A 144,179-nucleotide genomic window follows, 5' to 3' on the forward strand; every position below is an offset into this window, starting at 1 on the left:
CAGAAGCAATGACAGATAACACTGGCAGAAGGTCTGAAAGGGGTTTCCTCTGTAGATACAGGCCTCAAGACATAAGTAGGTTCATATAAGCAAAGCTGAATCAATGCCAATGAACGTTTCCCCTCCTCCTCTATCTCCTGCGCTCATCTCAGTGTAGGCAGTTTCTGTGCCAGCAGTGCATTGGAGATGATTCATAGGATTCTGCTAATGGTCATTGATAGGCTATCAGGAATGGCTTTAATTAAGGCTTAAGCAATCTCAAAGCCTTGTCAATGTAATGAATAGCTGAAAAGTAAACACGAGAAGTAGACTTTAATTAAGCTTTTGCTTGAATATGTACAGTAATGTGCTATTGCTGTCAGGTTTGGCTAAATTACCATTATGGTTTGTCAAATACTCAACGTCAGCCAGGAAAATTTTAGCATTGAATACCACTGAAACACACAGCCAGTCCTTTCTGCAGATCTTACTAAAGCGTTGCAGTGTAACTCTGAGTGAAGTGTGGGTCATTATCAAATCCAGAGCTCGGGGGCAGCAGAGACATTATATGACACCAGGCAGCGCCATTAAAGCGGCACTGTTTACTGAGGAAAGACCAAAAATACAGAGACCCCAGCACAATTCTCTTATGTAAAGAAAAGAGCAGTGACCTTCTGCAGGGCTACGATTTGAATTAAAGCAATAGTTCAGCCAAGAATAAAAATTTGTTAAAACTTTACTCATCCTCAGAGCATCCAAAATGTCAGAACAGATTTTGAGAAATTTAGCATTACTTCACTTGCTCACCAATGGATCATCTGCAGTGAATGGGTGCCGTCAGAATGAGAGAGCTCAAACAGCTCATAAAAACATAATAGTCCACACGACTCGACACGATTTGTAAAAACAAATCCATCACTGCAGATTTTTTAAATTCAAACTGTTGCTTCCTGCCAAACTACGAGACCTCTATCCATAATATTGCTTTCTCTGGTGAAAAAAGTCATCTTATATTTAAAACACCTTAATGATGGATTTATTTCATACACATATACATCTTTTACTTCACAAGACAATAACTGATGGGCTAGAGTGCACATCGTGGATTATTGTGATGTTTTTATCAGCTGTTTGGACTCTCATTCTGATTGAACCCATTCACTGCAGAGGATCCATTGGTGAGCAAGTAATATAATGATACATTTTTCCAAATCTGTTTTGATAAAGAACAAACTCATCTACACCTTTGGTGAGTACATTTTCAGCAAATGTTCACTTTTGGTTTTTCACTATTCCTTTAAAGTGCTGGAAATGCAAAAACAGGAAGATAAAATTTTATCTTTCTATAAATGGTTTTCTTCCGTTATACACAGTCCATCACAAAATTCATGGTGACAAGTGCCCTGTAAGGCCTATTTGGCCAAGTGTGAGTCAAAAGAGAACACCACGGACTGCCTATAAATTTCCAATCTCCATTAAAACGTCTCTGTTAAAGCTGGTCTTTGCAGCTTGCATTAAAGGAAGGCAATCGATTGTCATTCATTTAACAAGCCAGCAAATGCAAAATGTTATGGGAATCCAAGGAACAAAGACAAACAATTCTGATCTCTCTGTAGTTGCGTCGCTCTAGCTGGTTTTATCCTGCATGGCACTAGAGGAATAGCCCGTGTTTAATGGAGCTCATCTGTTGAGAGAGATGATAACATCTGTGATAACCAAACTCGGTGCTCAGCAATTATAAAGACCGTATGTGAATCTGATGCACCAAGCCCCAAAACGGTTCGAAATTGTGTTCGTTTGTGGGAGGCAGCATGCAAACAGCAGTTCTCCCCCAGCTCACATGCTGCAGTCAAGGATAAAACAGCATGATTTCCCCCTCCACTGAACATGCACAATAAATGCATAATACACAAATGATTTATTAAGATATCCTTTTATCGAGGACCATTCTCTTCATCAGGGCCAGCTCTGGTCTTTTGCTGGTGAGGCATCTCCCTGCTGCTGTTTTATAGATTACATTGATCCAAACTTCATTTATGCCAAGAACCACTGCTGCAGTGAAGCTTTTGCACTGCTGTTCATCTGAATCTATGCGAGTCAAGGTCTACATGCTGACTCTCTATGAGGGAGATGCCAGATCTGCACCAAGATGCACAAGTACATTTGCTGTTGTGGAGGGAATACCGAATACCTTAAAACTGTCTAATTTCTGCAAACTATAATGGAAACTGAATACATTTAGGGGGGATACTTAACTGGTTGTATATTTATTCTATACATATTTAAATCATTAATATTATTTTATTTATATAATTATTACTATTATTTCTTTTTTATTAAAACACCTTTATTCTTCAAAGTAGTAGAAATCCCAAAATTTTGCCACCATGCTGGAACATTCCATTTTTCTTTTTAAAGCTACAGATTTTTTTTCCTTTAACACACACACACATAGTGATGGAAATGGCTCGAATTCATTTACTCTAGCTATAATGTTATTATAACCTAATGTTATACTCTGTAATGTTATTATAATCTATAATAGCATTAAGCTTATTTCATAACCTTCTTGGATATCAAGACAGTAACCTTGCAATTCTGGCCAAATTAAATTGTGTGTGAGTTTGCACGTTATAATGTAAGCATCATGTATAAAAAAAAAAAAAAAAAAAAAAGCAAGCCAACAAACAAACAAACAAAAAGATTGATTAGGGAAATAAAAGAATGATTTAAAAATTTTTTTTTGAATGATTAGTAATTGTCTCTAATTGACCCAATTAGCTAAGCCATCCATAAAAAATATAGATATTATTTAGTGTTTTGCATAAATTGTATATTATCTTTAATAGTTTACAATTTGCATAAACATTTACATTTAGTTTTTATAAGGTAACATTACATTCTTCATAACTTGATGCTTACACATATTTTAGGAGCTCTTATGCTCCTATACTTAAAAAAATAAAAAAATAGGAGCACCTTCTGATCAATGACAGAAATTAACCTTACCATTATGAGGCAATATTTGACTCCTTAAAGTGATTTGCAGGGGGATTTCTTTTACCTTTCTAATGCCATCTGTTTTCTAACTTTATTTAATGTATACTATCTTTTGTGTCAAAAAATGCATATTTATAAACTTTTATCAAACATTTTAATTGAACAATAAATGTAATTAAAATAATACAATAAAATCAAGACAAATAAGTTACCAGTCAAATGAAATAGGCATCAACAATACATCTTTGCACTAGAAGATGGCACAGAACAACACATTTTACTTTTTAGTACATCAAGATGTTTCAATGCAATGATGTTAAATATGTTGATAGAAACATATAGTATGCCTATAAGCTATATGTTTAATGCACTAAAGGCTGAATGCACATATGGTGGAAAGTAGCCTACATTCCCATGCATCAAAATATGTTATTTGTCAAACTGTACATTTCTATAGGAATCGTAAAGACAATTGTGCGCTTCAGTTTTTATCCAGAAGATTAAAGTGGTGACATCAGAAGCGTTGACAAAGGCAGCTTTCCATTGGTTTAGTGCAAACGTGATGACATGAAAGGGAGTTGGAGCTCCAAGTATAAAACTCCAGCAGGCGCACAAACCCACGCAGCGCGCGGACTGAAGGACTGCATCACTACTGCTCTTCTGCCGAGAATCCACCCTTCATCACCATACTCATCATCCAGCATGAGTGAGGTGAGCTTTCCTCATATAGCTACTATAACCTTCGGTGCACGATGCATCACTCTACTCTACTGTAACGATCTCATGGGGTTTCCCTAGGAGGAAATTCTCTTTCAGTTTTGGGGAGACCTGAAAATGCATCATTAAGACAATTCCTTGAACTTGCATTGATTGCAGTCAGACATTCCCCCGTTTGCTGAGTTTGAGGGCATATTTTCTACACTAGGCTACAACCGCAAATAATCGTTTAAATAACTGAAACGGCATCCATTTAAAACAACATGTTTAGTAAAGCTTAGAAGAGCACGACGGATCGGGACTATAGTTCTGTTGCATCTGCGCGCGCAGGCAGATTGTGGAATCAGCATTATCCACGTTATGATGATTAATGATGCAACAAATGACAGCTGTCAGTTGAGACTGGTATGACACGGTCATGGTTTCTTGATGATATGGCAAGTAAATTTGCTCTCATGATTTTTATTAAATCTAGTATTTTGATGCACCAAATGTTTTTCAAATTAAGTTGATACTGTTTGCATGAAATATATGCATTGCTATATATTTAGAATTAGTTGTAATTCTTGGAGTTTATACTTACGATGCACATGGAGCCAGCACAGATAGTTTAACGTTTTTACGCATGTTTCGCCTAGCTGTGTGGTCTGTTTTACTGGCAGATCTTTTTTTAGGATTTATCTTTTAATTATGGCTGAATTAAAAACATTTGGGTCATAAACGTAAACACAGCCGGTTAGTAACTTCCTTTTAATAAACTGAATTATTTCGAATTGGTTTACAGAGTAGATCATTACGATTCGTTGACAAAACGAACTGATTCGAACTAAGCTGTTCTCGAATCAACAACGCACTGATTCGTTAAAACCGAGAAATGTTTGTTGTGGACATGTCCAACTAGTAATGGTCAAGGTTAACCCCACAATAAAATCATTAAACCGAGTCTCTTTTGATTAGGCTATTATTCCCATAATTCCCCTTATTTATACTATACCCACTGACGATGATCCTTCACGAAAGTCACTTATACTCTGCTTATACTCATTGAACTGATAGGGAAAAAAAAAAACAGCAATATTAACCGCGCGCGTCTTGTCTTTGATAATGAGCGCGCGCGTGCGTGCATATTGCGCGCCGACCTACTGCTACAGCAAATGACGAGGAGACGCTTCTCTCACAGCAGGAGCAGGGAATGTAGGAATGCTATATAAATGATAATGTTGGTCTCGATTAAAAACATGCCTGAACGTAGTATTTGCTAAGAGAGCGTAATAAGACGTGGTGCACTGCACATCTTCGGCCATCTTCATTTAACTGGCCCATCAAGCATGTCTGCCAGTTAAATGAACAGAGGAAGCACATGGATTCCAGAAATTATGGATAGAGCATCATAAGCGGGTAACTCCTCCATGCACATGCTAGTGGAGTATGGACTTCATACAGCACTCTGGAAGTGTATGCAAACCAGGAATATTTCTGGAATTACAGAGATGAAAGTGAAAAAAGTGGAAGAAAGTGAATGGATGGGAACAAGGGAAAACACAGGCGGGCAGAATCCTATCAGTGTAAAGATGCTGTTTATGGTCATTATAACAGTATAACCTCTTAACAATAAAAAAAAAAAACTAATATTTTATTCTTACAGGAATAGTTCACCTGAAAATTAAAATTCAACCATTATTTCCTCACCTTCATGATGCTCCAAGCCTTTCTTTTGTGCAAGGTTTTTTGTTTTGTTTAAAACATGGTAATAAAACTGGTTAAGATGATCAGGTTTGCATTTTAGAGTGCTGTCAATCGGTATAAAAAAAATTAAATAAATAAATAAATAATCAAAAATATTTTCAACTAATTGCAGTTTTCTGTAATAAATTGCGATTAATCGCACTATTAAAATTTGCAAATACATTTTCAGATTGAATCTTGAAATTGACATGAAAACAGCTTCTTAATAAATATATTTCTGGGGATAAAATAAGTAAATATATCCATTCATCATTACAGTAATACTTGTGTCAAATTTGTAATATTAGAAATGCAATAATTTAACTATATTTTGTAATTTAACAATGCACATTTACTGACTCGGTTTGGGGTTTGATAGTCCCTGTGTCAAGGTAGAAACAAAGTAATAAAGCTTTTAAATAACATGAGGGTGAGTAAAAAAATGTGACCTCAAAACAAAACAGCTTTCCTGTTTACAAGAGTCGGTCTGAATTTGAGGGGAGTGTCAGCATTAGAATTTGATATGTTTTGGAGCGTAATCTCTTATGACTGAAATAGGCTCTCTGGCATATTTACCTGATTATGTATCCGAGTCATTGTTTAAACAAGGATTTAATATGCAGTGAAAGTACACCACACAGACTGATGAGATCAGACAGAGAGATCAGGATTAGTGGTGACCTCCACTGATGTTTGTATGGATTGATTGGTCTTTCTGACATTTGAGAGTGGAGAATTCACTTTTTCTCTTTGTCTTCACATTACTCCCAGAAAATCTGTATCGGTAAGCAAATCTGTATATAAAGCTACAGAATGAGCGCATGGTACCAAATCAAAAAGGTCAATATTTGGAGGGCAGACCAGAGACTGAACTGCTGTCCGAGATTTTAAGCGGATTTGTAGATGATTTAGCAAATTACTACATTACTGGGGTTTGGGCGGGTCTGACCCCCCTAAAGAAGTCTTGATCCCCCCTGGGGATGGGGATGGGTGAACATGATGCAGGATGACTCAATGCGTGATGAAGCCTAGAATGCAGTTATATGAGCCTTAAATTCAAGATATGAGGGCAAAAAATGTCAGTGTTTTAGCAGTATCACATGACTCGAGCAAGAGAGCTTTTTTCCCGAATATCTGTAAGATTGCAAATGTGATATTGATTTTATACAACAGTTTAATAAACAATACTTTCATATTGTGTTACATTTTAAACCCAATATTGTGTGTTTTTGTGCAATTTCGCCAATGAAAATATTACCTATAAAGCCCTACCAAAGTTCTGTGTCTCTGATCAGCACAGTGGTGTTTCATGACTGAATGAATCAATGGTATTGAACGAATCGATTTAATGTTAATCAATTAATCAATTGAAATTTTGTTTTCTCATTGTGTGCTCTCAAAGTTAATATATATATATATATATATATATATATATATATATATATATATATATATATATATATATATATATATATATATACATTTCTTAAGTATGGTTGATTGTAGGAGCTATAGTTGCGTAGAATAAATTTATTTATAAAAAAGATTTATTATTATTTTGTTTAATTTATATTTTTGTTTTTTGCATTGCATTGCATTTATTGTTTCTGGTTAGATTGTACAATGTGACCCTTTAGTGAGAGTTTAAAGTTGAAGGGGTTGCGCTAGCAGTAGAGTTACTCCAGGGCTCAACTAACGTCACAACACTTTTTGCAAAATGAGGGTTACCATCCGCAGAATAACTTGGTTACACTCATAAACTTAACCAATGTGCTTGGTCTATCTGGAGCTACATCTGAACTGAGCAGCTCCATGTGCTGTGAGGAATGCCGCTATGAACTTGATGGAGATCAAAAGCAACTTATGACCCTCGAGGTGCAAACACTGGATGTAATCAGGCCTGACAATTGATTTTTATACATTATGGCCCAGCGCTTCTGCATCTTCCACACGGATAAAGAGGAAATGCACGCATGGGGGAACCAGACCGCACACGCATTAACAACGACCCTCCAAACGCACTGCATATAGCGGTCTGGGGCACACGGTTCTTTTCCTCATGCTTGTTTATGTCTTCATCTTCCTCTCGCTGCATTAAACATCTGACGGCGTGGCACTAGATCCCGCATTGCATGAGAGCAGATTTACTGTTTATTTTAGGCTTGAGAGCAGACTCTCAGCAACTCAGCACTGCACTTGTTTCCCTGATGTATCAGCAGTGTGTACACAGTATCGAACCGCCTGTCAGAACCTGGAGCCGTTATCGGCAGAAAGGGATTTGTGCCGCTCGCTCCTTAGAAGAGGTCTTGCAATGTTGAAATAGTGGCATCAGAAAGGATGGTTGGCTGACTGTGTCCGTCTCACCTTTCTGAACCCCAAGTCTGCAGATTAAAGGCATTTGTAAGTGAATTACATCCTCTCTTGGAGAACAGTGATGGACAAATTTGGCCATACAGCAATTCTGAGAAAGACGAAGATGCGAAGACAAAACCAGTTCTTAATCAAACCGCCCACAAGACTACTCAATCACCAGAAGGGCTGTAAAATTTACTAGTTAACTACTTTTTGCTTCCAAATGATGGAGCAAATGGCTGAAATCTATTTAAAAATAACATATTTATTATACATACAATATTTAAATATTAGAAGCAAAATTGAAAGATATTGACCCTGTGAAAACTGACATATGAAATAATATTGTTTAACTCTTTATTGAGCCTTCATACAAAATATAAAAAACAGAGATATAAAAAAACTTTGCATATGTGTTTTGTTTAGTATCATATTTATGGCCAATATTCTCAAAAAAGGGAAAAAACACCTAATTTTTATTCAGAGGCCCAAACTCAACAAAAATGTGCAATTTGGTGTAGTTGCTGATATTCATATAGCCAAAAGGTAAGACGAAATTGTTATAGGTTTTAATGTAAATCAGTGAGATCTTTAGCAAACTTAAACTAAATTTACCGTTACATTTTTTGTTACTTCATTTATAAAAGAAAAGAAATGCAGCATTTCTAATTTAGTTTAACTGAATGTACTAAAATAACAAAAACTTAAATAAAATGTGTAAGACTATATAGTCATGTATAACAAAAACGAAAACTAAAAAACCTTAAATAAAAAAATCTATCTTGTATAATGTCAGTTTTTCTTTCCCTAGATTGTATGTTTCATGCTTAAACAAGGGTACGTTGCAAAAGAAAATACTTTATGACGTGTACTTGGCTTTAGGGCTGTTACATGATAGGCTGTATAAATATATCCAAACATGTCAAATTGTACAGCGTCAGATGTGATCCGTTCTGCTTTAAAACTCATGAACTCTATCTCTATCTCTGCACCAGCTTCCTAATGTCAGATGCATCACCTGCATCCGCTCTGTGATGAATTACGTCCACTGTAATGTGTCTGCTGTTTATCACAGTCACGTTTGTGATTCACCATCCCCTCAAACCATAATCATTCTGACAACACACACAGATTCTGCTCGGATCTTCCGTAATCCGTCTGAATTGCCAGAGAGAGTCCGACTGCAGCTCACCGGTTGAGCAGTAATCTCTGCAGCCGCTCTGAAAGGGAAATGTCACTAAACAGGATAGGAAGAGGGATGAATGAATGAAGAAGTCATTTTAGGGCAAGAGGAGGATTAGATGTGGATAGAGAGAGAAAACAGACCATTAAAGAGCCCATGAAGATGATTTTACCCCATACTTCTGGCTCAAGTTTAAAGCTGCACTCCTGTTTCTACACATCGTTAGAAACGTTATATATATAGATAGATATAGATATATAGATATATACACACACTTTTTAAAATACTCATTTACAATACTTTAGGGTTTCCAGGGTGGTAGAATCTTCCTGCTTACAGAAGTGCACTGAGCAGTCAGCTGCATAAAGGGTGGCCATGGGGGATGGCGTTTCACATGTCAGGGCAGAAGGAAATACCCCTGCAGTGGTGTCCTCCTCTTATGCGGGGAAAGGGAGGCGCCTGAAGGCAGGCTGCTGCCACCACTAATGTCGCTAAATATTTGATGAGGAGTCCATGCACTCGTCGTCATTAGTCTTGCTTGGATTATCTCAGCAGGAAAAAAAAATTCCATTATCGCAAAATATACGTACAAGATGGTGGAAATGAAGTAAGCCTATGAAACTGGATGTACATGCAACGAGATGGCCAATAAAAGCAACTGCCAATCATTTGTGCTTATTTCCTCAAGTGTGATTAGCTATTCAGTCTTTCTCTGTTTTCCCAGTGTTTTCTTCCTGATTTTGTGTTTGTGTTCTGTTTCCCCCATTGTAATGTTTATTCATTAGGCTTGTTGAACAATAAAACCGAGGCGCAGCATTCTGGAACAGTGTGTTACTTCAGCGCTAGTGAGATTCCTGGAGATAATATTGTAAATCACACAAACTCTTCTGCATTGTGAGGCATATTGTTTTAGTTGAGTCATAAATAGTGCTCAGAAGACACCAGAGTGAAACACATAGATATATGTGTTCATATCTATATGCAAATTTGCTCCGGCTCAAAAATAACTGACCTTTTAGAATGTTAGCCAATGAATTGCTATGAAAACTGATTTATGGGCATCTAGTCAAAATATGAGGAATATATAGTGATGTAAGCGATAAAACAGTGTGAAATATCACTTAGCTTTACATTCACCTAGAAGGCACCCTAGCCACCAGAGCTGGATAGATTACTCACAAATTTCATTAAAGAAAACATGATGAACACTGTACTTAATAATGTAATCTAGGTTACACATTTTAGGTAATGTAATCAAACCTTGTCTTAGATTACTTTTTTTTTTTAAATCAAACTTGTTTTAAATGTACTATTAAATATTCATATTTTAAAAAGCAAAGGAAAAGAATATATCAACATCATAAAATGCATTAAACAATACATTACACCAGGGTTTCTGGTGTAACCCTGGTGTAAGAACTGCAGTAGGCTTGTGAGTGGATAAAAAAGCTAATAATAATAATAATTAAAAAAAAACACTTGAACACTAAAAATATAAATATTTTCTTTGTTTACCTGTATGTCAGTGAGACCATGTAAACAAAATAAAAATTCATTCAAAATATGAACTTCCTCAAAGATATTTTAAGTAAATATTTTATTTTAAGAGGTTTGGCTGACAAAAAATGTTTGTGAATCCCTGCATTAGTAAACATGTAAACAACCATGATATTACATGCCCAAAGTCTTTCAGGTTTGAAATATTTGTATCCAGACTACCAGAACCAACAGATTTTACAGCAATACGTCACCAGTGTATAGTAACTTGCTTAATTGCCTAATTGTTTGATAGATGCTTTTTTCTATCAAATTCAGAAGCATGATATGCAAATTTCTTTACAAGACATTTGTAAATATAGTCAAAGCTAAATTATATGAAACTGCAGGAAAATGTAAAAGAAAAAGAAAAAAATGAGAGAGACTCATGATGAATAATTTACTGCCATTGTGTGAATAGTATGTAATCATATAATCTATAAAAAGTAACTTTAATTTGATTATTTGCATTTTAAATTGCAATTAATTTTTTGCAATCTGATTACGTAATCCAGATTACATGTAATCAATTACTACTTTATTAGGGATGCTCAGGATCAGTATCGGATTGGATCGTTATCGATATCGGCAGATACTCAGAATGTTTGGTATCAGATCGGATTGATTCTGAAAAAATTATATCGCTGCATCCCTATACTATACCCAGCACTGTTAGCAACCACCTAGAAACATGCCCAACAACCAATCTTAACATCTTAGCAACTGCATACCAATATGCTAAAACGCTCAGAATACCTTAACAATCCAATAGCAACATTTTAGCAACCATGTTGGCGTCATTTAAAATTTTTTTTCGTCAGAAAAAATAACGCTAAATAAATCTATTTTCTATTATAATTTTGAATATAATAGTATAAGTTTTAGTTTTAAAATCTATAAATATTAATTTATATAATAATATATTTGTATTTTTTATTAATTACTAATAATTACTTTATAACTAAAATGAATACAAATATAACTTTATTTTAATTTGTAATAAAAATAATTTTATTTTAATTTTTAATTAATTTTATTCTTAGCTAATCCTACCTGTTTAATTAGTAGCAGTCAGCCATTAGCAAATGCAACTGGCAAAAACTATTTTATTATGAAGCAATAACTCTTTGACTACATTTGATTATGCATATTGTTAATTACAAGATGTTCCTTATTTAACCATTGGCAACTAGTGACTAGCAAAAACTTCAAATTCATTAAAGATTTGACTGTGTTTAATATGAATGCTATGGAATACAAAAAGTTTCTCTGCCAAAAATAAGTTGCGATTCGTTCCAGCAGGGAGATCTGCTCGGAGATAATCATTTATGGAATCATCAGCATGTGGTTTCACACATTCATCAGTTCAGTATTTACGTCCTGCAGTGTTTTTTGGTGGCGAGGCGCTCAAATAAAAGCCACCGTTTGAGTTCCCATCCTCCAGCATGTTTCCTACATTCAGTCGAGCATCTGTTAGCCTTCAAATATGACGCATCGGATCCGAGTTTTTTTTTTTTCTGCTTTAGCCATCTGTGTCCTGGTTGTGTTTGTTTCCCCCTTAAATTCTTAATAGATGTTGAGAACAGAGTGAATGCCTTTCCAAGATCTCATCCTGCCAAATGAATCTAAAATAGCTCTCCAAATGGCTTCAAATAATAAAAAAAGAAGATTACAGTATTTTTTTGTAAATTCCTCACAAGATTTTGGGAGAGGTGTAAAAAAGTTTGCTTTTTTTGAGTGTGAATCTTTAGTGGAGGGTGTTTGATTAGCATTTTTATAGACACAAATATCAGCTGCATGATTTGTTCCCACTGTTGGTGGAAAATAGCTGTTTTAGAAACCACAAGAGTGTCCATAAATCTCCTTTGAGGAGGAAGCTGTCAGAGTTTGGTTCAGTGATCGTCTGTAAATGGGGTTTAAAATGCATTTCTATTAATTAGTGAATCCAGCTGTCAGAGCGAGTGGAAATAAATGGGGTTCTTCATTAGCGTCGCAGCAGTGTATGTTCAAACTGCGAGGAACAGGATGCTGTCGCGGCGTCGGGTGGCAGTGCCAAGGGCTGCTCTGAAGGGCACTGGTGTGCTGAGCTCAGAGCATCTCTGTGGCATCAAGTTCAATTCACTGCAAAGCCTGGTTCTGTCGTGCATTTGCAGAATCTAGTGAGGCTGGGATGCTTTGCGAGTCATGCTTGGCATGAGATTTCTTTTCCACCTATGGCAAAAGGGTTCTTATTCATGTTTTTATATGCTGTGATTCTCATCCACTGCAGCCCTTTGGGTCTGAGTGTGTTTGTCCACTGAGAAGCAGCAAACATCCTGTTCTCTTAAAATTTTTATTGCCCCTTGATGTACACATGGGTTTCATTGCCAATCCTTGCTTCACTGCAGCTAATGAAGTTTATGATTACAATCATCGTTTTCATCATTGTTCATAATGAACACACAATATGGGGGAGGCATATGGCAGTAGAGAGAGAGAGGGTGAAAACGGTTCATCCAAACGGATCCTCTCTGCTCGCCACTTTCAAATCGAGCCGGTGTTTATGCATTAACTAATTATTTCCTGCAGTCATTGTCTCATTAATGTGATTTTGTGTCCCTGCTTTTCTTTCGGATAACTAAGATTGTCGTTTATTTTGTTGGACTGCAGAGGTGAACGTGGCAGTGCCAGCTAACAGGTAAAAAAAACAAAAAAAAAAACACTATGAACAAATGTTCTTCCAGTAACGTTAACCGAAAGTTATCTCTTTAATAATATTCTCAAAACGCTGGCACAAAATATATATATTTTTAAACTTGCTTGAAAATTAGAAATGTTGCTTTGGCAGCTTACTGAAACACCAACAAAAAAAAGGTTAAGTACTAAAATTAAAGCTAAATATTTAAGAAAAACTAAAACTATATCACATAACAAAACTTTGATAAAAAAATTTAGATAAAAAAGTCTATAATAAAAAATATTAATAAATAATTTAATAGATTAAATAATACTAAAATAACACTGAGCATAACTTTGACTTACAGAACTCTGTAACTAAAGTAAATCCTCGCCTACACAGAAAATAGTTTAAATAGCCTTAAAGTGGCTATGCTCAAATCTTATTAGCTAAATAAATTCGATAAAATCTCTCTCTTGCCCTTGTCTGACCACAATCAGACTCACATCTTTACATGCCACACCACTGACTGACACTTCACTCCAATTAATGCATTTGTTTAATTAACGCATGTCCCTCCCCGGAGCGCAATGTAATAATCCTAGTTTAATGGCATTAGCTCTGAGTCTGTGTGGTTTCAGACTGTCAGGACGGAGGGATGATATTGATGCTGATATCTCCCTCGGCTCCTCACTCCAGAGTTTCCTCACATAAACAGGATTAGAAACAGGAGAGCGTTCCTCTGCAGTGAGGAGAATTCCCTCATTTCACCCTTTTCCAAGCAGAAACTGAAGCTGGGCGGGTGTCTCAATGTGGGTTTATACCTACTGCGCGGTTTGAAATTCGTTTGAATACGTGCTTTTGTTGGAGAAGAATAAAATGCCGTGACATACATTAATTCATCCTGACCTTTGCATCACAGTAATTGGCAAGAGAAATGGGCTCTCTTCCATGCAAATGTATGTTTTGGTCTGACCATGCCCAATGAGTCACATGACGCTTCGTTCTGATTGGCTGGGATTGTGCCACTTTTGCGCAGTGATTTGTTGTGGACAGTTTGCATGGGGAATAATTCCCCTGCTGGCAGATGCTGTGACCACATCATGTGGATCCAAAAAACATCTTTCTCCAATGAATTAAAACAATTTTCCAAATATCTTTTATTTACAACTTGGAGAATTTATTTTATTTATTTTTATTTTATTTTCTACAGTGCATTCATGCAGAACCTGATTTTACCAAGTGAGACATGTTCCTGGGACAACATCTTTGTTGACCCTGGAACAAAATTGTGATTAACCAATCAGATTTGAAGAACAAGTTTAGATAGATTTAGTGAAGTTTATGCTTAAAATCACTGTTTGGTGCTTGTACATCAGTGTCATTCATCTATCATTTCCTCTGATTTTAGGGATTACTCGTGGTTAAGGTTAGGTTTAGTTGTAGGGATATGGTCAAGAATATATTTTTGGAGTAAAATGTTGTTCCAGGGTCAACAAAATATGTTGACCTAGGAACACATCTAACTCAGCAAAATCAGGACATGCGTGCATTCATGTTTTTAAATAAAAAAATAATTTACTGCACAAGTATCAACTTAAGTATAAACTTAAAATTAGGGGAAATGAACATGCACAATTAAATATTAAAATACAATTAAATATATTTGTTCCATAATTGAAGTTTATGCAGGTATTGAACTAAACCAACACTGAACTCACTTGAATTAAATGATGCCACTACTGTCTTGTTAGAGCTGCTTTACAGCAGAATTCTGTCTCAGATTTGAGGAAGTTTCATCATTGATTCTGTTATTTTCCTGTTTAATATTGTGCAGCTTCTTTGAACCAGGCACTGTATATAAAGGTGACTTGACTTGACTGATTGGGAATTTGGGCTCACATTTTTGCATCTATTTAATTTCTCAAGCTTTTATCACTAAATGTAGCACCAAGTGCTTGTACGTTCAACTGTCTATGCTGTGTGGCATTTCAAATGACTGTAATTTATGCAGCAGCGCCCTTCACCATCCCCATAACAGCCACAAAACTATTCACTACATCATCTAGCAGGATGACTTCTTTGCATCAGCTCCTTAATGCAAAGCAATAACCGAGCAGTTTATATCAGAAGCTATAGGCAACGTGAAGCATTGGCAGATTTTCCACTGCCAAACATTCTTATGCAAATTCCAAACGTTTATCAGAGCCTGTAAGACAAAGATAGAACTGAACGCAAGAGGATTGATTGAGGTAGAAGGAGACTAATATGATTAAATTGTGCCAGTGTGTGTGTATATGTGTGTGTGGAATAATCCTTCTGCATATAATGACACGCTTTCCACTGTAACCAGATCCATACAGAATGCCATCAGCAGAAAACGAGCGGCACACACACACAAACACACACACACACACACACACACATGCCAAGGAAGATTGCTTTAGCGTCAGAGCATCAAAGCTCTTCTGAAGTGTTTGAAATTCATTGTACACACTGAGTTATTAATTCAGGATATGAAGCACTAAATTGTGATCAGCTAATGAGACAGAAAACTGACATCTTCAGTGCCTGTTTCATCATTCTTTGGCTATGGGATTTCTTCTGAATATATCCACAGACATTAATTTATGTTCTATTTTTGTTTGTTTACAGAGACAAGAATCCGGGTCAGCTGGAAATATCAAACCCTCAGGTGGACAAGGTATAATTCAGTACTCTACTGGAATTGTGCATTTTGTTATCTGGATAAAATCATTTGCAAGTTTGCATTTCTCTCTCTTTCTCTCTTATGCAGTGTAAACAATATTTGTAGAAAATGCTATATGATTTTATGTTTGAAGGTAAGTGTGAATTAGTAAAGAGACATGGTCATTTAATCAAGTGTGCAATAGATCTATTGCAGGAATAGATCTCACAAAAAATGAAATCATGTAATGGTTACAGTAACAGTTCATCATCATCATGTTTTAAACTGACAAATTTCTAAGTAATGTTGGAAACACTAATGCTTTTAATGGATTAACTTAAGAGCAAATTGACATTTACTTAAGATTTGTTTCAGTAATTATTTTCATTTTTTTAACATTCAAAATACAACTGTTCATTGTTAGTATATGTTAGCTCAGGTCTTCTTTTAAACTGTATTTTTTCATAATTTCATCAGTTAGTGTTAAACTGAACCTTACTATAAAGTATTAAAAGTGACTTTATTTATTTATTTTTTAATTGAAGATCACAGCAGCTTTTCTGTGAGGAACATAATAAAGTTTTCAAAGTTGTTATTCTCAAAAAATGCAAATATATGAGTTCAAAATATCTTTTTTAACTTTTAAAAGTCACATAACTTCAGACCAACAATAAAGGAAGTAAATGATGACAGAATAGCTGATTTTTGATTAGTCCTTTAATTTCGCTCTTTAAAATGAAGGTTCCAAAAGGGAGTTTTTATAATGATGATATAGAAGGACCACTTTTGGTTCTCCAAAAAACCTTTCAGTGAATAGTTTTTTCTTAGTGTGAAGAACATTTTAATGATCTAACAAACCTTTTGTGCAATGGAAAGTTCATAGATGTTAAATGTTCTTCATTAAACCATCAATGCCACTAAAGAAACGTAATTTTTAAGATTGTGAATCATTTCATGTCATATAGCTACTACAAAGCACAAGTCAGATGTGTCCAAACCTGTTACTGGAAAGACACTGGCTGTGTCCGAAATCACCCCCTAAACTCTTAAATAGGGCACTATTTGAGGGGACAGACATTTTTAGTGGATGTTCTCAAATGCACTCATTTATTCCAACAAAGCACCACAAAAAAAAAACGAGTGTACAAATGGTGCACACTCAATGGCTAGAGAATACCCATAATGCACTGTGAGAGTCACACGTCGAATGAATTCCCACATCTAGCCATAAAATGGTGCCCACAGTGGAATAATCAACCCATTCATATTACAAAGTCATCCATGCAACATAAAGAACACCGGTATAAATGTAGGGAATAGTGAATGAGGGTATAGGGGGCAATTTCGGACATAGCCACTATCCTAACTCCAACTCCAAATCTTCAGATTGACTAGAAACTTCCAGAAAAGTGTGTTACAGCTAATTGGAGCTAAACTCTGCAGGATGTTGCCCCTCCAGGAGCAGGATTGGACACCCCTGGTATAAGTAAAGGTCGAACCTGATCAGCCATAAAAAGTATAGTCAAGCCTAACTGCAGAACTGCAACAGAAATGCAGTGCATAATATCGATCCAATACACAATGTGTCGTTCCCACAGATCCGTCCAAGAAGGACGTCCCAGCTGAGGACATTGACATTGACATGGGTGCCCCAGAGACGGAGAAGGCTGCCGTTGCCATCCAATCACAGTTCAGAAAGTTCCAGAAGAAGAAGCAGGCGGTGAAATCATAATCATGCCCCTGCAGGGTGTCCCTGGCCCCACGCGGGCCAAAGGAACCAATAGGACAGGGAGTTGCATGTCAGATACACTGTACTGTTCTTGGGTGGGGGGGGGGGGTGTCATGGGTTGATTGGGGGTGAGGGTGGGGGCAGATGAAAAGTGAAAAGGCAATTTACCTTCAGCTATCATCTGTTAGGAATACAATGTGATATTTTGGTTTCCCCCAGTACATAGATTTTTTTCAATACAGTACTTTCCTTTTAAAATACTTTTGTTATTTTTTGATAAATATGAACAGGCTTGTCTTATTAACATCAAGGTGTTTGAATATATATCCATCTTAAAGTGTAAATCATCTTGTGACAGTATTTCCTCTGTTTAAGATCAGAAACCAGGGGGATTTATTGCCAAATGATCAAGAATGTTGCTCAAGGTAAACATCCTGTATGGCATCTGAAACTAAGATCATGAAGATTCACACAGACTTATTTTAATATTTTACCTTGACTGATATTGTGTTTGTGGTTTATCATTATCATCTTACCCAAGTCAATTTTTTTTTTTTTGTCATCAAGTGGTGTATTGTAATATTCCCGTCAACAAACAGTTGGAAATAATCATATGTGAACTCAATAAATATTGGTATGACCTCAATGACTGATTGATTATTTCACTATATTTTTAATACCATCTGTTTTCCTTCCAACCCTGGTTGTCCAAAACCTCAGAAATATAAAGAAGTTGTATGCAACACAGGCAACGTCATGGTTACGTTTGTAACCCTCGTTCCCTGAAGGAACTGAGACATCACGTCATTGACCGAGTTATTGGAATATCGCTTCGATTGACCAATCTACTTCGAGTGTAAACTAAACGAGCCAATGTACATTGGCATGCAATTATTGCATCCACCTTTAGCTGATCACAACGTGAGTATAAGAGGGCAGCAGGTGCAATGCATACAAAGTTTTCACTGAGGAGCTGAGCTGGTCAAGTCAAGTCAAGTGACCATTATTCATATAGTGCTTTAAACAAAAAAGATTGTGTCATAGCAACTGAACAAATTAATTTTTAATTATAGGTGTAGGCCAGGGGCTCGCAACAAAAATTCCCATTCACCATTGTCGAAGCACTACCCACTCAGTGAGATTTGATAAACCTACACGTTCCACTCTAATATATTTCAGCCTAGTTATTTTCAACTCTGTTTCGCCACATTCTAGGGTTGTCATTATGCAGAAAAACACTTATACAACGCTGATACTGCAGAGTACTGCCATCATATTTCAAAATTGTCACTTTATTCTAACATAGTGAAACCAGTATTGAAACATCAATAATGTAACTTATTTGTAACATTTAAAATTTCATTTTAGTGCAGTATTCATTGTTACTTTGTCATTGCAACATTTTAGTGCACCATTCACTAACAACTGCAGTTTGACGCATACCTATGCAAACGCACTATTGTATGTAGAGATGGCCTTCTAAATTTGTCAGAATGTGTATATATGCAAAATATTTACACACACACACATATATATGTATATATAATTTTTATTATATTTTTTTCAACGTGACAACTACACGTTGTACACATGGCGTCATGTAACAGTGTAGTATTCTACTCCTTTGGAATAATGCCTACTTTTTAAAATTAGTAGGCAGTGTATAGTATTCATCAAGTTAGCACCAAGTCAATGTTTTTTATATAGAAAACTGGATTAAAAGTGCAAAATAATTTCCAAAATGCTATGCTAATGCTAATGTTTACTATGGGTGCTTCTCAAACGGAAGGATGCAGACTTGTAAGGCTGCCACATGCTAAAGCTCCGTCTAAAGACGTCTCAATTTGAAGGATCCTTAGTAGGCTGTCTTCGTTTCGCATCCTTCATTCAGCCTGTTCACGATTCCAGTTCACAAAAACTTACTAGACCATCTCATTCTAGTTTTAATGCTGAGAAGAACTCTAGCCCTGAAGCCTCAAAAGGACTAGATTTGTAACATTTGAACTTTAATTTTAGTGCAGTATTCACTGTTACTTTGTCATTGCAACATTTTAGTGCACCATTCACTAAGAACTGCAATTGGACGCATACCTAAATTCACAGTGGACACTATTGTTGCCATTAACACGTTTACTCATTCTATTACCACATTCAACAAAGCAAAATAATTGAGAATTCATATATCAATACTAGACACCTTAAAGATCAAAAACATTTGTCATATGTTCATGTTAACACTGTCCTATGCTTTTGTTTTGAAAGTGAAAGTGGTGTGACACAGCCAAGTATGGTGACCCATACTCGGAATTCGTGCTCTGCATTTAATCCATCCAAAGTGCACACACACTGCAGTGAACACACACCCGGAGCAGTGGGCAGCCATTTAGGCTTGGCTTTGAAAGATACAGAAATATATTTTTCAACATAAGATTCTACTTCCTGTCATTTGGTTGTCTCCTTAAAATTCACTGGTGCATTAGATTAAAAGCCAATCTAAAACTAGCGTCCTCAGGCGGTGCCTCCATTCAAAATGCTATCCGTTAAGTCATCGATTGGGCAGTGAGGCAGCTGGTTCGGTTTCGGACACAGCCATTGTGATGAATTCATTCTGGATCCAAGTCTGGGTTTATTGATCTGTGAAAGTGATTCAATTAATTACGTTAATGAATTTACACTCATTTAAAATAGAGCGAGAGAATGAGAAGACAAGCCCATCTCATCAACAGCATGCTGACCACTATAATCTAATAAAACTATGCTGAAAATGGACTGTTTCGTGGTTTCATATCAGTATGTGTAGCAAATGCAGAGCTCTGTGAGTCAGGTTGTTTCAAAGAATCTCCCTCATGGGTCTAATTACAGTAGTTTTTCTGTTCAGAACCACATGCTGCGGTCTGACAGGTTCATTAGGTTTCAGCTGGGAGGGGGTGTTACACTCTGATGTACGCAGTAAAGGAAAGGAAACACAGAGGCATTCAAACTGATCCAAAAGCTATTGCACACGGAGAAAAAAACATTGACATGAAACGTGTATTAATCTGTATAGCTCACAACCAAACTAAAATACACACTGAAAATAATGTGAGCAGTCAAACAGCTTGTGAATGTGAAACCCGAACAGTTCCACAAGTCCACAAACATAAGCATTACTATACCTGAATACCCAAGGCAAAGAACTTGACTTGATCTTCCATTTCCAGTGAGGCTAATGAACAGGAAGTAGATATCAGCCTTGATTTGAACTCATTTTTCATGAGTGAAGCTATGTTCAAGCATACTACTCTTACTTTTTCACTATACAGTAAATATGTTGTAGGCACTATGCAAATGTTTTGTATGTAGAGATGGCCTACTAAATTTGTCAAAATGTGCAGAATAGAGAACTTTCCTCATGGAATATTGCTTCCCATAATCATATGCAATATGAGCTTTTCCATTTTGGATGTTGCTGACATTTTAGTTAATCAGTTTTTCAAAAGTAAAAAATGCTATGCTAATGTTAATGTTTACTATGGGTGCTTCTCAAACGGAAGGATGAAGACTTGTAAGGCTGCCACATGATAAAGCTCCGTCTAAAGACGTCTCAATTTGAAGGCTCCTTAATAGGCTGTCTTCATTTCGTAACCTTCATTCAGCCTGTTCACGATTCCAGTTCACAAAAAAATTATTATCTGAAAATGGATTGACACTGAGCTTCTTCGATTTTATTATATTATGCAATGTTATGTAATTCTTCAAATTATAATTTTAATAGTATTGTTTATGCCATGACTGCAGAGTTGGAAAAATGTATGACGTAGCCATGCACACTTACTAGACCATCTCATTCTAGTTAATGCTGAGAAGAACTCTAGCCCTGAAGCCTCAAAAAGACTAGACTAAAGAGAAGCGCTTATTTTTATAATGCATAATAGTTGCATGATTCACATGCTGTTTAACATTTTCACACTTTTTAATAAAACTGCAGTATACTACGCAGTATGCCAATACTCAGTTGAGATCACAGCCAAATTGTTCTCAAGCCGATGCAATGAAGATTAACCAAACAGAATGAGAGGAGCTCAGCCAGGTTCTTTCATTCAGAAGTCATCAGTGTTGTGTTGCTGACAGCTGTGTGTTTTTCCTAGGCAGATCAGAATTCAGCACATTGCAGCTTTATTTCTGGTGGTGGATATTAACAGCTGAGCGAGACCGTCTATAAATATGTCCCAGCGACGCTTCATTTGTTGCACACTTCAGACAAAGATGAAGAATATAGCTGTCACAATGACTGACGTGTTCCCCCGTTACCCACCGGGCTGACATAACATAGCACTATAAAACACATTTCTGTCCAAGTGCTCCAGGAAGAGTGTCTGTCCCCGGCTCTTCACTGAAAGCTTCTCAATCAATACAGATGATCTGAGAGTTGCTCACACTCTTTGAAGGCCACACAGGAATTCGCTCACCAAACGACTGACTGGTCTAGAGGAGCTCAACAAAATTATAATAGTCCACAAAAGATGAAAACAACATTAATTGTTTTTCTGCCAACTAACTTCAGGTGAAGTATGCACTCCAATTAAGGGAGCGAATTAGCATTTGTGAGTCATAGGTTCCTTTGGGAATTTCCTGTGGTGGTATAACTTTTGCTGAAGAATAAAAGGCAAGTTTCTTCAGGTAACGTTAACCACCGGTCTGATTTTACCTTTAAATCCAAAATTGCTATTGTAAAAAATCTACAGGAAACAGGGAACCATAGTTTTGCACTTAAAATTGACATCAAGTAGCCTGCTGTGGTGATAAAGCTGTGGTATTTTGTATTACAACACTCTTACAGGACCAAAAATTAAAGCAGAAATGTAATATATATATATATAATTATTAATTAAACTTCTTATGGTTTTAAAAAGATTTATTATTAATATAATTTTTCACTAGTAAATATCTAAATTGTATTCTGATGGAAACAAAATCAGCTGTAAAACACTGCATTCAAGGTAATTCTTAATTTGTGTTGCACATTTTTGTGTAACTAATATGATACTTGAATGCTAATATTATGAAAATTGTTTGCAGGATAATGGAAATAAGTGCAAAAAATTAAGCCACAAGCCTGGATCTTACTTTACAAATAATTAGGCAACAACATAAAACATTTTTATTAGGGCATGTGTTGCTGACTTTGTATAACAAAATATTATTCCAAAATTTCAGTGGTTGGACTTGTATCATCATAATAATGATTTATCCAGTGAAAAGTTGTCTTCTCTGAATCAGGAGAGAAATATGCACAGATTTACAAACTAAAAGTTATAAACAAAAATGTTATTAGGTTTTGATGTGATTTTTTTTCACTGGAAAAAGTGTTATTAAGCATTATGTATTATGGGCATTTCAGCAAGATGATAGTTTAAAGTTGGATTTGAATTTAGTTTTTACAAACACCTTTATTTATTTATTTATTTTTTATTTCACTAGATGTTAACTGATGGACTTGTAGATTATATCATGCTTCATGTTTCAATAATTTTCATGTGGATTATTGTGATGTTTTTATCAGCTGTTTGGACTCTCGTTCTGACAGCACCCATTCACTGCAGAGGATCCATTAGTGAGCAAGTCATGAAATGCTACATTTCTCCAAATCTCTTCTGATGAAAAAATAAACAAATTCATCTATATGATGTCCTGAAGGTGAGTAAATATTCAGCAATTTTTTATTTATTTCAAACTATTCCTTTATAGCACATCTGTTTTGACATCTTTATGTCCATTTGACTCATGCAGTGATAATTTAGCAGATTCCCATATTTAACTGAAGTGGTTGCACTTGAAACCTTTCAGTGTGTATGTGGCCATTGGTCATCCAGCATGAATAATAAATGCATTACATATAGAAAGCCAACATAATCACTTTTAGCTCAATTAGTGGCTTATTTCCTTCACACTGATTATTTCCATTGTGATGTGGACCGTTTGTCTTGTGGTTTATTTCAGGTTCATTACAGACTATTTCTAACTTTTGTTTGCATCGCTAATGTTCTGTTACCCCCCTTGGGCCACCGTAGCTGAGGAAAATCAGCACACCAACAAGAAAAGGAAAGTTCTGCTTTCTCTCAGGAGGATATGTGTGGTTCTACTTTCACTGTGTTCCTGCTGAGCTCTCGGTCTCTCATTTGAGTATGATTTCCAACTCTGGTATTCATCCAGATAATCCAGTGGCTTTGCTGTGATTAATACAAGAGTTCACCCAAAATGTGTTGTTCCAAACCCTGTATGACTTGCTTTGTTCTGTGGAACATAAAAGAAGAAATGCTGAAGGTTTGTAATCAAAAATAGATGGGGTGAATTATTGCTTTAAGTTCATCTCTATAAAGTGAACCCCATCTTAGTTTGGATATTAAGCTGTTCATTTTCACAGTTCATCACATACGCTCAGATCCCTTTATATCCCACAGCAAAATGAAAAACGTTAACCAAACTGCCAGATTCGTTTGGGGATCAACCTTTTATTAGTCGACAGGATTATCATGGAAAATCTTTTCTGGAGTGTCCCAACTGTGAGCACTCTGTAAAAAAAAAGAAAAACAAATAGAAAAAAAGAAAAACAAATCTGTAAATACGTATAGTAAGGACAATATATTTATCTAATCAAATATAGTGAAATATCATCTCACAACTCTTCAACATAACTCTCCCTGCAAGACAGCTTGGTGCAGAGCGGCAACAATAACATATTGCTACCATACGGCTCATAATCATATAGAACTGCTCGTGGATCTTTATGAATATGATCATAACTGTTATTCTTTTAAGGGATCTCTTTAGATTGTCTTAGTCTCCCTGTAGTGCAGTATGTCTGCAATGCAGCAAAAATAAATCTAATGAAGAGAGAGCGTGCCCTGAAGACACCTTTCTAGTGCACTACACTTAGGAGGTGAAAGAGCCACACTGTCAATGCAGCAGGTGGTCCGGTCTCCCCCCATGCAGCATGCTAAATCAATCTTTGCTTCCACCGCAGCTAATTTGCACCTGATTCTGTCATTTCATTTGCTCTGGCTATCAGAAGCTCACGTCATGGGTGAGTACAGCAGAAAGCAAACGTGGTTCGTGGATTTCCATATTGCACCATTGCGAGAATGGAACACAAATAATCATCAATTTGCTTTTCTAGGTTAAACAAGATATGTGCAAACCTGACTAAAGGACTTTATTAACCAAATCAAAAAAAAAAATCCCTGTAATACCCACAAATAAAAGTGATTTCTCATTTTATATATCTATATATTTTTTTATATATTTATACTCATAAGAATACGAAATCTTCACATTTGAATATTTTCGTAGTCAAAAAAACTCTGGGGTTGGCGCTGGGCCCTCCAGCGGTCGTTATTCATACTGTCATCTTCATCTTAAATTGGTTCATCCTCATGCACTCCCAGGATTTCTTCCAAACTGACCGGTGACGACATTGGACCAATGGAAATCACTCTCACACTTTATCTCAAACTGAAAATGGATTCCCATTCATTAGTTTGTGCACACTAACTGCTAAAATAAGTGAATCAGTAAATCATTAAAGTCAGCATAATTAATATTGATGATAATAAATTCATTTTGGCAATCTCTGGGTGTGTGGAGTTCTCTTTAAGAAGTAAATTCACTGTTTAAAAAAGCATAAAATAAAGAAACTGTTCGGAGTAGACTAGGAAACATATATACAACCGCGTATGAAGAGTTCGCTTTTTGCTCTTGATGTTTTATTTTTGTCCGGTCTTTGTTATACCAGTGTGTAGGACTTTGTGTAGGGATTGTTGCTCTGTTTTAAGTGTCCTCTGGAGTCCAGCAGTGATTCCTGGGAGGTGCTGATTTTGGCAGCCTGCGCCAAGTCCGTTCCGGCCTCTCTCTGTGGAAGCGTCGAGGCCGTGCCCGGCTGCCACTGCTGCACGTCCCTGCTGGTCGGCACCTCCATTGGCGTCGGCTCCAGCAAGGCGGGACGCTTCAGCGAGCGGGTCTTCTGTGGCTCCAAACAGGCCTGGCCCATTGCCCCCTCCCGAGATGCTCCCGACACACCCCTGTTCAAAAGAAAGTCCATCCGCAGGTATGGAGGCAGGTGTACGAGCTCCCCTCCTGCGGGATAAAGAATTCCAGATTGCTTTTGTGAAATCCTTTTGAAATGACTGAATTTTGCCCTCCAAAAAAAAAAAAAAAAAAACTAACAAAGAAAAAAAAAACATTGCTGAAAAATGATGACCTTACCCTTTAGAGTGCATAAAATGTTAGCTTCACATTTTTTTATATTAACTCACTCAAGGTTATTAAGAAAAGCTCCAATTGGCTGAAATTGAGTTTAGAATCCTTACTTCCCAGCGGTAGTCTCACCTGGTCTGTGGGCCTTGGGTACGGCCATGTTCATCACCCTGCAGACGTCCTGGGGTTTGGGTGGTGAGGCTGTGAACCTGCAGATGCCTGATTCTGACGGTGTACTGGAGGTCAGACTGTCCGTGTAATCGTTGGTGCCGGCGGTCATCTGCTCGGACGATGTGTCTGAGATGAAGCACTCTGTGATGGTGAACTTGGCGTGTCGTAGATGTTCCTCCATCTTGGCATGTTCATAGGCTCTGGCCAGCTCCTCATACGTAGAAGACGCGCTCTCGGTTGAGACCATACTGCTGCGAGCGCGGTCTGAACACAGCGGGTCAGAACTCATCAGTAACAACAGGCACTTCTAGCATGTATTAGCTTTGATATGATACTTGAAATTATTTTGTTGCTGATATAAATTGACACTGTGAATTTGGTGATCATTTAAATTTATTTTTATTTATATTTAGCCATGGAGTATCTTCTGAGAAGAAATAAGAACAGAGATACACTATCGTTCAAAAGTTTGATGTTTTAAAAATGTTTTTGAAAGACATCTCATATGTTCACCAAGGCTGCATTTGTGTTAATTCAAAATATAACAGTATTATAGTGAAATATTATTGCAAGTTAAAATAATTGCTTTCTATTTTAATACAGTTTCAAATGTAGTTTATTCCTATGAAGGAAAAGCAGAAATTACTCCAGTCTTCAGTGTCACATGATCCTTTAGAAATCTTTTTAATATACTGAGATTTGGTGCTCAAGAAACATTTCTTATTATTTTTGTGAAAAACATGATGCATTGTTTTTAGGATTATTTGACAAATATAAAGTAAAAAAAAAAAAAACTTAATAAAAATAAATACTATATTTTTACCATTATATAAGTATTTTACAGTCACTTTTGAAAGTATTACTGTCTTAAAAAAAAAAAAAAATCTTACTGACCCCAAATATGTGAACAGAATCGTATTTTAATAAAATGCTGATAGATTACTTAATTTTCCACATAATATTCTTTAGAACTGTCTGTTAGAATAAATCTGTTCTGAATTTATTCTGAATGATTCGATTGCGTCCATAAATTTCATGGATGTCCCTGCATGCCATATATATGCTTTAAAGTGGTTTAAATATGTAAACATTATGTTTATTTCTTTGTAGTTTTATATTCATGCATAAAAAAATTTCGGTAAAAAAATAAATAAATTTTTTCTTTATTTTTTTTTAAAGCATGCACATAAATATTAAGAAATATACTAAATATTGTAAAAAGGCTGATAAGATAATTTTAATACCCAGCTGTAATGATGTGTCAAGCTAATAAAAAAAGAACCTAACAAAAGCTCAAGATGTACGTACAGTATAGTGTATGCTGTTTGTTAGTGTAACAGACTGACCTGTGTCCTGTGACGGACTGACGCTATAGCTGTCGCTTTCTTTGTCCACTGAACCGGCCACTCTGGGCGTCCCCAGCCTCCAGTCCGTGCTGAGAGTGTGGACGGAGACGGGATGGTTGGGACGATTCAGCGTCCACTGACTGGCATAACGGTTACGGGCCGCAGGGCCAGCTTTAGCTGTCCGGCGAGAGGTGGGATCTGAGGGTGGTTCCGAAATGCTCGGTTAAACAGTATGATCAAAAGCCGCTCTCTTATATATGTGCTAAGAAGTTTCTTTCTTACTCGACAGACTGCTCTTGCTCGTCCCAGGTCGGACATCAGAGACGTCCACCAGTGGGCCGGTGGCCTGCGATAGAGACTGATAGTGGACAGAGTGAGTAACGGTAGCAGACTTCTGTTTGGCAGTTTCTCCGAAATCGTTATCCGTCAGTAGCACTGTTGATCTGTCGTCTAGCAGGGAAGGGAGAGATGGAACTATTAGAGACCTCTATAGCATCGTTCTTCCTCAGACAAATGTTTAGGTTTGAATGTGGTTCAGCGCACACGACTCACCCACTGTTTCCATGGTGTCTCTCTCTTCGATGAGCAGCTGCGCTCGGGGAATGTCGATGTGCATGCGGAGGGTCTGCTGTTGTTTGTTCATGGTATCTGAAGGCCTTGTGTTCTTACTGGAGGAGAACACAAACAAGCCTGTGAATAACATCTCCGCTTCTACAAGGTCAGCATGACATGTGAGTCATCAAAGGAATAGTGCATTATTTGCTCACCCACCTATAAGATTTTTTTTTTTTCCTTTGTGGAACACAAAATAAGATATGTTAAAGAATTTCCCAGCTGCAGTTTCAATATAATGTAAGAATACATGGTAACCAAGGACTGTTAAACAAAAGAGGACACAAAAGTCAAAGTAAAAGCATCCTTAATCCAGAAAATCTTCTGAAGCAGCAGCCTTTTGTGGTTTATTCATCACACAGATGTATTTATTATTGAATCATTTACTGTCTGTATATGTTCAAAAAGCTGATTCTTATTGCTTTGCTTCAGAAGATTTGGAATATAGCAACTCCTTGATGGTGCTTTTTAATAAAATGCTGATAGAATTTGATTCGTTTGTGCATAATATATTCTTTAGAATTGTCTAATACAGTGAATCTGCTAAAAAAAAAAAGAAAACTGATTCAGAAGATTTGGAATGACCAAAGATTTGGAATATAGTGAGTCATTTGACCTACTTGAAGCTTTTTTAATAAAATGCCAAAATAGTTTGAGTAATTGAGGTTAGATACATTTGTGCATAAGTATATCTTATTTATATTCCATTTACAGACAGTTTGGGAATTATTTGATGGTGATTTTTAACAAAATGCTGATAGAATTTGATTCATTTGTGCATAATATCCTTTAGATCTGTTGATTCCAAGAAATTGATTGAAATTGTGTTTTGTTTAAGAAGGTCTGGAATATAGTGAGTTGTATGAACTACTTGGTGCTTGCTTTTAAATACAGTGCTGAGTTAGAATCTTTTGCGCATGAACTATCCATTACGATGAATCTTTTCAATGAAACTGATTCTGTTTTGCTTTATAAGATGTGGCATACAGTGAGTCATATAAATGACTTAATGGTGCTTTTTGACAGAATGTTGAATTTGATTCACTTAAGTTTGATTCATTTGTGCGTAATATGCTTTGGAACAGTTACAATGGATCTGTTTCAAAACACTGATTCTATTGTATGGCTTCAGAAGATTTGGAACAGTGACTCGTAAGAACTACTTTTAGGATGCTTTTAGTCATTTTGGATCACTATGCTCTCAATGAGTGGAATAGAGCAGCTCAGAGATTATTCTAAATATCTTATTTTCTGCTGCATAAAAGAAAGAAGATTATATGGAATGAAAGAGGGCGAATAAATGACACATTTTGAATTTTGGGGTGTTTCTGCCTTTAAAAGCAAAACTGAAAATCATCAGGTTTACCTCATAAGCATTTCAGCCAAACTCTTTGCATCTGTGAAAAAAAACAAATCAGCTTTAGTAACATGCACTGAAAATGGAAGTACTATCGAGTCATGAAGAATAAGGCTGATGTACATATATGTAACATATGCTCTCTGTATTTATGCCTACGAATCTACACCTTCTCTTTGAAAACACTGATTTGTCGTTAAAAGCTGTGAAAACCATCTGACCCCTGAGCCGCTTCAGCCTCTGCTCTCTCCTCCTCCTCCTCAGCACCATCAGCAGGACGAAGAGCAGCACCATTCCCACCAAAATGCAAGAGATCGTCACCATCATCTTCATCCCCTTGTTGCCGGTATTTATCACTGGGTCCTTCACCGCCGTCTCCACCAGCGGTGCAATGGTGGCTTTTGAAAACACATTTAACATTTTAAAGCACAAACAAATAATTTGCATTTATTGTAAAGGTGATCCGTCAAACTCCGCTTACTGCCGTTGAAGTTCAAAGTAGCAAATTTGACACGTTTCTCAGCCAACCCTGCGCTGTTGTACACCTTCATCTGCAGTTCGTACCAAGTGGCTTCTTGCAGCTCCTGGAGGTTGAAGCTCTTCGTAAGAGACGTGCACTTCACCTTGGTCCAGACGGGGCTGTCCAATGGACGGTATTCCAGAGTGAAGGAGGTGATTGGACAACCGCCATCATTCCAGCCAATCAGGTTGAGTTTGACACATGTTCCATTAATGCTATTAAACAGCTCTTGCTCTTTGGAGAACTGTGGCTCTGTGATGGGTAAAGACAATGAAGGAGAACAGGAAAGGTGTTTGTGATCACTACCTTGAACAATTCCCCACTATTATTTGAGAAATTGGGTTTCCAAAACAAAATGCACACCTTTCCCATGAGTCTTTGCTTCGATTATCTCACTGATTCGGCCTGGACCAACAGCATTCTGGGCTGTTAGCGTGAACTTGTACCAGGTGCCACAGTTGAGGTTCTCCAGACGGTAGGAACGCTCGCTAGGACTAATGGAAATACTTCCCCACTTCTCACTGTTGTCCGCTGAGTATTGCAGAATATATCCTGCATAAAGACAGACACAGAATTAATTCATAATAACAAATCTTTGTTTGGATTTCATATGATTCTTTAGGATTGACTGTCATTATTCAAGCAATGCAATTGGATCCATTTGTTCAGTGCACTTTATATCCAGCTCATCCACATCAGTTGCTATAGTAATGACTTCATCAGAGTTGTTTTCTTCCAAACCGAGCTGCTGTCAGTGTGACAATAGAGGACGGATGCATTGTAGATATTGCTGTATTTTATGCATTTAAATGTGTTGTGTCTGTAAGTACATACTTGTTTTTTTAGGTCCCACTTTTTGTTTTATTTTCTAATGCAGAATGAAATGCAGTTCACATTCTGACATCATGATATAAGGGATTTTACAGTATATTATATAAAATTGGTTTATATTCACATTATTGTTCTAAGGTTTGGGGGCGATAAGATATTTTAATGTTTTGAAGAAGTCTCTTCTGCTTACCAATGCTTTATCAATAGAATCAAAAATTGGGTAAAACAGTACTATTGTCAAACAATATTTCTTATTATTAAAATGTTAAATTTAAACTGCTTTATATGTTTATGAAAACCATGATTTTTTTTTTTTAAACATTCTTTGATACTAATTTACTAAGTACTAATTTCTTTCAAAACAAAAATCTTACTGACCCCACACTTTTGAATAATATTTTTTTCTTTATTTTTATTTTTTTCTCATTATTCTGAATGTGATGGATACCAAACCAAAGGGCCAGATTATTTAAAACAAATAAATCAGTGCAAAATCAGATTCAGATTATGTAATAACAGAGTTTAAAACTAATTATCATGAAATTATAATTTAGGCTCTAAATTCACACAACACAAATAATCACATTAATAAAATTTTATATAAATGTAAAGGAAAATATCACATTTGAATTGGATTTTAAACATCCTGTGATTCCTTGGACTGGGTTTCTATGTTTTTTTTTTTGTTCAGGCTACAAAAACTAAATGGATTTTAATAGAATATGCCAAAAAAATCAAGTTCAGTTGACAGACAGATCAGAGTTTTATTCTCTTTTTCTGTTCAGTTTTTCTCCAGCAGGAAAAACTGCTGAAGGTGGAAGCGGCTCACCTCTAATGGAGCTCCCACCGTTGTCTCCTGGTATCCAGGACACAGTAATGGATGTGGTGGTTGTCTTGGTCACAGTGAGTCGAGGTTGGTCAGGGGGGACTGAAGATGATATTTATATAGTGAGAAACACTGCGTAACACCTCAGAGGAAATGAAACCGACACAAAGAGGAGGCGATACAGAACGTGACCATCCTGCCCGACTCTCACACCTCACCTTGAACCTGAAGGTTCAGAATTATTTCGTCCGTTCCCCAGTTATTGCTGGCGACACACGTGTAATACCCAGAATCCTCTGCTTTCACAGTCTTAATGACGAAGCTGCCATTTCCATGGATACTGCGCCTTCCATCAATGATGGCAGGAGCCGGGCTCCCGCTGGCGAGAAACAGTGTGAATCGTCAATAAGAGGGGCAAGAGTTTGACATTTCCCAGCATTCCCCAGTGACTGATTCTACTCATAGGTATTCAGATGCTTGTGTGCTCTTAATGAAAGGCTAGAGCTGCACTGCAGTATGTTCTTCACTATAATACTGAACTCAGCATACGTTGTTAGCATGTTTGCCTTAAATCACATTCTCATTCTAATGTTAATATTGTTTTTGAGAGTGTATGTTCTATACATTCTTGTCTGTGCCAATGGAATGGGTTTATTTACCTCTCTTTCAGCCATTTAATGGCAGGAGGTGGGTCTCCGACCGCCCTGCAGGGTAAAACAACATCCCTCATCCATGGTGTTGTAACAGTCCCGCTGAAGGTGAGGATTTTGGCAGGAGCTGTTAAACAACAGCAACAACAATAAAACAAACAACAACAACAAAAAAACACCACAATTGAATATGTTTTTGATTTATGAATGCTTAATATTTCACAATTCCGGTGCAGAGCACAATCAATGCAAATTACACAATCTTACACAACCATACAAAAGTTTGGGGTCATTATTATTATTATTATTTTATTTTTTTAAGAAAAAATGTTCATTAAATTTTATTAAACAGGGATGCAATAAATTGATCAAAAGTGACAGTAAAGACATGTATTAATGTTACAAAAGATTCCTCTTTCAAATAAATGTTCAATTGAACTTTTTATACACAAAAGAATACTTGAAAAGTATCATAATTAACAAAATATTAAGTAGCTTAACTGTTTGCAACACTGATAATAATAACACTGAAGACTGGAGTAATGCATGCTAAAAAATCAGCTTTGCATCACAGAAATAAATACATTAACAAAATTATTTTATCAAAAAAAAAAAAAACAACAACAAAAACAAAACATCTATTTTAAATTGTAATAATATTTCACACTATTATTGTATCGTATATTTTTTTTTACATTGTACCTCTGATCAAATAAATGCTGCCTCGATAAGCATAAGAGTCTTATAAAAAAAAAAAAAAAATCTTATTCACCCCAAACTTTACAACATTAGTGTATGCTGAATATTAGGTAACTATTAAATATGCTGTTTATTTTAAGAAGATGCTCATGGCCCAAAAGAACTCAAAATACAACTAATTACTCCAGAATGAGTGTTTCACAGAATGGCTGCATAAGAGGTTTAACTTAAAACATCCTCCTAAAACCGAAGACAGCTGCTTTGCTTCTGAAGAAGGTAATCGACTCAAACCTTTGGCCAGAGGTTCGACGGTGATGACATCACTGCTGTTCCCCCGGCCGGCCGCAGTCACCGCCATCACCCAGATACTGTACTTCTTGTTACGACTGAGATTGTGAACCCGGTGCAGGAATTCATCTGGGGCCACTTCAAACTCACTGACCACCTGAATGAGACCCAAAATAAATGATCGATGGTTAGTGCTTGTGTCTTCCATCGGCTGACAACATCATCCTTAGCTCCACTGCACAGTACTGGCTCTGTGCTAAAATGCTTTGCACTTCCACATGCTGTTTAACACTGTCTTAATAGCCAGCCTGATATCTCTCCTGTTAGTACTGTATGAGAGCAGTTGGCTGAGTCTTACCGTGGGATACGAGCTGGAACAGAAGACTGTGTATTTCCTAATGACGCCATTCAGCTTCAGCGGAGGGAGCCAAGAAACATACACCACAGAGCTGGAGGCTGCAGCTGCCTTCACCCCGCCGGGTGGACCTGGCACTGCAGAAAAAAGATTCAGGCAGTTTGGAGAGATCTTTACTAACTTTTGAACAGATTCTCAAACAGAGGGACAGAATTTGACAGTAGTGAAGTTCCACAACAGAAGATCTTTTTTGCATGACTTCAATTGGTTGAAGAATGGATGTCGCTCAGACGTACCGTCCTCTTTGGTGCGGATGTAGATCTGGTCGCTGCGTACTCCGTCTCCTGCTCTGGTGAAGGCTAGCACCTGGATACTGTAGTTGGTGTATTTCTCCAGACCCTCCAGCTCCAGCTGGGCCTTCTGGGTAGTGACGTTTCTGATTTCCCCTAGTTCTGTATAAACAACAAGACTTTACAATCTTTCTTAATACTCACTGTCGAATATACATATAGTAAACACAATACTAAATAGATACAGTAAACACAATACTACTGAGTGACAGCCAATGAGATTTCTAAAATTAAGTGAACATTGATATTAATCAGTATATATATTGTAAATAAAAAAAGGCTTTGCAAAGGAATTGCAGATTATGGAGTTCACACTTGAGGAAAAACTCCTTAATTTTATTCAAAGCCCCCAATTAAAGGGTACTCCACCCCAAAAGGTAAATTTTGTCATTAATCACTTTATGACATAAGCTGCCTGCCCACGCTGATGTGGAGAGACACAGAGGAGACAAATTGTTGAATAAAGTTGTTATTTTTGTTTTATTCGCATACAAACAGTATTCTCGTCACTTCATAATGTTACGTCGAGCAAGGTGGGAGCGTATTTACTGGTTTAAACAGGAAATATTCTAAATTAAAGGGAACTAACTTTCTTTAGAAAGATTTCATTGACATTTTTCCATGTTTTTTTTATTTTTTATATAATGCCTAATAAAATAAGTGTTTACCGCTGTGTTTCTGCTTTTTCAAAAGCGCCACCTAAAGTCAGAGAGTGAATTTGCATTTGAATTTGCATGTCTGCTGCTTTTGTTGATGTCAGTGTTGTGAATTGTAAGGTTTGATGGAAATTAAATTCAGTCATGAAAACTCTTGGGATGGATTGTAAAATCTTTATTAATGTAAACAGAATTTGCATAGGTTTGGTCTTGGTCTGCTGCAGAGATAAATGCTCAGATGATAAAATTTAAAGGAAACATGCTACTGTTGCTAAAGAGAGGAAGATCCCTGTAGCAGATTTAAGCAGGTGGTGCTGGGGAGGTGGTGGGCTAGGATGAGGGAGACATAGTATTCATAGTACATAGTACTGAATATGTCATGGTTATATAGGTAAACGGTAATGAGTATGTGAATCCAATTGGCTTGGACCCTTGAACCAATTAGAACGCAAGTAGATTTTCAGTTATTCATAGCAACTCGAATAATAAGGTATCTGGAATTATTTGATAGTTTGATTCATAGATTAAGTATTCCAAATGGTCTGCATACACACCAACAATGTTACCAACATTGTCCAAAATATTTTATTTTATGTTCAACAGAAGAAAGAAACACATATAGGTTTGGAACAACATGAGGTCACTCATTATTGGGTGAACTTTTGAGTTCGCTTTTGAGTTTGATGTATGATATGACTTCAGTAGCTTTTTAGCCAAGATTTTGTCATTGTATAGTTAAATAATGAACAATGTACACCCATGCAGGATATAGGGCAGACACTGAGACTGTCTGCAGCTCTTCAGCAATCTTGCAGGTTTGACATTTTTAATGTCTCCATTATATTTCCTGTTATCATTCCTTAAGCACTCTAGCTGCTGCTGCTGGATGGAAAAGAGCCGCTGTCTTTTGCTGCTCGGTGCTGAATTTTGTACCTGAGTTGCCTGGGCTGAATTCTGCTGCTTCATAATAAGGCAATTTATAAGCAAATAGCTCCTGGGAAGAGCCGGATCAACATAATGTGTGCTTTGAGTTTGTTCTACTGAGCACAAGTTGATCGAGAGCCATGAAGCAGCCAATTAAACAGGTGTGCAAAATGTGTTATGTTGCTCTCTGTTTGTGTGCTGCAGCACAGTGATCGATTAACTAATCTCACTGTCTAAATCTATCACTCATGAGAAACATAATCAGACAACTGGCTGGCACAACACTTAAGAAAAGAGACGATTGCTGAATTGCAAAATACATGTACTATGTACAAAAAATATGCTAATGTGCTATGATTTGGGATGCAACATTAATCTGTCACACTAAGTATACACTATATAATATACCTTTTCAACTTGGAATTCTTCCTCTTCAAACCAAAATAAACTTAATACCAATATGCATAATGCCTACATGTGAATTTTGAAATTCAGTTCCTTTTGGCTTTAAAAAAAAAAAGAATTCCCAGTTTGAAAGGTACATTCTGCCCCCTAGTGGTCCATGGATGCAAAATGTGTAAAATAATACTAATAATAGTGTTATATATAATAATATCTCTCTATAATTTCTCACTTTATATATAATAATGTATATATGTATATATATACTTTATTTAATTATATATATTATGTATACACACTATAAATAATTACAGTGTGTATAAATAATATATTTATGATATATAATAATAATAAGTCTGTGTATAGACACATAAAATATAAAATAAAATATAAATCCTTAAGCATAATATAAGATGCTTCTAACTTATGCTATTATGAAACAAATGCTATTTCAGGCACATTAAGCTCATTGGGGTCTGAGCTGTACCTCCGTCTGGTAGATTGGCCCAGTAGATGATACGGAAACCCTGTAGAACGCCGTTGAGAGCTTCCCTGGACAGAGTCTGCCAGGACAAAGAGATGCTTTCAGGAGAAGCAGCGGTGGCCACAACCTTCTCTGGGGCTCTGCTGGGTACTGAGAACACAAGAGAAATACAGAAAAATCATCTCATAGATAGCCTAATTACTCATTGGAACAGAATATGTACAGTAGGTGTGAAAGAAACTAAAATTTATGAATTAACTTGAATTGGGTTTACAGTCCTTGCAGAAGTTTGAAACACTGTAAGCATTTCCAGTAGCCACTAGTTGGCAGCAAATATTGCAAAGGCGTTTGGTGAATATCATGGTATTTTTGATGGTTAGTTTTTTAAATTAAAGCTATAAACACATTACATTGAAGGTCTAAAATTTGCTGCATCATGTGAATGATTACAATGGCTAACCATCTTCCATTGTTGTGGCCCGGACTTCACTGGAAGCAGGTCCCGGACCGGCACTGTTACTGGCCTGCACCACCACCTCATACTCTGTGAACTTCTTCAGGTTGTTGAGGCTCAGGGACTCTGTCTCTCCCGTGGCCTCCATGCTGATGCAGATGAACTGGTGACTGCCGTTTATGGAGTGCTCCCGATGGCACACCTGATACCCCCTGATCACGCCATTCTGGAGATGTTTCAGCGGTGCCTGCAGATCATGAAATGATGCTGCTTATAAACAAGACCTCAATTATTGGCATGCACTCTTAACTGGCATTGATAATTCCACGATATAGTCACAATACCACCTGAAACCATACCTTCCATGTAACTTTTATGCTTTGGGATGACATGGCTTCCAGTGTCACATCTTGGGGTGGTCCTTCGGGATCTAGAGTGGTCAAACGAACACTCGGTTTAGCCTGGTCTGATATCTTCCATCATATTTCTTACAAACAGTAGCATCAGTGGTGATCAGTATCTCAATCACACTCCTGTCATGCCACCCTTGGACACCAGATGGCAGTATTGCAACACAATTCCTTCTGTGTTCAACAGGAAGTGAAACATTACTATACATTTATATTATTGTTCTATAAATAGGAAAGCACTTCAAAAACTGGCCTAATACATTTTAAACATAAGAAATAAGATAATAAGTAACATTCCCTGCTGAACATGAACATTAAGTAATTTTGATTTCTCATGACAGATCTGACTAGTATATCATACCTGCTTCATCGGTGGTTACGGTGAGCTCGTTGCTGGGTTCACTGTCGCCAATGTGGTTCTTGGCGAACATACGGATGTTGTAGGTGGACGATGGGTGAAGTTCTATGATGGTGGCCTGGTTTAGGGTAGGAGAAACATCTCTGGTCCTGCGAGCTCGTTCCCAAGTTTCTGTTTATAGGTAAAGAGATTACAACTGGTTGGGAAAATATCTAGATTTCATATATAAGCTGATTCGCTGTATTTCTTGTCATGTTAATCACACTTATGATATATATTCATGCCAAAACTAGACTTTATTGTCTAAGGTACTTGTTACTGTTGCTTGTATGGGTTTGGATCATGTACCCGTTTTATTTTTGCACTCAATATCGTAGCCGGTGATGGGACTGTTCCCATCGAATCCCATGGTCCAGCGGAGGGCGATGGTCCTCTCTTTCACCTCACGAATCTCCACTTTCGGAGGCTCTGGTGGTTCTGAGAATTCAACGATAAGGCGCTCAGATTCTCAGAGGCTTTGAACCCCCCCACCTCCCATCCCACCCACATTTAAACACCACATTTAAATCAGGAGATTTCCCTCAAGAGTCTCGTATAAAATGCTTAATAAATTCCCCTAATCTCCAGCCAAGCCCAGGCGATTTTCCGGCTGCTTACCCTGAACCGTTAACTGAAGGATGCCTCTGTCTTCACCATAGGAGTTAATGGCATGACAGGAGAAGAACCCAGAATCCTCTCTCATCGTTGGGTAGATCTGAAATCAGGAAAACAGTGTGTGAATGAACTAGAAAAAAAAACATTCAATATTCATGTCCTAAATGAGCCTGATCATCACTAACCATTCACAACAAACTTATGTAAAAAAAAAAAAAAAAAAAAGTTTATATACCTGAAGGACCTTCTATACCTATGCAATAATTAAATAAATATTTTACAGAACTCGTATAAAAATAAAACTCACTGTTCGAATTTGTCACATTGGTGTTGGTGTTTTTTTTTTTTTATTAATACTTTTATTATATTTGCATCAGTGTAAAATGTTGGACTGAGTGTGAAGGATTGTTTCATTTTGAAAAACGTGCATTGAAGAGGCCAAGCATGAAAGATGACAACGCACAAATGAAGAATCTGACCTGCAGGGTGGAGACGACCTCGTCGCCGACGTTCTTGACTGTGACCGTGTGCCGCCACATGTCTGGATTGATCATGTGTGACTGCTTTTCCTTCTCCACCTCCTTCTCCCATCTAACCATGATGGGCTTCTCACCATGCGCCTTGCAGCTCATCTCTATCTTCTCTCCTTTCGTTGCCAGTGAGTTGTTGGGATATGATGTTATCATGGCTGGAACTGAGAGAGAGAAAAGCATGATGACAAATGCCATCACTGCAGATCAATCCGAACAAGTTCTTCTTATGACATCAACGACTTTTAACTTACAGTACAATTGTGCAAATGCCATGTAATGTTTTGCAACAGCGAGGATCAGAACACTTTACTACTCCAGACAAGGTCAATGTTTTACAGATTTATGGCAATAGCAAGACTGAATGTGATGCTTTATGCAGTAGTACAGTTATTACTCCTCTTTCTTACTCTCTCACACACACACATGCATGTCCCGTTTCCTTACAGGCATTCACTGGGGGAGCGAATCGCCAGGCGGGTACACGGGAGCGCCGGTACAGTGTGTGATGTGATTGAGTGTGTCAGGTTGAAAGTCCCGACCGTTTACATGTCATCTCTTATTCACTCCAGCAATTCTCAGACCAATTTTTTGCTGTCGCTGTTTTTTTTGCCTGAATTAAAAAAAGGTTACATGTTTTTACATGTACTAAATACCTTTATAATATAAATATATTTAGAATATTAAAACCACATTTTTAAAAATCAAAATAGATTTTTGTCTTTTGTCACAATTATATCAAGCAATATTGCAAGTGCTGCACATTTAACAAGGAATTTTTTATTTTATTTCATTAGATATATTCCCAATGTTTCTTTTTTAAAAATTCTTCCTCCAGGAAGTGACATCATTATTTTAGGGAAAACAACAGGACAAATATCAGTAGCGAACACCAGTTATTAACTAAGAAAAAATATTTTAAAATCAGATTCTTTTTTAATTATTAACAATAACTGCTTTTGCCTTTTTGAAATAAACGGAACATTAAATAAAATAAACATTTTAAAGGAAAAAGAATACTACTTGAAAACTTAAAAAATGTAAAATAAAAATGTTGTCTAAGCAACTAACTGAAGATTAGCCTTAACTGTCACTCATATTTTTTAACATAGACTTTATAGTGCACGATCCAAACTTAAATTTTTATAATTCATGAATGAAAACATTTTGTAACATGATATGTACAATTTACATGGTAATGCAATGTCTGATTTTAAAATGGCTTTTAAAGGATTAATTTTTACAGTTAAAGGGTTAAGAACTAAAATTACTAAAACCAAATAAATATTTGTAAAAACAAACAAACAAACAAAAAACATATAAATGTTAAATCTACAGAGATTAATATTAAAATATAACAACGTTAAAACTTAATAAAACTTGAACTAAATTTAATTGAAAAATGAAAATATAAAATCTAATTATATACATCATGATTCATTGTGTTTTTGTGATAAAAAAAAAAAAAAACACATAATAAACTGAGTGACCCTGGACCACAAATCCAGTCTTGAGTCGCTGGGGTATTTTTGAAGCAATAGCAAAAAATACATTGTATGAGTCAAAATTATAGATTTTTCTTTTATGCCATAAATCATTAGGATATTAAGTAAAGATCATGTTTCATGAAGATATTTTGTAAATGTCCTACTGCAAATATATTAAAACCTAATTTTTTGATTAGTAATATGCACTGCTAAGAACTTCATTTGGACAACTTTAAAGGCGATTTTCTCAATATTTAGATTTTTTTTGCACCCTCATGACTTATATATGACCTCTAAAATAGTTACAGAATAGAATATGAATGAATTATTATCAGTTTGATTAATATAAACATGTCAAAAGTTAAAATGACATCATTATGTACTGATTATGTAATGCCAGCCCTTTATGTGTTCACCCTGTTAGCAATCCTAGCGTTTTCATTTGTAAACACTGAGAGGACCCGCGTGAAGTCTCTTAAAATGACTACAGTTGATCAGAAGGTAAAAATGAAGCTGTACAGCCTAAACTGGCATCCTATTTCTTATCACGGCCAAGCGCTCGCTCCTTATGTGATTATCCAGAATCAAACACTAAAGAGGGAAGTAGTCTCTGTGTTGGAGGGGCAGCTGTATCTTCCCCCAGGCTGCGAGCTGTCTTCATCATGACTGCATAATTGCTGTGTTGATGTATTTCTTTAATATCCAGCTGAATTATAAGCAGCAGTTGGACTGAAAGGGAAGCTGCTAATTCCTCTCCTGAGATGCAGACAGGAGAAGAGTGTGTTGCTGGGCAGGAACTTGCTCTCCGGCTGTAGGAGTGATTTACGTCTCTCTGGATCCTCTCTGATTGATTCAGGCTCATTTTACTCGTTCATTTAGGGGTCGTAAATGGACAAAAATGAGCTGGTTTTCAGCTGTTCAACCGTGAGAGTTTATTTTTGCATGTCACGAATACACACATTTACTCACAGTCTCTCAGGGTAGCAGTTTCTGCAACTTCTGTTCACTTCAGTTAAGGCAAACTCTATTAGAGTATAGGAAAAGGTTCACATGTAGTTTATATTTTTAATATAAAGTTTATTATAAAGTTTTATATTTTTCATATTACAATTAATTTTTTTTTATGATAATAATCATATTATTTTTCGTAATTGAATTTGAATCTATTTATCTATCTATCTATCTATCTATCTATCTATCTATCTATCTATCTATCTATCTATCTATCTATAATAAGATAGATAGATCTGTATATATATATATATATATATATATATATATATATATATATATATATATATATATATATATATATATATATATTCACACACACACACACACACACACACGGTCTCTGATTTCTGTCCAGGCCGCAGGGAATCCTGGCTGCCTTCCTCACCCCCCTTTCCTCCCATGAGAGCCTGCATCTCCCTTTCACCTGGACACGTTACCATACCAACCAGCCAGGCCTGCCTGCTCTCCCCCAGCTGTAAGAGGGTGCTGTCAATGGAGGACAGGAATAGCACACACATCCACAATTGATTTTCAGAGGAGAGCAGTTGCGAGCCTGCATGTCTGCATCATGGATCTGAGCTGAATATCTTTCTCTGGGACGCTAGTAATCTTGTCCTTTTCCGGGATTTAAAAGATCTGCATGAAAATACACAATGTGTTTGTTTAATGTCTTGATGTGTATAAGGCTGGAGGGGTTGTCAAACTAATCAGTCTAATTAAGTCATGAGGGGTCAGAATTGAGGGTTTGCTTTGCACAGCTCTCTGACATTTGACCCCAAACTATCAGCCCACACATAAATCTGTGAATCAGAGACAGATACAGCAATATGATCCAGTTTCCCCTGTACAGAAAAAAGTATCTAAAGTCTCTTTAAATAAAAAATAAATAAAATAATAGGTTAATCCACAGGGCATCAATATTTAGATATTATATTAAGAATTTTAAATACATAATATTAATCATTGACGATAATAATAAGAAATGTTTCTAAATCAGCATTTTAGAATGCCGGAAAATTTATCTGTGAAAATTCACAAAGGGATGCATTTCATTTTAAAATGTATTAAAATAGAATAATATGTAACCATATGACTCTTTTTACTGTATGTTTGATCAGATAAATGCATCATTGGTATATAAGCAAGAGAGTTAAATAAAAAACGCCTATTGACCATTAGTGCAGATATACATTTTGATAACACTGCAATAAGGTTTCATGTTAATATTAGTTAACTACTAAAATTTATATAAACTAGCAATGAGCAATACATCTACTGCAATAATTAAATTTAACTCTTGTTCATTAAAAAAAAGCCAATTTTTTAAATCAAAAGCTTTATCTGTTGACATAATGCATGAATGATCTATGCCATAATAAAATGTATAAATTCTGACAGCATGTCTCAAGCTCACCAGAAATATTATGTTTAACATTTACTTAATTTCTAGGCTGCATAATGCTACAAATTGAGCCGGAATGGCTGGATCTGGAGTTTTCCTCCAGTGTAATGTTTCTCCTTTCTCAGTCTCATAGCGACTCCTGGCTCCCTGCAGGCTTTCTGAGGGCACCTATCATCCCCTATCACATCAGCGCTCAGGGCTGTGTGTGGGGGATGTAGGCCAAGAACCTCCGCCTCGCTGGGCTGACGGGCAGATTACACGCATGTGTACAGCAGCTCCTGCCCCACGATGCACTGGGGTAAACAGTGAGCTGACTGGTTAAGTGGCTGTGTTCACCACAGCCTGATATCCTCCTTTACTGCATCATTGGGCTTTACATGGAGAATGAGCCGCATCACAATGATGAAAACGGAAAATCTTGCAACAAATCAGAAGAAAACAGAGGAGGGATCATGGTAAAACAACCACTGATGTGATGCACCACTATGTCTTATTATATACAGACTTTCCTGGGATCATCATAGTTTTTTTTTATCATCATTCTTTTATCAGCAGGATTTCATGAAAATTGCACTGCACTATTAAACATCAGTATTTTGTTTTCTAAGTAGCATACTTCTGTATCGTATTAATTACTGTTTGTACAGTATATATTATGTGCATAACATTTTTACAACTGAATGCAATGCACAGAACGTTCAATCAGATAATGCAATGCACTCAGCTTACATATAATATAGGAAATAGATAAGATAAAATGAAAATATAACGAAAACATTTTTTTTCTTGTAAAACGTACTGCAATAATCTAAGACAACTCACTTTTATGGTGTATTACATTTTATAAACAGACAATGACATCTCATAGTTAGGTGACATTCATATGCAAAACTTTCTAAATCAGCACTTTAATATAAACTTCTCACTAAGAATACATTAGAATATATATATAAATATATTTAATTGTTTTGAGAGTTTTGTTCCAGTTTTGTGGTCATAGGGACACGACCTGAGCTCTCAGCGCTGATCACAGCTGATCTTAATGAGCACCTTGTTTGTGGTAAACTGGAGAGATCACAGTGGACTCAGAAACAAACCGCTCAGGGAGACTCGAGTTACAATAGCGAGCCATAACAACAGAGCCGTGTCTCCTGGAGCAGAGCTCTCCGCACAAACACGACACAGTATTTCACCTGTCAGCCTGATCGATCTCTCTGAGAACGGAGCTGTGTGTGTGTTGTTACACGACATGTGAATGAGAGCGGCAGAGAGAGTAGAGACAGAGAGAGAGAGTGAGTTAGGGAGGGAAAGAGGATGAAGAAGAGGTCGTACTCTGCAGGGAAGCTCCTGCTGTGTGCTGATAAGAGCAGGGTGTGAAAATAAGCCTCTCTAACATCACACTCTGATCAAATGAGAACGCAGCCGCCACCGCATGCATAGACAGACAGGGAATAGACACACATAATAAGGTATAAAGAGTTTACTACATTCCTTGATTAAGTCAATAGGAAATAAAAATCGACCCAGTTTACCTGGAATGCATGTTCCAGGTTTTATTGTAATAAATCTCATTAAATATAATATAAATCTCTGAATGTCTGAAATAATCTATGAAAAAAATATCTGGATGCATTATATTATGGATGTAATATGGGTTGTGGACAAGTTTCATGTTGACTTTAAAATAAATAGTACCGTTCTCATTCTATCAGATTCTATCATTCTACTTTGGATTGCTTATAATTGAATACTTCTTACACAAGCACTGTGAAGAAGAATTTCATGAAATGATAGTCTGAGGTAATCTCTATCACTCTCCCTCTCTCTCTCCCATATGTGTTTACTGTACGTGTGTGGTAACAGAGTGTAACAGAGTGGGTGGACACAGAAAAAGTGAGACATGCACACACACACACACACACACACACACACACACACACACACACACACATTTAGAACACTGAAAGCACATGCTTTTCCACATGTCAGCTCCTACTGAGGGGGAATAAGGGTTATGGCTACTCGTGGATAAACACCCACATGTGTCTGAGGCAGACAAAGAGACTCCGCTGCAGAGACCCTCTCATCTCGTTCAGTCTTACTATTGACAACAATATTGCAAAAAATATTTCCAAGCCTGCACAAAACAAAAGCTGTCACCTTAAGCACACAGATGATTGGTTTTGCGAGTGGCCCAGTGGATCAAGACTGGCAGTAACAAGAAGGTTGTTGTTTCTCAAGCCATAACACAAGCTCTGTGAACTTTCTAAACTATGTCCTTAAGTACTGCGAAATAAATAAATAAATAAATAAAACCTAACAAAAGTGTCTCACTATTTACCTCTTAACAAAAACCTAAATATTAGAATTTTAGCAGAACTGCAAACTGACCCGGCAAACCAATCACCGAACATCTCAGTAAAATAGTGTTTCTTACTTTTCACATTGAGGTACATGGACTTGCTGACATCGGCTCCCACGTCATTGCTGACCTTGCACAGGTAATAACCTGCGTCCTCCTCGAGAACGTGCTTAATCAGCAGTGAGCCGTTCCCGAGCAGCTGGACCCTGAAGCCCGAGTTTAGAGCGATGGGTTGAAACTGGGGCACCCCAGCACCTGGCACAGAGAGGAAGACGGTCTCTAGTTAAAGTCCTAAAAAACATCTGTGACATCATACTTTTCTTTTCACCACTGGCAAATTATTTTAAAATGTAAAAGAGAAATGTTAAGTTTATTCTAACAAAAATTAAAGGCTACAGCATCGGTACATTTTAAGTGAAAATATCGAAAATATCCACAAAAACCTAAACTGCAGAATCTATTTTTTTTAATTATTTTATTATTATTTTTTTTTTATTACATTTTATTTATTTATTTTTCTCACTTGTAAATTGCTTAAAAAAGGGTGAAGCTTATGATTAAAAAATTATAAATCTATAATTAAGTAAAAATATTCAAGAAAAAAGACATGTCTGCGAACAAATTCAGAATTATTATTATTATTACTACTACTACAGAATACAAATTTTTCCCCTGACTGGCAAAAGGTTTATTCTTAAAACAGATAAGGCTATCATTTTGTCTTGATTGTTTAATGTCCATTAAAAACTAAATTTATATATTTTTTTTTACTATATTATTAATAGTAGTACTAGTACTACTAGTATTTTATTTTTTCGCCACTCACAAATATTTATAAAACAAACAAACAAAAAAACACAAAAAAAAAAAAAAAAATCTTAATTCAAAGTAGATTATCTGAAAGCTAAGTGTATTACATTTATTAGTTATGCGTTATTATCTTACACAGTTGTGTTTCTCAAGTAAATGTATCTTGATTTAGGAATGTTAACATATATTTAAAAGACAATACACCAATTAAGACTTTTGCATGCAATGTTATAGTTGTCAGTGAAGCCATGTACCTTTGGAGTACTTCCACTCAATAGTTGGCCGCGGCTCTCCATCCGCAGAGCAGTTCAAGGTGACAGATTTCCCGTAGATTCCATCCTGGTCTTGAGGCTGCACTTTGAACCTTGGTGGAACTACAAAAAATCCACAGGATCACATTCATTCAAGTTCTGTCTTTGTGAACGTTTCTTTGTTATACACACAACATGTAGTCTTACCTCTGACTATGAGCTGACTCTGGTATTTGACGACGGCAGCATCGTTTTGGGCAATGCAGGTATAGGTGCCATTGTGCATCCGCTGGAGGTTGGAGATCCGCAAGGAGCTGGTGAAGTCGATGTTGTCGATGGTCACCCCGAGGCTGGCGTTAATGGGTTTTCCATCCTTCTCCCAGGTAATAGAGATGGGAAGGTCACCTGAGCGCACGACGCAGGGCACGAAGACGCGATGGCTGATGGAATAACGTGGAAATTCGAACGGCTGGATGAAGGGAGGCACTGACAACAACCAGAGAACACTGTTAAACACTGCTATACCAAATGTCATCGTTTAACTCATTATACTTCAGATGTCCAGTATCGCTACCTTTCACGGTGATGTGGACGCTCTGATTCTTGAAGAGCTGGGGCTGAACCAGCACATGGCAGCTGTACTCCCCTTCGTCCAGTTCTTTCTGCACGTTCAGCAGCTTCAGCGTGCCATTGTTCTCAAAGGCCCTTTGACGGTCATTAAAAGGGAGAAGGTTGGAGTTCTTGTACCATTTGATGGAGTAATATGGGTAGCCAATCACATGGCAGTGAATGTACATGTCCCGCCCAGCTATAGCTGTGATGTTTTTCATTGGTCGGATGTCAGCAGGACCTTAAGGGTATAAAAACAAAAAACAAAACAAAACAAAAAAAAGATTATTGACAGTCCGATTTGCATTAAATGTAGCAAAAAAATTATAAAGACAATGTGGATTTATGGTTTATGGATGAGGGCCTTTCTAAGATCGAAGAAACAGACAAGACAAAGTAAAATATTAGGATGGTAATTTTGACACTCCTACATAACTTGTTTCTCACACATTTCATCTCTCTATACATCCTTATGTTATACTGAATGTGCAATTTAAATCTTAATGGTATATTCAAAAAATAAAAATGTACTTGCAGATAATATAATTAGTGCTGTCAAACCATTAATCATGATTATTCACATCCTAAATAATAGTTTTTGTTTACATAATATATGTGTACTGTATGTACTGTGCATATTTATATACACACTCATACAGTATATATTTACTTGAATTTACATGTTTATATGAATATATTTCTTCTTAAATATATGTGCATGTTTTTGTATTTATATATACCTAATATATAAACACAGAACAGAATCATATATTATGTCAAGAAAATTAAATTTTCATTTTGGATGCGATTAATCGCGATTAATCATTTGAAAGCACTAAATCTAACATTAATGAAATAAAAGACTTGAGTGTACTTAAAGAATCATTTTGGGACAATTTCTTAAAACACATAAGTACATTATTAAAAACTACACTTTGTAAAAATGTCAAATTAACCATTTTAATAATATTTTGTTGTGTTTAAAGCTAATATAATTTAAATGTACTAGATTACATATGAAGTTACATTTAAATTAAGCTCATCTAATAGAAACTGAACGCATAATTTTCATTTTATGAATGTAAATAACATGCAATTCAGCGTCCAAAAACAATACATTCAGTACAGACTTGAGCATATTGTTTTAAAATAGAATATTTCCATAAGTAATCTTATGCTAAAGTGTACTTCTCCAGAGGAAATTGTTAAAAATATGGCAATTTTGTGTTTGGTCTGTAAACGATGCACTATAAATGGAAAATGTTTTCCTTCGCGTTTTTAAAAGGTTTTACATACAGACATCAATGTTGTCAACACGGATTCACACGGATCTGTGAAAACAACTAAAAATGCAGTTTGCCAGGCCAGAAGTTAATGATGTGCACCTGCACATTAATGGTATTGTTTTAAAAACTTGCACTTTTAAACCTGTTTTCAAAAGTTTGTGTTTTCAGGCCCCAAAAATGCAACTGTTGTGTAAATAAACAGCCAAAACTGTGTTGTGTAAACTCCCACCTTAGAATAAAGAATATTTAACATTTTCCACTCTAAAGATTTTCTTTTTATAAAAAGTTCCACTGATGTTAAATGTTTTTTCATGGAACCATTGATGTTAATAAACAAACTTTGTTTTTAAGAGTGTGGATGGAAAGAAAAAAAATACACAGAAGAAAATAAATACACACTGAGCCATATGAAAGAGTGAACGTGACCACCAAAAAAAGCAATAAAAGACCAGAAAGATTAACAGAAATAAAAAAAATACCAGCAGATGTTAGTCAGGCCCTCGTTTCACGCATGAACTTGAGATGAGCAGAATGAAATATATGTGTGTGTTTTTGAGGAGCTGATCTGACAAGCACCTCTTACGTTTATTCGAGCCTGGTAGGAGACCATCCCCGCCGAGTTGTTGCAGGTGCAGCGATAGACCCCGCTGTCCCGGACCTGGGTGTGGGAGACGTTCAGGTAGCTGACCACGTTGCCCTCTGCTGTTATGCTGTGACCGATGCGGTGCCGATTGTCCTTCATGACAACGTCATCGTCCAGTGTCCAGGTGACGGCAGGCTGTGGAGTTCCCTTGACGTGACACATCAGAGAGACAAACTCATTCGGACCGACAACTTTCTCACTGAAGGCAGACAGGATCTTAGGGGTTCCATCTGCAGACAGAGATGTTTTTGTTAAGTTAAAGAAATCAAAATGTACCAAAATTAAAAGGCTGGGATGGTGCTGACCTTCTAATATGACTTGCACAAAATCCTGAGCTGATATTTTGGCCTTCCTGGCAAAGCACTGGTACACTCCTCCATCGCTCTTCGCCATCCCATCCATCACAAGGTTCTCCTTATTGATCCCGTTCATCCGAATGTTGGCGCCAGCGCTGATCTTGTCACCGTTGCGGTACCATGAGAGCTCGTACTCATCCGAGCCAGTAACGCTGCAGGTTAGTGACACTTGGCTACCCACACTGCCTTTCACATTTCGCGGACTGACCACCACTTTAAGAGGTTCTTGAAAAACACAGTGATATTATTTATGTTTACTTTATCAATAAGATATTTAGAAATCTATCAGACAAATAAGGCAGGAGAAACCCGATATATACCTTTTACCGTGAGACGACCTATGACCTCTGTGTTTCCAAAGCTGTTCCACACCTCACACAGGTAGCTGCCGGTGTCACTGGGTTGGGCTCTCTCGATCAGCAGGCCTGTTACGCTCTGACGGTAACGGGAGTCTGACTCTAGCGGCCTGTTGTTTTTCAGCCAGCGGTATTTTGGTGCCGGGTGTCCGGAGGCCTTGCATGGGAGCTCCACTCTGTGGGATGCCATGACCTCCCGCTTCTCAAACCCATCGAGGATCGCAGGAGCCGACTTTGTTGGATCTATTAACAAGAAAAACATTTTTAATTTAATTTAATCTACCCATCCATTCATCAGTTCATCTATTTATCTATTTACCCATCTATATATTCATCTGTCCATCCATTCATCAGTTCATCTATTTACCCATCTATATATTCATCTGTCCATCCATTCATCAGTTCATCTATTTATCTATTTACCCATCTATATATTCATCTGTCCATCCATTCATCAGTTCATTTACCCATCCATCCATCCGGCCATCCATCTGTCCATCTGTTTGTCTATCTATCTATCTATCTATCTATCTATCTATCTATCTATCTATCTATCTATCTATCTATCTATCTATCTATCTATCTATCTATCTATCTATCTATCTATCTATCTATCTATCTATCTATCTATCTATTCATCAATTCAACTATTTATCTATTTCTCCATCCATCCATCCATCCATCAGTTCATCTATTTATCCATCCATCATCCATCTATTCATCTATCTATCCGTTCATCAGTTCATCTATTTACCCATCTATATATTCATCTGTCCATCCATTCATCAGTTCATTTACCCATCCATCCATCCATCCGGCCATCCATCTGTCCATCTGTTTGTCTGTCTGTCTCTATCTATCTATCTATCTATCTATCTATCTATCTATCTATCTATCTATCTATCTATCTATCTATCTATCTATCTATCTATCTATCTATCTATTTATCTATCTATCTATCTATCTATCTATCTATCTATCTATCTATTCATCAATTCAACTATTTATCTATTTCTCCATCCATCCATTTCTCCATCCATCCATCAGTTCATCTATTTATCCATCCATCATCCATCTATTCATCTATCTATCCGTTCATCAGTTCATCTATTTATCCATCCATCCATCTATTCATCTGTCCATTCATCCACCAGTTCATCCATCCATCCATCCATCCATCTATCTATCTATCTATCTATCTATCTATCTATCTATCTATCTATCTATCTATCTATCTATCTATCTATCTATCTATCTATCTATCTATCTATCTATCTATCTATCTATCTATCGATCTATCTATTCATCAATTCAACTATTTATCTATTTCTCCATCCATCCATTTCTCCATCCATCCATCCATCCATCAGTTCATCTATTTATCCATCCATCAGTTCATCTATTTATCCATCCATCATCCATCCATCCATCCATCTATTCATCTATCTATCTATCTATCTATCTATCTATCTATCTATCTATCTATCTATCTATCTATCTATCTATCTATCTATCTATCTATCAATTTTAACTATTTGTCTATTTCTCCATCCATCAATTAATAAATCTATCCATTCATCTATTCATCTATTTACCCATCCATTCATTTATCCATCCATCCATCCATCCATCAGTTCATCTATTTATCCATCCATCATCCATCTATTCATCTATCTATCCGTTCATCAGTTCATCTATTTATCCATCCATCAGTCTATTCATCTGTCCATTCATCCACCAGTTCGTATATTTATCCATCCGTCCGTCCGTCTGTCCATCCACCTATGCATCTATCTATCTATCTATCTATCTATCTATCTATCTATCTATCTATCTATCTATCTATCTATCTATCTATCTATCTATCTATCTATCTATTTTAACTATTTATCTATTTCTCCATCCATCTATTAATCTATCCATTCATCTATTCATCTATTTACCCATCCATCCATTTATCCATCCATCCATCAGTTCATCTATTTATCCATCCATCATCCATCTATCTATCCGTTCATCAGTTCATCTATTTATCCATCCATCCATCTATTCATCTGTCCATTCATCCACCAGTTCATCTATTTATCCATCCATTCATCCATCCATCTATTAATCTAGCCATTCATCTATTCATTTATTTACCCATCCATCCATTTATCCATCCATCCATCTATTAATCTATCTATCCATTCATCTATTCATCTATTTACCTATCCATCCATTTATCCATCCATCCATCCATCCATCTATCTATCTATCTGAATGGAGAATTGTCAGGCTTAAATTTACACAACATCGGTTAAAATTTCACAAAATATATTTCAAAATCTGGTGTTAACTGTAAATCAAAAACATCTTTAGCTATAGCTCAACTAGAAGAGCATGACTGTAAGTTTGATTTCCAAGATGATCTGTAAGTCACTTTGAATACATTTTTTTTTAAGTTCTTTAAAGTTATTTTACACATATCTCATTTTTGTAAAGTCTCCTTATAATTTCTCTGTTAGCGGTAGCTTCTCTGGTAGCTAGTTTAGCTCTGGCTTTAACACTGAAACTTTAGAGCAACAGGAATGACAAATTTCTCATCTGACTGACTAATAATGTATCATTTAACATTTTTACCTGGCACAAATAGCCGTGCGCTGTTGCTCTGTCTGGTCTCTGACGTGTAGCGATGTCTCGTCATGCAGCGGTAGTTGAATAATTCGTCCTCCTTCTGCACATCCAGGATGTACAAGGCCCCCGTGGACGTTATGAGAAATCGAGCCCCTAAAAACACAAAATATGATTTTATTAGGATGATGTAAACATCTTTGTAAACTTTAATAAATGGGTGAGTGTTAAACACAGTTAATCAGGAGCATGTATGTCATAATGAGACATTATCATGGTTAGCAGTCTTATTTTTCCCATCAGCTTCAGTAGGAATTTGCTGATTTAGTGCAGCTATTCCTACCGGTCACGTCGCTCATGTACCAGTAAGTACTGATTTCATGCTAATGGTCTGATAACACAGAATATGCAGGTCGTAAAACTTTATGAGGAATAATGTCTGCCAGGGCCGCCACACGGTCTGCCATGCCTCTCAGAGGAGACGTCTGTGTCAGATTTGATTGAGAATGCCATTTGCTCTCCTTTCGATGCAATGACTAAAACGGAGGGGTGGAATTTGTGTCATTTCCTGTAACAAGAACATATAGCACAGGCCTCAAATAAGAAGGTAATTCCACCACGTCATTTAAAGCCAAATATTTTTTTTAGTAAGGGAATGAAACTTTACAAAAAGTTTTAAGACCCTCAGAATGGGCAACATTATTATTTTTTTTCCAGATTTTTTGGAAATCATATTTTAATGTTAATATATATAAATAACAAATATATTTTAATAAATATATTTTAACATTAACATTAATGTTTTGTGTTCGGGTCATTTTGGACCCGAGTTTGTATGTTGTACGATTAGGAACCAAAAAAAACTTTTTGTAAGATTATCTACAAACTTATTGTAGTTTAAAAAAAAATGAATAAAAAAAAATATATTCTTCTGTTAAATATTTATTTAGATAAATAATATTTAGCTTTTCCCCATATCTCACACACTTTGGGCACTGAATTTTGTTGATTAACATGAATATCTGCGCCTATTGAGGAACCATTGCACCATGAAAATTTCGATTTTCATGATAAATCAATGATAAATCTTTTTTTATCTGAAAGAGAAAGTTTATGCAAGTAAAATGTATTTAGTTACTTTGGGGGGGGGGGGGGGGGGGGGGGAGTATATTTATGTTGTTTTGTTTGAAATAAATATTCAGGCTTAATAAATTTGGACTGTTTTTGAAGAATCATGAGTTTAAAACTCCTGATAAATTCCATTCATTCCAGTGGGGTGTTTTTCTCACATTATAGTCTTATTAGTATTAGTTATTAACATACTCTGATAACATTTATTACAAATAAATGTCATATATTTGAACATACTTCCTCATTCCCGCTCAGTATACAGAAAAGCAAGACCAGGAACATGCTGTACTGTAGAAAGACTGGCTTGGGACAACATAAAAGTGCGTAAATGATCATTTTCTTTTTTGGATGAACTGTTTCTGTACACAAGCCTTAAAGACCAGCTACAAGGATGATGCTTTCCTCTAAATAACAAATATTCAAATTCCCCTGTGAGTTGCTCCTGATGCTCTTGTCCTCCTGTGGGCTTTGTCTGGGCTATTTTCCAACAGAAGCTCCACATAGCCTTTCTCTCTGTGTGTTTATGTTAGTCTGTTAATTCTCTGTGCAATAAATCAAGTACCATAAATAAAACAGTTTAGCAATGAATAAAAGAAGCTACAGTGAGCCAAAAGGCGAGATGCAGGTATTGTGAGTTCTGACCCAGTTAGAGATGACACACTGCAGATCTGAGGTCCTGCAGGCTTTGCCAGTCGTGGACTTAACGTGGAGTGTGACGAGTTGCAATTTACACAGCAAGTGGGTGGAGAGAGAGAGAGAGAGAGAGAGAGAGAGAGACAGAGAGAGAATGTGTTCATTTTGTCTAAGCAAAGATTAATGAGCTGTCTGATGTTTAAATCACTAGCATGAAGAAATAAGGATCTAAATTTAAAATGAGTTTATTAAATTAGTCGAATGTACTTAAGAGTACTTTTTTATGTTGTATGACTATACATATATATATATATATATATATATATATATATATATATATATATATATGTGTGTGTGTGTGTGTGTGTGTGTGTGTGTGTGTGTGTGTGTGTAATTGTATTACAATAAATGTATAAAATACATATCCTACTGTGACGAGTGGGGCGGGGCCGAGAGCCATGGGAACGGAGCAAGGCCGGTGGAGTGATTGGGAAATGAGCGACACCTGGTCCACTCGCCGGTGAGATCAGAAGGACACAAAAGAGGAACGACGACAGTGAAGGACGAGAGAGGACCAGGGTCCTGTTTCACAAAGGAGGTTAAAGGTGCAATATGTAATTTTCTGCTTTAAAAATAGCAGAAATCACTATATCTATGTTATATATATTTTTAGTTGTGTACTTACATCATCCCGACAGTTTCCACGAACTTTCAAATCCGGAGAAAATTATAGTTTAATTAGAAGACATGGCTTGTTTCTTTATTTCCGTTTTGTCGCCCGTCTATGGTGTCATATAAACTTTGACCCCTCTAGTTTATCTAACTTCCTGAGGAACCACCAAATATAAAGGTGAACAGAAACAAAGACGAAACGAAGAAGAAAAAGTAGTAGCCTTGATCGAGACTATTATATTTTATATTTATATTGTTTATATCCGTATTTAAACTTAAATCAATAACTTAGTTATGGATCATGATTATGCTTTGCCTGCACGTTCTGTGAAGCGCAAACGTACGGGTGAAATAAATGACCCGAGATGGTTTTGGGACAAGAGAAGCAACAAGACACTGGTAAATATTGGAGTTGCATTTCCAAGATAGAGTTTCGTGACAAGCTGAAACTACAGAGAGATGCCGAACTCGCTTGTATTCTGATAAACAGGTATGCATCCATTCAGCTAACTGTATCTATCCGTATATTTTGTGAAACGATGATGTCTTGTGTAAAACGCAGACGGACTAGCTCTCATGTAAATCTACATTTGTTCTATATCTAGCTGAATAAAGTAGCTTCAAATGCCGTTCTCTAACTTGTTCGATATCATAGTATAACGTAATTATCATTATTAACGAAAGGCGACCGTGTTTTTTAACATATATTACTACTAGCTAGATGGAATATTGATTTGATAGGGGTCTCATAATTCATATATCTCTCCGTTCGAAAAGACGGGATTGTCAAAATACTAAGTTAGAATGAGTGAGGAATGTGGGAAGTGACAGAGCGCGTGATCCAATGAACAACAACTCCCATGAGCTTTACGCTCTTTCCCGACGTCATCAAAGTACGTCTTATGTTATTATTTTGATTGAGTGACACCTGGTGGCCAAAAATTCCATACTGTACGTTTAAGTGAAAACTCTGAGTATGTTAACCCTGAAATGAGGGACACTCTAAGTTTTCTGTTTCGGAAGGGAGGTTTGTCAAACCTGAGAAAGCAGGGTAAGTCAAGCCCATTTCTGAAAGAGAGCTAACTTATACTTAAGCCCCTTTCACACTGCACGTCGGACCCGCAATATTCCCGTAACATTGCCTGGTCGCCTTCTGTGTGAAAGCAACCACGTCCCGGATTTGATTACCGAATCGAACCCGGGTCGGGGACATAGTAACATTGCGGTAATCGATCCGGAACGAGTGCTGTGTGAACAAAAGCCAGATCTAATTCGGTATCGAAGTGATGACGCGCGTTATCGCGCGACTCTTTTACCGGCTGTTTTGAAGGAAGATCAACATTCGCGACGAAAACATATGTGCAAACTGTAATGAAGCAGAGATCAGTTAGTTCCTCACTTTCCGCGCTGACGCAGAGATCGTTTGCTTGCTTCAGTGAAAGTATAACGTGCCAAGCGTTGTCGACTCGTACATTACACGTCACGCGCTGATGTCACGTGTCGTTACGGGATCTTCAAGGGTTGTGTGTGAAAGCACGCACATATACCGGGTCATCACTGGCAGTGTGAAAGTGCCAAATCTAGCGACCAGGGAACAATTACAGGAACACTTTACCCCTGTATTTGCCGGAATGGCAGTGTGAAAGGGGCTTTAGAGTCAGTCACCATGGTGAACCTAACCTGGTCAGGAGCAGGTTTTCTTTGGTAATCCCAGAGTTTCTTTCGGTCTCCTCCCCCTTTTTAAATACTTAATTGATGCACGCTGGAAAAATGCTCTTCTTACTAAGTGTTTAAAATATATCACGATTTTCACTGTACAGTTTTTCTGTAAATTGCAGCTACTTGCACTTAGCCTACTGTAAATAGGATCGATCGCTAAGAAAGTATGTTAATTCCACATAGTGTATATAGCCACTGCCATATTTCTCTTACTCTATTGGCAGATCATTTGTAAAATAAGAAAAAATAATTATTAATAATTATTAATATTATACACACACACACACACACACACACACATATATATATATATATATATATATATATATATATATATATATATATATATTGCTCATGGGATACCAAAAAATGATTAGCTATTAGTTCATTAATCTAACGTTCTGTCAGTTTTCACCTGTGATATTATAACAGTGAGAAGAATTACATTTATAGAGTTCAAGTTTAAACTCAGAGTTGGTTGAACCTCCTTAGTGAAACGGGCCCCAGGACAGGGTTTTGTGTTTGTTTTTGTTTTTGGTTTGTGTGCAACAGTCATCCGCAAGGGGCTGTTGCGCCGTTTTGTGTTTATTTTGGTATTAAGGTCTTTATGTGAATGTCCGCCGGTTCCCTCCTCCTTCTTCCCGTGATTGTGGAGTTTATAAACTGTTACACCTGCTTAATTAAAATCAAACTAAGAAAAACATCTGTTTACATAAATAATATTTGAATTGAATTACATTTTCTTATTTTTTTTATTTTATTGCACACACACACTTTTTAAAAACAAGTGTACAAATTAAAATAAATAAGATAATTAATTTATAATTAATATAAATAAATAGTAAGGTAATTTAAACATAAATGTAAATGAATATCCATCTACATAAATAATCAGAATGTGTGTAATTTTTCCAATTTATATTATATTAATATATATCATTATATTTTATAATTATCTATATATTAAAATTATGTATGTATATATATATATATATATATATATATATATATATATATATATATATATATATATATATATATATATATATGCACACTTTTTAAAATGAATGTAAAAATACAGTATTTAAAAAATAAATAAAAATAAAATAATATCAGAAATAATGTGTGTAGTTATTTGATAATTTCTTATAAACAAACCTTAAACATACATACATGCAATTATTTTTATTAATTATTATAAATGAAACCTTATAATTCATACTTTATAAAAATTCTGAAATTAGAAATAAAAATTTGTTGATTGATTACACAATTTTATTTTGAGAACAAGAAACTGTAATACTAAGAAACCCCATCACATCACAATCTGCAATCGTAGTCAAAATTTTTCCCGTCCCTTCAGTCCAAATCCAGCAAGACACATCACATTGCAAAGAAATGCGAGGTACTTGTTTATCCGTTCCTTTGCATGCGAGCAAGTATAACACAGCTTGTCTTCAGTGACAATAGGAAAATAATTGTGTGTATGTGTGGGGACACACACACACACAGACAAACACGTGTCTCTGTCAGATCCTGACGCTGCAGCTATCTCCCATTAACTCAAACATACACTTCAGCAGGAGCAAATTACATTTCTACTAACAGTCACACTTAATGTGCTGTTGTATTTGTCTTGAGAATGAGGAGGATGAAGATGTTTCAGGTTATTTAGAATGAGATTATTAACTCAGTAGCACTGCTATCCTGTGCCGTTTTGTATTTGAGATGGTGCAATGAAAGGCCAAGCATTGAGGATGAATATACTTACAGAAGAGCCGATAGGGAGTCGTGTGCCCCACTTTCTTAATCTGATAGCTGGAGCTCTTGAGGTGCTTTAACTGTGTCGAAATGACAGGTTACTGGTTTCTTTTCTCTTCCTGTAAAGCCGATTTCTCAGTTTCTCCCTCTAGCAATCTCACGTGTTTCACCTCTCCTTTAAATACAGTAGCAAACCCAGACCGCACAATGCTATACTGCATATCCCTCACAATACAGTTTCAGCCTTTTCTTTACACTCTGGAGCCATATAGTCCAAACTCTCACATAAAACTTGTTAAAAATCTTTAGATACCATACGTTTGCCATTAAAACAAATCAAACAATACAATCAATACAAACTGGCACATATTCCCAAAATAGATTTCCCTATCTCATAAGCATAAAACACCAGCTCCTACATATTTTACAATTTTGCCAACAAATCAAGACTGGCACTAACACCAAGATTTCAAGGATTCCAGGCCTCTGGTTCCCACTGCTGCAAAGGCACATCAGCAAGATAAGACACACGTGTGTCACCTTCCAAATGACACATGAAAACATTGAACACAATTAACATGAATCTGTTCCCTTGGCTCTGGCGATATTCCTGTAAGGTATTGAGCATTTAATTGATTTGTGTGTGTGTGTGTGTGTGTTCACTGCACAATAGCCTGAGATCAGTGGCCTGTCTGCAATGTGAACCACAAAGAAAAGCCTTCAGTGAGTATTTGATAATGCTGAGATGTCTGATACAATGTAGTCAATAAAAATCAAAAGGCGATTCGCAGTCAACGCATAAAAGCATTTGTAGTCAAATAAATATTTAGTTAGTAGTGCCTGATAAGAAGCTTGTATTGATTATACAAATCAGTTCAAAAGAATGATTCATTTGTAAATCAGACAACACTTATAATGAAATGACTTAAAATAAAATCAGTGAATGATTTTTGTTAACAATTTCACTACTGCGAATTTCACGATACAATTTTTAAAAATGTTTTTGAAATGATTTATTTATGCATTTACAGTGTTTGGTCAAATTACAGTGAAACTGTAATATTGTAAAATATTATTACAATTTAGAAAAGTGGTTTTATTCTTGCATATATTTTAAATTGTAATTATTTTTTAATGTCAAAGCTGAAATTTTAATGCCACATGATCCATTAGAAAGCATTTTAATATGCTTCTATTTCATCTTATTAATTATGTTGAAAACAGTTGTGGTACATATTTTTTGTGGAAACCATAATATGCTTTTTTTAGGTTTTTTTTTAGGTTTGTGTGATGAATAGAAAGTTAAAAATAGAAATAGAAATAGAAAAAAGAAATAGAAATCTTTTGTAACATTACAAATGCCTCTACTGTCACTTCTGATTAATTTAATGCATCCTTGCAGAATAAATGTATTAATTTCTTCAAAAATTCTTACTGATTCCAAACATTTAAACGATAGTCTATATCAGACAGTTAACCTAAACATGCATAAGCATGTCAAATGTACATTGTTTTTTAGCACAAACATTTAATGAGCACTTGCAAAGTCCCTGCTTTATTTGAAGATTCGGAGCTCTTAAAACCATAGGCTAAACCTGCAGACTTCCTTAACTTATGATAAAACACACTATCTAGTTTGTATGCCTGTTAAATTCATGCTTTAAAAACTGGAAACACCATGTCTAATGCTGAAATTGTTGATGTGGCATTTACCAAAAATGTATCTCAGAAATCAAGTTCTGATATTTTTCTGTTAACTGATTCACACAAACTAATAATCACATTTTACTTTGTATGGTTATATATAGTAGACCTCACATACCTCAAATCACTTACATGCTAAAAACACATGCCAAACACACTTCCTGCAGTCCCAAAGAGGAATTAACTGTTGCCCATCACAATCTTGACTGAACCTAAACTTGTAGGATGACCTTTAAGTCCAGGTGATTTATAACTCTGAACAACAACAACAACAACAAAACTAAGCTAAATAATTTTTTTTAATCTACATAGGTTAGGAGTTTGATAAATTCACTTGGTCTAAGAAACAGCAGTAGCACAAAAGCAAAACACAAGTCCTCTGTTGAGACCAAATTATACAAAATAAAATGGGAGAGAGTTTCCTGAGGGAAAAAAAAAAATACACGTGAAAGACCCAGGCGTTTAATAAAGCCAATCATGCAAATAAGTGAGCTTCAGTTTGATCAGGGACTTTATCAGAGAGAGATGGAATGCAATTAACACGGCTGTAAAAAGCATCATTATTCAGAGAGTGAGATGTTGACAGAGGCTGCAGTTGTCAGGGTAACGCAATCAATCATGTTACCATACACACGCACACACCCACACCCACACCCACACCCACACACACACACTCCTGTCTGTTCTCCTCATCTGAAGAGGACTGATCTTCAATCCAGCTGTTCATACAAACATTCAAAGAGACTAATATGTTACAGTACAGCACCGGTTTAAATTAACAGATCTACTGTAAACTCAATCCTAGTGATTGCTGCATATCAGCAACATTATTATTCAGGACAAATTTAAAAAAAGAGAAATCTTCTGACAATTTGTAAACATTTTGAAAGAAAATGTGAGAAGTCTTTTGCCATGCAAAATTCACAGCTGTGACATTATGCTGTTTATCTGTTTATTATAATATATACATACACACACACACACACACACACACACACATATTTATTTTATATATATATATATATATATATATATATATATATATATATATATATATATATATATATATATATATTTTTTTTTTTTTTTTTTACACCATGACACAATGCTCTTGTTTAAATTCCCTGTTTTAATTTTGTGATTATTGTTTTCATGATCATTTTACTTTTTTATGTAAAGCACTTTGAATTAACATTGTATACGAAATGTGCTATATAAATAAACTTGCCATGCTTTGCATTGCATTAAACCGTATTATACAGTATATATAATAATTCGTTTTTTTAATATAAACATTTTTACATAACATGACTAACTCCCCAGCAGTTTGAGGTTTAATTTTTGCATCCCATCCCAGTGATTATTAGCTGCTCATAGGAAACTCATGAGTCGGAGAACACACATCTGCCGGAGAGCAAATCTGGATGAAATATTCAAACAAGCTTGACCCTTAAAGGGAACATGAGCTGTACGTTATTATTACTATTATAATTTTATAATGCTCTCTGGGTTTACTTATAAAGTTAGTGTTATTTTTCAATAAAAAAAAATCATCATAATTTAGAAGTAAGAGGCTATTTTGGATCTTGTTTTTGAGAATCTCTGCAGAACAGTTGTTTTTATAGTTGAGTACATTCAAGACCACTGTAAAACATTGTCCTGTAAATTAACGGTAATATACTTGCAGCAGGGTTTCCAGCAGTGTACCGTAAATGCCCACCGCTATGATTGGCTAACAGTTTTGCTTATTAAAATGACAGATGGACACTTCTGTGACGTACTCTGAAAACAACATGGATCATATGGGCTAAAAACATAAATACTCAGTATATATCAAACGGTCTGGACAGACATTGCAATAGTGGTAAAAGCACATTTACTCACATTTATGTGTTGCGACATTACTGTTGTATCCACTCTAATCAGACTCAGCACTGCATCATCATTTACTTTCAGTCTTTCTGAAAAGACTGGCTCATTCTGTCTTGTTTTAAAATGAATCTGTAGCAAAGCAAAGCAAACAAACAAAGAGTTTTTCACTGATGCGATCTGGAGCTCTTTACTAATTTCACCCGTGTTTACACCAGACGCGAGTGGTGCAACATGACCATAGACAGCAGAACAGCACGGATTGACATGATAAATCTCCGAAAGTAAACCAATGTCCCACTCTGTGTCTAACATACTAGCATTCACACCACTGACCTGAAAGAGAAATTGATCTGCGAGATGATGCATAACATCCTCTCTATATATATTAGGATCACAAGAAAGCAATTCAAAGACTTTTCTCACAACTTACACTACGCAGTGTCTTGTAATTTTGTAAGGTCATCTGTATGGTTCTGTTGATGAAGTATTTATTGTGTTTGCTTCTCTCTAGTATTTCCTCTCCTCCTACTACAAGCGTGTATCAGTGGGCGGGGCTAAAGAGATCTTCTCTTGCGGAGGTGGTGCTTTGCCACACTATTACATCATAAAGTGGCACATTCCAAAACGAGTTGCTTTCTAAGCTTGGTTTCAGTAAAAGTTGTTTTTAAATCAACAAGAAAGTTTTGAGTTTTGAAACATACAGGATGTTTTTATACTGCATTGACTTATCTCAGACGATCAAGGGAAATATGACTTCTCAGTTCATGACGCCTTTAAAATGATTAACTTCTCAGCTGCGAAACGAACGATTGAAAACAGAAGCTCCATTTGTCTGATATCTCTTCATTATGGATGAGAGGCACCATAAATCAAAGACATTAAATATTCAAGACTGAGTACAAGAGAGAGTGATAGAGAGAGTGATGAAGAAGGGTTCGAGACAAATTAAAGATAAATGGACAGATGAAAGCTTGCGACAGTAAGTGTGAGAGCATGTGTCCTTGCTATTGTGATCAGTTCATTAAACTCCCGGAATATATATATATATATATATATGCTGTAAACTGAATCCTATAATGTCAAATCATGTGCTAAATTAGATTCTATTTATTTTTTATAACACTGCTTACTGGGAAACAAGTTTCATTTACAGTGAGGATCTGATGACAATAAACCAAAACAGCTTTATGGGCTAAAATTAAAACACATTAAACTGCTACAGCCTTCTTTTAGAGTGCATTTCCCCCCCCCCCCTGTAGCTCAACATGGCAGTAGCAATGGCAAGGTCATGTGATCGATTTCTGGAGAAAGCAGATACTGATAAAATTGATTTTAATTCATGGTAAGCTTTGGATAAAAGGACATTGCAAATGCAATGTAAATAAATCGATTTCTGCTCTGACACTTACACATTACAAGGTGCAGAATCTCTGCCAGTGGCCCGCAGTGTGTTTTCTGTTAAATGGATATTTGATGACCAGGTTTATTTGCAAATAATCTTTGTGCACCTCTATCTCTTCTGGAGTCAGTGGAGAGACGAAGTGTGATAACACCCTGTCAATTATGCTCAGGTTTTAATTGCTCCAGGGGGAAGTTTCCATCCCCTCATGACTGCTGGCTGGACTGCCATCCCCATCAGAGTAAACAGGAACAGACGGCTACGAGCATCTCGGGACATCCGGACAATACTTCCCCATGTCAACTAGACACAGTAGTCTGCATACAAACTGACTGATGATTTTCAACAAAGACAAAGCAAGTGAATGGTTTTGTCCAGCTTTATTTTTTGTACATTATCATTTTTTTTTTAATAAAATGCATATTACAATTTATAATTTTTTGTATAAAAAATAAAATAAATAACAAATGAATAACAATAAATAAAGTTAAAGCAAGTGGTCTTATATATATATATATATATATATATATATATATATATATATATATATATATATATATATATATATATATATATATATATATATATATATATATATATATATATATATATATATATATACACACACACACACACACACACACAAATATTTGTGTGTAGTTCAAATGAACAAACAAAAAGCAAAGCACAAAAATAAATGTAAATAAATACATACATGCATAAATAATACATCGACAAAACAGCCCACTTGCTTTGTCTTTGTTATTCATTATTATTTATTATTAAATATTATCTATAACTGTTTATAACAATTTCTAAATATTTCAAAGAAACCGTGAGTTGAACTTTCCCATGCAAGAATCGGCATATTAGAAAAACGAAATAAATAAATACGTAAATAGGTAAATAAAGAAAAACAGCCCACTTGCTTTGTCTTTGTTATTTATTATTATTTCTAATTTATTCTTAAATACTGTTCATCATTTATTATAACAAATGACTTCTAAATATTTGAAATAAAATTTGAGTTGAACTTTCCCATGAAAAACTGGCCACCGTGACAGTTGTGGTCATTTACTGCACAAAAATAAATATATATAAAAAAAAATTGTAAGTAAACAAATAAATGTGTGCACGAGTGTGTGTAGTTTCATTCAAAAATAGACAGTCAACAATCTATATGACTGAATCAAACTGACTACATTATATTAGAATCAGCAAAATGTTAAGATCAGAACCAAAGGTCAAGGTAGAAACTTTTAATTAAAAATGTCTCAAAAACATACATTCTTCAGTTCTGAACTGCACATGATGAAAAGGATACAAAAATGGGGTATTAACCACATGACCCTCCATCTCTCTCTCTCTCTCTCTCTCTCTTTCCCTCTCAGGGTTAGTACGTAATGGTTTTTCTGTCAGCTGCTCCACCTGAACAATGTGCACAGAATGTTACCGTGGAGACCGACAATTACTCCATTATGCTTTTGTGGAGTTGACATTGTTCTTTTAGCTCTCTACATCTTCCCTTGAAAAGCCATGTTTGCCTTCATGCAAAGTTTCCAAGAACCTGCAGTACATAAATCATAAAATCACACATCCTTTGGCTTATGCTGTCGGACACTGCAATATGCATCTTAGTAATTTAAGCGAACAATGCCAATTTTGATGTGCTCGAACTTTACCTCTCGTCCCAACTGCAGCTGCTGCTATCTGAGATAATTAGCCCCTGGCTATGGTTTAATTGCCTGTCAGCACATGCAGTAAAATGCAGGTTAAACGCCCAGGTGCCAAAAGGCTGTGTTTCCTCTGTGGCTGCCGCCCGCAGTGCTGTGATGCACAAGACAGCTTGTGCTTGTGCACCAGACAGACAGACGGACAGCATAGAGAGCGAGATGCTCTTTTGCAGAATACAGCTGTCCTGAAGCTTGCAAATTTGCAAAAGTCGGGTTGTCATGTCTGATACACCCACTTTCTACCCAGAACACCCCCCCCCCCCCACACACACACACCTCCCCATCTCCACCTCTCTCGGGCAAAACCATGATTCTTTCTCTTTCCTTGACAGCTGTTCTTTTTCCGGCTATGTACTGAACAGAAAAGAGCTTTTAGCTATTTCAGAGACGTGTTTATGTTGTGGTTTGCATTCTATCGGACTCTTTACTACAAGACGTATCGGTCTCTTTAGGTGTGATGTGACGGGCGAGGGGAAGGTGAGTTGGTTACTGTGGCAACCAGCGGAGTGATTCGTAGGCTGTGACATTAGCGGGTGGAGACGGGGGGGTAGGGGGCGGTGGGATTGCTGGAGGCAGATCAGAGCAGTGTGTCACTGGGCTACAGCACCAAGACATTCTCCCTGTCTCTTGCTGGCTGGAATAAGAGAGAAAATTATCCCTTTTTAGGGTCCTGCCTCTGAGGACGTCAAGCCTCCAGCCTTACAAGCCCCTGTGTCTTACTCAAAACTGATGTGACTGAACATACAGAGTCAAATTTTGTATGCATTATACATGTCATAGATGGAGCTCTTTTGATGGACCCAGCTGTTTGAAATCGGACGGAACAGGCCTGTGGGCTACAAGAAGCCCTTGGCATGTTTTTTTGCCACATTTAGATGGCACTATGGGGGAGATTTAAAATAAAAAAGATGACTGCAATGATTTAATTAATAGTGGCTGTTAAGGCAAACATCACTATCACTATATACATATTACCCAGCTAACAGAGAACATTCTGGCAGGGCTTTTTACAAAATTATAAACAACATTCTTCCAGTGATGATAATAGAATGTTCATTCTCTGGTCTTCAGTAATGCTCTTAAAGGGGACACTGGATGCAAAATTTATGTCAATATGTCAAAGTCAATATGAGCAGTATAGTGTCAGTGACTGCTGATGGACTGTCCCGCATTAGCATATCTCCACCCTCAACCAGTTGTAAGATGTCCACCATTTTCTCTGCAAAATTAGAGTTGTCTTTGTAAAGAAATATGTAGCTTTGGATCCGCTGCTGTGACGCTGTACAAATGCTTCCGGTGTGAATACTCTCTTAATATAAATGATCAAGCACTGGAGTCACATATTAAGAAATAGTTAATCCAAGAATGATTTGGTTTTTGTTGGGAATTAATTCTCCAGAACCATAATTGTGCAAAAGATCAGAATTTTTTTTTATGAATCATAAACAATACTTGCATGCATGCCAAGGAGACATAAGGCTACTCTCCAGACTTTTGGAGAATAATGACTTAATCATATGACTTGATTTTATATTTTATGACATGATTTTTGTCGTATGTTTTGTGATATAGCATGTGAGCCATATGGGCCACTTTTATAACAATATGATGATACTTTTGAAGCTTGAAAGCTCAGCACATTATTCTAATTCTTTTCTTTTCTTTTTTTCCTGAAAGCCTTACAGGTTTAGAACAAATGTACAAACTAATAAATGATGACAAAATGTTTATTTTTTGGTAAACTATTCCATTAAAGAAATGTTCTGTCCTTAATATCTATATGAATGTGTCCTGTATAAATATTCTAGTAAATATTTGATATTATTTAAAGTTACTACTTAAACCGCACAATTTGCCCTGTTTTTATAGTACACTGAAAATACACAAATGAAAAATTACAAAACTAAATCAACAAAAAAAATATAGCACATTGACAATAGTAACATAAATAAATAGAGCTGAGCTCCGAGTGTCATTTATCCTGCTTGTATACTCACAAACACTGATGAGAGGAACAATTTATACCTCTCTGGTTTGAACTGTTAGTCAACAGGAGTTTCTCACAGGTGTCTGCGATAGATCAATGAACTAGTAACATCTCCCAAAGATCAATGTAAGAAGCAGACGTCGAATGATCAGAACAGTTCTCCACATTATGCAGAGCAAACTGACAGATCTTTGATCACGGCAACAGACGCCAGAAAAAAGAAGCTCCCCTGTTCCTCTCCGCATCCTCTTTCATGTCTGGTGAGGTTCTGGTGCTCTGGGCATATGGTGCCTGGATCTCCTGTGATGACAAGTGACAGGTTAACAGAGGCGCCCGTGGGGGGTGGGGGGAGAAGGTGGGCTGTGAGTTTGCTAAACACTCCCATCTGTTCATATCCTGAGGCGCTACTGTATCATCTTATGCAGATGAACTTGTACGGGAGGCACGTTAGCACACATACAGCGGAGTTAGGAAAGCAGCTACTAGGTTCAGAATCTTCCTGCGAGCAAACATCGTTTTGTGAATTAGATCAATTTTAGGATATACATGTAATCCCGCTGACCCAGTTTTACTCATTAACCACAGCTAGGCTGGAGGCTGTGCCAAAAACCTAAGTAGCACCTGACAAGAGTTTTGTAGAACTAGCAGAGTTTCCTAAAAAGTTTAAGAAAGAGCTGCCTTTCAGTTAGCTTTAGCAACAATGCTAATAACTCACTGTTGGTAGCGTGTTTTGTTTTTACACTGGAGTTGCTTATATTGTCCAAGATCTTCGATACTGATTAAATGTTACTTACAGTATATAAACAGGATAAATTCAGTTCAGTTAATCCTTCCTAGAGTTTTAGATATTATTGTGGATGCTTTTTTTTAAGCAGATGTCTTATCCTGTGGAAAATCTGCAAAACAAAATAGTCAGATTAGAGGATTGAGAACATTGAAACACATGTTATTTTACGATCGGCTGATACACAGAGAGCTTGATCTCTATAATCCTATAGTATGTACCTAAATACATGTATTAAATTTGCTTTGGCTCAGAGACAAGTTTAAAATAAACCTAAGAAGCTTTGGCAGACACAAAAATTGCCGTATTAAAAAAAATAAAAAAAAATCCTCAAATCCATGTAAAACTGATGTAATTACTCCACTAATATTCTCCGTAAGTTATGACTGCGTGGGTTAACTGAGGATGATGATGATGATGATTATAAGAGTATTTTGTCCTGATTGGGCTGATTACTCTCACACACTGATGGTTTAAAGAGTTTAAAGATGAACCACGGCGCTCATGAACACAGTCAAAGATGTTGTGGGCTCTGAAGAGTCGATCTCAGAGGATGTCAGACCCCAGTCCCTCATTAGGTGCCAATAGACATTAACAGCCTGACTCACTGCAATGGAGAGAAGTGATCTGTCTCTACATTTTTTAAATATGCATATTCACAATGACCACAAACTTCTTCGATATAACCTAGTTGTTGTTTTAGACTGTAAACTCTTAAAAATATACTGTCTAAATAAGGGTTTTCGCAGCATAAAAGAACCACGTCAAGGAACATTTCTTAAAAGAACCACTTTTTTCTTAGATTGAAAACGACACTGAACAAAATTATAAACGCAACACTTTTGTTTTTGCTCCCATTTTACATGAGCTGAACTCAAAGATCTGTGACAGTTTCAATTCTGACATTCAATTCACAGGCAACAGCTCTGGTGGACATTCCTGCAGTCAGCATGCCAATTGCACATTCCCTTAAAACTTGCAACATCTGTGCCATTGTGCTTTTTGATAAAACTGCACATTTTAGAGTGACCTGCTATTGTGGCCAGCCTAAGACACACCTGTGCAATAATCATGCTGTCTAATCAGCATCTTGATATGCCACACCTGTGAGGTGGATGGATTATCTCGGCAAAGGAGAAGTGCTCACTAACACAGATTTAGACAGATTCGTGAACAATATTTGAGAGAAATAGGCCTTTTGTGTACAAAGAAAAAGTCTTAAATCTTTAAGTTCAGTTCAATAAAAATGGAGGCAAAAACTAAAGTGTTGTGTTCATATTTTTTTTTTTTCATATCTAAATATCCTTTTTCCACTGTAAAGAATGTTTTGTGCATCGGAAAGGTTCTTCAACCACTTCAGCTCAGATGAGAATCCCAACTGGCCACCAAAGACCAAATATTTGTTCTTAAGCTTTAATTCATTTGTTTTTGTCTCTGCGTTAATTCTGTTCATCTCCATATGCCAGCCGGATTACTGCACACCAACAGTCTGGAAGTGGACACTTTAATTACTCTGTGTGGCCCCTGCCTGTGTGGAACTGGATCGCAGCCCAGGGGTCCATTTTTCAACCTACTTATAGTACAAATGGCATCAACATTACAGAGAGGAACTATACGCAGTGCCATCTTCATCTCCAAAGACAGAGCAAGGATAAAAAGAAAGCTGATTTTAAATGATTGCAGATTAGAAAGATTTCCTTCATTTTAAACTAAACCGTGCACATTCTCTTATTCAAGACTGTTAATGATTTGAGCTGAAATGAGCTTTTCCCCGTTATTTCCTCAACACTGTAATGAAACAAAGTCACAAAAACAATGTATTATTTTTTAAACATATTAAAATTTATCTTCTAATTCAATATGAACGTATATTTATACAAGTCTGCATTAATTGAGTTTATTTAATGTTTTATTATGCTTTATTTGGAGAATATCAGCTTAATTCTTCAAACAGCAGACTTATGCTCATTTCAACAGACTACAGAAATCGTTTGTTCATCAGTCTGTCAAATTATTTAATCAAAGGTGGGGAGGAAAGTAGGCCTCACTGTTTCCAGAATTATGGAAGTGCTCACTTGTGATTTGTACTGTAGCTAATGTATGTATTTTGTATGTGTTGTTGTTCTTAATGTTAGTGTTTATTTAGCTGTTGTTTAGTGTGTATTGAATGCCTTGGGATGCAAGGCAAATTTTGGATGAAATTCGAACAATAAAAGTGAAACTGAAATAGTATAACAATAAATACAATACATAATTATAATATTTTTTAAAACAATAGAGTGTTACAATAGGAATAATGAAAATGACAAAAATTGAGGGCGGTAGCTTTGTACACAGTATGACTTCCCGGCACACATCCTTATTTGTGCAATGTCTTCCCTTTTCCTCTAAATCTTGTATCTCAAGGGTCAGTATACTGAGGTCACCCCTCCCCCACAATCACCCGACTTCCACTCATCTGTCCATCTAATCTGCCGAGACCCATCTGCTCAGTGCACCCCACACAGAAGAGCAGAGGACAGCCATGACAACAACAACACAAGCTGTTTGAAGAGTGCGACGATCACTCGCCAGTGTTTGTCCAGTGTCTAGATGCTGACTCGCTCAAAATCTAACCTCAACATGAGGGTGCAGTCACATGCACAATTTATACGTCACAACATACGTTCTAAATGTCAAAGTGTCAAAAACGACATATTTCAAACTTAAAGTTCCATATACACCAAATATATATTTTAATTGAATTTTATATACATTTTATTTTTTTTATTACTTAATAATATCTATTAAATCAATGAATTAAATTGAAAAAAAAAACTTAATATGTAATGTAATTCAATAAAAATGGATCAGTCTACGATGACTGCCCTGCCCTGACTGATTACATACAAACAGGTCATTTGACATGCAGAGTTTCAAAAATTACTTGAACCAAACAAACAAACAAACAAACAAAAACCTTTAAGCAAATACTCAGATGTCATCAAATATAAATCTAGGTTCAGATGAGAACGCATTTATGCATTTTAACACATTTTAACAAGTGCAGCATCTGGGGTTATTCATTCATAAATAATTCACCATATGTTTACAGTGCTCATATCAGGATTCATATTTGTGGAAAGAAACTGGTGTCTGGTGCCTCTGGCTTCAAGTGATGATTCTGCAAGACACACTGCAAAAATGTTATTATTATTATTATTATTATTATTATTATCCATATATACATTCTTTAAACCGCTTACACTCTCTAGTCTAGGGTTGTGGGAATGATGGAGCAGTAATAATAATAACAATTTTAATTATTATTATTATTATTTTATATATTGTTTTAAAGTTTACTTTATTAAATTGTAAAATTGTTCAGAGAATATAATTAGATTTTTTCTTCTTACCACATGGGGAAAATAGTTTCAACCATATCATATTTAAAGCACATCTATCTATTACAGTATCAATGATGAACAATTATTCTATCCTTTTCCCTCCAATAAAACATTCATTCTGCAGTGTAAATGAACAGCCTTGTCTTTACTCAAGCTTGTCTGCACAGTCACACAGAAGATGGCTGCTCACGGTCACATGATTTGGCCTCCATTTTGGAGTTTGCATGTTTGAGCAGTTGCACTAGTGGCAAAGCTTTACAGCGGGAGGAAGAGAGACAGCAGGCCTGAAACCTCAGAGCGCTAGAGAAAGGATGAAACATACTTACAAACAGAGTGAGTAATAACTGTCAAGAGAACTGTGCTTATCTTCCCCACACAGATAATATGGAGGTCGCAATTAGATGAAGCCCCCCCAACCCCCTCTTCGTTTGAGGTAATTTTGTTAAATTTCTTTAGCCAATTTACTTAAAAAACGGGCGTAGACGAATTCACTGGCTCCAGTTAGAAATGCATGCAATGTGTCAGCCAATCATTTACCTGCATAGCTAGCAGCGTAAAAACCTAGCAACAACATTTCTATTTGGTGAGGAATATGAAAGTTTTATCCTTATCCCAAAATACATTTCTGTCTTATGTTATTGGTAATTTGGTCATGATTTTTTTTTTTTACGCAAACTGTAACCCTCCTTGATATTGAGTAGACTGATTAAAAATAAAAATAAAAACACCTACAACCACCGTAGGGTAGGCTAGCAAGTCTGCAGTGGACATTAAACATTGAACTTCTAAAACAACAGTAAGTAAACACACATCAAATGCGAACAAGTTACAAGTAGCTGTTAGCCGATAGCTTTGTTTGTTTTCAAATAGACGGTTGCAGCGTTGCCATGCAAACAACCTTAAGCGTTTTACTCTTCCTGTACCAAACGGTTCACCCTATTCACAAACATTTTTAAGATTATCATGAAAGCGCCTGCCAGGTTTTTCCTCCTTTCTCTCTGTAAACAATAGCAGGGAAGCGGTGTGTTAGGGGGCTGTGGGCATGAGCACAATGAACGCTGAACAAACGTCGCCACCATTCAAACACACTGCGGCAGCTGTCCGCTGATGATAAGGGCTCATGGAGACGCTCCTCAAGAGTGATTAGCTGTTGCAGTGGGGAAACTGATTTGCAGATGCAGGATAAAAAATAAGGAGTCAAAGGTCAAATGAGGCATATGACATCATCATAATTAGCCAGATTGGGGACAGTTTGTATGTTCCAATTTAAGTCTTAGGGAAGCCAAATGTTATTTTTATGAAGCTGGATATGATCCAGTCTGAGGCTGGGGTTTAATCATTTATGTGGGAGGAACTGTAATCAACACCAGCACACGATGTAAACAATTTAACAAAGATAAAACGAAAATTTAAATGAGAATAGACTGGATTCAACATAATATCTTTCAAATGACCAAGAATAAACTGACTATATATGTGTATTTGAAAGAGCTAAGATATGTATGTGTGTGTGTGTGTGTGTGTGTGTCAAGTCTAGCATTGGCATAGATGTGACTTCTATATTGCTAATGTCATGAGGGTTTTAATAAACGGAGTGCAAAAATGTCAAATAAATAAATAAATAAAAGGTTTCTGCCATTTTTTTTCAATGTTGATTCCACGAAGAGTTTGCTGCTCTTTGATGCCGTCACAACACTGAGCTTCCCGCCATGTTTAGGAATATTTGGGAAATGTCAAGGAATTATACACTTTACCTTTAAGAAAGTTAAAAGAGACCATTTTGAATTCACGTTGACCATAACAGTTTATGAAGTACCATTTAATAAAGAACCAGTTCTTAAGCAACAATATTAACCATCATTTCACTGTTCATAAATATTTCAACAATTAGCATTAACATAATCTATAACAATCAAGAACAATCACTTTAATCTGATGCCTCAGAAACCAGTGAGAAACACTGAGAACTGCACACATGCATCTCTCCCTCCGTCTTCCCATAATTCTCTCTGGCACCCCAGCATGATTAATGCACACTGATATTGATTTTCTTCTGCTTTTCGGAGTATCCCTTTTATTTATCCGGCTAAGCCTCGCTCGTCTCTGTCAGAGAGGAAAAGACGCAGGGATTGAGAGAGGGTTGGGAATTCTGCTCACTGAGCACTGACGTACAGAAAAGGTTTTTAAACAGTTAGGACGGAGAGAGCATCACTCACCATCCCAAAGCCAATTTCTCTCCGGTTTGCCTGTTTACACATGCTGTCCTCGGTGGGCTGGTTGACCCATTTTTCTCTGGATAACAATACTTCAACCAATCACAGGGAAAACCTAAGACAAAAGTCCTCAGTCCTGCTTGTCATACACGGACCGCGGAGGCGAGAGCTCAGCCTCAGTGGGACCAGTTAAAAACATTAGCGCTCCTCGACGATTCTTCTGAATGCTATGCAACATTTCTCCTTCATTTGAAACATATCTATGCATTTGCATGCTCAACTTTGTGTTCTGCTTTCCATATTTGTCAAAGTGTAGGAATGTATTGATTGCTTTCGGCCCCACCGACTAAACGGTCTCAAAATATTGAGCATTTATGAAGCAGATTAACGCTAATGAATCTATTCGTTACTGCTATGGCTTGTTAGGTAGGTTAACTCTATTAAATGGGTGTTGGGTTAAATGCACACTACACCCCACGTTGGGCAGCTAATGTGACGGAAATGTGAATGGTCAGTTTGCTGCTCAATGGATTGCAAAATGTCAAATATACAACTGGAAAACATGAAAAGGAAAATCAACGGCATGCCACCAGTTTGATACACAACAAGGCCCGAGGTGGGATTTACTCACTCGGAATGACTGACAGTCTTTGCAACATTTAATCTACGTCAATACATATAAGCTTCTCTGAGTAAGAAGGTAGAATTTATTTTTATAAGTTTGCCAAAATTGTCTGCATCAAAAATGCATCTGTTCACTGCGGAATATGAGCAGGGTAGCACCAGAAAGAGGGGAAAAACAGAACAGAATGGGTCTGTCTTGCTGGCGCTCTCTCTCTCTCTTCAGTGGTTGTTCTGACCAGAGGTCTCAGTGCGAGGCATGTGTGTGGAATGCTAAAGACTCTCTAAAGTGCATGTAGCGGTTTGCTCTGTGGCTCACCGCTGCATAACACAGCCGCCTGCAACCAGATCTTCCCAGAATCCCCTGCAACTAAAACACCTGTGCAATACCTAATGTACTTCAGCCACGAAACCAGAGTTAGAGGTGCTAGCTAAGGCAAGGATTTGTACTGGCCATGATTTGCCTTTTTCACAGTCTCTAACCATCAGAATGTAATTTATCTCACACTTTTTATACTATTGACTTGGATAACTTAAATCTTCTATTTAAAGGAGGACTAATGCATCATCGATCAGACTTTCACTGTTTACCTTATACACAATAAAATGGCAGAAATTGATAAAAAGTGCTAAACTGACTATCAAAGTGATAGTTAAAACTTATATTGTTATAAAATATTTAAATTTTGAATAAATGCTGTTATTTTTTAACTTTTTAATAATCAGAGAATCCTAAAGAAAGTACGAAATGTTCTGAAAAACAATATTAAGCAACGCAACGGTTTCTAACATTGAAAATAAATCAGATATTAGAATAATTTTTGAAGGATCATGTGACACTGAAGGCTGGAGTAATGACCAATGAAAATTCAGCTTTGCTTCGCAGGAATAAATGATAATTTAAAGCATATTAAAATATAAAAACCATTATTTAAAATGGCAAACATTTTAACAATATTACTATTTTTTTTCTGTATTTTTTTTAAATCAAATTAATGCAGCCTTGATGAGCATAAAAGACAAGAGTGAGAAAAAAGAAAATTTGAAAACAAAAACATTTCACTACACGTTGGAGTCCAAATGCACTAGACAGAAATACAGATAGAAATGAATATTTTATTACAAAAAAGTATACAGCAGCTTCGCTTTTCCTCATGTGAGATCACATTGAAAGCTTATTTATTTATAGAATAATAGCAGAAGAATAGGTTTTAGAAAATTTTAGAGGGGCCATTAACAAATGTACATCACACACACAGATTCCTTCCAAATGCCCTAGACAGTGTGTGCGGAAAGGCAGTGAACTGTGTTTAAACTGTTGTTTTCAGGAATATTGCTCTACCCATGAAAGATTTAGCATGGAAAAGAAGCGCAGACAAGCGGCAAGCTAATGTTTTGTGACTGCAGCTATTAACTGACAGACATCCATCAGATTCATTGCACACTTTCTCTTTTCTACATTGAAATAGACCCATCCTGGGCTGCGGCATTCATATATGAATATAATGTGCGCACAAATGGAGATTGAGCATTAGACTTGAGATGTTTGAAGAATATGAAGACTGTACTTTAGACTGCAGGTGATCATTTGTCACATTACTCTCTGAAGATGAAAAAACAGATGGTGTTTTTAGCCGAACATAAACACACGACACACCATTGGAAAATGTCCCCACTCGCTCCCCAGTCTAAACCTCTTTTGATTCTTTATTGAATTTGCTAAATGCCCCATAAAATGAGCCAACAGCCCTGAGGGAGGGAGACATTTGTGTCGACGAGTGTACCATTTAGCTGATACAGTTTTTTTCGAAACTGTGCTGCCTCTGGAAGGGAAATAGGTCAGATCTGAATGACACGAATGCCACCGTCCACTTCTTCAGGATCAGACAGCTGTGAGCCGAGAGAGCAGCCCTTTATAAAAGCGTTACTGTGACAGTATGCCAAGTTAGAGACTAATACATCTCATCTTGTCAGCAACAGGACAAGAAACAACTAAAAATGTGGATGTGTTTTCAAGAGCAGGCATGGGTTGATAATCTGATGGAAGACCAAGAAAGCAAGGACTGAAGATCAAAACTGCAAAATTCACACAGAGTTAAGGAATCGTTGATCTTAAAATGTTGTAATTTACTCATCCTCATGCCGCAAATCTGTTTGACTTTCTTTCCTGTGTGGATCACATAAAGTTTTGAAAAATATCCAGGCCGATATGATGAAAGCAAATTACGACTGGATCTGTGAAGCTCTGCAAAAGCATCATAAAAAGGTTTATGTGACTCATGCACTATATTCCAAGTCTTTTGGAGCCATACAATAACTTTGAGTGAATGCAACCTCTAATCAAGTGGCAGCATTGACGTCAATGACATTTGAGTCCCAGTTTACTTTCATTATATGGATACAAGTGATTTATGCAATTGGTTTGGAACAACACGAGAAGACATTGGTGAACCGTTCCTTTAAAGTAACATAAAATTGCATCTTAATACTTTCAAGCACAGAATAAGAGACAAGCGTCCAGTGTCCTACCTGAGACGAGTGGTAAAGTGTCTCTCTCCCATGACACAACATTGATGTAGTTCTCCACTGAGGAAGGAATAATGCACTTGAAGACCGCCACGCTGCCTCTCATCGCAGTCTGGTCCGCCACACGGACCGTATAGGGCTCTCGTAAGACTAGAGAGAAAGAGTTTGTGTTGACTGAATTTTGGTTTGATCATTGGTTGAAAAAACAACAACAACATGGAGTGCAAAATATGCAGTGTTTTTGTTTTTTTCTACTAGATATGCAGACAAGTAGTCTTTCGCCAAAAAAAGTAAACACCTATGGCACTGGTAAAACACTGCTTTATTTCTTTGAGAAACCGACTAGCCCAGCATAGCAACACTGGCTCAGCCAATGGTGTGAGTTTGGGGTGTTTGACTGACCAATGACTGATGGTGCGAGTGAAACCTGTCTGAAACAGTCATTCGTTTTGTAGTCTGGTTTAACGACACTGGTGGTGCAGAAATTATACACTTTGGGCCTTTTCAAAAACAATAAAGTTACCTGAGAAGCAAAATGTTTTGTTTTTTTGAAAAATGAGCATGTTCCATTCACATTCGCACAATGTGCTACTTCCCATTCAGTTAAAAATTATATCAGGGGGAGGGACGTTCTCATTCTAGAGAGAATCTGATTGGACAAAAATGTGTAGTGCACAATGAGTCATCAATATTTTTGGTCAGTTTTCCTGGAAAGACTTGGAAAGATCTGTTATCTTTGTTATTACGTCAACATTCACAGTAGATGAACTCACAACAGACCCGGAAGAGAAGACAATGCTGAATAAAGTCGTATTTTTTTTAATTTTTGGACCAAAATGTATTTTCGATTCTTTAACAAATTCTAACTGGCCCTCTGATGTCACATGGACTACTTTGATGATGTTTTTATTACCTTTCTGGACATGGACAGTAGACCATACACACAGTTTCAATGGAGGGAAAGAAAGCTCTCGAACTAGGTCTTACGGGTTTGGAACTAACTAACCCTTTAAACCCTTTAACATTCATGTATTTGAGCTGCACAGAAAATGTTCATCCATTTGGATCACACTTTTGAACATAAATGAAATAGGTAAGATTCAGGTCATTCTGCACTCGAAAATGTGATATAGTTTATTTTTAACTATTTGCATCTATTTCATTTCATTTAAATAACCACATTTTCAAAATGCATTGACTGAAATCGCTTATAGAATCAGCAAAATCTGTTCATAGTGAAAACAATTACATGTATTTATTTAAAAAATGTGAACATAGTTAATATATGGCTAGCTGTGAAAAAAAAAAAAAAACAATGTTCAGGTAGGTAAAATGTAAGATATTGGAGACAAATTGATGCTAAATACTGTATATAAACCTGGTTAGTGTGTGTTTAAAATGCATGCAGTTTATTAGTACAATTACATAAATACCTTTCCTGTTTCATTTATGTATGACTGACAAATATGCATCACATTAAGTTTATTGGTTTGTTTTAGTATTTATGTTAATGTTAAAATCGTGTAATCCAAATAAATGGCAATTTTACAATATATGCAATTCAAAGCAAACATACATTTACAAAAATTCTCAAAACACTCATTTCGATCTGGCTTTAAAACAATCTTGCAACAATCTGTAAATATCCTTAAACACTCACCGGCCTTAATATGAACATCTTGGCTTCTAATTTTCCCTGAAGGGTTTTCCGCTGTGCAATAGTAAGTGTTGTCGTGGATCACTTTGCTAAAGCTGGACGGAGGAAAGTGGAAGATCTGGAGAGTGCCGTTTGGATGGACATGGCGGATCCCTGGGACGTTGTAGCTCTCCTCGCCGGTGGCCAGATACCAGCGCAGGGTAGCAGGCGGCACCGCTGCTGCAGGACAGGGAACCAGAGTCCCCGTGGTGCTGGCGAACACTACCTCTTGCAGAGATGCATTGACAAAATACAAGCTGGAATGTAGGTCTTCACTGAGAACTGCAGGAGACAGGAGATGACGCGTTGTTAGTGTTTCATCACAACACAACACTTGTTTGTCACAGCTGGTCTACACATCTCCAGGGACGTGTTACTTTAACAGCTCATAAATATATTAAAACAGTTAGTCTTGGCACTTTTTAGTCACTGCTCCATCAGATTCAGGGCTCAGAATCTTACATACATAGACACACAAACCTCCCAGATTTTAATAACTCAAATAATTGCAAAGTCCACCATTTCAGGTAGCTCTAAACATCTGACAGAAAATGTACTAATCTTACTAAATGTACTAATCTTTCAAATAAAACTGACATATTGTACTGTAAATGTAGCCAGCTAGGCCAAATTCAGCCACATTTCTCCACTGGGACTTTTAAAAGAGATGATTTCATTTAAAGAATGAGTCCTGAACCCCATTTTAATAAAACCACATCATTTCTCATGTATTTTAATACTTTATATTAATTCATTACATTTGTAATGGCCATTGGCAATGTGGTAACACAGTTATGCCAGTAAATCCATTTTGAATCACTTGATTTGTGCACTTAACTTACATTTACAGATGGACATAAAGGGCAGAAAAAACAATTTCAGTGCCCTGGGGTATTTTATAGATAATGGAGCTCAGTTTTTGGCCATGAAAATGCTCCTATTGTCTAAAAGCACATAAAGATAAAATATTTATACCCATACTCTAGCTAGTTGATTCCCCTAGATAAAAACACAGATAAATGGAACAAGAACACAAGAGCAAAATCACAGCGCACTTTTTTCCCCCTCCAATCTATCAATCTGTATTTAGTACATACCCTTCAGCATTTAACATAAAAGAAGTTGCAATCCATCACTGATAATCCAACTTTTTTTTTTTTTTGCACAAAACATATAAACCTAAAATCTATTGGTAATCCAGAGCAAAGCATCGGTGAATGATCAAAAGAACTTTGGATCTTAAGAAGAATCATTAAATATTAAAAGATTTATGACAATACTGAGATAATACATTGTTACCATGCAGCATTTTAACTGATATTTCATGCACTGCCACTGTATAGGATTCCATAAATCATTATTATTATTATTGTTAAAAAGTCAAGATCAAACAAATAACAAAAAAGCCAAACATTTTAAATCTTCTAATTTACTTCATGTAATATTTCTTATAAATAGATTTTTATATAACAGTATTTATTATAAATCTATATATCTTTGTAATGAGTCAAGGGCAAAAATAATAAAAACCAACCAATTGGCTGAGCCTTTTAAATAGTTTAATTTATTTATGTAATATTAAATACATTTTACAATAGTATTTCTTAAATATCTCTATTTATTTTGAATCTTTTTTTTACATGTCTAATAAAAATACCATATTTTCAGAATACGCTGCTACAAAAAAGATTTATAAAAGAGTTAAAACTCTCAGACACAAGAGGATGACATAAAGAAGCCAGCAGCTGTTATCCAGACATGATGCATGTAATTTAGCATCGCAGACATCATGCAGTAAAACTTGTGCATGGATTCAAGCACTGCTGGACTCTTCATCTTCAAGAATCTGCATGGTCAGCATCTGTTAATCTGATTTAAATTCAGATAGTAAAACCCAGCACATGCTTAGCGACGCAGTCAGAATTATTCCGCTCTCAATTATCGAAACGAAAGAAACGGCCAGACACGACTCTTCAAATATGAATGGAATGAATTTATAATTAATCTGGCATTTTCAGAAAGCGCTGAAGGCTGTTTGATTAACAGCGATTCTTATCTGCCTGAAATAACAGACAGAGCGCTTTCTTTGTCGCTGCTTGTTTCTATCTTTCAGAGCTGATCATTGTTAATTCCTGCTGAGAGTGTGTCTAACGCGCAGGCCCTCTGTGGCCCTGTCTGGGCTGGACTCAGGGTGATATTTAAGGGGTGAGCATGTGACCGCTCAAGGGCAGAGACCATTTTAAAGTCAAGCTGATCTAAGGCAGGGTGGTCGGATGAGCACACATTTTGCTTTAACAATCAATGCGATTAAGATGAAGGTCTGGCTAACATGTAATATATATATAAGACAATTTAAATAATTGTTTAAATAATATTAACTCTTAAAATAAAAATTCTTTACTGATCATATATACATACATACATATATATATATATATATATATATATATATATATATATATATATATATATATATATATATAAGTACATACACACAAAAGTGCTTTAAAAGGACATTAAAAGTTGCTTTATTAATTATCATTGTTAAAGTTAAACTAACTTTTTTTTTTTAATTATTCATTTTTTTTCAGTCTTTAAAGTTTTGAAATGTCACTATTATTGTCAAGTACAGTTTAAATTGTGCTTGGTTTATATATATATATATATATATATATATATATATATATATATATATATATATATATATATATATTATTTAAAATAAACTGTAGTGTCAGATAAAGTAGGAAAAGCTTTTTAAAGACAAATTCATATTTTCAGATTTTACAGTGCTGTAATATTTATGAAAAGATACTTTAAAAGGGCTTTACTAAAAGTCACAAACAGAGAAGTCGGTCTTAGAAAACAATAAATGTTCATTATATATGAGCTTGACAGGTCTGGCTGGTCATTTGTAAAGAGGAGCATTTGAGTGGAATGACATCTGCATTTAGGGCGAGCAGAAATATGGGTTTGTCTTTTGAAAATACATTAGCATTTGTCCATTGATGGTGTGTAACCAGCCATCACAAGACCCTTTTCAAAACTAGCCAGGCGATTTATTTAAGTAATGTGCGATCAATATTTACCCTGCAAACCGCAAGGGCGGTTCTGGTGTTAACCCTTACAAACCCTAAATTTGGTTTAGAAATGATCAGGACAGACACAATAAAGCCATACAAAAAGTTGTTGCAGTACTACTGTACACTAATGCTATCAGATTATTCCCATGGTAGTTTAAAGCACATTAGGATACTGAAAGCTTACTGCATTCATACAGTATATCATGTTATTACCATCTGTATCTTAAAACAAACAAACATTATTTAATGAAGAAATGCTATTTAACCTAAACATGTGGCTAATTTTCTAGAAAACACTGAAAATATATTTTTGGAATGCACTGAAAATATACAACAAATTGTTTGGGTATAAATGCAAAAAAAAGGAAAATCTAAAAACATGTTAAACATGGTAATACCAATATATATTATATATATATATATATATATATATATATATATATATATATATATATATATATATATATATATTAAATCAAATAAAAAAAAATTACATTTATCCATTTAGCAGACGCTTTTATCCAAAGCGACTTACAGTGCATTCAGGCTATCAATTTACATATCATGTGTTCCCGGGGAATCAAAATTATCCAAATTTTTTTATTTGATTTGATTTTGACAGATTTAAATCCAAATATATCTAAGGGGATCTGTTTTCTATATCCAATGCTATGTTTGATAGCAGAATTACTTTAAACTGTACAGTGAAAAACCTGCAGCTCTCTGAGGATGAAATCTTGGCCCTTGTGTGGGTGGATGGGTCACTCTGTTGGCTGCAGGCCGACTAAGTCTGCGCTGTTGTCTGTGCAGCAGACAGGAGGTGTGTTTCCCCCCTTGACGGAGCATCACAGGCTCAAGGTGATTAAGGCAGAGGGTGCAGGGGAGCCCGGAACAGCAGCCAGGAGATTCAGAATTCCAGTCCCTGCCCCGGGGCTACAGCGGGCCTGGTGTCAGGGAGCTGTAGCGGAGCACTGCAATTTAACCAGCTAGCAATTTGCTCTCATGAATATTAAGCACAACTCAGCCATGTCTGGGTTAATGGAGACTGCTCACTGCCAAAATGTAAAGCCGCAGACAACCCCCAGATGACGAGGAAAGTGTGAGAGCGGGAGCAGCGCTAATCCCACCGGAAAAGCTACGATTTTTTTCTCTCATCTCTTAAGTGAGATGATTTGAATATCATCTGAATAATATCAGAGCAAATGGTCGTTTAGAGTCTCCCTGGTAGTGAGAAGGAGATCAAACGGCCTCCGTGGATCTACATCAATTATGAGAGCAGACGCCGCTGATGTCTGAATCTGAAGCGCCGCTGACTCGGATGATGAGGAACGCTGGGCTGATGTCTCCTCAACTCCCAGAGACACGTGTAATACAGCAACTCATACTGATCGCGTATTCTCAACCGAGCCAAAACTATGCAAAACAAATAATCAAATTATTGATTTACTGAAAAATACAAATCATATATAAAGAAATATATCATTTATAACTCGTTTACTCTAATAAATGATTTTACTGAAGCTGTAAAAAAAAAAAGAAAAAAAAAGGTTATTCAATTTGCATGCACATAACGTCACCATTTACACTAATTCACATGTTTATAGTTCACGCGGAGATGATAACAGTATCTTTAAAACCCATTTTCAAAGTTTTGTGTTTTTAGGCTCCCAAAATGCAGATGTAAATAAATGGCAAAAACAAAACAATTCACTTTTTTATGGAAACAGTGTTGTGTAAACACTTCAATATTCCACCTTTAATTTAAAATGTTACTTGCCGGATTGTTTGTAATTAATAATGGAATAATATGTTCACACACACACACACACACACACACACTATATACAGTATTTTGTCTAATCAAATCCTCTATAGGATGTCCCTCCCCCTACAATATTAAATATAAATGTTAATAAATGTTTTTTTTTTTTTTGCTGTAAAAGGAGTCTGAGGTTCGCAGAGACGAATGTGATTTAGGGACACCTATTTCCTCTAAAATCATGCATTTATGACTCAAGACTCACACCAAAACAAAGAGCATCTCCAGCTCTTTATTGGTCAGATAAACTCCCCATCGGAGTATCAGTGGTGAAAAACAAAAACAAAATTGGGTAATTATCAGTTCCACACAACAGAACATGAAAAAGGTCATTTTGGACAACCAAAACAAATAATTAAGATCTAAATTAATGACAAAAATATCAGTCAGGCTGACTCGTTTAAAATGACCATATTATGCTATTTAAATAATTTCAACATTTTCACAGAATATTTAAATTACACACACACATTTTGCAATGTATATGCACATATATCGATTCATCACTGCTCAAAATACAGTTACTATAACAATTATTAGTATTATATTTTTTTTTCTAAAAAAGCTTAGCTTACAGTATCCCAGTGTCTCAGTTTCTGCCCTCTTCCAAACGTGTGCATGTGCTAATATTTGGGTGTGAGTCTCCGGTCAGCTCATCTCCTCTCCTCGCGCCCCGCGCTCTGATGCAGCCAAGCAGATGTAAATGTATTCAGAGCATTTAGTGCTCAGGATTAATCGAATTATAATTTAATCATCTGATCAAACAGCAATTAGCATAATCACTTCTGGGGACGGGCCGATAGAGAAAGCAAAGGAAACAGAACAGACCTGAGGCGAGAGCAGCTTTAATCAGACAATTGCTGGGATCTCTGTAAATGTAACACATTTCTGGGTGTTGAAATTCTGCCCAAATTTTTGTCCACTCTGCTAGATGGACACATTCAGTGATCAAACAGACCTTGTTAAATCATGGACAAAAATCAAGTATGCAAACACGTATTCAGGACTGAGGGGAGCAGATTTAATCTATTTTTCTCTCTGAATTATTTCACAAAATATATGTGTACAATCAGATTGTTAATGAAAATGTTGTTGAAAGGGAATAATAATACTTCTTTTTCAGGGCCATAACCACCACAGACAGTATTTACATTAGAATCTAATTTCAATTTATTTTAGATTACTGTAATTTCAAAAATGTATTATGATTTCATTTAGAGTGTATTTAGGTACAAAATTTGTAATCTAATTTGCACTGTAAAATTAAAAATATATATTTACAAAAATTACAGCCAGTAATATATAATAATAAAATCTGGATTTATATGAAAATATATAAATGAAGTCATGATTTTGAAAACATTATTTGGGAACTAACATTATATGTAAGAATGGTTGTATTAAATTGTATTAAATGCTTACTGGAAAGAAAAAAATATCTGACATGATCTAAAATATACATTATATATTATTTACTATATGTACAAATGTGTGTGTGTATTTCAAATCTTATATATCTATTACATTAATTTCAGATGTAAAGATTTAATATCTTACATATATAGAGATATTAGATCTTTAAATCTGAAATCAATCTTAAGATATACAGTATGTCCCTCTAATATTTATGTTCTCACATTCTTTCCTAATCAAATGACGTGTGAGGACAGGTGTAAACATCACATGCAAGACCTTAAAATGCATCTAATCCAAGCACATGTATATTCATCAGTTCCTCCCCATCTATTCTCTGATCAAGACTCCCCAAAAACAATCTCTTCCACTCATTTCTTTCACAACAACAGGCCAAAAGCACCATGGTTGCACTCAAAGGGAAAAACTCCCTGTCCTATGTCAGCTGGTCACAGTGGATGCAGAAACACAGAGGTTTGTGCTGAAGCTTCCTTACTAAAAAAAAAAAAAAAAAAGCCTGAAAGTCCTCATCAGTGGAAAATACGAACATGCTTTTCTGCCAAGTCATCAAAGCTGGAAATAAATACACATTATGGCCACCAGCACAGGGCCGTCTGTCAGGCATATTTCCTGCTGATTGACAATAAGCTGTGCTGATGGAAAATATGAACGCTGATCAGCCTTACTGCTCACTAAACAGTTAGTACAAGCAGATCATCAAAATGCTATTATGCCAAACGACTCCTGGAATTACTGATATGCAAAGAGCTACTGGGTTGAGTGGCGCAGTGTGTGTGTGTGTGTGTGAGAGAGAGAGAGAGAGAGAGAGAGAGAGAGAGAGTCTGACTCACACCAAACATCTGTTTATGTCTATTTCTAAAACACATCGTGCTATCCTGTGGCACAGCTTTAACCTTCCCAACTACTGATCTTAAAACTAGAACAAGATTAAAATGTAACCATACTGCTTCTGCATGAAACAGATAAAGATACAGATTTTTTTAATCCAGTTTTCCTTTTCCTAGACCTTTTTTTTATCATCTGGCATGGTTTTACTAAAATAAAGTTGTCCCTAGAAGTGAGAATAAATACATAAAGAAATAAAATGGTACATTTTTATTTAATTTCCAAAAAGCTAAAATTATAATAACCATATATATATATATATATATATATATATATATATATATATATATGTAGAGAGAGAGAGAGAGAGAGAGAGAGAGAGAATAGAATAGAATAGAATAGAATAGAATTGAACTAACATTCAATGCACATTTAATGAGCTTTAAAAAAAACAAAAACAAAAAACACAATGAATCTACAGTGTTCTGATTCAAAGTTGATTTTAAACCATCTCAAATGATTTGCAGAACAATATCCAGTTTGCTTTGCTTTCAGGACTGCAAACATGGTCTTGATTTCTCTCCAGCACTTTAATGTGCAGCACATGGTCTTCAAACCCAGGCATACAATTGAGCAAAACAAATGGATATGCCCACACACTTCTGTCTGTTTGATCTGGACTCAGCTAAAAGCTCTCTTAGAAGGCATCTCATGGAAAGAGACAGCTGATTGGACACTTTGCTCTATGCCGTGTTGTTTGCTTGTGTCCATTTGAGTGTATGTCAGAGTTGGCCCCTTGCATCAGTTTACAAAAACAACATGGAACCTACTTTCCGCTCCGTCTGTGCGAGGATGCTTCTGTTTTTCCAATTAGATTTGTGTGTTAATATGCGCATGGTCTCGAGTGTTCTTCACCAACACAAGAGCCATTGAAAACAACTCGGCATGATTTTACATGCAAAAACATTCACAGTTTAATACCAGGGCAGGGTTATAATAGTTAACTAAAACTGAAACTAAAGTAAAATAAAATAAAAAAAAACATGAAAAAAAAAAATTATTTGCAGCAACATTAGGTGCAACATTTGCAATTTTAATTCAGTTCAAAAATAAAAATGAATAAAAGCTATATACATAAGTTTTATAAAAATACTAAAAACACATAAAAATAACTAAAATTTACAAATAAATTTGAATAATAAAATGGAAAACCGAAAAATAAAATCTTTTTCAAAATATTAATATAAACTATAATAGCATCTCAATAAAATACCAAGGAGCTGAGCTTAGAAAAACTTATAGAAAATTACAAAATTATACAAAATAATTGTATTAATTTTCATCTACAAGCTAAAATGGCACTAAGAGTAACATAAAAATGAATTAAAACTACATAGATATGAATGAAAAAAACTAAAACTACTAAAAATGACAAAAACAAAAAATGACTTTTTTTTACTAAAATGAAAATGAGAATGGAAATATAGAAATAAAAACTGATTCAAAATAATAAAACTATAATAGTATCAAAAATGATACTAAAACAAGAGGAGATGAGATTAGAAGAAATGTGTGAATGTTATTAGGACTTTCAAACATTATTTAAATATTTTAAAATATTAATTAAAACTCTAATAGTATCTCTCCGATACAAAAAAAAAAAAACTCTTGTACTCAGAAGATGAGCTTAGAAAAAAGGTGAAAATGTTTTTTATTAGGACTAAATAATACAAAATAATTGTATTAATTGTGCATCTACAAGCTGAAACTGCACAAATTAAATAGAAAATTACAAAAACTACACAGACTGATATAAAAAAAAAACTATTAAAAATGACAAAAATGAACAACAAAATGACTTTAACTTTAACTGAAATTCAAATGAAAACTAAAAATGGAAAATAAAAACAGATTCAAAACATTAATAGTATGTACCTATACCAGGGAGCTTAGAAAAATGGTGCAGATGTATTTTATTAGGACTAAATGTACATACGTATTCTATTATTTGTGCATCAAGCTGAAACTGCACTGAAAACTTAAAAGGAAAACACAAAAAGGAAACATATGAAATCTCAAAAGGTTTATTGAAGAAACCAGGGAATTCATTTATCTGTCCCCCCTCCAGATAAACATCCCAAACGGCTTCGTAAACAAGCACACCGCGTTTTCCACTGCTAGTCATTACAGAAACACTTCCGGGGTCACCTGCACAGGAAGCTCCAAGGCCACTGCGCCAACACACAGTACATATCAGGGGTTTCCATAGAGACCAGCGAAGAACTGGGCTGTGAGCTTAACCAAATCATGAAAGGCTCATTTTGTATGGCTTCTTTTTCTCTCTCTTTCTCTCTCCCCCACACACCCCAAAGAAACATGCTACAGTGGCCAGAGAGAGAGAGAGAGAGAGAGAGAGAGAGAGAGGCTCACTGCACTGCATCAGAACACTGATCAATGGAGCCTCAGAGACCCACATACACACCGCCAGAACACAGCAGCACAAATTGGACCATATTGATTCAAAGAGAAACACTTAAAATGCTTTTTAGAAATGCTCATTTGAACACAGTTGGCTAGACATGCACCACTAAATCAGCCAAAACCCAAACCCCCTCTGAAATGATAATCAATTTCAACGATGCACCATTAATTGAGGTTAAACGACTGTGTCCATTTCTGCCTCCGTCCGAGCCCTGCGGAAAACTGACAAAGCTTGGGAAAAGATCATTTGGAAGACCATCACAGAGCTCCTTGTGCTGCTCTCCAACACCCTTTGTGCTAAAGCATCGCCGTGTCCCTCTATTTTTTTGGTGCATCCTATCAAAGCGCATCTGCCATCGACGGTCATTCTACGTTGGAGTGACCTGGGTCTGATATTAACCTTCCACAGTGTTGCTCTGTTAAAACCACCTAAATGGTCCCATTTTCTTCTTGCTTCCCCTTATACCCCCTCTCACTCTCTCTATTCCACCACAAACACACCCATTCTGATTTAGCCCAGCAACCAGCACCCACTCGCTGTCTTTCCATTTTAAGCCATCAACACACTCGCCTCCTGTCGAGCATTCGCATACAATTTTTTCTAGAGGTCAATAGGAATCGGACACACACACGGAATGGAAAATGTTTAAATAAATGTTTTGTGAAAAGGTCACAGTGAAAGCATTCAGCAAAGTGTCAGTTGAGTGACTGAGTTATTTTTTTTATTCAATGCTTCAGTGCTTCTCCGTGAAACATGGTGGCTGTGTCACTATGCCACAATACAACAAATTATAACAAATTATATTCTTTTTCTCTTTTAGCTAATTTCCAGTGTTTTGGTACCCTTTTAATGAAAAAAACTACTTTATTTATTTTTCAAAAATGTTGTGCATTTTTAAAAAGTATCTCAGATCATAAATGTAGATATGTTCATATGTAAATATGTTCAAGGTCATAATAAAATAAATAAAAAGAAAAAAAAATTCTCATCAAATCACATCACATTTGATTAAAGGATGTCAAGATTCATATTCTTTACATTCTTGATGCACTACTTGCATATTAATGCATGCATGTTTTTTTGGATAATGAGCAGTGAAATGTAATAAAGTAACTAATAATAAAACAGCCAGTTTGAATGCTTATTAAGTAGTCTATTACTGTACTGGCTCCTTCTTAATTACTTGCTCAAATTAATTTGCAATATTTAAAACAAGTGTGGAAAAAATACCTTGCATTGAATGTATAATGTATGCATTCAAATTATATTTGTGAATCTTTTAAAAGAATACAGTAAAGGTGCTGTTAAATAACATGAGACAAATTCAAATGGACCAGAATGCATTATTTTTCAAGCATGCTTAAACGCATTCCTAATGCACTGCACTGTTAATTAATTTCAATGAAGTTACTTCCAGCATAACAATGATAATAATCAAATAAAACGCTACTCACCATTCAAAATGCACTGGAAAAAGATGATGGCCAATATCCACATGCCCTGCTCCTTTCAGTCTCCAAACTAAGATTTTTCTTTGCCCACTGCACACTTTTCCTCCCAATAAAAAAAAAAAGAAGAAAAAGGAAAAAAGAAAGAAAAGAAAGAAAGAAAGAAAAAAGAAGAATAAAAAAGCCGTTGCGCAGGAATATGATTATCTTGTACTTAGTAGTTCCAGCGGAAGGGATGCATATGGAGCGTGCGCTCCCGGACTGATTGTCTCCGAGCTGAGATCCAGCTGTAGCTCGAGACGGTGAGCGGCGGGCAGGTGCGATGCTGAGTCAGAGCGCGTGCTTACTGAGGACAATGCGCACAGGTGTAGCCGCGTACGAGGGAGAAAACGCGGGAAAGTAAATCCACTGAATTATTAATGAGTCGAAATCATAGCTAAAACTTTTACAGAAAAGAAAGAAAAAAGAACGAAAAAAAAAAGAAAAAGAAAAAGCTCTGAAACTCCAGCGCGGGATTAGATAGATATGATGGCTGTTAGCTGGACTCTGAGCAACATCCCTCTTCACCACCTCGCACCGTCCAGCAGTCAGCAAGCACGCGCATCTTCCCCTGCTGCACTGATCACTCCAGAGCTCAGCATCAGCACCAGAGCATCACACAACACAACACCCCCTCTCATTCTCTCTCTCTCTCTCTCTCTCTCCCTCTCTTTTTCCTCTGCAGCCTTAAAGGTGCAGGGGTGCTACTCTTAAAGAGAGAGACCAGGCGCACTGAAGCAACCCTAAGAAACCATGTGATGTCACGCATTTGCAGCATATTAGGGTTAAATTGTGTGATGCTCATGTTTATTTTCGAGTTTTTAATTTAACTGGAAAGTATATTAAAATTCTAATAACACAGAGGTGATGATAAAGATTTTTAATATGTGTGTGTGTGTGTGTGTTTGACAAGTAAAAGGTGGTGTAACAACCCTATCTGGAGATTGTAAAAAAAAAAAAAAATAATAATAATAATAATACAATTTTAATTAAAAGAAAGTCATTTTGCCGTCATGTGACAAAAGAAAGGATTCCTTCATGACCTTATGAAAAGTTACACTGAAAAAAAAATGGTGTAGAAACAATTTAAGTAATTGTAAATTTCACAATTAATTACATAGAAACTGAAGCACTGAATTAAATGTGAAAATTTGAAGTAGAAAGACTGAAATACAGTACCATTCTCTTGTAAAATGTACTCCAAAAATATTTCAACTTAGAAAAAAAACCTTGTTTTGTAAAGGTAAAATTAAGCAACTCTTTTTAACGTCAAACAATTAACTAATTCACCACTGATTTTTCTTAACAATTTTTTTTTAATGCCATGAGCTTTTAAAAAAATTAATGAAACCAAAATGACTAAGATCTTGAATTTTAAACTAGATTTTTAAAGCAATTTCCTCATCTAATCTTCCATATTTGTCATTGACCCATTAGCAAGTGCACACCACACATGTTTAAAGTGAAAAATAAACAGCATGTAATGAAGGTAACAGCAACATCACAGTTGTATGACAACTTCCTCTTAATGATCTTAATTGGTGAACATGACTTCATGTCATTTAATGCGGTTTGTGTTAGGATTCAGGACCCCCGAGGGCGTGTGAGTTTTTTTTTTTTGTCCTTTAAGCTGGCTTCATTAATTGACCTTGACAAATCAGAGCATTTGCCTCCTGCGCAGTGAGGCGTTGGGCCAACTCATTGCCTGTTCATGAAAAACATTAACCTTTAATTAGATTTGAGTATCCTAATAATAACAGAGTATTCATGATGTATTTGAACCATTTATATCTATAATCTATTAAACATAATAATAATAATAATAATAATAATTTAAATACACAAATGTGATAATACTTATTTTGAAAATAACATTGTTGTTATTATAATTTGTAGTCCAGGAATCGTTTCAGGATTCTCGGGGATTTAGGATGAAGCTAGCATGCGCTTAAATTCTGTTTTATTCATTATAACATGTTCTTTAGTAAGTTTTTTTTTTAAATAGCCATCTTTATGCCATTAAAAAAAAAAAAAAAAAAAAAAAAAAAAAAGAGTTATTATTATTATTAAAAAGACAACTAAAAATAATAATATTTGAGTGTGTGTGTGTGTGTTTAATATATAAGTATAGTATTAATAATATTAATGTTCATATCATACTAAAAAAGAAAATAACTAATGTGATATTTAATGTATTATTATGAACTAAATGATTAATAATATATAAATATTACTATTAATAATATTGTATTAAGTATTATTTAAAACTTTGGTTTTAAGTATGTGTGTTATATATACATAATCTCCATTCCATCTGACAAATATCACGGCAAATAATTTTAATGTCCAATAAAACCATATTCAACCATTGGCCCAGGTTAGTTTAGCATCTGACTGATGGCATGCTCTCTTTCCTCTTTACGGTAAATTATAATCAACTGCATTTCTGTTTTTCTTGATCTACTGATCTTCTATCTCCAGTGTGATTTGTAGACAAATTGCTCTTTTCTTGTCTGTCCTCTGCCAGTTGTTTTCAGATTCAGCACAGATCTGTGCATGCCGCAGAATACAGGAGCTGTCACTTGTCACTGCCAAACCCACAGCACATCATTAGACTCAGCCACCGCAACACGCTCGCTTATCCTCATGCATTTACCCAAATCCCCCACCACACACGCAACTTACTACAATGTGTGCTGTTACGATTAGCTCAACAGGCGCCATGAAATACATATTCCGCTGGCAAATAAAACCAAGAACCTGGGACAGTTCGCATTTTAGGAACCAATCTCTTCTCAAAAAGCCCTGTGATTTTTAAGGTGCCCGGATTGTTTCCGTTCACTGTCTCCAGCAGTGTGTTTTTCCACGTCTGTTTCCACGTGAGCTGCATAACTCATTACATTCCTCTCAGATCAACCAATCCCTCCACCCAACAGCACAACCTCTGCACCATTTACTGAATTACAGACAACTTGGTCCCCAGGATTCCCTTTCTATACACACAGTTCTGCCGTTTTTGTGTCTTATTTATCTAATGTTTGTCACATTGATGATTAGTCTATAACATTCATTCGGATTCTCTCCATGCATGAGCCATTTCGCTGCACCATAACTGAGCTTCCTCATGCACCGTAAGCTTGTCTAAAGCAGCCATTGATTCATGGAGCATCCGCTCAAACCAGACAGGCTGCTGTCACGAGACGCGAAACAGAAAAAAAACTGTTTTGTTTGCTTTTGGAGCCAGTAACAATGTTGGCGCTGGGTTCGCACAGCCCACGCGAGACAGCCGCGGATGGTGCTGCAGGCTGAACAGAGGGGAGTCGTGTTGGCTGCTATCACAGAGCAGATATCAGGGCGGCTCTCTCTGTTCTTTCTCAGGGGGCGAGTCATGTGCACCAGGCACGCCCAGGATGCTGTGTCCATGGATAGGCGTTGCCCATGGACATGTCATGTGGTTCGCTCTCTCGGAGTGACTCCACCCTAGAGGATGGGAGAGAACCTCAGGGAACGGATTAAACAGAACAGCTAATTATGAGCAGGACAGGCAGCAGTCAGGAGAGGTTCGGAATGATGTTTCCACGCGGTTTAGTTTCGTTAAATGTTTTATACCTTAGTTCCTCTTTTCATATCGATTGTTAATTATCATTACAAAAACTAAATCAAAACAAAAGCATGCACATCACTGTAAGAACAAAAATAAAATTAAGTCTGATGAAAAGCCTGTGTGCCCGAAACGTCACTTATGTGATAGTCTGTTATTCAAGTAAATTTGGACCTAGGTGTGCCAATTTTTTTCTATTTTTAAATAGTCATTAAAAGCAATAAATTTTAGGCAATCTGGATCAAGGAAGTTTTAATATTTCCTATTTTTCAGACACATCATGCGGTAAAATTCAATAATATTTTACTACAGTATTTATTATGAATAACATTCTATAAAGACCTAATAATTAAATATTGATAGAATAAAGTATAATTCTATAAATATACATTTCAGGATTTGGGATGATGTTTGCATTTATTTAGTTTTGTCAACTGCTTTATGCATTATAACATGCTCTTTAGCTTCTGTTTTCCTTTCGGTTGAAATTAATGAATGAATGAGGCATTTATATAGCATTTTAATTGTGTATTGCTGTACGCGTTATCATTCAATGCAATACATTTTAGCATGTATGGATATTAAATGTTTAAATATTTCCAGGCTGTCAGAATTTTTTTTTTTTTAAATAGTGTTTTACTATTTACTGTTAATAACATTCTATAATTCTATATAAATTACATTTAATAAAATTTTTATTTAACATTCAATCAAAAACAATTAACAAAAATTTTACTAAATTAAATAATTGTTGTATAAAGAAAGAAAAGAGAAAAGAGTCCAAGAAACATTTCAGGATGTTGTAAAGATTACAAAAGGATATTATTATAAAATTATATTATTATTATATTATATAATATCAATAATATTCTATAGTTCTGTATAAACTAAATGCATTAAAATATGAATTAAACATTATTTTAAAATAATAAAAAAAGAAAAGAAAAGGAAAAAATATTCCAGGAAATATTTCAGGATTCTCAGTGATTTGAGACCTTAGTTTATATTCTGTGCTTGTTCTGGAGAAGAGCATCAATACTAGACCCCTTGACATGGTATTATTTATATGCAAAGGTAGGATGATGCTTTTGGACAGCAGTAGTTTTGATACAATAAGTGTTTCCCATAAATTTGTATTTTCAGCAGATCTCTTGCTGTCCCTCACTGGCTTTTTTGTAAATTACCCATTACAGTTATGAATAGTCACTGTGTCTGGATGGTCCCTGGAGCTCTGGCTATATTCTGCCCTAACAAGCATTTCTGTGGCACTCTTGCAGCTGTTGGGCTGGAGAATCCCTTACAAAAGCACACATGCCTGCAGCTCTCCCTGGACTCTACTCACATGCTTCTTCTTTTCATCTAGAAGTGGCTTACAATAGATGACAGAATCTTACCGGATGCTCCTCTGCATGGGAATGGATGTTATCTGTGCTAGTAGAGAGAAAAAGAACAAACTGAGTCAAAATCCCAATTATCGTTAGAAAACTGTTATAAATAAAATTGAAATACAATTGTTTATCTGTATTCATAGTATAAAAGTATTTGAAAATCTAAGAAATTAACTCATTTTGCTAAACAGATAATATACATCAAGATACGTTTTAGGAATTTAATTTTCTAAATGGTATTCATTCTAATTGTGACATAATTCCTCCTCAAACATATTTAGATTGTAAATTATCATTAAAAGTGCAATACATTTTAGTCAGTATGGACTTCTGAATGTTTAAATTTTTCTTGGCTGCCAGAAGTTGCAAAAATCATGCAGTAATATTCTAACATTTTACTATATATTAGCATTTTTTTATTCTTTAATTTGATTTATTATTATTCTTTAATTTTATTTAAATGTTTTTCTCTGGGTTTTCTTTCGATTTCCAATATATATATGTGTGTGTTTGTGTGTGTGTGTGTGTGTGTGTGTGTGTGTAATAATATTATAGTTTTATATTCTATTCAATTTAATGTAATAAAATGTTTTATAATAAAATTATTAAGTTATTTTATAGTTCTCCAAACAGTAAAGTAGACTTTACACGTTTTAATGAGATAACATGTCTGAATAAAGAAAAGAAAAAAACATTCACAAATGACCGTAAATAATGGCTGCAAGTCTGTACTTTAGAATGTTATGTGCTGGTAATAACCGATATTATCTTATCATCAGCTTTCAGGCACCAGAATATGAACAAACACAGAATGTGTAAAAAAACTAAGGGGATTTCTCTTCAACTTTATTGTCCCAAACGCTTAAGATTTGACGTGTGTTTGATTTCATTAATACCAGCAGCCGAGTGTAATGTGAATGAGCTCCTTTTACAGGAGAGGTCCTGCCTAAAAAGGTAACGTCCATGAATCACTGGGAACTAAATGAAATGGTGAATCTCTCCCACACAGGAGAATAAGTGCTTGATTGGGCTGACGTGCTGCTGGGAATCCATATATTGATCATATATATTGAATGCTCAGTCTAAAGGCTCAGTGCTTCATTCAGATGTCATCCTCTGAAGCAGCACGTCCAGTGCAGTGCTGAAACAAAAAAACACTTTCATCTGAATAATGCATTTCTTCTGATCTCTGTTCAAAAGAAAATGTAAGAAATGTCTGTCGCTTTGCCTGTTAATAAATACTGAAATCTGTATAATGATTTTGGGTGTGTTTTCTGCATGTGAGTAAAGAAGTGCTGACCTTTCCTTTATTGTGATTATGACACAGTAACCCCACCCTGCTTCATTGACCACTGACCGCCACCCACCTGCCGGCCTGCTATTGGCTCTCCACACTGATTCACGCCCAGCAGGACTCTACAGGCACAATGCAATAAAACGGCACTGGAGGAGAGACAGAGAGAGAAAGAGAGAGAATGAAAGGAGCCACTGAATGAAAGTGGCATCATAATAGTACCTTTGATAAGTCATTCCAACTACAATTTCAATTTGTAACTCAAACTATACATTTCTACTACTATTCAAGCAAAAAAATTAAAAAATAAAACATATATATATACATACATACATACATACATACATACATACATACATACATACATACATACATACATATAGCCATTCTGAATTAAAGTAAATGTCTACAGTATTTAAAATGTTCACCATAGTTATTTCTGCCAGAGAATACTACTAAAAAACAAAACATATGTTGGACATTTATTTGAAATTACATTTACAGTAGTTCAGAAAAGATAACCAAAAGTAACTGAAATCTGCTGTGACACTGGATATTCTTTAATAATTAGTGAGTTTATGCAGAATGTTTGAGCACGAGACTGTCGGGCTTGACTCTGCACAGTAATCAAAGCCTGACTGTTACTCTTCCAGCCGTACAACCCATCTGAGTCGACTTCAGACAAAACCCTCACACAGGCTTTCAGTGTTGCTTAGTAACAAAAGCACATGGCTGACCTTATGTGTGGTCATGAAAAAGTTATTTTATTTATTTCTCGATTTTGTTTCTCACTTGCAGTTGTGTCTCACCAGTAGCAGAATGACTGATCATTATTGACTGATTGAGTATATATATGTATATATATATATATATATATATATATATAGCTGAATAGCATTGCTGCATTTTTTTTCTTTTAATTTGAACACAATTATAATAATAAGCAATTTCAATTTAACTTATTATTTAGCAGACACTTTTATCCAAGTCGACTTCCAGTGCATTCAGGCTATCAATTTTTACATATCATGTGTTCCCAGGGAATCGAACCCCCAACCTTGCGCTTGATAGTGCAGTGCTCTACCAATTGAGCTATATATATATAAAATAAAACATATATATATATAAAAATATACTGTGTATATATATATATATATATATATATATATATATATATATACACAGTATATTTTTATAAAAATAAATAAATGCATCTAATATTTTCAACATTGATAAAAATAATTACAATATATGTTTCTTGAGCAGCAAATCAGCATATTAGCATGATTTCTGAAGGATCTTATGACTCTGAAGACTGCAGTAGAGGCTGCTGAAAATTTAGCTTTACATCATGGGAATAAGTTTAATTTTCAAATATATTAAATTAGAAAACAGTTATTTTGTGTGTTTTATATTTTAATATATATTATATATTATCAGTGTTGGGGAAAGTTGCTTTAAATGTAATGCATTACAATATTGCGTTACTCCTTAAAAAAGTAACTAATTACTTTTTAAATATGAGCAGGACTCAAAATAATAAAAGAAGTTCTATTTATAGTAAATATAAAAGCCCTTTCAAAACAAAAAGTGTAATGAATAAATCTCGGGCTGAAGGAAAAGTTTTTTGTGAGTAGGATGAATTAATGCACATTCACATTTATCCTAGAACTAAAGTAAGCATCATGTTCACACAGTGCACACAACGCCTCTACTATTACTTTTTCATAATGTATAATTTTTCAAGGTTAGGAAAAGTTCAGTCCAGTGAATACTGCCTTTTTTTTTTTTACACTTACATTGCAAAACTCACCCCGTCTACAGAACTGCCGGCCGGTGGCTGTGTTTAAGGCCAGCAGCAGCTGAGTCGCTCAACGGGACATTCCCCCCGTCTGTCCCACAGGACACACAGATGTTGGGCTTGCTGTCTGCACAGCTGCAGGCCTGCCACGCACGGCGGATCCTGCAAACTGTCTGACGGAGAGACGGCAGGTTGGCACAGATGGCATGGAGGTGTACCGGGGGCTGGAGGGAGTAAACTGGCAATGGAAATAGAAAGGCAGGTACCAACATATCCTCCATCTGGACTCATCACTGGAGAACAGCCACGGGACGTTAACATCACTGCGGCTGAAGACCTGTCAACATGATAGACAGATAAATGTACAGAGCTGCGTTTGGAACGTGCACACAAAAATAAGCCAAATGACACAAAGCTATTTCTGATTGCAGACTTAAGTGTTATTAGTATTTATTTTTATTATATAATTATATATTTATTAAATGTAATAATAAAACATTTAATTAGCATTATTATTGTTCTGTATTATATAAATAAAAAAATTAAATTACAGATTTTGAATTCATGATTGCACACATTAGTATTCTTATTGTTATGATATATTATAGAATTATGTAAAAAATGCATTATTGTTATATTACATAATTATATAAATAAAATATACATTTAAATTAAATTAATTAAAAGTAAGCAAAAAAAAAAAGACAATTGCTTTTAAAAGTTTGAATTTCTGGCGGGAATCTTTTGTATTTTTTTATTATATATTATATAATCGTATTGGAATTTCTGATACTTTATTATTTTGGGAAATCGGAGCACAGTATGAGATTTTAATGAGACATTTTCTTGAACTCTAAAAGGAGACACGTGGGATTTTAGGATCTATTTCTCAGGAGAAACATCTGAGGAATAGAAGACTTAAGTAAAAGTCTCACATTGTCTACATTTAACCTCATTGCTGTCCAAGACGCACAACAGTGAGATTAAAGAGTTCTTTCTTATGACTTTTCTTTCTCACAGAAACACTGGGTACAGGCACCGCCACAGCTTTACCTCTGATCCAAAACCAGATTCCTCTTCCCTTTCATCTTAAAGCAACACAGACGGACTTCAGCTCAACTTTAAAGGCAATTCAAATCCAAGCTGGTCTCTCTAAAGGCAGGAAATTACATTTTGCAACAGAAAGTTTATTGTTCTATAAAGTCTTAGAAAGCTTTCAGGTGTTTGCATCTGAATATATTGCATTGTTTTCAAAACTGGCATGCTAATAGATGCCAAACCATTTTGGGATGCTTGTTGATAAAGATGGTGTAATTGATGTTGATGGCGATAGAGAATTCTAGCAAAGTAAGCTCGAATCTAGCTTTAAAGGTCATTTCAGAGACCATTTTCATTTCAGTGTAAATATGCAATGCAGTTCCGGTAACAAGATTTTTTTGTTATTTATTTACCTCTCCATTTAGTTCACATGCTGTTCGGTTCAGTAGGCCATAAAATGGGGTGTTGTTTCATTAATGGGAAATAAAAGATGATTGCATCCTGGAGGAAAAAAAAAAATTAAACACTAATTGTGTTATTCTACAGCTGTCTCAATTTATTTGCCTCAATTACACTGTATCACATAAAACATTGAATTAAAGAAATGAGACGAGGACAGACCATCAGTGTGCAGCTCTGGTTTATTTCTGTGGCGGAAGCCCAGAGAAGCTGGAGACTTCATTCATCATCAGAGAAGGTGTCAATCACTCCTGTAGAGGACATGCTTTACTGCTGCCCGAGGGCTCCTGTGTGACCTAAATACAAAACTGTCAACAGAAAGACTGACCAACACAGAACAAGCTGAAGAGCATCGCAGAGAATATTAGAGGATTCATGCATACACTTCTATTTATAATGCATACAGAAGAACTGAAATGCAATCACTGCTATTTATACCAGGTTCCAAGGCATGTATACTTATGAAAACTCTTTGCAAACAACAATATATTTCATCAAAACTGTTGTCAAAAAATACACACGCATTTTATATATGTATAAAATCCTAGAAAACACATGAAACATCTTAAAATAACCTTAAAATTAAGTGTGTGTGTGTGTGTGTGTGTATATAAATATATATATATATATATATATATATATATATATATATATATATATATATATATATAAATTCAAAACTTTTGTCAAATATGAATCAAATGTGTTGCGTGTAGGCTACAGAAAATCTTTCTCAATTTGGTTTTTTAAATCAAAACTGTCATAAAAAATTTACATGAATGATATGAGCTAACTTTCCATCACTTTTAGTAAATTATTATTAACCTATTTCTTTTGAAGAATTTGGATTTAAACGTAGACTGACCAAAAAGTGTTTTTTCAGCCATTCTGTAGCAATATCGTCAAAACACTTTGTAATACTTACTAATGATTCTTTAATTAGTTTGTTTTATCATACTTAATCTTGTGACGTTTCCAGATTTTCTATTTTTAAGCAGACAAGTGAGACAAACTGAAGGGAAACCCCACCACTTCGAGGTTATTCCTGACAGTCCGTGACGCCACCTGCTGTTTGTCAGGAGAACTGCATAGACACACTAACGCATCACACACTTTACGCTTTTATTTTTTCGTTTTAGCATCTACAATGCAGTGTAAAATTTTAGATATTTAAATTAAGAGCACCTTAATTTTGCATCAAAATCTCTACATATTAGGATTAAGAGCACCTTAATTTTGCATCAAAAAAAAAAAAAAGAATTAAATCTTGATTAGGCTAATGTTTGATTTTAGCTACAAAAGTTTTCAAACCATAAGCATCACCCGTTCAAGCAAAGACGGTGGTGCAGAGTTAAAAAAGGGAAAGATAAGAAAGCAATACAAAAATATCCTTTGACATTTCCTATATACCGGAAGTAATTTGATGTCAGCAGGTAGTGTTCCTCTAATAAGCCTAATATCGCTCGTGTTGCTGAGGTGAGCTGATAGTTGATGCTATTAGCTGATCTTAAATGCAGCACAGAGTGCTGATGTTCAGTAGAACCGCACACAGCAGCACAGGGAACCTATGAACGCCGATAACGCTGATGTATGACATCGACTTCAAGAACAGAGAGAGAGGGAGAGAGAGAGCGAGACTAAACCCACAACTGCCCAGTAACAAGCTCTCTCCCCTCATTGGCTGCAGAGGCAAGTGTATTTGATCAGGCCCTCAGACTAAATGACACACTCTGTTTGATGGGTGGACACTAAACCTCACGTGAGAGCTAAAGGAAGACCTCAGCATCTGTCCTATCTGAAGAATCTGCCCTGCTCACAACTGGGTAGTTCACAAAAACAAGCCAAATTCTGCCAAACCTCATCTGTCTTCTCTATAACATAAAATGAGATGTTACGCAGTGCATCATGTCAGCTCTTTTCTGTGTAATGGTTTAAAATGGTATAAAACTGGTTTATCACTTGTTTGTTGCATGTACACCTCAAGTCTTCTGAGGACATAATATGATTGAAAATAAGATATTAAATCTCATTTATTCATGGCATGACATTACTATGTAAAATTGAAATCATACCTGCAGTTTGATCCTTTTTATAGTATGTTTATGCTCCTTTTATCATTTTTGGAGCTTGACTGCTTGTGTATATTTACTTTCATTGAATGGAAATAATTAGATAATTTATCTACAAAGGATCTTTTGTGACACAAAGTGAGAAATAATTTCACTTGGGAGAATAGATATTTCAGATGCAGATGAGACAAACAAAGCAAAACACCAAACAAAAAATTAATACATAAAACGGCATTGAATGCAGCAATGCAAAAAAAAAAAAAAAAAAAAAAAAAAAGAATCCATTTGACAAATTCAAAATCTGTCTCTGTGGTTTGAATTATTTGCTCTTCTTAAATATATATATATATATATATATATATATATATATATATATATATATAAATATATATATATATATATATATATATATATATACACATATATATATACACATATATATATATATATATATATATATATATATATATATATATATATATATATATATATAAAATCTTAATAAAACCATTTCCTATATATACAATATATCCTTTAAAATTCATTCATTCATTATCATACGCAGGCCGAGTCAGGCTTAAATCAGCATGACATTTTGGGGTTTATGGACTTCTCAGCATATTTTCCCCAGTTGGGGGGTGTGTGGGGGGGCATTACGGGAAGCAGGTTTGTTTGTCAACACACCGTGGGTTCCCTGCCAACATTTTCCTCTCACAGAGACTGAGAGTAAAGCTGAAGATGTAATGTGTTCCCAGGCTGCCGTGTAATTGCGTAGCCCTTATGTTGAACCCCTTGAGCATTCATTCAAATGAGGCCGTAATTGTCACATCTGTTAACCCCCGTGAAAAGCCGTCAGCCGAGTGTCACGCATCTGCTAATTGGTACAAACAGGTAGCAGACGCTGATCTCCTCCACTGAGCATCTGCCGATTAGAGTCGCAAATTCAATGAGCGGTGATTAAAGGTCCTGCTAAAATGGCAAAGGAGAGGTTGAAATACTGCTGCTGAATATGCTATAACACTTCATAATGGTGATTAACTGGGAGCCAGGAACTGTGATGACTCCGTGGGTTGGTGTGAATTCATTTTTTTAGGCGTGAAGAAAAGCTGAGGAAAATGGGTCATAGGAGTTTTACTCCTGTGGTTTGGTTTGCTGATTGTGAAGCCTTAATGCTCCATGAATCTATAAAATATATATATTCAGAAGGGGGTTCTGTACCTGTTAAAGTTGAATCATTCAGTTACAGATAAAAAAATTAAATAATGTAATATAATATATATAGTCTTCAACAGTCCATATATAATATTTTCAAATACCTTTATATAAATATGTTAAATATAAAAAAATTATTTAGCTTCACTTAATAACTTTTTTACAAATTAATATGACCTTGGACATTATATTTTGAAGAATACATATCATAATATCCATGCATCTATGTATAATACATGAACTTTATGATATTTTTAAAGATTTTATACAAGTCATAAAATCTGGGTCACATAATTTATGTTACACATTTGAAGTAGTTAGAATATGGGAGGTTGACATGAAAATGTATTTGAGAAATGATGTATAATAAACCATTTAAAACAATTTTTAAAGAGCGTTAAGATTAGATTATATTTGCAGCTTTTTTTTCCTAATTTAAATTCAGAGACAACATTTAATCAATTATGTTTATATTTCATTAAATCATGTAAAGACAAAATATTGATATTGAATCTGTCCAGTCAAACAATCATATACATTTTAACATAAAATCTTGATGTTGTAAAAACAATTTCAACTATCCAGTTTTTTTTGGCCTGTTATTTTATCAAATACTGTAATAATGCAAATGTGAACTGTTGTGGTGGCAAAGAAACCCAGAGAACAGAAACACGTCAGTGATGTAAAACCTCATGGTCAGGTAGGGATTTTTATTCAAATCATTTGTACAATTGTGTTCTTTATACAACACATAAAAAAAATTAATAATAATAGCATATTGTAGCAAATAAATTTGCAATTAACTTCATTATTGACACTGGTGAAAATAAATAACTGGTTCTTTTAGATTTATGTGAATACACTTATATGAAAACAAAAATTTAAATACAAGACTACAAAAAAAACTATATCTAACATTAAAGGTCTCCTGGACCTTGTCACAGTTCCTCAGAGTCAGCAATTTGGATTAGTTGCTCTTCTCAAAAAGCTTTTTTATTAAAAAGCTAATATCTCTGGAAAAAAGAATATTGTATTTTAGTTTTTCTTACTGCATATTATTATTATACCTAATATTTAGAATTCATTTCAGTTTTATATAAACTACTTTTTACATTTTAGTTCATACAAAATGAGGGTAAAACAAAACAAAGAGGTAGTTTTCTTCTTGTGTAATAGTAATAATAATAATAACAATACATTTTATGTGGCACAGCTTGGGTTTATATTTAAAATCTTACCCGCATTTGTTCATATATCCAGTCAAGGAAGTAGGTCACATTTCCGTAGACTCCAGGCTTGTTTCTGAAAGCACATCCATCACCCCAGCTAGTGTCCCCAACCAGCCACCATAGAGAATTCTCCTTTATGACCAGAGGACCCCCACTATCCCCCTGTGTGGAAGATCGCATGTTTAATTTGGCTTTTGGCACATACATTACATTTACAGTGCTCGAATGTACTCTTTTGAATGATCAAGCAGCTTCTAACAGTGTTTCTGACCTGACAGGAGTCCACGCCGCCCTCCAGCTTGCCAGCACAGATCATGGTGTCTGTGATTCGTCCGTTATACACTGCTCGGCTGTTGCAAGTCGTTCTGTCGATTAGCTGGATTTTGGCTTCTTGTAAGGTTTGTGAGGCAGGTCCTTTAAGAAAACAAAATTAGCTTGAAACGATTTTCAGTTTCAGAAATGTAGAGGCATGAGTTATTTTGTCTAATATGAATCACTACACATGTATTTGGATCTGTAAATGGTTACAGCTCTGTTTTGCTTTTTGAAAAGTTTCAAACCTCCACTTAACAGTGCCCCCCATCCAGTGATGTAACTTTCCCGCGGGGCAGCAAAGTACATGCCTTTACGGGGAAGACAAACTGGCCTGACGTCCGCTGAAACAAGAAACAAAATGCAAACTGTCAACATCCAAAACAAAGGAGGAGATATTTTGCAGAAAATTTCAAGCTGCTGTTTTCCACACAATAGAAACTTCTGTCTCCAAAAATCCACCACAAAGATGGTCCACACAACTTATTCCTTTTCTTCTGAAGTCATGAACAGGGCAGACTGATAAACAAGGAGTTCTATGAATAAAACAGCTTTACTATTTTACAAAAGCTTTCTCTTACGACACAATAAAGAATCTTTTGAACAACCTGATGGTGAGTAAATGATGATTCTTTCACCTAAAACTCAATCGAAGACATGTTCTATATTAAAAATATTTTACTCTGGGGGAAAAAATGTACCCAGAAATTTCTAGTAAAAAACACACTGAATTAAATGTGAATTATGAAGCATAAAATCTTGCTAAACATATTCCGCAATAATCTGTTTCATTTAATACTTTGAATTTTTTTTTACTAATATAATTATTAATACTATGAAATAAAATATTAAATACAAAAAGTATTCATTTATAAATATAAAATCCAAAAATAATTATTAAATAAAAATACAGAAATGTTGACTTTCCAACAAACTAAAATGTAATTTTTAATCAATTCAAATGACAAGCACATAACGGAATTACAAAAGCTTACAAAAAATATTCACATAAAAGCTATATTGTAAATAATACCTACAGTAAATAACAGTGTGAAACAAAAACACTTTTATTTAATTTATTATCATTATCATATTATCATGAAATTTTCTTATTGGCTGGGGGGAAATGTGAAATTCAGTCTTACATGTAAATCTGAGTGGTTGGTTTAGCTTCATCAGGGCAATGTCATTTTCGTTGGTCCTCGGGTTAAAGTCGTGCATGACAATTCGGTTTACAGAATTGCCAGTGGCCGAGCGCATCTCAGCACGAGTCAGATATCCAGCATACACAGTCCAATCCCTTGCATTTGAAAACCTACACCAGTTTGTCATTTATTAGAGTCATCATAACTTGTCAAATGAGACTGGACTAAATGAGAGAACTTACTCATAAACACAGTGAGCCGCAGTGATGATCCAGTAAGGTGTAATGATAGACCCGCCACACAAATGGTTTCCGGAAATTTGCAGGCTGACCTGCCATGGCCACACCCCCTTATAGGTCACAGTGGTTCCTCCCACGATTCGGGTCCGGCTGTTCCGTCCACAATCTACAACAGAATTCAATAATCATTATCAGTGTATGTGGAAATGTAGCTTTCCTGGCCACAAACTACACTTCATATTAATACTTTAGATATTTAAAAGGATGGGTCACCCAAAAATGAGAGAGAGTAAAAGATGATGACAAATATGTACATCGGGATCAGTGTTATTGTTTCATACTTATTTACTTTTATAGTTTTTGCTTTTATTTTTGCATTTTCAGTTTTCATTTTATTTTAGCCTAAGGTATTTAACCTTTTTGTTTTATTCCAGTTTTAGTTATTTTAGTACTTATTTTCATTTAGTAGCCATGGCATTTAAATTTTTTTCTCATATTATGATTTAGTTTTTCTTACTGCATATTATTATTATACCTCATATTTAAAATTAATTTCAGTTTTATATAAATTACTTTTAACTTTTTAGTCATACAAAATTATGGTAAAACTCAGAAAAAAAAAAAAAAAAAAACACACACACACACAGACACAAAATAATAATAGAAAAATACAAATTAATAGATGCAACTATTATCTTACCTATACATTTGAGTGCCACTGCTTTGTTAGATGGACAGTCTGAACTGAATTATTATAAGATAAATATAAAAAGAGTTTTTATAACATAACCAACATGCAAAACCTAAACATTTTAGATGTGAAAAACTGGAAAATTCTGTATAAACAGTATGTGACGCACCTTTTACTGAGAAAACTTGTCAGATTGAAAGAGCTGGGAGTATCTGTCTTCACCAGCATGTAGTCAGACGATGCTCTAGAGTTAATCTCCACATAACCCACATAAGTGTTCCTGAGAGATAAACCACACACAAACACACAGCACATATTACAAATCGCCTCTTTCAAAACCCATTCTGAAAATGCTTTACATTTTCATTTGATGGCAAAGCTGAGTTTTCAGCATCATTTTTCTAGCATCTTCAATGTCACATGATCCTTCAGAAATTATTCAAAAAAGTTGATTTGGTGCTTTTAAAAAACTTAATTTATTATTATTATTTTTTTGTGGCAACTAAAACATTTAAGGATTCTTTGATGAATAGAAAGTTTCAAAGAACAGCATTTATTTAAAACAGGACGTTATATAGTAGCAGTCGCAGACTTTCCTCTGAGATGAGTCATACTAATATTACCTCTCGTATCCCATCTCCTCACATGCTTGCTTCCCGAGGTTGTCACTCCATCCATCCATACAGACATTCTCCCATTTTTGTCTCTCACGTGAGTACATCTGAAGAAGGGAGTTAGATCCATACAGACGATCTACACAAAAAAGGTACAGTAAAGTGCTTTGAATGGGATCAGTTCATCATGTCAGACCATATGCGTAAGGGATTCTTACAGCAATGAGCTTCATCGTCTCCTGATGGACAGTTCTGCACGCCGTCACACCACTGCGAGAAGCTGACACATTTGTTATCTGTTTTACAGCGACGCCCTTGCAAACAATCAAACCCACCTGTTGGAGTAGATGGAGGATATCAGAGCAAGAAATAACTGGGTAGATGTATAGTTGGAACCAGTGTGTGGGTTTCTTACCATAAACCCAAAGCACCGCAGCTATGACCCCAGCAACAACCAGTAGGGTGATGACTATGCAAAGGATCAACGGCCATTTTTTTCTCCTGGAAGCTGTTGGAAAATCAAAGCTCATAAAAATCAAAAAAATTGTAAACATAAAAATGATAAAAGAGATCAAAGGGAGAGCTCACCCAAACTTGTATGAATTTCTTTTGTCTGTTGAACACAGAAGATATTTTGAAGAATGTGAGTACCTAGAAGTTGTTGGTCCCCATTGGCTTAAATAGTATGGAAAAGCAGAAACAATAATAATACTATGGAAGTCAATGGGTACCAGAAACTGTTTGGCTACCCGCATTCTTCAAAATATCTTCTTTTGTGTTCAACACCACAACAGCTTGGAAGAAATTGAAGTAAATGATACAACATTTAAATTTTAAATACCTTTGTGAACCGGATTAACGTCAAGGTAGAGTCCAGGTGTGACCGTGTGGTGTGTGTTTACAGGTGCTGTTTGAGGCGTATACTGATGCAGGCTCTGACCAGGCGAGTATCTCTCTGTAAAGTATTGTGGAGGAGAATTCTGGTGTATATACTGTGGGTTTTGGGGAGCGGGGTGCTGAGGTAAAGCCGGGTTTATTCCAGAAGAGGGTGCATATGGAGGGGGACGCTGCTCTTCATGTTGGAAACCATGGTTCACGTGCGAAACATTGTCGTAAATCTGAGAGAAATTTGGTTTTTGTCAGTTTCTCAGGTTTAATAATGTGACAAATCAGACTGAAAATATTCATCAGAAAGTAACTTTAGACTACCGTGTGAATATTAGCAATTACAATATGACTAACAGCAACAATGTGCAGACTGTTCCAGGAAAAACTAGCCTATTAAATACACATTGTTCCTTATTTGAACAATAATATGCACTATTTACTCCTTTATTGACATGTTTTATTATATGTAATAAACTATATTGAACTTAACACGCCTTAAGAGTAATCCAATATTTCATCCGATCACCATTTTATTGCAGTAGAGACAGGAAATGAGCTGCACTTGCTTATATCTTACAACACTGGAAAAAAGATTTTTTTTTTCTTATTTCAGATTTCATGTACTTAAGTCTAAATGTCCAATATAGACTACTTGAAATTAAATGTTATATTGTTACCTCCCCCAAATTAATGAATACTATATATATATATATATATATATATATATACACACACACACACACACACACACACACACACACACACACACACACACACACACACACACACACACACACACACACACACACACACACTCAAAGGCCACTTTATTAGGTACACTTGTTCAATTTCTTGGTAACACAAGTTGCTAATCAGCCATTCACATGGCAGCAACTCTATGCATTTAGGCATTTAGATGTGGTGAAGACGACTTGCTGTCAAACCGAGCATCAGAATGGGGAAGAAAGAGGATTTAAGTGACTTTGAACATCGTAGGTACCCGATGGGCTGGTCTGAGTATTCCAAAAACTCTTGATCTTCACGCATAACCAACTCTAGGGTTTACAGAGAATGGTCCGAAAAAGAGAACATATCCAGTGAGCGGCAATTGTGTGGACAACAATACCTTGTTGATGTCAGAGGAGAATGGACAGACTGGTTAGAGATGATAGAAAGGCTACAATTTGCAAAGGCTCACCAAAATTGGACAATGGAAGATAGGAAAAATGTTGCTTGGTCTGATGAGTCTCGATTTCTGCTGCAACATTCAAATGATAGGGTCAGAATTTGACGTAAAGAACATGAAAGCATGGATCCATCCTGCCTCGTCTCAATGGTTCAGGCTGCTGGTGGTGGTGTAATGGTGTGGGGGATATTTTCTTGGCACACTTTGGGCCCATTACCACCAATTGAGCATCGTTTAAACGCCACGGCATACCTGAGTTTTGTTGATGAGCATGTCCATCCCTTTATGACTACAGTGTACCCATCTTCTGTTGGCTACTTCCAGCAGGATAATGCACCGTCACAAAGCTCGAATCATCTCATACTGGTTTCTTGATCATGACAATGGGTTCACTTTTCTCAAACGGCCTCCACAGTCACCAGATCTCAATCCAATAGAGCAGCTTTGGGATGTGGTGGAACGGGAGATTCGCATCATGGATGTGCAACCGACCAATCTGCAGCAACTGTGTGAAGCTATCATGTCAATATGGACCAAAATCTCTGAAGAATGTTTCCAAAACCTTGTTGAATCTATGCCATGAAGAATTAAGGCAGTTCTGAAGACAAAAAGGGGTCCAACCCGGTACAAGCGAGGTGTACCTAATGAAGTGGCCAGTGAGTGAATATATACAAATATACATAGTTTTGGTTGTATTCCTATCTGAATAAAGAAAGGCTATTTTGGTTTCAATTAAATTGTTTGCATACATTTTTCAGGTACAATAGAAAAGTTCCCTGTAGCTTATTCAGAAAATAGTTCCTTATGGAAATTATGTATGAATCAGGCCATTATCCATTGTGTCTAATGTTATCATTATTTTTCATGAATTCATTTCTAACTGCCTTTCCATTATAAAAGACCAAATGGCCTTTCTGATGAATCATTCATTAAGTGCTTGGTTTGTCCTCAGGATAGTTAATGCTTTACAAATATATCTGTTGACTGACAGTTTCTGCATTGTTCCATAAAATCAATGTCAAACAAAAGACAACGGGAACTAAAAGATCCACGCTGGACAGAAGAGGGTGTTCAGACAGGAGTTAAGATAAGAAAAAACAACTAGTTTATGTCATTACCGCATTTGTCATCTGCATCTTTTGCCTTTGGCTTGTTTGAACTAAAAAAAGAAAAATCACTTGAACTTCAAGCTCAGTCTAAGATCTGCTGAGTAAACATACATTAAAACATACATTAGTCTTAGAAACAGCAACAGATCTGTATGAAATCATACATCAATGTCATACAAATTATAATAATATACAGTAAAACTCACCTGGTTTTCCTTGTGTTTGAGTGTTAGTGGACTCTCTGTCCGCTCTCTGTGTGTGTAATGAACAGCCAACGCCACACCTTTGCTTGGTAGATCAGCTAAAACACCCACCAGTCAGGTGAATGCATAAAATATCAATCATAAAATATCACCCGGTGACCAGAACTAAGGGTTTATTATTCAGAGCATTTGATTGGTTTTCTTTTCAATGACTATCTGGTCTCACATTTCTCGCACACAGATGACGCAACTTTGCATTGTAAAATACCAAGCAAACAAGTTGTGTCAATAATAAGGAAAAAAAAAAAATATTCCTGTCAAAGGAGCTTCCTTACTGCAAACTCCATTTCACAACATTTTGAACGGGGCACAAATGCAATAGAAAAATATATAAAATGACATCTGTTTTTTATTTTTTGTTTTTGTTTAGTCTCGCAAATGCAAATCTACATTAACTTCAGTCTCTGTGATTTGAATGCTATGGTTCAAGTCTGCTGAAGTCAAATGATAGCTTTGTGTGAGAATTTAGCCAAGTTTAGTTCCTATACACTGAAAACCTTCCATTCATAGCTCAAATCTAATTTGTAAAAATAAAGCAAGCTTTTGCGTGCTGCAAGTGTGCACTAAATATTCCCTTTCACTTGAAGAAGGAAACATTTGGTAAATCACAATAGATTAGAAGACACGAGAATCAAACATATTTGGTATTGTTGATGTGTTATTATAGTATCATATTCCATCATAGGTTTTATCAATATTTAAAGAAGCAATTCGTTTTTTTTTTTTTTGATTTTAATTTGATTTAAATTACCTTTTTGTTTTTATCATCCAACTTTTTTGGCAAAATGACAAAACTATTAATTATTAGTTGTACTATTCCTTTAAATACCCCTTTAAATCACAGCACACAGCAAATCAAACACTATCCCCATGTGTGTCAACCTTTGCAGACCTTTTAACCCTCTGTGCACCAGAGAAAACTAAACAATCTTATGTTTCACAAGAGTGCTGTTCTTTTCAGCGAAAGCTTCAAAATCATATATGAACATATTTCAGTGTCATGTATGAACAAATATGGAGAGGAAATAAATATAAACAAACTCAACTTTAAGTTCTCATGTAAATAATTTTGTACAAAGAATCACCTGAACTGCTAAAAGCTATACATCCTTTACAAGGCTTCTATTTGATGAAAGTTTCATCGGTTGCAAGCTGTAACTAGACTTCCTGTTCAATTTCCTGACACGACACAATTTCCACATGAAAAACAAGCTGTAAAGATCATCTGCACTAAGAAAATGTGTGGCTTTCCAAACTCATCTCTCGCACAGGGGTCAATCTCAGCCCTGCTGTTATTCAGTAACTAAGTCAATGAGCCGATACTTTGAGATCCATGACGTTACAAGTGCTCTCTCAACATCATGTTAATATTTGACTCCCACGCCTGTCTCGTAGACTGAAGCACAATAACATTTCAATGACAACTAGAAGGAAGAAACTGAAAATTAGAGCTTGATAAACATTCTCTGTGTACTCAGTAAAATCAACATACGGTGTTATGTGATGAGGCAAGACTTGCGTCTGGAGGTGGAGCCAAAGTTTGTTTTCGGTCAAGGTGTTGGATTATTGATACAGACCCGGAAAGAAGCTCTGTCAAGTTCTCAGGAGGAAATAATTGTTCCTTTTCACTTGCTGAAATCCTGGTTACAACCTAGAAAAATTCTGGGGCAAAGTTAACTCATTTCTGTTAAATAGCTAACAGGCATTTTCAAGGTGAAGTGACTGAAAATTAGCTGTTCAGATTTACTTTTTTTTTTTTTTTTTATACATATAACTCTTTGTATTTAATGAGGGTGATTATTTCCCAGCAAGTTATTTAAATGTTCTCAGCCATATAAGTTTGGACTGACAAGAAAGTGAATAGTTTATAACAAGTTTAGTTTTTGATTGGATTATAACCTCTTTATTGTCATTGACATATTTAGCATCTAGTTGCTTCTAGTTCTACCCCTTTGGCAAAACATTATTTAACAAATGATCCAGTAACACAGGTAATTTAATAAATAAAGTACATAAATTAGCATAACTTCTGCAAAAGAAAAAAAAAAGATCCTCATGGACTCAATAACCAGGAACATCAGTAACACATTGTAATGATGAAACTTGAGATATTGCACATACAGTATGAACTTAAAATGTAATTATGTGATTCTAAGGCAATGCTACTGTATAGGTAATAGTGATCTATCATAAAAATAAACTGATTTCGAATTATTTCATTATTATTCATTTTGTTTTGCTTTTTGTCGTTGGTTTTTCCCACTCTTTTTTTTAACAATCAAATGTAATATTACAAAATCTTTTTCATTAAAAAAAAACAAAAAAAAAAACTTGACTTTCCAAATGAGGAAAATATATAGAGACTGATTAAAGATTAAGAAGAGTAAAATATGTCAAATTTACTATTTTGTTTGTAGTTTAATACTTTGGGAAAATAAAATGTCATGACATAATGGTACATTAGTTGTTTTTTTTAAACCTTTGTGAGAATCAAGATTTTAAATCACTGCCCCATTATAGTCTGTGAAAAGCATCCATTAGCCAATCAGCACACAGAGCTCAAAGCACACACCATCTGGTGTTCATTCAGGTGAAATGCATTGTGTTATTTCTGAGTATATTCATCACACATTCAACATCAACGAAACCAACCAATAATCTATTTCAGTGCAAACACACACTTTAACCTTCTAAACCCTTTTATTAAACCATTATTTTGAGAATGATCACCATGTAACAAAATATGTAACAAGAGCAGAGAGATTTGTACAGTATGACCATTCACAAGTTTGTTTCTTATTTTAAGAAAAAACAGGACTGACCTCGCATCAATAATGCAGGCATGATGATATATCTGGCACAAGGACCAAATCCTACATGCATTCTGTAGATTAAAGTGCAAGTCCTAATATTTCTGGATCAGAATAGAGGAGGCGCCACCTCCTCCATTGCAGATTCCGGCCAGGCCGTACTGTCCCGATTTCAGATTGTGCACCATGTGTCCAACGATTCTCGCCCCTGACATTCTAGAAATCGCAAAACCAGCACATTAATTATTGAGCGAATCTAATTACAATATGTCAATATAGTGAACAGTGATGCATGAGAAAGATGCTGCATATCTTTACCCAATTGGATGTCCAAGAGAAACAGCTCCTCCGTTGATATTGACTTTGTCGGGGTCGATTTCTAACATCTTGATGTTGGCCAGCACCACGACACTGAAGGCCTCGTTGATCTCCCACATGGCAATGTCTTCTTTCTTCACACCGGCTGCTTTTAGGACCTGTGCGAAACCGATGTTACTACACTGAAGGACTTCAAAAACTTCACTTTAACTTAGAAATCAACAGATAAACATCAGCTAACCTTGGGGACGGCAAAGGCTGGAGCGATAGGGAAATCGATGGGGGCGACAGCAGCATCAGCGAAAGCTGTGAATTAGGATACAATGGTGATCTAGATGTGAAACTATAATTCTCTGACAAAACAAGCCATAAATGAGTAACTAACTAGCATGACAGTACCACAATTGTTCAGTCCAAATAGTGTAGTTTTCCCAGTAACAAGACTTTTTTTTCTTCTCAAGGGGTGGAGCTATGGCAAAACTCAAATGCTGCTTCTGTCTCTTTTTTCTTGACAAGAATTACATTTATTTAGACATAGAACATTTTTAAGACCACATATTAGGTAAAGCATACTTTTTTTTATTTAGTTTACAGCATGTATGCATTATGTATAGATTATTTATTTTATATTTTTAGGCTGATAATTTTAGCATAAGTCCGGGACTGCAGATGTAAAATAGCCTTTTGGATAATTCTGGAAAATTACGTATTACTGATGTGCATTGTCCCTGTGAAATAAACCTGAATAATATAAATAGGATGAGTTTCAACCTGCGTCATGTTCAAAAGAAGTCTCATTAGAAGTTGTTATTTTTTTAATAGTCTAATAAATCTAAACATTGATAGTTCTCTATTATACTGTAATGTTGAATGGTTATAGTCAGTGGTTAAATATTTGGAGGGAAAAAAGTTAATAGAGACATCAGTAGTATTTGCATCAGTGATACATTCTGGCCTTCAGTCATAAAAAAGATACCATTAAACAAATATTACAAAATATACTGTCCTTATGTTGTTTTTACATTAATTTGAATATTGAATGTGAAATTATTGCACTATAAAAGTATATTTAACAACTTTAACATTAGGTGGGATTAATCGAAAATTTAATAAATGACCAAATGCGATTATCTATCTATTTTTTTTTTTTTTTTTCATTTATTGATCACACTGGTTAATATAAAAGAAAATCGTAGATTCGCTTCTGTGTTGTAATATGATAGATAATACATTTCAGTTCATTTCAGAATTTAATGTATTGTAAACCTCTCAGAATATTGTTTACTGTCTTTATGCTTGTAAATGTGTTCTTCGTTGCAAAAACAATACTAAAAGAAAAACTATGATAATAATTTGATGTGTTAGTAACATTTCGTTTTTAGCATGTAGCTAACTACCTTATCAAAAGGGTAGTTTGACAAGTTTAACTAGTTTATTTAAATAATTAACATTAAATTATTAAAGTATCTTTGAATGAAGATACTTCTATCTTGGTGTACTGTAGTTCAGCAAGAAAATTCAAGTGGATCTATCCTAGAGCATGTACCACAGTATCATTCAAATGAACAAAATACACCATAAAATGTCATTTAATTTTAAACAGGTGAAAAGTGGCTCACCAACGATCTTTGCAAGCGGCGTGATGTTGAGTCTCTTTGCCGCATCTGCAGTCATGAGCACGAGAGCCGCCGCGCCATCGTTTAGCGTGCTAGCGTTGGCTGCCGTCACTGTGCCTGCAAAAACAAACGTTTTTCAATACCCCCTCATATATAGAAAAGAAGCACTTTAACATAATTTTCAAAAAAGCAATTATTACAGAAATAATCTAGTTTTCTAGTTTTTGTCAACTTAAGTGAACACTAAATATGTTTTCAGACACTTAATTGCATGTTTTAAGCAATTACATGAAAATGTATTATAGTTTAAATCTATAATAAACGCAATTATCTCAAAATCAGAGTGTTTTTTTTATCCCACTTAAGTAGGCGTTAAGTGCATCTTTAAATGTAATTTCATAATTACTTCTATTGTCTACTGAATGTACTGACAAGCATTTAAGGTAAACTAAAATATACTTGTATGTAATTTTTACATTTGCTCTGATGAAGCTGCAATGAAAAAAAAACTTTAAATGTAATATTGAATAACATTCTACAGTTAATTCATAATCAAGTCCTCTGATCTGCTTTAATGTTAGTCAGCACATCAAAATAGGTGGACAAAATATTATTAAAACTGATTTTTTTAGTCAATTTTTAATTTAAGATGAATACGATGTGACTTTTTAAAATATTTATATTATTTTAAGGTAGAGTTTTTTTTTTTTTTTTTTTTTTTTTTTAAATATGCTTTTAAAATGTGAAGAACACTATGTTCAGTACTCTTCCACTAGGGTTAATGATAATCTTGTACCGTTCTCTTTCTGGAACACAGCCCTCAGTTTGGGGACTTTGCTGAAATCAACCTTCTTATATTCTTCATCTTCCTTCACAACGATGTCTGGTTTTCCTATACGGTGAGAGAGCACATTTTATTGCAATTATGTATCATATTTATATATTATGCAAGCAAATATTTTAATTCTTGGGGAATGATGAAACTTAAACCAACCTTTCTGAGGAATGCTCACAGGAACCACTTCCTTGGCCAGGATGCCGGACTCCCATGCTGCTTTGCTGCGGCTGTACGAGTTGATGGCAAACGCGTCCTGCTCCTCCCTGGAGATACCGCTGTTCTTAGCTGTATTTTCAGCACAGCTGCCCTAAAAATGGGGATATGTGGAGGTGTTTTACACAGTCATGGTCTCTACAGTGTTATACGCACTGCTGTCAAAATGTTTCCACACAACTTCATTCACTTCCTTTATTTACTTAGTAATTATTAACAGGCTTCACTATTATGCAAATACAATGCAATCTGTTTTACCATGTGGAATTTGTTGTAGACGTCCGTCAACCCATCCTTAACAATCAGATCCTCCATCTTCACACCACCATAAGGAGGCGCTTCTCTAGCCATAACATAAGGAACCTGAGACATGCTTTCCATTCCACCAGCAACCATCACATCCTGAAAGAGATCATGTAGATTTACTATCTCTGCTGTATTAGCATGCTTAAAGCTGTTACTTTCACACAAAACACTTTCTGAATATCTGGCAACGTGTCTTTTACATTACCTGATGCCCACACATGAGACTCTGAGCGGCCATCATGATGGACTTCATCCCGGAAGCACACACTTTATTGATGGTAGTTGCCGGAGTGGATATAGGGAGACCTACACGAGGAAGATCACAAACATCACTGAATTTTTTAATTCCTAAATAAAAGGTGCATTTTTTTATGTTTGTTTGTGTGTATGATATAGGACTCACCTGCACCCAGAAGAGCCTGTCTGGTTGGTGCTTGTCCTTCTCCTGCCTGCAACACATTGCCCATATAAACTTCCTTCACCTCCTCAAGAGGAATTCCTGTGGATGACACATAAACCTTTAATCATGCAGAAAGCTAGAACGAATAAGACTTAAAAATGCAGAAATATTAACATGCATATCAATGCATTAGAATATCAAACTGCGTTGGACTAGTCGTAGAAACAAATAGCACACCTTTCTGATTACCATTATAATTTCTCTAGATTATTTGATAAACAGAGGCTCCAAAGAACAGCGTTTATACGAAATCAATTTTTTTGAAACATTATAAATGTTTTACTTTCACTTTGGCTCAATTTAATGCATTATTGCTAATTAAAATTATTATTTATTTTCAAAATGTAATTATACTGACTCAAAACTTAAAGGTGAATTAGTGTACATTTGAAAATATTACTGAATAAAAAATATAAATTATAATTAGCTATATTCTTAAACTACATAATCTGCATAATAAAATAGGAAATAAAATATGAATTCCTCCTAAAACCATCAGAATTGTACCTGCTTTCTCGACGGCTCCTTTAATAGCAATGGAACCCAGTTTAGTTGCAGGGACTGTGGAAAGGCTTCCTTTGAAAGAGCCAATAGGAGTCCTGACTGCACTGACGATGACAACTTCCTGTGCAGACAGAAATGAGAGGAAGATAACACTCATCAATGCAGAGCATATTCAATGAAGGAACCAGCTCTGGCTCCGTAAACTGATAAAATCGCATAATATTTTACTCACATTTAGAGATGGTCGTGTGCTGTAGGTCCTGCTCAGATATTTATGTGCCTGCAACGGCAGATTCAAAAACTATTTTGCTGGCAAAATAAATGACTGTTATTTATATGATCACCTCATATTTTGCGTGTCTACAATTTAAGAGGTGAGGTGCAATGTTTAAAACAGTACTGTGTAACTTCGGTTCTGAAATAATGAAACAGAACTGCAGTCAAACTGCTGTATGCGCCGCATTGTCTCGCAGCATAGTCAATATCGGCTATCGATTTATGTATTTCAGACTCACCATTTGTCTGCACAGGTGTGTGCGTGTACTGTAAAGTGCGCAGGACGTCATAATCGCGATGGAAAACTGCATACAGAGAACAGCAAATTTCACCTTCAACCCTCTGAATGAGAGCGTACAGCGTAGTACTTGCAAAAAGCAGCCAATCACAGTAGAGGTGTGTCTGCGTCACATGGCGACGCCCCGCGCATTATGGGTAATGTAGTTTATGTCCAGGCGCTCATATATAGCGCGACCACACCAAAACAACGTCTACCTGATTACTAGACTAAGTTGTCTTCGCTTCTGATTGATTTTGCGCCTAAAACTGTCACCAAAAAACACATGGTTTAGCTATAAACACAGATGGTTATGTCTAAAATGAAAGTAAACATTTCAGAGAGAAACAGATTCGTGTAGCTCTTAAAGTGACAGTAAAAATGCTGCAGCTTCTCATTAAAGGAATAGTTCACCCCCAAATTAAATTTCTGCCTTTAATTGCTCACTCACATGTTGTCCCAAACCTGTATTAATATTTTTCCCTTGTTGAAAATAAAATAAGATAATTTGAAGAATTTGGGTAACCAAACAGTTTATTTTCTTAACAAAGATAAAATAATAATACCGATTTTTATCTTTACCAGCTTTGGCCTGCCATTCTTTTTTATTTAATATTTTGTTGAGGTGTTATGTTTCTGCACTCTTCCATTTTTAGCAAATAAAGACTACTTGTGTTTGTTTTCAGACATAACAGACATTGTATTCGTGGGCTACAAATCTTTGGCCTGTGCAACAAAACCTTTAACCAGCACCATTGCTATGGGCAAAAAAAGTTAACCTGCAGCCCTGATATATATATATATATCTGTGTGTGTTTGTGTGTGTGTGTGTGTGTGTATATGTTATTCTCTTTACAAAAATAAACGCTTTCACATTTTCTTTTTCTTATTATATTAAAAGATGAGTTACAACTGAATTGCAAGTTTTTGCAAAAAAACAACAACAACAACAACAATTATTTATAATAAGATTTATTTAAAAAAACAATAACAAAACAAACAACAAAGAACAATATAGGTACACTATTATGAATACTGAAACTTAACTAATTTAATTTCTTTTTCATTTAAATATTTAGTAGCAGTCCAGCCATCCATAGTTCAACAGCACCCGATTCACTCGTTTTGAGGTGAAATCATACTCCGTTTGCCTTGAACCTTCTGAAAAATACAGATAACCTAAAAAGAATACATACATTAATAAATAATTCAAGGAAACAGCATTAAATGAATAAGGAACGATTTAATAGTTTTGTTTATTTAATAGCATTTAAGCTCACCATAATTTTCAAAAGCAGCATCCACCCGTGACCCGATGCCAGGGAAATGATGTCGAATAGTTTTAGGAAAGCCGCTGTCCATTTGAGCTTTTCTTTCATTGAAGCTACACCATTGTTAAAATTATGTTAGTTTTGATGTTATTTTGAAAAATCAACACAATGTTAAGAGGAGACAATGTGACATATAAATGTTCATTTAAACTATTCAGTCATTTAGGTTTTTCTTACCTCCAGTATTTTGTTCCAACAAAAAACAAAGTGCGGCCAGTTGATTTTACATATACAGCTGCATCAATCTTTTTCACATATGTGGGAATCCCGAAAGTGGATATGGGTTTGGGATATCCAGGCAAAGTAGTGGTGCCCTTTACTGCCCAGTACTGCTGACCTGTATGTGGAAGACCACACAACTACATTTACTGAAGCTTTGTTATACACCACTCAAAATCTCTTTAGGAATTATGACTTTACCTTTGAAGAGGAAGCTAATGTCTCTGTCACTGAACTCATAAGCAGCATCAACAGAGTCAATGGATGGCCAGGTAGTTTTTACTTCTTTCATTGAAAGTCCACTGTAGTAGCCCTTCTTCCAGTAATAACTGATGCAAATGAAGAATTAAATATGCATAATAAAATTAAATATTTTAAAATCAAACACACATAGTGTTTTTATTATTATTATTATGATTATTATTATTATTTATTTATGTGTGTGTGTGTGTGTGTGTGTTATTAAATATAAAAAAGAAAATAAATTCTTACCCATTTTTAAAGAAGAACAGTTCTCCACGAATGCTGGTTGCTGCATCAAATACTAAGTCACGTTTGCACCGTTCTGGTGGAGGCGGTCCAGGATTAGGTTCTGGTTTTGGTTTTGGTTTATTTGTTGATGGTCTAACTCCTAAAACATAACACAAGAAACATAACAAATTATATTTATTGATTTTTGTATAATTGATAATGCTCACTAGTGACCATGCAATATGATCTACTGTTTTTTATATATTGATATTGCACTTTGCGTTCTCTATCACAAAAAACATTCACCATACAGAGCCTGGACCCCAAGTCGGTCATCACGGGGAAGTGTATAGCCATTTGTGTTGACATATCGGTAAGTTGGGTACATGAGAGCCGAAGGGTCTTTGGAGTGGTCTAGTCCCAGTGCATGTCCGAATTCATGAGCAGCCACCAAAAGCAGGTTTATATCTAAAGCAGATTTATGATTTTTAAAAATAATAAATAATAAAAAGTTAACATGCACATTAGTATGTGATTCTGTGTGATTTGTGCATTTACCTCGTGAATGCAGGGTCCACCTCTCATCATCATCAAAGTGTGTGTCTCCTCCCTGCTCTGGACCGGGTGAGTTGGCATGGGCCAGAACCCCATTAGGCCCATCAAATGGGTAAAAATCTCCATGATCTAACAGGAAACATACATGAAATAATTACATAAAAAAAAAACTAAAACAGTAATATTGTGATATATTAATACAATTATTATCAATGCTGAATTATTAATAAAGCTTAATATGGAAACTTTGATTTTTTTCCCCCAGGTTTTTCAGGAAAAGAAATGAACAGCATTTATTTAAAATAGAAATCTTGCATAATATTATAAATATTTTGCACCATTTTAGTCCTATTTTTGTATACAAATCGTATCTACCCCAAACTTTGAAATGGAAAATTAAGCAGCACAGCTGTTTTCAGCATTGACATAATAATAAGAGCACCAAATCAGCAAATTAGAATAAGGACCATGTGACACTGAAAACTGGAGTAATGATGCTGAAAATTCAGGTTTCCTGCCACAATAAGTTACATTTTAAAATATATCACAATAGAAAACAGTTTAGGTAAATACAGCATTAGTGAACATTTGAGATTTATTTAAAAAACAATGCAAAAAGTTTTAACTATTCCAAACTTGTAATGGTCCTGTACATATACCCACATCCTGCTTTGAAGAGGATCATGATGTCGGCCGTGCCGCTGTAGATCTGTTTGAAGTCAAGTGGAATAACATCACTGTAGAGCTGGAAAGCTTTAGCGATGGTGTCGTCCACCTCTTTCTTGCTCAGCTGTGATGTATATTCAGTTATTCTAAGAGAAAAACAGCAGTTTGTAGTCTGAAATTCAATACTAAACAGTTGCATTGAAAAAAAAAAAAAACAACTAATTTTCTCAGTCTGAGAAGGTCTGTTCTGATTGGTTGATTTATATGAACAAAATTAAGGAGCTACATCTACCTGTATGTTACAACGCTCTGCTTCCACCTGGGACTCCCCTGGAAGTGTCCGTATTTGGCCACATCAGTGACTCCACACCGCGGCAGCTTCATCGTCTCAAGAGTGTTCGAGTCCAGCTTACCCGTGACCTCCAGTCCAAAAAACTCCTGCATGACCTTCAGTTCATTCTCGAGATCTGGGAGGAACATCATTCTGCCAAGGAATGTGGTTGCATTCGGGTCCCTGTAGAACTGTGACAGATAAGCCTGGGAAGAAAGAGGAAGGAACATTTTTACACTGATTTTACAATGAAATAGAGCAGATAAATATCATAGTTTCATGTCACAAAGTTAGATCTGTAGATTTTTTTGTGTCATAAAAAAATGCATAAATTGAATAAGTTAGTAAATAGATAATAGGTACCGACCTCTGCTATTTGATGGTCTTCCGTTGATGCTGTCGTGGGAGCACCGTCGCAAAGAGCTAAAAACCCAAAAAGCATCAGGCTGAGAGCTGTCAAGTGCTCCATACTTCAGTCTTCTTCCTCTGCAGGGAAAGAAAATTGATCTCCACTGTGTCTGTTTCTGACTTTTATAAGTGGTCTTAAAGGGGCTTGTCCAGTGTTTTATCATTTCCGATCAGTGGCTGTATTAGCGGGGGTGGAAGTGGGAAACTCAGGGTTGCAGGGTTTTTTGGTTGCTGTCTGAACATGTCAGACAGATGTTTGTATTGTCGATGACTTCAGCTCTGACGCAGCTGCTAAATAGGCCACATTCAGAAATATTTGAGGTTTTGTATCCCCGGCCTTTGCTTTTGTTTTGTTTTCTTTCTGGGGACTTTCTAACGAGGGGATACGTTTTTTCCCCCCAAAAATAAAAAAAAATTATTAATAATAATTCTAAGTTTAGGTCTGAGATATATATATATATATATATATATATATATAGAATGAATTGCACTGCATTTCTACATTGTCTAAATTTCTATATTAAAATGTCACAAAATGCATAATGAAGAAATGGCATCAACTCATAGAAATTATATAAAACATTCACCAAGCAGAACATGATGAGCTTGATAGTTTTGTTTTGTACTAAGAATTTGAAAATGTACCACAAGAAAATATTGCCAAAGTGATAAACCCTAAAAGACTAAATAGTTCCTAAAGTGGGCCTGCTGAGTGTTTATCTTAAGCATACATACCAATGGGGGTTTGTGAGAAAATGACTTGAAGGGGTTTTCGGGAAGTCAAACTGATACAACTGTTTTGAATTGAATTAAGGACTATCCCAAGAAGGAATTCACTCTGGTAATTTATATATACATTTTTTAAATATTGTGGAATGACATTTTAGTTAGTTTAGGTAATATTGTAAGGTTTTATCATTAATCTATAAATGATAAATGTTAAAATAGTCAATAAAAAAGCTTCATAGATATTCACATAGATATTCATATTCATATATATATATCTATATCTATATATATATATATATATATATATATATATATATATATATATATATATATATGTATATATGTAGCTTTACACAGTCACTGGAATTCCCTTCAGGGCACATCAAGTGCATACACGTTTCCCAAACCCTGACATGAATGAAAGATAAAAATACAAAAGCACAACCCCAGAGGCTGTTTAACAGAGGCACTCCCTTGTTCATGTCCTAAAATGTAACCACAGAAATGATGTCCATATATGTCTGAGTGAACCATTTAACAGAAAGACCATGACTGTTTTTAATGTCCAGTACATACACATGGTGATGACAAAACAGTTTTCTCAGAAATTCCAAATACTGTATCAACCACAAGTGTCAACAGGCTTTGACAAAAAGTCTGCCCTTTTATAAAGCTTTAGAGGTCTACTTATTATTTAGAATTTAGATGGTTTGATATTTTACAAAGCTGTTTACTGATAATGGATTTGCAGTAGATACTATACAGTATATAGGTCTGCCCTGTAAATCAGGTCAGAGTCTTTTAAAAGGTTAAAGTCAAAAGTATTTCTACACCAAAATCAGTCTTGCTTACAAAATGAAGACACTCACGTGCTGTTTAGTTGAATTAGACATTTTAGTTTATTTGGAAAAAATAACATTTAATTGATTCTGTAAAAACCCCAACCCCAACCCCAGAGTTTTCAGACTAAATGTTTGCAACGTTTTCAAAAATCTCAGTTTTCGACGAAAACCTCGGAGTAGTGTAAACGATAGGCGTAACGGTAGCAAACATTATGCGTTTTAAAACGAAAAGGCACTGGTGTAAACATGGCCTTAAAGGTGCAGCACGGAGGGACGAATATCCAAAGTTTTTCAGACTACTACAGCTTGCACTCACGCTGCCTGTTGGTTCAACAACATTATCAATACGTTTCTCAGTTATGAGGAGAATAAGAAACTGGCTCTGGTCTACCACACAGAAAACAATTTGACTGATTTTTTTTTACTCTTTGTACAGCAATTATTGTTCATTCTAAATGTATTTTAATTTAGAATATGTGTTACATAAATACATAAAATACAGAACATATAAAAAAGTGCTCGTGGCTCGTCTGCCAGTGGGTGCCCTCCCCCCACGCATACAAGTGAAGCTCCGCCTATGTATCCAAACTCATACACATTTCTCCCACTGTAGAGATATATGTAACCTGGAAGACAAAAAATCATTCAACTACACTAAGTATAATCATTGCACATAAACGCTTGTGGGAAAAGATTAGAAACACCTACCATTGGACATGTGGGCTGCTGTAACCTCTCCAGTCAACCCTGGAAATCCACTTTCCACTCGTTGGGGATACCCTCTGTCCATTTTCTTTGCCTTTTCATCATAGCTACCAAAAAAAAAAGGGGGGAATTCCAACAGCTTTTCGGTGACAACTGTCAGGGCTTTTGTTTATGATGCATCACTAGACCCACCTGTAGTAAACCTTGTCAACAAAGAGCAGTGTTTTTCCTGAGTTTTTGTCATGGACGGCAGCACTAACTTCTCTCACAGATGCTGGCAGACCAAAGCTGATGAGAGTCTTGGGATATCCGCGCTCAAGATTGATGCCATTAAATGCCCAGACTTGTCTACCTGTAAACAAAGACAGACTACAATAAGAGTTTTTCTGAGCATGGATCTAGAGATTGTAAGGGTGATTGTGGCTCCAGAATCCCCAGATTGTTTGAGAAGGTACCTTTGAATAGGAAAAGTTTATCTTGCACTGGATCCTCATAAGCAGCATCTATATTATCTGGAGCACTGGCCCAGAAACTTTTGATCTGATGTTGCGTCACAGTTTTGTTCGGAGATCTACGCCAGAAAAAGCTGAAGAGAGAGACATGAAGATATTATAGGTCTATTTATATAAAAATACACATAATTTTTATTTAATGTGTATATTACCCATCCTTGAAGAACATTGTTTCATCTGTTAGAGTTGTATCTGCATCTAAGATCACATTAGGGTCACAAGCCTTAGGAGTTGCTTGTACTTCTTGATGAGTTTGGGTGGGGGTCATGTCTCTGTTTGGGCCTGAAGGAAATACCACATTTTAACGACTAAATATTTCCACTTAAAGATTGTTGATGTGCTCTTGAAGACCTTATGTTTACCATAGAGCGACTGAATCCCTCTGATGTCATCACTGGGCAGAGAAAAACGATCCGGATCAGTAAAGCTGTATGTGGGAAACATCAGAGCGCCGGGAACGTCAGAATGAGAAAGACCCAAAGAGTGACCAAACTCATGAGCGGCCACCAAGAACAGGACATGACCTGTGGAGAAATTAAGCAGAATAGTTTATGTGCGATTAATAAAATAAACACATTTTGGAGGAAAATGTTAAATGGTGCTAAAGTTACAATCTGCAGGAATGACTTCAATGCACTTCTAAATTTAATAACTTTTGTAAACTAGTAAAACTCACCTTTAGATGAGCGGAATGTGAAAAACTCATCATCGTCGAAATGTGCATCTCCACCAATTCCAGGAGAAGGAGCAAAAGCATGAGCCAATGTGCCTAGTGGTCCATCAAACGGGGAAACATCGCCATGATCTGTAGGTAAGTGTTTGGTTTTATATTTAGTGTTCAATTGAGATGTGTGACGAGTGGGGTGGGGCGGGGCCGAGAGACGTGGGAACAGAGCGAGACCGGTGGAGTGATTGGAGATGAGCGACACCTGCTCGACCCACCGGTCTCGAGTCCCACGGAGGAGATGGAGGGATATAAAACTGGAGCAACGACAATGACGGACGAGACAGGACCAGGCCTGGGTTTTAGTTTTGTTTGGTTTTTATCTGTTTTGTCTTTATTTTCTCATTAAAATGTAATTTGATTGTCCGCCGGTTCCTGCCTCCTTCTTCCCGATGATTATGAAGGTTTAATTTGTTACAAGATGCCTTTCACGTGATTGCGCAGACACGCACACCGCATGCTATTGGTTCTGTAAGCAGACTCACTGAAACTTTTTCCGAACAGTTTTTCAGAAAAATGTACTTACTTTCACTGAATTCAATTTCATTATTGTTTTCTCTTAGATATACATGTGCCATTTCATGAACATCATAACATAAATGGCCTTAAGACAACAGAATAGACTTTAGCTATTTGGATTTCACCCAAATATTCAAAGGACTAACTGCAATAATTATTTTATTGAACAATTCTACTTTATTGTAATGTTATATAATTGTACATGGGGACTAATTAGTCTGCACTTATCAACAGTTACATTTAATTAAACTGAAAAGAATTCAACAAAATATAAATACAGATATATAGATAACTTACATCTTTTAGCAAAGGAGATCATGATGTCAGCTATGCCTTTGTTAATACGAATGAATCTCAGAGGAGTGACATGGGCCCAGACCTGCAGCGCTTTCTTTATGGATTGATCCACTTCTGCAGTTGACATGTCAGGGGTGTAGTTCACGATTCTGTAAAAGCACCAGGGCAGGACTTAGTGGGCCAGGGGCCCCTTGACTACAAATGCCCTCAAGAGCGCCATTATGGAGTAGCACAAAATACACACAAATTTAAATATGCTTTAAGGTTTATATATAAGTACATTTAATGTGCAACATGGATAGCCTAGTCAAAGTTTAAATGTATTTTTTTATATATATATATATATATTTTAAATAGTAATTATAATGCAATAAACAGAATGTTTACTCTGAGAGATTAAAACCCTGAAATGCCAATGAGCAAAAAAAAAAAACCAGAGATGTCTAGATCTCATGTCAGATTCTTAATTTGAATCAATAAAATCAAATCAGAATAAGAAGACATGTTGGATATTAACAATAAAAAAATTAAATAATCAGCTACTTTTGTAAAATAATATGAAACTACAACCACTAGGCCAAGTAGGTGGCAACAAGTGACTGTGGGTTGAATCCTTAAATCAACCATTAAATCAATTTAACTTTACATTTTGCACACTTTACTGCTCCGTGTAACACCGAAGCACACCGAAGTTCTGCTGTTTGTGCAATTTTTTTTTTTTGTAAGAAACAAAATGGAATTTTATGTCTGAAAGTTAGTCAGTAACTTATTGTTTATTGTTCATTTGCGACTGTGTAGATATTCTGTTTGTGCGATAAGCCAAGTCCTATATCATAGAAATATTAAATAAAAACAAAAACTCATTAAATGGCACATTAAAAAAATAAATCATTTTGATGACATTTCTGCCCCACCATATGTGATGGCAGTGAGATGGTGGGAGAGAGCGCTCAAAAACTTCAGATTGCATAATTTAGCGGACCCTTTAATGTAATATAGAATCATCCCCTTTAAAGAAATCAGGTGAGAGCATATGAGAATGTATTATTATCTTTATAAATGTGCACCTCGAAGGTCACAGTTGGAAGCTGTTAGCCCTGGCCGGTCCATTTAGCGCTTTGTCTGCACAGTGGAAATGAGACTAATAATTTTTGACTGGCATGGCTGAACAAATCAAACAATGTGAACTGGTAATGGCAGCACAGTCGAGCCCAATGATCATTCCGGCCTTGAGAAGCACCATAGTCTCCTAAAACTCTTTTTTGTGTGGGACCAAGAGAACTGTTATTACACACACCTGTAGGTGAGCCTGTTGGTCTGCCATTTGGGTTTGCCTCCAAATGTGGAGTACGCAGCAACATCTGGAACTCCACAGCGGGGCTTCTTCATCACCTCCAGTGTTTCTTTGTCCAGCTTCCCAGTGACCTTAAGTCCAAAAAACTTCTGCATCCCTTTCATCTTCTCAATCAGTGGACTGGCCTCTCTTTGGAAGGCTGTTGTTTCATTCGTTATATCTGTTAGATTGTAGAAGCTCTGCAGGTAATGCTAAAGGTGGAATCATAAGAGCAATTATGAGCAACAACAAACACAACATACAAACATGAATTATATATATATATATATATATATATATATATATATATCATACCTCTGCGGTGGCTTCATCTTTGTCAGCGGACTTTAAAATCGGTGCAGTGTAAATAACAAGCACCAGGCTTGCAAGAAAACAAAGCTGGCTATGAATCCTCATTTTGAGAGTTGCTTCTTATGCTCCTGTGCTTTGTTTCTAAATTGGCAAAAGTCTGATGGAGGCTTATATACTCCTAAAACTGAGGGTTTTAGCAACAGGTTAAGTCATCAGCTGTAAGTTTCTGAGTAAACCATTAAACTGGCTGACCGATTAACGCCTTCCTTTAACACAAACCTCTTCCTTCTTTCCCAGATATTAATTTGATTTATGTTCCACACACCTTTATTTAACAGCAATATTTCTTAATATTTATATCTATACACACAAACAAGAGCAAAAATGTAAACCTCTTTGCTTAAATGTAAAGGAATAAACTAGCAAATGTGGTTTTCAGAACTTTCCTGTTAAAAATACAGTGAGTGTCATGTGATCTTATTTTGGCGGCTGTGTGTTTTACACTACCTAAATTTGTGTGATAGTTCATGCAGGGACTTTTGGGTATGGTCATTCATATATTTAAGTCACAAAATTTTATTTTATTAAGTATATACTTTGGGCTTTACAAATAACCAGTTAAGTTTTTGGATATTTTTATGGGTAAGACTGAACCACAAACCTCAAGTGCAGGAGTGAAGCTTGACATGTTATTTTTTAGTCTGAAATAATGCAACCATTGTTCCCTTATCAGAATGGAACAGCAAGAAATCAATAGACATACATGGACATGTCAGACATAGTCAAGTTCCTGATTCATCGTCATCTCTGGTTGTGATTCACTGGGGTGGCATCAGTCACCAAACAACAACCGGGACGTCCACTCTGTACATGTGTGTGCGTGCAGTTACAGTAGGAGCTAATGGAGGATTGAAATTCTGATGCACATTCAAACTAACCTCCTCTTATATCCTCAAGAGGAAGTGGTGTCTATATTCACTTAGAAAATGACAAAAGTTTTAGAATTTGTTTAATTTATGCAATTTCAAAACATATCAAAGGGAGCCCCAGTTTATAAAATGAAGCTCTGCATGTATATGAATATATGCATAAGACACTTTAAAAATAATGCCAAAAGCACCATGAAGCTATTATGAAAGTGGTTAATATGGCTAATGCACTATATTTTAATATATGGGACAGTGTAGTGTAATGTAGTTGTCAGGGTTATGTTAGGTTTGTATTCTAGTTTTCATTGTGTTTTCCATGTCCATATGTCCACAAATTAAACAAACAACTCAATATTTCTGACTCAAAAAGTATAGATAATCTTACGAAAAAAATACTAAGTAGTAATGGGCAACCCAAATTTTGTTTCCCTTTTTGTTTATTTTTTAAGAGACTAACGTTACATGAATTTAAGTGTTATCTGTAAGAAGCAGTGATGAGGCATTTACAGAGCGTTCTGGTAAAAGGCCAGAACACTAGATTCTAATCTGTGTGTATCTCATCATTTCCTACAGGTATGTAAAATGTGTTATGTAGATTAATATCTATCAATATTGAGATTTAAAGATATACATGAATGTTCAGAGATGATGTTTGTACTGTTAAAGTGATTTGTCTCATTTTTAAAAGAGTAGTTTATTTGTGGTTCAGTTTATGTGATTTCTAGTTGAGTAAACAGTTTAAAATTCATGATCCTGTTAAAAATGAGAAGTGTTAGAAATATGAAACCATCTACATTCCCCGCGTAATCCCAGGTTGAGCTCGACAATGTGCTATATTGAGTTTACTCTATCAATTTTACTTCTGTGGAAAAGTTTTCTGTCAGATTTATACTCTCAGGGTTAAAAACATCATACCTGTTTCAATTAAGATTTTAATCAACAGATTTTTCCATTAAATATATGTGCTGTTGCATTGTAGTGAAACTGATTTCTCTTTGTATAGATACTATACGTAAAATAGAGAAAGTGAAACATTAAAGACAAACTGAAATATTGAGTGAACACATATGCTGGTGGTAAGGCACAAGACAGGTGTTTAGTTGTATCCAGATGTTTACTGATTCATAAAAAAGTACAACCAAAGAGAAATGTTCAAATGCGTTACATTTGCCAACCTTAATGGACATACATTTAAATTATGTGAACTGAATTGTCCAGAAAGCGTGACCTGTAAAGAAATATTGTTAATGGTTATTATTTCAAATGTGTTATACTTGCCAGAAGAGAAAAAAAGGGATAAAAAGGAAAAAGACATTTAAAGAAAGCGCCAGAACACTTCAGAATCTAATCTGTGTGTTTATTATTTCCTACTAGCTCTCATCCTTCCATGTTTACGGATAAAGGGACTGAATCCCTCTGATGTCATCATTGGACAGAGAGAAACGATCTGGATCAATATAACTGTATGTGGGAAACATCAGAGCGCCAGGAACGTCAGAATGAGAAAGACCCAAAGAGTGACCAAACTCATGGGCGGCCACCAAGAACAAGACAAGTCCTGTGGAGAAATTAAGCAGAATAGTTTAGGTACAAATTTAAAAATATCAATTGCCAATTTAGATTTTTTTTTTTAACTTGAAATCAAAATGGTTTCAAAGTTGAAAATGTAGAAAAATATTCTAGCAAAAAAAAAAAAAAAAAAAAAATCACCTTTTGATGAGCGCAAGGTGAAAAACTCATCTTCATCAAAATGTGCATCTCCACCGATTCCAGGAGAAGGAGCAAAAGCATGAGCCAATATGCCTTGTGGTCCGTCAAATGACTGAACATCGCCATGATCTGTAGGTAAGAGTTTAGTTGAATTCTCTTCTTACATTAATATATTGGTGAAACGTTGAGAATCTGCATTTTTAAAAAACTTGTTGTGCATTGATCTGAGTTTAACTTTTTTGAATCTAATCTGAACTTTCTTTTAATATTTATATCACCAAAGTACCAAGTTTAAATTTAGTTCAGAATTCAACAAAATGCAAACCACATGGTTGTTAAAATATGAATATAGATAAATTGATATATGTATCTTACCCCCTGTAGCAAAGGAGATCATGATGTCAGCTATGCCTTTGTTAATACGAGTGAATCTCAGAGGAGTGACATCGGCCCAGACCTGCAGCGCTTTCCTTATGGATTGATCCACATCTGTTTTTGACATGTCAGGGGTGTAGTTCACGATTCTGTGGAACAAGACCGTTATCTTTATCTGCTCCTTTTACTCTTTCTTTTTCAAGTCATGCAAAGAAAACTGCTATCAGACACACACCTGTAGGTGAGCCTGTTGGTGTTCCATTTGGGATTGCCTCCAAATGTGGAGTACGCAGCTACATCTGGAACTCCACAGCGGGGCTTCTTCATCACCTCCAGTGTTTCTTTGTCCAGCTTCCCAGTGACCTTAAGCCTGAAAAACTTCTGCATCTCTTTCAGCTTATCAGACAGTGGATTGATCTCTTCTTCTGGGTGAAAATCGGAAGTGCTCATTAAATCTTTCAGATTGTAGAAGTTTCTCAGGTAATCCTAAAAGGCAAACAGACATGCAATTATTGGAGAAATTATGGTCAGTTGCACAGCATCCAAAAGACTATAATATGATGGGAAAAAACATACCCTTGCAATGGCTACTTCTTTTTCAGTGGGCCTTAAAATTGGTGCGGTGTGAATAACCAGCACCAGGCTTGCAAGAAAACACAGCTGTCTCTGAATCCCCATGTTGAGAGTTGTTTCTTCTGCTTGTGAGCTTCGCTTCTGACTGCTGAAGGTCTGATGATGACTTATATACACTTAAAACTGTGAGGTGTTGAGCAACAGGTGAAATTAAACCATTAAACTGACAGGCAAGACAATTATAACAGGATTTTCAGCTTGACACAGCTTCCTCGCCCAGATATTAATATTATTTATTTTTGTCATACCTTTATTTAATGACAATATTAATAATTAATATGAATAAAAGCATGTTTATGTATTATAGGCAAAAACAAAATGGCAAAATGATAATCATTTCTGGTTCAATTTATAATTCAATCTTGCAGATAAAACGCAGCGATGACATCACTAACATTACAGTATGGTCTTATTTAACTTAAAACAACAAAATGTAAACTGCAATATAAAACATCCCAGCGCCCATAACTAATAACAAAATCAGGAAGAAAATAACATAAAATTTAAATAAATGTGATGGTTTGTGCAGACAGTTCTAGGGATGCCCTTTTGTACATTTTACTCAAACATTGTTTTAACAATATTTTACCTTAAATGAACATATTTTCTTGTTGAATATAATACACTGCAGCAGCTAAAATTAGGTTACCTTTAAGTCCAAATGCATGTTGTCTAATAAAATATTATATTAATTACTCTAAATAGTAATGTAATTGTACTACAAGCTGTACTACAGAAAATATATTTATTTTATGAAATGCTGAAGAAATCATCAGCGCTTAAAACACTTCCTCTCAAAATGGTATAACTGGTTTATTCAGTTATAAAATGGTAAATGTTGCATTTTTAAGGTTATGAATTCCATAGAGTTTGGTTGTTATTTACTTCATTTTAGAAAACAAAATAAATCAAGGGAAAGCCCCAGAGTATGAGGTGTGCTTAGGGCGTTATGAAATATTTGTAGGTAATGCCAACTGTTGTCAATCTTTATTTACTCTGAATGAGTAATAACTTATAATGAATACTCCATGACTGAGACTTTCAAGCCTCAAAATGTATAAGCACTTTAAATCAATCATGAAAGTGATGCATATGACTTGTGGACTATATTTCAGTGTTTCTAAACCCATATGATAGTTTTATGTGAGGAACAGACAGAAATGTATGTCAGTCATTAAGTAACAAGTAAAACTTCTACTGTGTGCAGAAATGCAGAAACATGCCTCCAGAAGTTACTTGGACAGGTTTTCAGTGTTTCACTTTTACACTTTACGCACATAAAAAAAAATAATGAGGGTTAATGGTGGGAGCATGTGAAGACATCAACAATGCAGCAAATTACGGATGATGGAATTAGAGAATGCGGGTTAGGCAGAGATTCACATGAGTCAGGAGGACAGCAAAGAGCAGATTCTGGATTTGGGTGAAATAGGTAAACAAAACATGTTAATTAATGTTTTATTTTAATTAATGAAACGACTGACATCGCCCTTGGAAAACAGTTGCTGTTTTCTTTGTTTTTGATGTTGTTTCCCATACACATGAGTTTCCTTTTTAGGCATGAAGGAAATGTTTAAATAAACTTCTATTAAAATTATACATAAACATAAAATTATATGTATTTATTTGGTCCTCACATTCTTTCTCGTAACTCGTCCCTGTCAGTCACACAGCTGACTGAAAGGCTCATTATGCAGCTCACTGTGCAGGCCTTTGTCTTCTCAGGTGTACTGTAAATCACAATGATATTCATGATAGTTGATGCCTACTCGCATATGACTTTTACAAACAAAAAGTGTCTTCGAAAATTTGAACAAATATATTGTTTTCTGTGAGTGAATAAACAGGATGATTTTCACATAATTTAGAAAGAAAAATTCTAGGCTATAGATCCAGTTCTCAAAAGTTTGAGAAGTCTCTGTTTGTTTTCATGGAGTCCTTACTTTCCGTCACCTAGTTTCCTCATGTTCCTAGTTTCTAGTTCCTATTCCTGTTCCTTTCCCTGTTTGTTTATTTGTTTGTTTTTTGTTTTGGACGGATTTTTGGTTTTGACCCTCTCTTGTCTCCTGTTTTTCCCTGGGTTCCCGATCGTAACAAAAGGACTCCATCTTGTCGAGATCCAGCGCTGTGGGACTTCATTCCTGTTCCTCAGCCAGTATGGTGGAGCGGAGGGTGAAATTCATCAAATTAACCACCCTCCGCCAAGAGGGGAATGAGGTGGGTGGTATGGCACAAGTGTTCTGGACCCTGGCGGATGTTATGGGATATAATGATGTGGCCCTGAAAGACATTTTCTGGATGACTCGGTGCCAAGAAAGGAAATGGATCAGTTGGACGCTTTGATTTCTGGGAATTCGTTTTTACTTACCCCAGCCACACCTGTCTCTCCCGGAGGGATGGCCGACTCTAGACCGGGGTCTACAGACAGGAGGAGCGCCAGCCCAGCACCACGGTGCAAGATGGCTGCCAGCCCAGTGTCATGGCGCAAGATGGCCGCCAGCCCAGCGCCACAGCACATGATGGCCGCAAGCCCAGTGCCACAGCACAAGGTGGCCGCCAGCCCAGCGCCACAGCACAGGTTGGCCGCCGGCCCAGCGCCACTGCACAAGATGGCCACCGGTCCAGAGTCATGGCACAAGATGACCGCCTGTCCAGCACCTCTGCACAAAATGACAGGCACAGTTGACCCTCCAGAGTCGAGTCAGGTTCCCCCTGATCCTCCAGAGTCAGGTCAGGTTCCGGTTGACCCTCCAGAGTCAGGTCAGGTCACCGTTGACACTCCAGAGTCAGGTCACCAATGATCTTCCTGAATCCAGTCTAAACACCATGGATCTACCAGAGTCTCTCCACGTCTCTGCGGAACTACCAGAGCCTCTCCACGTATCTGCCGAACTACCAGAGGCTCTCCGCATCTCTGCTGAACAATCAGAGCCTCTTCATGTCTCGGCTGAACTTCCAGAGCCTCGTCATGTCTCAGCCGAACTCTCTGAGTGCTCGACTGATCCTGTCCCTGGTCCTCTGCCAGTCCACCTCCCTTCTGGTATCCTTGTTGTTGTTTTGGTTTTTGGCTCTTCCTGTCTCTGTTACCCTCTATTACCTGGCCCTCCGTCCCTTCCCCTGGTCCTCCGCCAGTCCACCTCCCTCCTGGTCTCCTTGTTGTTGTTTTTGTTTTTTGGCACTTCCTGTCTCTGTTTCCCTATATTACTTGGCCCTCCGTCCCTCCCTCTGGTCCTCCACCGTTCCACCTCCCTCCTGGTCTCAGAGTTTTAGTTTTTTGCACTTCTTGTCTCTGTTTCCCTATATTACCTGGCCCTCCGTCCCTCCCACTGGTCCTCCGTCGCTTCACCTCCCTCCTGGTCTCTGTGTTCCTTGGTCTGTTCTTGTGTTCGGGTGGAGCATCTGGTAGCTGCTCCGTAGTGGAGAGGGTAATGTCACGGTGTCTGGTCTCTGTTTCACTGGGTCACCACTAGTGGTCTCACTTCCCCATTGGCATCTCACCGAAGCACTATAATACCCACAAAGCCTTGTCCCTTCATCACAGTAATTGCACTCCTGTTAATTGCACTCAGGTGTCTTCACTTGATAGTCATTACCCTGCCTATATTAACCGGTCTGTTCTGTTTGTTTTCATATAGTCCTTACATTCCGTCACCCAGTTTCCTCGCGTTCCTAGTTTCTAGTTCCTATTCCTATTCCTGTTCCTTTCCCTGTTTATTTGTTTGTTTTGTATGGATTTTGGTTTTGACCCTCTGCTTGTTGGATTCTGTATTTGGATTACCCATTAAACTCACACTGCATTTGGATCTCTTGTCTCCTGTGTTTCCCTGGGTTCCCGATCGTAACACACAATCACGTACATACATGCTGCTCACATATTATTATAGCCCAGTTTGTGCTGATTACAGTGAAATTAGACTTTAGCCGTTTAGATGTTTATAAGCAACTGAAGAAAGCACAAATGTCAGGGCATGACAAAACTTCTCCAGGCCCCAAAAATTCCCTTAGAGGGCTCAGAGGGTTAAAGGGGACATAGACTAAAACAGAGCATTTTGGCTCATACCCTAAATGTGGCAATTTCAACAAGCTATAAAAATTATCTGTGGGTATTTTGAGACCAACAAAGGCTGGAAGGCAAGGTGCTTACCTGTGGAGGTAAGGCAAGGTGCTTACCTGTGGAGGTAGGGTGCAGAGGCATCGCGGGGAAGTCCCTCTACGGGGCCTATACTGCACTCTGCATCGCAGGAAAGAGAAGGAGAAGGGCTATCCGCAATGGCACAGAGGCTGCAGAGAAGGCTTAGAGGTGGCTCTGGATTAAAAGAGCGGATCCGTGGATAAATGCTGCTAGGGCACAAGCTGAGGCCTGATCAACCTCAGCTGGGTCGCCTGAAGAAAGGTGTCTGATGTTTCAAAAGACCCGAAATACCCAATGAGATCAGGAACATCACAGACGATGTGCCCTGGCGTTGCATCAGAAAATGTATCATTACAACTGTCAAGCTGAAGAATCAGTGACTACCAGGAACAGGCTGATTGACAACCAAGAAGAGGTTGGTGACATCTGGAGAGACAGATGGCAGCTCGGCAAGACGGAAACCGGGGCGATGTGGGCTAGCACCCCTAAACTGCAGCCTCTGTGAAGAGGAACCCAAAACTAAGCTACAGAAAAACTAAATGAACAGCACCCCCAGGGGAGCCCGAGAGGGGGGGAGAAAGAGAACCCCAGCAGTCTAAGGTTATCGACCTTAGACCAGATCTAAGGTCATCGACCAATAGCAAAGGAAAAACTATTATGAGCATGGTATGTCTGTGCAGAAAGATTAGTAAAAATGCGAGAGGTCTGAAAATCCATCAGTCATGGATGAAATGTCTGGAGCAACAGCGAGCGCCACAATGCACAGGCCAGCCTGGTGAGTCAGAGGAGGAGCAGGGCCCAGAAGCACCCCATTGAGCCCAGACCAAGTGGTACTAACTGTTCCCCTAGCCAAGCTGTCTGAGAAAAGGAGGATCCAGTGGACTCAAGCATGTAAAACAGCCGAGTGGCAGATGTTTTATGAGGATGTGGATAAGGTGCTTGAAGCAACGGCCAAATGCGGGGTGGAGAGGAGGATGCAAACGATGACGACCATCATAGTGAGCATGGTGGTTGAGAGGTTTGGTTTGGAGGAGGTGAAAGTAACGAAGCCGTACAGCAAAAAACAGAGGGCAGTCAAAATCCATAACATTAGAATGGAGCTGAAAACCTTAAAAAGGCATTAGAAGGAAGCTGGTATAGAGGAGCACAGGCCATTGGCAGAACTGCGCTACATCTTAAGGAAGAAGCTTATTACCTTGCGCAGAGCCCAGCAACATAGGAGGCGGCGAAGGGAGTGGGCTAGGAGGAGAGCAGCCTTCATTAGAAACCCATTTGAGTTCACCAAGCAGCTCCTCGAGCAGAAGAAAGGCCAACAATCAACCTACACCTTTGAGATACATTTAGCAACCCTACAGAGAAAAAGAGTTGGGGCAAAGTGATGCCTTGATTACACCACCAGAGCCTGTAGAGGCATTCAACCTGAGGGAGCCACTTCTGAAAGAAGTACAGGAAGTGGTAAGAAAGGCCAGATCTAGGTCTGCACCAGGACCAAGCGGAACATCATACAAGGTGTACAAGTACTGCCCCAAACTGCTACATCGGCTGTGGAGGATCCTAAGAATCATCAGGAGGAAAGGAAAAACCCTAAAACACTGGCGTTGTGCAGAGGGAGTGTGGATCCCAAAAGTAGACTCCAAGACCATCAGCCAGTTCAAAATCATCTAGCTTTTAAGTGTTGGAGGTGGGAATCATCAAAGGCTGCACCATTTCAGTGATCCTATTCACTCTGGATATGAACATATTCGTGAAATCTGCTGAACTGGAGTGCAGAGGGCCCAAATCCAAGACTGGAACGCGGCAACCACCAATCCATGCTTTTATAGAAGACCTCACAGTGACAATGGATTCAGGAGCTGGAGGGGTTGCTGAAGAAGGTCAATAAAACTGGGCTCCCTGGAAAATTCAAGGCATGGGTGTACCAACATGGTATTCTGCCAAGGATACTGTGGCCTCTGCTTCTGTACGAGTTTCCGATTTCCACCATCTCAGAACTAGAAAAGAGCCGCTACCTAAGGACATGGTTGGGATTCCAGAGGAGTTTAAGCAGCATTGCCCTTTATGGAAACCCTTGAAAGGGAACCCTTGAGCACATCTTGAGCTGCTGCCCAAGACCTTTGGGAGAATGCTCATATCGCTGGCGGCATGACCAGGTGCTGGAAACAATTGCAGAGAGCATCCAGGTTACCAAGGCTTCGAGGTGGCTCTGGATTAAAAGAGCGGATCCGTTGTTAAATGTTGCAAGGGGCACAATTTGAGGCCTGATCAACCTCAGCTGGGTCGCCTGAAGGAGGGTGTCTGATGTATTGACAGATCTGAAACACCCAATGAGATCAGGATAGCGTTGCATCAGAAGATGTATCATTCCAAAAGAGATAAAACTTTGCATACACACTCTGGGGACAAGAGAACAATTTTAAATATTGTATCAATGCATTCTATGGCACCTTTAACAGAAAGGGATCAGGGTCTCTAAAGATTTATTATAAAATGGATAGTTCTGGTCTCTGATTGGTTGAGCCGCATCTCTTAATTATACCCTCTACAGATGCACAAAATTTAGAGAGTATTCAGACAGCCTGCCAGTGTGATTTGGGCATAGACTTAACAAAGAGAGAATGGAATGATGCTCTAAGCCAGGTCAATTTTGTGTATCTATAAAATCTCCCTATGCTCTCATCCTATTTAAGATACTTACCAGACTTTATTTCAACTCAAAACCAGATAAGATTTATCCCATTGTTAGTGCTTGCTCTCACCTGCCACAACAGCTCATATGTTTTGGACTTGTCCCAGGTTGGAGGAATTTTGGAGGGAGATCTTTGAGTCCTATAAAATATCTTTGATTTTATTATTGATCCTGATCCCTAGCTAATAGCCATCTTGGGTATAGAGAAGAGAGAGAAATATTTAGAGTTATTGCCACTATTTCACTTTTAGCAAGGGGTTTAATTCCATTACAGTGGAAAAGGGTTGATCCTCCAACACACGGTAGAAGGATTAAAGAGGTAATGACCTAAATTCAACTTGAAAAGACAAAATTTACTCTCTGAGGCTCAAAACGGAAGTCGCATAAACAGCCTCGGTTAGCAAAAGGGGTAATCAGTCTTATTTTTGGATACAACTAAACTAATGTATGCTCATATGTAACTGTACTTATATAACTTGAATGTAAAAAAATAAATAAATGAAAAACTTGTAAGACTAGTCTAAACCTGTCACAAAACACTCACAGACTCTACAAAAGATCCAAGTGCGGCATTTAATAAAGTAACCCACATGAAACAAAAGCGCAAAAAGCATCACACAAGAAAAAAAAAACAGCAAGCATAGTACAATTCCACCACAATCCAAAGCTTAGTTAGCCAAATATATATACAGGTGAGCTAAATGAGTAAATCACACACAGCTGGAGGCAATGAGACTTTTGATAGGCCAGGCAAAGGATGATGGGAGTTGTAGTTCAATGCAAGAAGCAGTGATATTAGAGAAATGCCCTCTGGTGGCTGTCGAGGGCAATCCAGCTGCAGGCTGTGACAAAACCTTATACGCAACTGCCCTGGTCTCCCTTTCTGGGATCTTTTGAAGAATCACACCTGCTTAAAGAATGATTCTAATCCCCCCTTACCCCCTTTAATATCAATTATTTTATGAATCTGCATATATGTATCTGTTTGTTTACTTATTTATTTGCTTTACCTTGCATTATTGTGTATTCTGTTATTGTTATTACATTGTTTCTAGGTTTTCAACATTTAAAAAAACTTCCATTTAACTATTTATTTATTTATTTACTTACTTTTTTTGTCATTTTTGTAATGTATGTGTGATACTTTTCTCTTAGTTCAGCCTTCTACGGGGAACAACAGCTGATAAGCTGGATAAACAAGGGACATTTGTAACTTTTGTGTTTGTAATTGTAATAACTTTTTTCATTCTTATCATGAACTCCAATAAATAAAGTATTTAAAATACCCCCGAAGCAATCTAAAATAGTCCGAATATAAACACTTATTATAGGTGCACCCTAGTGATTCAGGACAAGCTAAAAACACGGTTTGGATAATGGATTCATGGTGTACTCGCTTATTATATACATTTTTTCTACATTTTGAACACAAACAAAGTTACGGACCGCAGCTCTGATTGGTTGTTTCTTAATGGGAGCGATGTATTTCTACAAATGGCAATAGGACCACTGGGAGGAGTCAGAGGAGCTTGATTTTTTTCACAGATTATCTGTCTCATATTTTACTGTCAGGACATAATGACAGGTTTAACAAATATGTAAAAAATATATTTTTACAAAAGTTACCTACTGCAGCTTTAACTGGGATTAATACATGCTATATAATTATTGTTCACGTTAATTAATACAGTTAATGTTAATAACTGAAACCTTATTGTAAAGTGTAACTAAAGTTTTATATATTGTTTTTTGTATGTTTGTTTCAGTCTTGATGGTTTGGATTAACCCAATTTTTGTATCCCTTAAAACCAGACTGCCAGAGGGTTACTGTAAATGCATATGCCTGCTGGGCACAATTTTCCTGCTGCCACTGAGGTGCTGTTTGCACTGATGGCTTGGGCCCTCCATTGCTGCTAGCAGCTATATATATTTTTTTCTTTTATTATATATATATATATATATATATATATATATATATATATATATATATATATATATATATATATATATATATATATATATATATATATATATATATATATATGTGATATTAAATGTTAGTTAAGTCTGAAAGGCTTTGGGTCTGAGTATTTCCTTGCCAAAATGAACATTCTGACACTCTTGAATTAAGCTCTTCAATTTATTTGGAAATAATCAATAACACTAAAATGATTGTAACAATTCATTCTTTTAAAATGGTAACAGCAGTAAACTAGAAGTCCAGTGACAACTGTAAACAGCAGTTTGTAGAGATACAGTGAACAATTAATTAAATGTTCCTTAGGCACATTTATTAAAGTGCTGTCGTTTTAAAATAATGCGTTATGCTCCATCTCCATCCATGTTTCAGGGACCCTGACAGGGCAGGAAGTAATCGCTCTTCAGCAAACGAAGGAGATTTCTGTTGCTTGAGCTGAACTCATACAAATTTGCCCCGCTGTAGAGATATATGTTATCTGGAAGAAAATAAGTCATTGAACTTCATGAAATTGTACAGTAATGTTAGAATAATTTATTTGTATTGTTGCAGATGTGCAGAAATTAAAGTAACAAACACCTACTGTTGGACATGTGGGCTGCTGTAACCTCTCCAGTAAACCCTGGAAATCCATTTTCCACTCGTTTGGGATTCCCTCTGTCCATCCTCTCTTCTCTCTCATCATAGCTAACAAGAACGGGGACATTTTAAATTCTAATATCTTTTCAGAGCAAGTGTTAAGGATTTTTGTTTATGATGCAGCACTTGACCCACCTGTAGTAATATATGTCAAAGAAGAGCAGTGTTTTTCCTGAGTTCTTGTTGTGGACGGCAGCATCAACTTTTGTCACAGATGCTGGCAGACCAAAGCTGCTGAGAGGTTTAGGATAGCCTGGCTCAAGATTTTTGTCATTAAATGCCCAGACTTGTTTACCTATGAATAAATACAAGCTAGGATCAGAGTTTTTCAGAGCATGGATATAGAGATTGTAAGGGTGACTGTGGTCTCAGCATTCCCAGATAGTTTGAGAAGATACCTTTGAATAGGAAAAGTTTATCTTGCACTGGATCCTCATAAGCAGCATCTATATTATCTGGAGCATTGGGCCAGAAACTTTTTATGGGAAGTTGATCTGCCCTTCTGCTCGGAGATATACGCCAGAGAACGCTGAAGAGAGAGACATTCAATTGAAATATTTTATGTTTAAACTGTATATATAAAAAAATAATAATAATAAAAAAAAAAAATTATGTGTTACCTATCCTTAAAAAACATTGTTTCTCCCTTAAAAGTCGTCACTGCATCCCAGACCAGGTGACAAGGAGTATTTGCTGGTTCTGAATCAGGTTTACCTGATGTGATTACCACATAGTTAACAACAACCCAAAATTTTTGACACAGAAATGATATATTATAGTTATCCTCTTGATGATCATAATACCATAGAGCGACTGAATCCCTCTGATGTCATCACTGGGCAGAGAGAAACGATCCGGATCAGTAAAGCTGTATGTGGGAAACATCAGAGCGCCAGGAATGTCAGAATGAGAAAGACCCAAAGAGTGACCAAACTCATGGGCGGCCACCAAGAACAGGACATGACCTGTGGAGAAATTAAGCAGAATAGTTTAGGTGCAATTTAAAAGATGAATTGCCGCTTTAGACTTTTGATGTGATGTCAAAGTTGAAACTTTGAAAAGTATTACAGGCAAAAAAAAAAAAAAAACTCACCTTTAGATGAGCGGAATGTGAAAGACTCATCATCATCGAAATGTGCATCTCCACCGATTCCAGGAAAAGGTTTAAACGCATGAGCCAATATGCCTAGTGGTCCATCAAATGGCTCACCATCGCCATGCTCTGTAAGTAAGAGTTTAGTTTTACATCTATCTGTTTTACATTGAATTAAATAATCTCCAAAAAAACAAGTTTAAATTTAGTTAAAAAAATTCAACAAAATGAAAAGCACATGGTTGTTAAAATACAAATATATTTACACTGATACATGTATCTTACCCCTTGTAGCAAAGGAGATCATGATGTCAGCTATGCCTTTGTTAATACGAGTGAATCTCAGAGGAGTGACATTGGCCCAGACCTGCAGCGCTTTCTTTATGGATTGATCAACTTCTGCAGTTGACATGTCAGGAGTGTAGTTCACGATTCTGTGGAACAGGACCATTATATATATCTGCTTCTTTTACTCTTTCTTTTTCAAGTCATGCAAAGAAAACTACTCAGACACACACCTGTAGGTGACCTGTTTGGACTGCCATTTGGGTTTGCCTGCAAATGTGGAGTACGCAGCTACATCTGGAACTCCACAGCGGGGCTTCTTCATCACCTCCAGTGTTTCTCTGTCCAGCTTCCCAGTGACCTTAAGCCTGAAAAACTTCTGCATCTCTTCCAATTTACTTGGTAGTGGATCCGGCTGCTTTCCTGTGGGACTAGGAGGTCTATATACCAGATTGTAGAAGCTCATCAAATATCCCTAAAAATAAAAAAACAAGGATTATTGTATTAATTATATATTTATATATTAATTATCTATATATCAATTACATTTATATATATATATATATATATATATATATATATATATATATATATATATATATATATATATATATATATATAACCTTTGCAATCTCATAATCATCAGCGGGCTTTGAAGTCGGTGCGGCGTGAATAACCAGCACCAGGCTTGCAAGAAAACACAGCTGGCTCTGAATCCCCATGTTGAGAGTTGATTCTTCTGCTCGTGTGCTTTGCTTCTGATTGACGAAGGTCTGGTGATGGCTTATATACTCTTAAAACTGTGAGGTGTTGAGCAACAGGTGAAATTAAACCATCAAACTGACAGGCAAGACAATCATAACAGGATTTTCAGCTTGACACAGCCTCTTCCTTCTTCGCCCAGATATTAATATAATTTCTCTTCCTCATACCTTCATTTAACGGCAAAACATTTGTTGTTAGCTTTTTATGAGTTTTATAAACACAAACAAGAGCAAACTATTGTTTATGTTTTTAAATGTTATGCTCCATTAATAAAATACAGTGATAAAATTACAAGCATTACTAGGGTATAAAATACTTAGGACAAATGAGACTTGATTACTGTGCTTAAGCATTATTTTGGGGGATTTGTACTTTACTAAATTACTATTTATAATGACTTCTTGTACCTTTACTTGATTACATTTCTGAAGAAAAACATTGTACTTCTTACAATTTTATGGTAACTTGTAAAGTACTCTTTACATTTTTGCATTTTATTTTTCTTCTGCATTTGCATTTCAGCTTCCGTTATAATTTTCATCATGGAAATTTGTCACTTTTTCCCAAAAAAATGTTCTTCATTGTTTTGTCCATTTTAAATTGACATTATATGGTATATTAATCATAAATCAAGTTTAGTGATGGGACTTATGAGGAATTGGATGAATGGTATCATAATGATTTATTGATATTACATGATTTGCTCGTTAATTAATTAATTGTAAATAATTGCATATCAATATTTGAGGGAAAAAAATGTAAATGCCCTAAAAATAAATTTAAGGATTAATTATTGTTACGGACAGGGGTGCTAAATAGACAACATAAAAACTGGCTTTTCAAGAAGTCAGTACTGTATGCCACAATTTTCTATTGACATTTTATTTACTTATACTTTTTTCTTATAAAAGCATTGTTTTAACATTATTTTATCTTAAATGTAAACATAATGCCTTGTTTAAAATAATACACAGTTGCAGCAATACACGGTAGCATTTTCATACTTTTATCCTCAAGTTAAAATTTATTGTCTCTAAAAATTACACATTAATGATTATAAATTGAAAAGTTACCCAAATGGAAAAGTAACCTGGTAAAGTAGTCTGTTACTACATTAAAACATTTTTAATTAGTGAAATGCTGAAACATCCAAAGAAGTTAGCAACACTTAGACCTCCTCGCACATCCAGAAAAAAAAAAAATTTTTAGGGTTAGGATTTCCGTTAGAGTTAATTGCTATCTGCTTCATTTCAGAACAAAATAAATCAAAGGTGTGCTTGAGGAGTTATGTAAGATCTGCAGGTAATGCCAATCGTTGTCTCTCTTTGTTGTCAGAGGAATGAGTAATAATTTATAACAATGACCGAGACTTTCAAAAATGCATTATGTCTTTGTGAGGAAGTAAAGTGGAGTTAAAGTAAAGTTACTTACACAGGTTTTTTTTATTCAGGTTTCAACATTTTTTTTAGACAAAAAGAGGGTTGATGATGGGAGCATGTGAAGACATGGATATAATAGCAGATTACAGATGATGGAAATAGAGGATGCGGGTTAGGCTGAGTCAAGAGGACACCAAAGAGGAGATTCCAGATTTGGGTGACATAGATATAAGAAGAATTTGGCAGGAACATCTTAATCTGTCATTAATGTTAAACTGGCATCGCCCGAGAAAAACAGTTGATGTGTCCAAGAAGTGGTAACTGCAGGCTGGAGCAGTGGGCGTGGTGAAAGATTAGGGCATGGGGCGTGGATAAACGTCTTTCTCATTGGTTAAGTTTAGGTTCAAGGGTTAATTTCTGTTGTAGCACCCACCTTTTGGCATGCCATCTTTGCTCCCCCTGTCTTGATGTGTCCTTTGTTTTTTATGTCCTTTCCCATACACAGGACTTTTTTTCTGTGTAGGTAGGAAGTAAATGTCTGACGCATATGTTAAAATTGTTTTAAAACTATTATATTATACCACATTAAATTAAATTTAATCATAGCACCTATATACATTATATATCTATCTCT

The 144,179-nt window shown here is 36.1% G+C and overlaps 7 protein-coding genes and 1 long non-coding RNA gene across 12 annotated transcripts; 1 reads left to right on the forward strand and 7 right to left on the reverse strand.

The window, feature by feature from the left end:
- Window positions 1-3,558: 3,558 nt before the first annotated feature.
- LOC128021679 (calmodulin regulator protein PCP4-like) lies at window positions 3,559-17,661 on the forward strand. Its single transcript, XM_052608991.1, has 3 exons — window positions 3,559-3,690; window positions 15,804-15,852; window positions 17,436-17,661. Exons 1-3 carry the CDS (start codon window positions 3,682-3,684, stop codon window positions 17,567-17,569), a joined length of 192 nt encoding a protein of 63 aa, XP_052464951.1. The 5' UTR covers window positions 3,559-3,681; the 3' UTR covers window positions 17,570-17,661.
- A 6,376-nt stretch (window positions 17,662-24,037) lies between these two features.
- LOC128020962 (cell adhesion molecule DSCAM-like) lies at window positions 24,038-89,482 on the reverse strand. Of its 3 annotated transcripts, none has more exons than XM_052607790.1 (33): window positions 88,799-89,480; window positions 77,666-77,983; window positions 76,009-76,155; window positions 51,874-52,020; window positions 49,216-49,494; window positions 48,845-49,120; window positions 48,473-48,769; window positions 46,576-46,851; window positions 46,209-46,487; window positions 46,005-46,124; window positions 45,016-45,195; window positions 38,625-38,839; window positions 38,149-38,245; window positions 37,840-37,968; window positions 37,495-37,662; window positions 37,083-37,153; window positions 36,730-36,970; window positions 36,273-36,419; window positions 33,750-33,905; window positions 33,457-33,590; window positions 33,102-33,255; window positions 32,121-32,238; window positions 31,680-31,840; window positions 31,465-31,563; window positions 30,168-30,356; window positions 29,766-30,056; window positions 29,506-29,682; window positions 29,294-29,324; window positions 27,868-27,983; window positions 27,598-27,789; window positions 27,316-27,513; window positions 25,931-26,233; window positions 24,038-25,678 (listed from the first exon to the last, which is right to left on the reverse strand). In XM_052607790.1, the coding sequence occupies exons 1-33, from the start codon at window positions 88,839-88,841 to the stop codon at window positions 25,329-25,331; spliced, it is 6,099 nt and encodes a 2,032-aa protein (XP_052463750.1). In that variant the 5' UTR covers window positions 88,842-89,480; the 3' UTR covers window positions 24,038-25,328. The 3 variants fall into 3 exon arrangements, with proteins under 3 accessions (XP_052463750.1, XP_052463751.1, XP_052463752.1); XM_052607791.1 differs by having other exon boundaries at window positions 27,598-27,765; window positions 88,799-89,479; XM_052607792.1 differs by lacking the exons at window positions 24,038-25,678; window positions 25,931-26,233; window positions 27,316-27,513; ... (20 more) ...; window positions 46,005-46,124; window positions 46,209-46,487 and having other exon boundaries at window positions 46,696-46,851; window positions 48,480-48,769; window positions 88,799-89,482.
- Window positions 53,044-54,099, reverse strand: LOC128020963 (uncharacterized). The gene is made up of 3 exons (XR_008185448.1): window positions 54,059-54,099; window positions 53,638-53,694; window positions 53,044-53,526 (listed from the first exon to the last, which is right to left on the reverse strand). It is a non-coding gene; the product is annotated as an uncharacterized LOC128020963 (long non-coding RNA).
- Window positions 89,483-102,371: 12,889 nt separating the features above from the next.
- LOC128020968 (transmembrane protease serine 2) lies at window positions 102,372-109,447 on the reverse strand. Of its 3 annotated transcripts, none has more exons than XM_052607809.1 (14): window positions 109,313-109,447; window positions 109,116-109,203; window positions 106,765-107,041; window positions 106,339-106,431; window positions 106,142-106,258; window positions 105,933-106,062; window positions 105,479-105,589; window positions 105,319-105,362; window positions 104,622-104,784; window positions 104,380-104,549; window positions 103,483-103,578; window positions 103,194-103,336; window positions 102,932-103,084; window positions 102,372-102,706 (listed from the first exon to the last, which is right to left on the reverse strand). In XM_052607809.1, exons 2-14 carry the CDS (start codon window positions 109,131-109,133, stop codon window positions 102,698-102,700), a joined length of 1,524 nt encoding a protein of 507 aa, XP_052463769.1. In that variant the 5' UTR covers window positions 109,134-109,203; window positions 109,313-109,447; the 3' UTR covers window positions 102,372-102,697. The 3 variants fall into 3 exon arrangements, with proteins under 3 accessions (XP_052463769.1, XP_052463771.1, XP_052463770.1); XM_052607811.1 differs by having other exon boundaries at window positions 109,116-109,156; window positions 109,313-109,409; XM_052607810.1 differs by having other exon boundaries at window positions 109,116-109,200; window positions 109,313-109,372.
- Window positions 109,448-111,244: 1,797 nt separating this feature from the next.
- On the reverse strand, window positions 111,245-117,108 carry LOC128020971 (acetyl-CoA acetyltransferase, mitochondrial). The gene is made up of 12 exons (XM_052607815.1): window positions 116,950-117,108; window positions 116,667-116,714; window positions 116,438-116,555; window positions 115,874-115,969; window positions 115,676-115,776; window positions 115,423-115,566; window positions 115,108-115,258; window positions 114,910-115,005; window positions 114,117-114,230; window positions 112,739-112,803; window positions 112,498-112,655; window positions 111,245-112,395 (listed from the first exon to the last, which is right to left on the reverse strand). The coding sequence occupies exons 1-12, from the start codon at window positions 117,019-117,021 to the stop codon at window positions 112,275-112,277; spliced, it is 1,284 nt and encodes a 427-aa protein (XP_052463775.1). The 5' UTR covers window positions 117,022-117,108; the 3' UTR covers window positions 111,245-112,274.
- Window positions 117,109-117,943: 835 nt separating this feature from the next.
- Window positions 117,944-127,072, reverse strand: LOC128020633 (uncharacterized). Its single transcript, XM_052607245.1, has 19 exons — window positions 126,945-127,072; window positions 126,594-126,841; window positions 125,297-125,445; window positions 124,433-124,561; window positions 124,119-124,280; window positions 123,909-124,038; window positions 123,700-123,830; window positions 123,437-123,596; window positions 123,248-123,351; window positions 123,005-123,165; window positions 120,522-120,766; window positions 120,227-120,375; window positions 119,567-119,692; window positions 119,315-119,476; window positions 119,030-119,168; window positions 118,739-118,866; window positions 118,496-118,655; window positions 118,268-118,371; window positions 117,944-118,166 (listed from the first exon to the last, which is right to left on the reverse strand). Exons 1-19 carry the CDS (start codon window positions 127,044-127,046, stop codon window positions 118,063-118,065), a joined length of 2,793 nt encoding a protein of 930 aa, XP_052463205.1. The 5' UTR covers window positions 127,047-127,072; the 3' UTR covers window positions 117,944-118,062.
- Window positions 127,073-129,083: 2,011 nt separating this feature from the next.
- LOC128020978 (collagenase 3-like) lies at window positions 129,084-130,659 on the reverse strand. The gene is made up of 5 exons (XM_052607822.1): window positions 130,532-130,659; window positions 130,191-130,441; window positions 129,956-130,104; window positions 129,581-129,709; window positions 129,084-129,428 (listed from the first exon to the last, which is right to left on the reverse strand). The coding sequence occupies exons 1-5, from the start codon at window positions 130,631-130,633 to the stop codon at window positions 129,262-129,264; spliced, it is 798 nt and encodes a 265-aa protein (XP_052463782.1). The 5' UTR covers window positions 130,634-130,659; the 3' UTR covers window positions 129,084-129,261.
- A 9,040-nt stretch (window positions 130,660-139,699) lies between these two features.
- LOC128020970 (collagenase 3-like) lies at window positions 139,700-142,145 on the reverse strand. The gene is made up of 10 exons (XM_052607814.1): window positions 142,025-142,145; window positions 141,635-141,876; window positions 141,402-141,550; window positions 141,117-141,245; window positions 140,827-140,988; window positions 140,644-140,737; window positions 140,422-140,552; window positions 140,159-140,318; window positions 139,968-140,071; window positions 139,700-139,862 (listed from the first exon to the last, which is right to left on the reverse strand). The coding sequence occupies exons 1-10, from the start codon at window positions 142,121-142,123 to the stop codon at window positions 139,753-139,755; spliced, it is 1,380 nt and encodes a 459-aa protein (XP_052463774.1). The 5' UTR covers window positions 142,124-142,145; the 3' UTR covers window positions 139,700-139,752.
- Window positions 142,146-144,179: the final 2,034 nt, after the last annotated feature.

Source organism: Carassius gibelio, chromosome A10 (assembly GCF_023724105.1).
Source record: "Carassius gibelio isolate Cgi1373 ecotype wild population from Czech Republic chromosome A10, carGib1.2-hapl.c, whole genome shotgun sequence".
Classification (NCBI taxonomy): domain Eukaryota; kingdom Metazoa; phylum Chordata; class Actinopteri; order Cypriniformes; family Cyprinidae; genus Carassius; species Carassius gibelio.

Bases quoted from the DNA above. Each gene is read 5' to 3' on its own strand.
- LOC128021679 (XM_052608991.1), top strand. The intron at 15,853-17,435 runs GTATAATTCAGT...TCGTTCCCACAG, and splicing joins CAAACCCTCAGGTGGACAAG to ATCCGTCCAAGAAGGACGTC.
- LOC128020962 (XM_052607790.1), bottom strand. From the start codon at position 88,841: ATGTGGATATTGGCCATCATCTTTTTCCAGTGCATTTTGAATG. The intron at 46,125-46,208 runs GTAAGACTACAT...GATTTTTTGTAG, and splicing joins GAGTCAGCTCATAGTCAGAG to TTCCACCAAGGTTCAAAGTG. The intron at 30,057-30,167 runs GTGTGCATTTTG...TACCCATCACAG, and splicing joins AGCAAAGACTCATGGGAAAG to AGCCACAGTTCTCCAAAGAG.
- LOC128020968 (XM_052607809.1), bottom strand. The intron at 106,259-106,338 runs GTAAGAAACCCA...CTACTCCAACAG, and splicing joins TGCGGTGCTTTGGGTTTATG to GTGGGTTTGATTGTTTGCAA. The intron at 106,063-106,141 runs GTAAGAATCCCT...TTTTTTGTGTAG, and splicing joins AGACGATGAAGCTCATTGCT to ATCGTCTGTATGGATCTAAC.
- LOC128020971 (XM_052607815.1), bottom strand. From the start codon at position 117,021: ATGCAGTTTTCCATCGCGATTATGACGTCCTGCGCACTTTACAGTACA. The intron at 115,777-115,873 runs GTGAGTCCTATA...TTCCTCGTGTAG, and splicing joins ACAGGCTCTTCTGGGTGCAG to GTCTCCCTATATCCACTCCG. The intron at 115,259-115,422 runs GTAAAACAGATT...CCCCATTTTTAG, and splicing joins TCTACAACAAATTCCACATG to GGCAGCTGTGCTGAAAATAC.
- LOC128020633 (XM_052607245.1), bottom strand. From the start codon at position 127,046: ATGAGGATTCATAGCCAGCTTTGTTTTCTTGCAAGCCTGGTGCTTGTT. The intron at 123,597-123,699 runs GTACCTTCTCAA...CTTTGTTTACAG, and splicing joins TAAACTTTTCCTATTCAAAG to GTAGACAAGTCTGGGCATTT. The intron at 118,867-119,029 runs GTAAGAATTTAT...CATTTGCATCAG, and splicing joins CTGTTCTTCTTTAAAAATGG to TTATTACTGGAAGAAGGGCT.
- LOC128020978 (XM_052607822.1), bottom strand. From the start codon at position 130,633: ATGGGGATTCAGAGACAGCTGTGTTTTCTTGCAAGCCTGGTGCTGGTT. The intron at 130,105-130,190 runs GTGTGTGTCTGA...CTTGTTCCACAG, and splicing joins ACCAACAGGCTCACCTACAG to AATCGTGAACTACACCCCTG. The intron at 129,710-129,955 runs GTAAGATACATA...TCTTACCTACAG, and splicing joins GATCTCCTTTGCTACAGGGG to ATCATGGCGATGTTCAGTCA.
- LOC128020970 (XM_052607814.1), bottom strand. From the start codon at position 142,123: ATGGGGATTCAGAGCCAGCTGTGTTTTCTTGCAAGCCTGGTGCTGGTT. The intron at 141,246-141,401 runs GTAAGATACATG...TCTTACTTACAG, and splicing joins GATCTCCTTTGCTACAAGGG to AGCATGGCGATGGTGAGCCA. The intron at 140,989-141,116 runs GTGAGTTTTTTT...ATTTCTCCACAG, and splicing joins CACATTCCGCTCATCTAAAG to GTCATGTCCTGTTCTTGGTG.